Source organism: Oculina patagonica, chromosome 9 (genome assembly GCF_052425735.1).
Source record: "Oculina patagonica isolate OP01 chromosome 9, crgOcupat, whole genome shotgun sequence".
In the NCBI taxonomy this organism is placed as follows: Eukaryota; Metazoa; Cnidaria; class Anthozoa; order Scleractinia; family Oculinidae; genus Oculina; species Oculina patagonica.
The window spans coordinates 28761707-28896347 of record NC_135766.1 but is presented as its reverse complement, the minus strand read 5'-3'; the positions used below and the strand labels follow the sequence as shown (position 1 = coordinate 28896347).

At 38.9% G+C, this 134641-nt stretch overlaps 7 protein-coding genes, 1 non-coding gene and 1 pseudogene across 9 annotated transcripts; 2 read left to right on the top strand and 7 right to left on the bottom strand.

Moving 5' to 3' along the window:
- Positions 1-14914: 14914 nt before the first annotated feature.
- Positions 14915-49688, bottom strand: LOC144664643 (uncharacterized). The gene is made up of 17 exons (XM_078525809.1): positions 49543-49688; positions 42098-42243; positions 41089-41340; positions 40840-41004; positions 40187-40300; positions 38534-38659; positions 38357-38453; positions 37991-38209; positions 36932-37308; positions 36643-36810; positions 19882-19992; positions 19343-19462; positions 18899-18989; positions 18079-18453; positions 17417-17545; positions 16748-16981; positions 14915-15280 (listed from the first exon to the last, which is right to left on the bottom strand). Exons 1-17 carry the CDS (start codon positions 49616-49618, stop codon positions 14943-14945), a joined length of 3138 nt encoding a protein of 1045 aa, XP_078381935.1. The 5' UTR covers positions 49619-49688; the 3' UTR covers positions 14915-14942.
- Positions 49689-49888: 200 nt separating this feature from the next.
- On the top strand, positions 49889-53621 carry LOC144665095 (uncharacterized). The gene is made up of 5 exons (XM_078526271.1): positions 49889-49900; positions 50770-50952; positions 51166-51267; positions 51987-52179; positions 53215-53621. The coding sequence occupies exons 1-5, from the start codon at positions 49889-49891 to the stop codon at positions 53445-53447; spliced, it is 723 nt and encodes a 240-aa protein (XP_078382397.1). The 3' UTR covers positions 53448-53621.
- A 1625-nt stretch (positions 53622-55246) lies between these two features.
- LOC144664672 (proprotein convertase subtilisin/kexin type 4-like) lies at positions 55247-70506 on the bottom strand (annotated as a pseudogene). The gene is made up of 14 exons (XR_013572837.1): positions 70183-70506; positions 69747-69851; positions 65148-65237; positions 64347-64484; positions 63541-63605; positions 62514-62602; positions 62080-62258; positions 60950-61165; positions 60478-60578; positions 59853-60101; positions 58081-58382; positions 57491-57604; positions 57195-57275; positions 55247-55688 (listed from the first exon to the last, which is right to left on the bottom strand). The product of XR_013572837.1 is annotated as a proprotein convertase subtilisin/kexin type 4-like (transcript).
- A 1136-nt stretch (positions 70507-71642) lies between these two features.
- Positions 71643-90151, bottom strand: LOC144664644 (uncharacterized). The gene is made up of 17 exons (XM_078525810.1): positions 90002-90151; positions 84565-84707; positions 83843-84094; positions 83598-83762; positions 82547-82660; positions 81626-81751; positions 81366-81462; positions 80867-81085; positions 79739-80115; positions 79435-79602; positions 78746-78856; positions 77047-77166; positions 75953-76043; positions 75241-75615; positions 74810-74938; positions 74016-74252; positions 71643-72876 (listed from the first exon to the last, which is right to left on the bottom strand). Exons 1-17 carry the CDS (start codon positions 90057-90059, stop codon positions 72536-72538), a joined length of 3123 nt encoding a protein of 1040 aa, XP_078381936.1. The 5' UTR covers positions 90060-90151; the 3' UTR covers positions 71643-72535.
- Positions 88814-88886, bottom strand: Trnat-ugu (transfer RNA threonine (anticodon UGU)). Its single transcript has one exon. It is a non-coding gene; the product is annotated as a tRNA-Thr (tRNA).
- Positions 90152-98413: 8262 nt separating the features above from the next.
- LOC144665094 (uncharacterized) lies at positions 98414-101840 on the bottom strand. The gene is made up of 2 exons (XM_078526270.1): positions 99931-101840; positions 98414-99842 (listed from the first exon to the last, which is right to left on the bottom strand). The coding sequence occupies exons 1-2, from the start codon at positions 101838-101840 to the stop codon at positions 98414-98416; spliced, it is 3339 nt and encodes a 1112-aa protein (XP_078382396.1).
- Positions 101841-101928: 88 nt separating this feature from the next.
- Positions 101929-103912, bottom strand: LOC144665093 (uncharacterized). Its single transcript, XM_078526269.1, has one exon. It carries the CDS (start codon positions 103910-103912, stop codon positions 101939-101941), a length of 1974 nt encoding a protein of 657 aa, XP_078382395.1. The 3' UTR covers positions 101929-101938.
- Positions 103913-108401: 4489 nt separating this feature from the next.
- Positions 108402-115525, top strand: LOC144665092 (C-type mannose receptor 2-like). The gene is made up of 5 exons (XM_078526267.1): positions 108402-108468; positions 109389-109820; positions 111735-112136; positions 114256-114614; positions 115496-115525. The coding sequence occupies exons 1-5, from the start codon at positions 108402-108404 to the stop codon at positions 115523-115525; spliced, it is 1290 nt and encodes a 429-aa protein (XP_078382393.1).
- Positions 115526-115741: 216 nt separating this feature from the next.
- On the bottom strand, positions 115742-125800 carry LOC144664664 (uncharacterized). The gene is made up of 15 exons (XM_078525839.1): positions 125575-125800; positions 125316-125480; positions 124670-124783; positions 124053-124178; positions 123876-123972; positions 123510-123728; positions 122506-122882; positions 122217-122384; positions 121566-121676; positions 120638-120757; positions 120191-120281; positions 119225-119599; positions 118364-118498; positions 117270-117503; positions 115742-116082 (listed from the first exon to the last, which is right to left on the bottom strand). The coding sequence occupies exons 1-15, from the start codon at positions 125647-125649 to the stop codon at positions 115742-115744; spliced, it is 2748 nt and encodes a 915-aa protein (XP_078381965.1). The 5' UTR covers positions 125650-125800.
- Positions 125801-134641: the final 8841 nt, after the last annotated feature.

The window sequence follows — 134641 nt, the reverse complement described above, 5'->3', positions numbered from 1 at the left end:
TCTTGCACAAGTACAGTCAAATCTCGCCTTGTGGACACCCCGCTATTGCGGACACTCGCTATTACGGACAAAATCCAGATCCCCAGCGAAAGAGGTTTGACTGGAAATGACTCTCGCTATTACGGACTCTCGCTACAGTCAACTCTCGCCTTGCGGACACCCCGCTATTGCGGACACTCGCTATTACGGACAAAATCCAGATCCCCAGCGAAAGAGGTTTGACTGGAAATGACTCTCGCTATTACGGACTCTCGCTATAAAGGACACTAAACGACGCCCCGAGCATGTCCGCTTTAACGAGAGTTTACTGTATTTATGTTCTCTCTGCAGGTGCTGCATAAACGTTTTTACTTCAGAACAGTCTTTTCGCCGTTGAACATTAAGAAGTGAACAAGTGACTTTACTGATTCAAGAGAAACATTGAGGGCACTACCTTCGTTTAGATGATTTTACTTATATCTGCATTTATGTTTTTAATCGACGTTTTCTCAAGTGGTGAGCCAGTGAACTACAAGAATACGGGCAACAAGTGTTGGGTAAATGTTGGCCACGGAAGTGGCCGCGTTTATTGATTTGTTATAGCTGGCCTGAAAATTAATTATCAATATAAAGTGCGTGTGGTGCACGAAGATGCGCCAAAGCCCTCTTTGCGAAAGGGAAAGAGGGCGGCACCCCACGCACTGGACCCTGGCTCACCATTGAACTCTACTGATATTTCGCTTGAATACGTAGCATGGTAATAGCCGTCTTTCTCCCCAGCCCTTGCACGAGGAAAAAGGCGACAGCTGCAGATATGTGAAATGTTGTGTTGGCTCGATACTTATAATCCAGCAGTTGTTTTAGTAAGAATTACGCTTTTGTCACACAGCGCTTGCACGTGGGAAGAACGACCAAATCGAAGTACGTTTAGGTAAAAACGGATTTCCCTCGGCCCTTGCACGTGGGAAAAACGACGAAATCGAAGTACGTTTTTGGTATAAGCGGATTTCCCACAGCCCTTGCACGTGGGAAAAACGACGAAATCGAAGTACGTTTTGGTATAAACGGATTTCCTACAGTCTTTTCACGTGGGAAAAACGCTCAGATCTAAGGTTATAGGGTAAGCCACAGAAAAATAAATTTACAGGAAAGATGTGCCAGGGCCCTTGCTATTGACGCTTGTTTCCTCGGTCGTATGGAGAGTGACCCCCGTTGATTTCGTTGATAATGATGTATTTCTAATATATTTTAGAAAAGCCGAAGATTTCCATCTTCCAAATTGGCGGATTTGTGCGTCGGAAAAGCCTTTAGCAGCAGCCAGAGAAGCTGTACCTATCTTAAAACTGTGGCTTTTGTATTTGGTTGGATCAACTCTGATGTGCAAAATTCTCTAGCGATTGGAGCCCCATCTGTATGAACGAATAAGAGGGCCTCAATGGGGTGGTGGCTTTTACGGTTAACGGTTAAAATTTTGGCTTTTTTTACGTTTAACGGTTAATTTATTTCCATAACGGTTAACGGAAATTAAAAGCTAATTTTCATTGTTTAAAAAAGTTACAAATTAATTTTCATTATTGAAAAACATATTTTAGGTCTCAGGGCCATTCTGGGACGATGAAGTGAACTAGTTTGATTTATTTGAAATTACTGACCGATTTTTTACGGTTAACATATATTTTACGGCTAACGGTTAATTTTTTTGTTTAATTTTTACGCCTAACAGCTAAATTGTTGGCCGTTTTAAGGCTTACTGCTAACGGTTAACCCCATTGAGACCTTCGAATAAGGGCCCTGGACGTGATCCCCATAATTACTCCAGGACAATGTCCACTTTTGGAAATGCGGAAAACAGTAGCGTGACGTAACAACATGGCGGTTGGCAATTCTTCCGGAGTTGACCCCACTTGAATTTTATATTTGCCTTTTTTCAAGTTTTCCCGTGGTTTGTTTCCTGCAAGATGGTAACACAACACAAAGAAAGCATCGAAGAAGCGTTATGCATGACAATTGTGTAAAATCACGGCGGATTGTGCACGGAGGTTAGGATTTACTTTCGATGCGTATGTTTGTTTTGGTTGTCTTTTGGGTCGTTTCTTCCGCTTTAATCCAGTGTATCTCTTGTGAAAAATTTTTCTGAGCCTTGAAAAAATTCAGGGACGTTCTACAGTTATTTTAGTTGCTTTGGGCGAAATCTGAGCGATGGGCCGCAATTTGGGTGGATGGGCCGCGATTTTTGCTGGAAGCCATCGTCTACGCAAAATGAGACTGCTTATAACTCAGCTGTTTGGGCTTCTTTTCGATCGCTTCAGTCGATGACTTCATTGATTGAACTGACGTTAAAGAGCATCTTAAATATATCCAAGATCGCCATAGATTATCTACTGGACGTGTTTAAAGACACAACAAGGACAACAGGATGCGAGCTTTGTTTTCTCTCCGGCTTCTTTGCACCGTAGGTCGACGCGCTGAAAAGCGCAAAAGCACATTGAAATGTATTAAAAGGAAGGGTATCTGGCGAAAGAGATGCATCTGACCTCAATGCAGTAACTGATATAAAATGTGAACCATATTATAACATGAAGCACAAAGAATAGAAAGATTGATATATTCAACTGGATCGGCATTTAAAATGAATTCCAACAGCTAACGATTGTCATTGATTTCTGCTATCTTTTGAGAAGACGAGTGCAAATAATTTTCCCATAAGGGGGGCGTGTGATGGAGTTTTTAAAAGTGCATCTGGATTGAAATAAATCGTTGCCTCAATAGTAACGGTAGAAGAGAGAATTTAAGTCCGAAAAAAATGAACTCAGTAACCCGCAGAACTCTTTGGATTAGGCTCCTTCAATCTATGCCGAAGACAAGGTTACGCTCTTATGTAGGCAAGATTTCTGCCATTACACGTTCTTTGTCAATTTCCTAGAAAAAAAAAGCCCCGGTGATAAATCGCAAAAGGAAAAACAAAACTGAAAGTAGCAGGAAGCAGGAAAATCGGCAAACTGCAAAATTTCAAGATCTTGATCAAATTTAGTCGAGATAATCACCATAAATGTATCTCAATTTTCAATGAAAAAAAAAAAATGAAAAAAATACTATTCTTCGTAAAACATGTAAAATACAATACAATACAATACAATGTGGTCCGCACACTTAGCTAAAAAGCTAGTTTTCAGGTGAGCCACGAAATAAAAATACAAAAAATAAAAATAAAAACTTCTTGAAAGTATATAAAAATAAATAACTCTACACAATGACCATAACAATCAAAGCCTTACCTTTCACTGCAAAAGAGAGATTTCCAAGGACCACCAAAATCAGCAAAGCTGATAATGAAGAAGATGCAAGATTCATTTTGAAGCGCGTCCTTATCCACTGTATCGCTATGTGATGTGTTCTCTGGGAATGCCAGGTTCTTGTATCAGTTCAACGAAGTTCTGATTGGTTTAAATCTTTTAACTACGTCAACGATCTATAATGTCATAAGAAACAACCAGGAAATGTTTGTAATTATTTCACAAACAATGTAAATTTCCTGTGCACGTGAACAATAATCATGTAATATTGTAAGAACTGAATGTTCAAGCCTGTTACAACGGTTCAGAGTACAAGATATCGGAAATAAAACCAAGTTTAACTTCTCTTTTATCTTTATCATAAAATATCATTGAATTTCTTTTTCTTTTTTTGTTAGGAATTATAGTATGGCTCTTTGCACCATGCAAGCTAGCTAAGCTAGCGCTGTACATGTGCACGTGAAGAATCAACATGTGATATTTTAAGAAATACATGTCCAAGCCTGCTACAGCAGTTCTAGGTACAATGTTCAGAGGTGACTAAGGAAGTTTTAACATCGTCCTATTAAAAAAAAGAAGGAATAAACAAAGGTTAATTTTTTTATTCTCGTCATCGAATTTCTTTTGCATATTTTGTAGTAAGGAATCAAAGTATGGCTCTTTGCACTAAGCTAGATAAGCGCTGTGCGAGAGCCGAAAATTGCCACCATGGAGCAGGTTAAGGCTGTTTACTGGGGAATAATATTAATTATAGTATTAATAGAAGGTTGGAATTAAAGAGAAGCTTATCACAAGGAATTTCGTATCAGATCACAACACTTTGTTTTTTGAGAACCTTCTTGGTAACACATTTAAAAACATACTAACGTCATACATACCAAGAATAAGATTTAGCTGAGCGAGTTTCGAGAATTACACTGGTATGAAGCAGGTTTAGACTGTTTACTCGGCGATAATTGGGTCGGGAATTAAAGGGAAGTTGATTTCAATGAATTCCCCGCTAGATCAGCCAGGAAAATCAGGCTTGCATTGCACTCAGTTTTATTAGAATTTTGTGGTCAAAACGTTTTAAAGAATATACGAAGATCATTCAAAGAATAAGATTTAGAAAATATAGCCTTTTTGAAACCACATTATTCACCGGCTTCAGCTTGGCTAGAGTCTACACTCCGCCTTTTTCGGTGACTTCCCAGGGATCCTTTATGAGAGAGTAGACTGAGACGAGGCCAATATCGCCGCGTCCCAACCATTCTCGTCCCCAGAGCCGCTTGTCCCTCTTGGCCGGTTGAGCCTGGGGCACGAGAAACATGTGTCTCTGGGGACACATGATTTGATTGGATAGAAATTAAAAAAAATAAATTGAAATTAAGCAAATTAAATTAACAGTTTTAAATCAGTTGATTTTATTGGCTATATTTAATTTCTCTTTGTTAAAATCTAGCCATTGATACAATATATCCCCAGGGCCAGTTGTACCTCGTGTGCCCCAGGCTCTGCCGCCATATAGGGACAAGCAGCCTGGGGACGATAATGATTACTTCCATGTGCAATATAGCTGCTGATCAGTAAATCTTTTACAGAAGAAATACCTAGGGCTTTCCACAAGTTGCTCGGCAACTTTTTGGCAACTTTTCATGTTTCGAGCAACTTTTTTCCTCTCGAGCAACTTGTTGCATTTTGAGCATTTTCCAGACCGAAGATCTCCGAAGATAATCCGAGTGTTGTTCAAAGGTAATACGAACGTTTCCGAAGATTTACGAAGTTTGCCGAAGATTATCGAAGAACCATCTGAAGAAGTTTCAACTTTCGGCTCATTCTGCATTAAAACATTACAAAACTCGACAGCAAACATGCAAACATGACGTCATCGATATCTTCACGATTTTTCTTAGTTTACGAAATCGTTGTTATTTAACAAATGTTCCCCTTACAATGTTATTTAGATACTTCTTTTGCTGTAAAATTGCATAAAACTGCTTAGAAATCTTACCCTCAAAGGGAAATAAGCAAATATTTAGAGAAATTCTCTTGACTAGAAGCAGCGTTTTGGATTTTTTGGAGCAACTTTTGAGCAACTTTTATTATCAGAAGCAACTTTTTTGGATATTTGGAGCAACTTTTGAGCAACTTTTTGAGAAATTACGGGCAACTTTTTGGGAAATCTCGAGCAACTTGTGGAAAGCCCTAGAAATACCCCTTAAAAAGGCAAAAGTCATTCTCGTCCCCATAGCCCTTTCGTTTCTCTTAGCCGGCTGGGCCTTGGCACGAGGAAACGAAGGGCTTCCGGTCTTCATATATGCAGTCATGACGTTTGAAAAGAATGTATGAGGGAGTCGTTACGTTTTCGACTTCCGTTTAGGAATTCTTTGTTCCAAACAGCCAATCAAAACAATTCGAATTAATTCAAAAATCCTATGTCCTCAGAGCCCTCCGTTTTCTCGTGCCAAGCCGGCTAAGAGAAACGAAAGGCTATGTGGACGAGAATAGAGGCAAAAGTATCCTTAAAAGAATTAAAGAAAGAAAGATAACCGCGGAGAAACTGGGTAGTAGTAGTTTTAATGTTGTTTAGTCCGCTTCAGCAAAACATGAACCTACTGCTTTCGACACTGTATTAAAATTCAGCTTTATAACGAGGCCTAGAGGACACAAACAAAAAAAATGAATAAACATGCTTGTAAAATGCCTTTTTGTAGTGTGTCCTACAGGCCTCGTTATCAAGCTGAATTTTAACATGTCGAAAGGAGCTTATCGGGTAATTGTGACCAGAATATTCTAATTATTTCAGTTTGGCAAGAAATTTAATGTCGACTAGGGAACAGACCATTAAGATTTTTTGAGTGTTGGAAGTTGGGCAATTACGCATAAATATCAGTTGCACAAGAAAAATAGGTGTAAAAAATCGTGCACACTCAGTAAGCAAGGGAGAAAAAATCAAGCAGGCCTCACCTGGTAAACATGGATGGTGCAAAAAATCATGCAGAGAGTTATGTTGGTAAAATGATTCTTGCAAATACCAGTGCTGAAAAAATTCTTACTCAGAAGAAGTTGCCCACCCCTCCCCTCTTAAAAATTACATGGTCCCTCCATTATTTAAGACGCTATTCACAAAGAGTCAATAAGTTTCTCTCTGGCAGTGCTAAAGCTAAATGACCAATCGCTACATGTTAAGATTTTTTCACGTCCTGAGAACGCTGCATGAGCTCTCATTCTTTTTCTGTAGTCAGTTACCATGAGTCCGAGGAGGGGGGTGGAGCAGGGGGTGAACTGGAACTCCCTTATATAAGCTCTACAGGTATGTGTGTCGCCAGAGGGTATGTTTTTTCAAGGCGTTTTGGTGTGAAAAGGGGATTGAGGTGAAAAGGTGTAAAATGAACCACGATTAACCACATCTGCTATAGATCATGGCAGTCACCAACACATGCTAACAATTTTAATGCGTTCTCAAGAATTGCAGGTTGCTAAGTGTTATCGTGTATGACATTGCGTGACCGGCGCTTTGTCACAGATGACTCGACTTGAAAGTGCTCACCGTTCTTATCAACACATGGCTACCACAGACATCAGTTTTCAAAGTTCTCTGACTTTTCCCAGAAAAAAAAAAAAAATTTCCCTGACTAAAAAAAACAAACTGACTAATATAGCAGTGGTCACAAGCCTCCAGCCTTTAATAGTATAAAATCAGAGTTTATTGTTAAAATTGTAATTTTTCCTGACTTTTCTTAATTCGAAATGTAGTAATCCCCTGACTTTTCCTAACACATGTCCTAACCTTTTAGACCTTTATTTTTTAAGGCCATTTTCTGGCCTGTGGCAGCCGTGTTATACCGTACAGTAACTCTAAATCAGGGACATAGCAGATAAAAGAACGGGATAAAAACAAGAACAAGAAACCCGTTATTTTCACCCTGCTCTAGTTTATTATTTCACACTTTTACAAAGTTGTGTCTCACAACTGCAAGTAAATATTTTGTAGGATAGGACAATTTCATGAAAAAATGCTGATCAGTATCCAAGTGCACAAGATCTACCATTAACTGTCTAGCCCTATTTTCCTTAAAAATATAAAAAGCAAAATCAGCTTGAAACCTGCACATTACATTCTTGGCATGATAAATTAATTAGAATCTGGCTTTCCATGCCACTGAATTCAGTTTAAAACTTGGTAATGAGATCTGCCTTCTTGGAACGGGCAGTCAAAAGTTATCTCTATTTTTAGAAGTAAGTTAGCGTGAAACGTGTTATCTTTTCCCATTTTTCGAGAAAAAAAATCTGAATTGAAATAGAAAATTCAGTTATGCCCCTAATAATATACAAGCAGCAATTTCTCCATTCTGATTGGCGAAGAACACGTCAATTTATCCCCAACCAGTGCAAAAAGTGTAATTGGCAGTGCAAAACGTGTAATTAGCAGTGCAAAACGGTGTAATTGACAACAGCCTCATGAAAAATACATCTTGAACAAACAAAATGGCGGACGAAAGTGAGACAAAATTTAAACTTAATAACGCAATTTTAATTAAAAGACTTGAAAACGACGCAAAGTACACAAGAACAACAAACATTACTTACTGTAAAAGACGTAGAATTATCAAAAAGGCAAAGAGGACAAGACATAAACTAGACTCGAAATAAGCTCACGGCCGACGGCCGATAGTAAATTAAAATTCTCGCCGAAACATTGCTTCACCTCTCTGAAGCGAAACGCGAAGAAGTACTGACCAGGGGCGCTTTCCATTTAACCAAAATTTCCGGTTGGAAATTCCGGAAACTTTCTAGGTCAAATGGAAAGGCTTTTTCCGTGCGAGGTCTGGAGCCTCGTTTTCATTCGTAAACGTGAAATCTCATTGGTCGATTAAAAATCGCTTTGTAAAGGCGCAACAAAACAAAATGGACGATGTTGCAGTTCCTTTAATTTGCGACTTTGTTGACAATTTTGACGAAGAAATCGATTTTTTTTTTAGAAACGAAGATAACTTTGACTTTGTTTCAATAGCAGGGGTTTCTTGCTGTTTCGTTAGAAGAAATTTATCGCGTATCCAAAACTATTTTGAGAGAACTGTGCCGAGTTACTTTGGAGATGAGTTCGCAGCACATTTTCGGATGACTCGCACCACTGCTGAACTATTGACTAGAGAAGTTATCCAAACTGGCAAAATACCAACAGGCAACCCTTTCGGAAGGCCCACAATTCCACCACAGAAGCAGATATTGCTCTTCCTTTGGACAATGGCGACGCAAGAAGGTACTCGGGAAATCGCCGATCGATTTAATGTAACCTACAGCAGTGTTTCGCGGACAGTGGTCAGAGTGATGAAAGCGGTGTGTGAGCTAAAAAACCAATACATAAGATGGCCAAATGGTGAGTGAACTGTATGACTGTGGAAAAAATTAATTAGTTAATATATGTAACTGCCAAATACGGCCACAAGCCGGGAAGTAACTTCTATACGCACGCCATTAATTGTGATCCTTTGATATAAACAGACGTAGACCAACTCGAATAGATACATACATACATACGAAATGCATTACAATACACGTTGAGCAAACAATAGTTAATCGTTGTTAAAACTGAATTAAAATAAAATACGAGTAAACTGAAAAGGACACAAACTGAAACCCAAATTTATAAATACACTTACAGAAACTTACATTTGTTACGGTGCCGGGAAAAGAAAACACTGAAAATTCTGAAAATTGTTCTGAAATCATCATGGCAAACTGCAGCAAATGCGATTAACACTGGCTCCACTGACGAAATAACGTCTAAACTTTTCGATGAATTTAAAAACTGTCCCACTATGTGAAAAAAAATGGACATAACAGCCGACACACAAACATACCACACGCAAGCTTATTACAATGAATTTCTAAAATAGGTGTTCATGGTCCTACAAATTTATTTTATATTATTTGTAACAATTACCCGAAACGGAAATTTTGTCAAGTGCAGTTTATTTTTCCAGCTCCAAATGAATCGATATTTATTTGCATGCAATGAAAATATATACTCCAACATGTCTTATGCTATAAATTTGTCAAATATATGTAAACACTTCATCAATAATCACTGATAAACTTAATTGTTTATTGATGAAGTGTTGACAAATATTTAAATAAAAATTATACATGTACGTGGTTGTTCGCCTCCATTTCTACTTGAAAACACGGCTATATTGATGTATCTCGATTGCAGTCCTTGCTAATAACTTGAGTATACTAAAAGTATTCACCCATGAATGTATATTAAAAAAAAATTAAAATGAAGAAATGGATTTGCCTATTTTGTTGTCATATATTGAAGAAGAAAAGTTTGTGAAAAGCTATTTTTTGTACTTTATTAGGTAACGAGATAAATGAGGTCAAGGCGGATTTTGGGGATACTTTCCCAGGAGTAATTGGTGCAATAGATGGGACCCTGATCCATATACGATGCCCTTCCGAGAACAAGGAGGCATATAATTGCCGGAAAAGATTCCATGCACTAAATGTTCAGGTACAATGATTGTTGATATAGCTTTAGGTTTAACTTCATGTTTTACATCAGAGTTACCCGGCATAAAAAAATGTGAAGAGTATTCATTATTTATGGGGTGGGTCGGTAAAATCGCAGCTCTTTATAGTCACAGTTTAAAAGAAACCTCTAATATCAATGACAAACTGAATACCAATATGACTTGCCAGAGCTTCCACAATTCCAATAATTATTGTTACTATTGTTATTGTTATTATTCTTATTCTTATTATTATTATTATTGAAGTTGTTAGTTGTCATGTGGTAAAAAAAAGTCCAATCCGACAAATGTCTTCACTAAATCTGTATAAATCTGTGTATAAAACACCATACACTGCTAATAAAAAGTGTAATCTTTTTTTTTTTTTTTGCAACAGGTGGTGTGTGATAATCAAATGGTATTTAGGGACGTATTAGCAGGGTGGCCAGGGTCTGTTCATGACTCAAGAATTTTGCGGAATTCACTTCTGTGGCAGAACTCAGCTGCCAAATTCCCAGGAGACACTCACCTACTTGGCGATGGTGGTTATCCACTAACAAGGTACTCAAAAATAAATTATCTGTCAACTATGATAATGCTAAACTTTTTAAAAGGTTTTGTTTATGTTTCTGATATGCACATAAATGTCCTTACAGTCACTTCCCTGCCTCCACCCTTTGTTAACAATAATTTCATGTGTGTCTGACACTTTTTTTTGCTCTTCACTCAGATGGCTCATGGTCCCCTTCAGAGATAACGGGCACTTGACACGGCAACAGATCAGATTTAACGAAATTCTGTCTACCCTGCGGCAAGTTGTTGAACGTGCAATTGGGCTTCTGAAAGGGCGCTGGCGTAAACTGCAGTATCTAAACCTCCTCAGTGTAAAGCACATGACCATGCAGATCATGGCAGCCTGTGTGTTGCACAACTTTTGCCTCCTACATGATGATTTTGATGAGGGCTACTTTCTGGATGATGATGATGATGATGATGACGATGGGGATGTTGATCACTCCCTAGTAAATGGCAGAGTTTGCAGGCTGGCAGAGCAGAAGAGAGCTCACATGGCAAATCTTATGTGATAATTTGTGTAACCTAAAAAGTTCATTTGTACTAAGGGAGGGCTCATAATTTATGTAAAGAGGGGCTTTGTCGATTTTAGATTTTTTTCCCTGAAATTTTTTCAAGCCTCCTTATTATTGGTGTGTTTTTCCCCTGCCCCCACCCCCCAGCAAAACAACAGGAAAACTATTTTTTTATAGTTTATAAAGAATGAATAAAAGCATTTACTACAGTTTTCTGTACCAGCTAGAAATGCCATTGGTTTATTAACGAATCATGCATTCCAGTAATATTTCATGTGAAAAAACTACACACAGAATGTGTTGATGTTGATACACACACTGTGGTGTTTAACATCATATATCAAACCACTGCATGATAATTATCTATACAGTATTTTATAACAAATCTTCCCTGAGCTTCTCCAGTGCCTCAATGCAATAATTGTGGGTCCATGTTAACAGAATGTTTTTTTGATGGACCCCTTATACCTTCTTTCATTTTGGTAGAAATATTTGATACCCCCCACACTAAATTCTAACAGAAAAAAATTGTGGCCCCTTCTACAAATCACCATATCCCCTCCTCTACATAAATTATGAAACCTCCCTAAAAAAATTGTATAATTTCCACCTAGTATCTTGACACTGAAAAATAGAATCAGAACTGGGTTGTAATGCTTTGTAGATATAAATGCTGTATTTTGAAACAAGTTCTGATCATAAGACATTGCTCATAGTTATTGTAAATGCAGATGGTTCAATGAAGAAAATAATTTTGAGCTGAAATCAACTTGCTTAGAGTGAGAAAATTGTAAATATTTTCTTTTTAACACAACTGAATGTAATTTGCATAATGCCTGTGGCTTAGAATAAAATGACATCTCCTGATGGTTTTTTTTTCTGTACTCAACACCACAGAAAGTTAGTGAGAACCTTGAGCCCCAATCTGTGTACTATTAAGGCATGATCAGACAGAAAGGTAATGTCTTAATAAGAAATCGGCAGTGAGAGCCATATTATTTGTACCAAACAAAATGAGCTGAAGAGACTAAGGGTTGAGAACTATAAAATATATTTTAATTTTCTATCCCATATTTTTCCAGGAATTATACAAATCTCTTAGAAATCGCATATTAACTGGCAAGCTTTCGTACACTTTAAAAAACATAAATAGGATAAAATTTGCACACGAAAAATTATACCTTCAAGTTTTTCACACTGCTCTACTAAGTACTAAATGCATGAGAAAAAAATGGAGTACATTTATTCAGTGTACATCACATATACACCAAAACTCCACTGAAGTTAACACATGAAAATCTCAGATGTTTATTAAATCTTGGTTTCAAATTTTCAAAGCATCACAAGTCTTGCACCAAAGTACTCAGATAACAAGGTCATAAAGTTTACAATGAGGACCTTAAAAACGTCCCGTAAGGTATAAAGGTATGTTTATTTCCGTTGACCCATAATCTTTAGAAACTGGTCGAAAAAACTTTTTCGTTCCTCCTTCATCTCCTTCATCAATTCCGTCTTTTCTCTTTCACTTTCCTCGCGCTGTTCTGCATATTGTGTTAAAAAGGCAAGCATTTCTGCCGCTGAAGACTTTGATTTCCTTTTCCTCTTTCGTTGTTTGCTGCCATGAGCACCTTCTTTGCCTTTCCTTTTTGTTGCACTGGAGGTCCCAGCCTCAGAGCCTTCAATTTCATCATCATCAGTTTCGTCCGAGTCATCGCTTGCAGGATCTGTAGTGTTGCTGCTGCTGCTCTCTAGAGTGAACTTGGGTCGCACATTGGGATTTCCACCAATGCAAGACTCCATTTCATCAAAATATTTCCAACTCTTCTTGTCGGCACCGGTGTTGTTGTTGTGGTCGGTGATCTTTTTGTGGGCAGCTTCCAGCTTCTGCCACTTGCGGCTACACTGCTCCCCTGTCACCTTCACGTCCTTGCAAATAGTGTTAAACTCACTAGCAATTTTGTTAAATATTTCCTTTTTGGTAGCTTTGCCTTTTCCGAATTCTAGCTTCTGCTTTTGCCAGCAAGAGACGAGTAGCTTCACGTGAAAATCCTCCCAGCGTTCGAGTATCGAGTGTGACGAACCTGTGAAAAAAAGCACATCAAAAATGCTAAAACTGAAGTAGTTTAAGAGCATCATAATATTCAAAGTGTTCAGTTACCTTCGGTGCTTTCTTTTTGGACGTCATCTTGCAAGCCCGCCATTTTCTCGCCGACTGGAGATGCCATTTTTTTGCAAAACAACAACTTGGATTTTACACTACGACTGAATGGCCGCTCACTCATAGACATTGGAAATGGCGCGAAAAATTCCCGCCGCTCTGCAAATGGAACGGTATGTTTCCGTTTCATCCGGTTGGAACGGAAAAAGTGGAGCACCTCCGAAGGTAGTCCGTCTGTTCCGGAAAATTTCCACTGGAACGCGCGCGTTCCATTTGTAAATCAACCGGTCGAACCGGAAATTTTGGTTAAATGGAAAGCGCCCCAGACTTCCAAGGAACCGGTTACCTAGTTTTGAACACAGAAGGAGCAAGCATTTCATTTCATGATTGTTTAATAATAGCCGAAGCTTGTTTATTTAAAAGCTCGCTCAACAACAAAAGGCACAAAAGATAGTTTTACAACTGAAAGAGGCAAATCTAACCTGTAAAACGTCCAGTGAAATCAGGTAGCAATGCGGAGTTGTAGCAGAGTGCTCGTCTGTACTAAGAAAATCCGTTCGGTAGATTTTTATAGTTCAGTATTTCAGTTCGGTATTCTAGTTTGACTAGTTTGTCAGCTAGAGCAACATGTGTTGAACTGAGGTTGATTTCTGTTCGGGCGAACACAAACACAGCACGAATAAAACGTACCAAAAAAATACCTCTCAGCCAAGAACAGCAGCAGAACCTTAGGAATTTTTTCCTTGCTTTGTCATTCACATTCTTCAAATTCAACGGCGAAAAGAGTCAAAAGACTGTTCTGAAAACTTTTCATGCAGCACTTCAAGAGAGTGAATGAATATTTACGCATGAATTCACACGTCAAAATTTTTAGCCAGGCGCTACTCTGAAGTTGTCACGAAAATTATCAAAGCGTGACCGAAATTGTCGCTTGTATATTATTAACAAGTAATCACATGATTTTTCTCGTGCAATTTGGAATAAATAAGCAATTTTATTAAATGTTTAAATGGTGTGCTGACCCAGTGTTTAAATTAGCATAAACGGCTAAATATGTGCAGAACAATTTCAAAAGAATTTGATTTTTGGAAACGCCCTTCAACTGGGACCTAAAACAAAACATTTGTTTGCAAAACAATGATCTGCCAGTGTTAAGACTTTGATCTGCTCTCGGTTAGGTAAATTAATTTGTTGGAACGTCTGTAAATCAAGATAGTTCCATACTGTTTGCTAATAACTTAACTGACGCTTTTGTTAAACAGTTTCAGTTTAGTTTAAGTATTTTTAAAGTGTATTTACCATATCATGTATAGATTATCTCTATCATGTACCCTTTGTTTTTTTCTTTCCGACGATTTATGACTATCTCCGACAAAAGCCATTTTCCACAATAATTTAAAAGGTTTCCTTCAAGAGTTTTTTTTAACTGTCATCAGATTCTCAGTCTAGTGACAGCAACCATAACAACATGTCACAGTTGGTCATTTATTCCAAGCTTAAGGTCTCATTTTTTGTCGTTTTTATTACTGGATAGATCTGTCCCCGATTTTTCTTAGTTTGAATACTTAGTCAGCCCGACACCATAAAATTATCTGAGCCGTGCTCTACTGATAACCTAGCATGATGTTCCAAGAACGCTGTCGTTACGACAAAATCAATTATTTCAATTTAATTTCCGGTAATTACTTTGCTGCAATCACCCTTTAGACCAATTACTATGTTTATCGTTATTAATATAATAATTTGATTCGTTTTTTGCATTATAATGATACAAATATGAGAACTGATATATTGAGAAAATGAAGTTTTCTAATATCCCGCCGCTATAGTTTTAAAGATTTTGTATTACAGTATTCCAATAATAAATTTTTAAAGTTTATTTAATTGTGCAGGGCGTGTAAAGCTAAGACTACGAACATCATCGATTTCTTCAGGTGGTTTCGTAGAAGACTTCCACTTCATCAGGTTGAAAGTTGTAACTACCCGCCAGGAATGACCGGGCGAAGGAGGATCCAAAGCTGTAACCAGGTGGCGGGCTGTATTCCTCACCAAGGTTTGTGTAAGAGCTGGTACTGCTTGAGGCGTAGCTGTCAATGTAAATATCGTGCCCACCTCCAAATGTTGGTCCATAGGAAGAACAACTGTAGATAGAATAGGTTTTCCGATAACTATATTGTCCTGTTTGATCTAGTTTCAGTGGTTGCCAACCTGGCTTGTTAACCAAAGAGAACAGGAAGGCCGCTGAATCGTACCAATACTGACAACCACCTGATATATAGGAAATAAACCATGGAAAAAATGTCAAACATTTATGATCCTTACTACACTTTGGATTGCTTATCATCGAATGCATGAATAAAGCTTGTTTGGACTGGTTGGTGGACAACGTTTCAATATAATTCCTAAACTTCGTACATTATCTTGTTCCCCTGAAATTTGTTTCAAGGTTTGAATTGAGGTTCACCGTCCGATTAAAAGGCCCGGCGGATAACCCCTAATACATAAACTCGGCTACCCCAAAATGCTTAATTTATTATCAACTGGAAGTAAACAAACTGCTCTTGACTAGCGAATTAACAAAAAATGGCGTTTTGATCGAGCGTTTGCCGTTGGGAACTTTGCTCCGCCAAAGGGCTAATACTTGAAACGTCAGATTTCAATATTCGCTACGAGTTATTTTATGTCTACCGTTGTCAACTTCTAGTTGATAATCATCTAATTGTTTTTCTTGCCCGCCGACGCTGCACAACAGTTTTTGTAGGAATTGAGAACTTTCTTCTAAAATAAATACACGTATGTGGTACCCAGGAATGACAAGTTCTGTTTCTGTTTGAAGCGAGTTTCAATTTTCCTCTTATTAACGGAAAACTTAATTGTTTCTAATAAAAAAAGGGCTCATTCATTTCAGACAATCTTACTTCCATGCCTACTTAGGTACCAGTTTACATCAGTGTTAGTTACGCTACTCTTCGCCATCTTCAAATGTTCAATTGCAAATTTGAATCCTTTTGTTAGCGTGAAAAAATGTTTTATTCAGAGCAGCGCGATTCTGAAATGCTGGATTTTGCTAGATTACTTTAAATGTTTATCCTTAGACTGCAGTCTCTTTTCAATCATTGCGAGTGGGGCTAATTTCTCGTTTAACATTTCCACTCGTGTGGAGGATCTGACGAAAAAAGACCGACTTCATGCAGTCTAGTTCAGCCTAGATGATGCTTGCGCAGTCAAATGCTGTCAGATTGGAAAATGAAATATGTACGGGGACTCTCACTTAAAAATGAGGCGATGTAAGTTTAAATCGCTATTAGAGGTTCATTTATACCCCTACTATTTTACTAATAAACAATTTAGTGTTACTGGTCGGAAATAAGGGTCGCACCCCCAAAGTCATGCAAAGTGCCATTTAGAGTACACCCCTCCTCCCTCCCCCACCCCTCTTCCCTGAATGGAGTCGAAATGTTACTGACGAGAATATAACTTTCAGAACATTTTAAAAAACCTTGAAAATAGGCTAAAGAAGTTTTTTATCCTGTTCAAAGAAAAGTATTTATTTATCTAAAGCGCGTCGTTACTCTACACCAATCTTGCCTTAAAGATGCTCTTTCATAAAGCATGCTAAAGACTAGGACACTAGGTTCAATTTGTGCAGCTATATTTATTTTACTTTTCAATTTGTGCAGCTATATTTATTTTACTTTTGAGTATGCGCATGTATTAGAAAATAATGTTACTTACTCCATGAGTGGCTGGTGTACCCGCCAAAGATATACTGACCGACACGTACGATTGTCAAAGTGGGTCCCTTGGTATCACACTGTCCATGAAAAGTTGATGAAGCCCAGCCATCCAGCGACGCTCGCCAACACCGCTTCCAGTCAGACGATTTGCTTTGGACGACTGGTTTTAACCAGTTAGTTAAAGTAAGCAAGTAGTTTTCGTTACGTCCGACGATGTCAGAATTTCTTAGGCCTTAAAAGAGAAAAATTAAAATACATATTATCAATTAAAATGATAAATCATAATAAATAGATAAGTGTTCAATGCAAAACAATATAAAAATATATAAGGATATTTTCTTTAAAAATAAGATAAGTGTATCGCATGGTACTTGCATGCTCAGGCTAGAAAATGATCAATATCGCGCTTTTAATTGTTAAAAACAAAAAACGTAATATAAGTACAAAGAAGCATTGCACGCTTTGGAAAAAAATATCCATTGTGTTTACATGTACTGCATTCGGTAAATTCAACAGGGCATAGTTACTATGCTTTCACCTTCATCGCTCTTGGGGCAGGTTAATTAAATATAATTAGATGTACACAGATAAACATTGTCGAAATTATCGGAGTCTTTTGCAAAAGTGCTAATATACATTCAATGAACATTTTAATGACATATTATACCTGCATAATAACATGAAAAGCCATCTACAGCGTCACCATGGCTACACTTGCACGAATACGAACCCCGTTTATTTGCACAGGTGGCGAGCTGATCACAGTAATATGTATTTCTTTCACATTCATTAAGATCTAGTGAACAGAAAAAGTAAACTAGCATGAGTTTAATACTTTCAAACGAAAAAGAAAATGAATGTCTTAACGTTATGCTTAGTACTTGGCAAAAAGAATGTTCTCCAGTAAACGACTGTTTTGTGCCTGTTTTCTAGCCCATTTTTCTAGTTTCTTTTCTATTGTTTTGTTTTTAGTTTAGCGGGTACTCCCTCCCTTATTCTGGGAATATTGTTTTGTCATTATTTGTTCCTCCTATGCTTGCGCCAAACACCCCAAACAGAAAATGTTATGTTTTATTACCCAGAAAACAGAGTTCATTTATAATTTTAGAATTATAATTTTAGAAGTAACAAAAAAAGTACTTCGACTTTAACATTCATCTGTGTATACATAAGCTTTCCGCTACCAACATCCAATGTAATTATTCGCCTTCCCAATTTCCAGGTATAACCAAGACAATATCCACAGTTTTCTCCGTTCTATTCTCGTACTGACTCTTTGATTTTGTTTGAATATCATTTCTCCGCCAATGACTTATATTTTAATCGTACCTTTCTTACAAGTATACTGATGACAGTCGCTGCACTTCACGTCATTCCACTCGTAGTTCAACTTCAAACCAAGGGCGTGAACACAATCTTCTTCTCTGAAATTATTAGGCTGGTTCCTCGCCCAAGCTGTAAAGTTCGCCCGTCCAACATCCGCCCAAGTAAAGTCACCTTCTGTTGATCTGTCGTTCAATCCCAGCCACGATTTCTCGCCATTATGCCTGTGTTGGATGTAGACATTTTCCTCGTTGCTGTTCACATCAACAAGAACAGAGTTTGCTTGTTGACATTTTGATAGCGCATTGGTCCAGTTTGTGCAGGTTTCGCTTGTGAAGTAACAGAAGCCGTTAAAATAACTCCATCCAGGTTCACAAATATCTGCGCAAATAACAAATGTATGTTAGCACTCGGTTTCTTCCCAATGAGAATACTTAAGAAGGGCTGCCTAAATTATTTCGTTGTATTTCGAAAGTTCATATTTGCACTTTTGGGCTATCAGTATATTAACAAACAACACTAAATAAAGGCTTATTTTTTTATTTGAGTTATTTCCTTAAAACAGTTCGCAAAGGTAAAGTGTGCAACAAACTAATAATATAATCTGAGTATTGTTTAGGTTTTTCCATTTTATGTTTTTTGTATCTCACTTGAAATCCGCTCATTTTATATAAATCACAGATCTTCATGTACGTCTGCTAGATTGAATTATTCACTCCTACATGTACTTCAAGTTAATTTCTCTTCAGTTTGGTCCTTCAAAAAAACTTGCCCACGAAAGTAACCAATACTTGAAATCACCACGTGTTATGTAGTGTTTCCTTACCTGTAAGGACCGCATAACTCACTGACACAGGGTCATATCTGGTCTCGTACAACTCTTTAACACAGGCTCTAAATCCAGACGCGTTCATGTTCTGCAAATCAAATGCCATACTATATTAACAAAACCATGAGTTCCGCAGTTACGAAAATAACAACAATAAATTAGTTCTTAGCCTGTAAAGCGTAGTTTCCAAAATCTACAACCTTATTTGATAGTTTGGAATAGCAGTTCTTACATTGTAACTCTCTTAGACCTGATCGCCTTTTTTCTATATAAATTATTTCATTGAAACATGACTTTTCATCAAGACAATGTTATTTTGTTGATAATTTATATTGTCGATGTTAAATGGCCGTTTCCCTAAGCCAGGTTTATAACAGAAAAGTTATATTATGTCTCTCAGTAGGAAATTTTAAAGTGATTTTAATTAATGTGACAACTTACCTCGATCCACGTAGCAATACCGTTGTGAACTGGTGCCGAGTTTCCGCTGGCCGTTGTGCTGTGATTGGCTGATATCAGGACTGATGGTGTAATGTTATAACTTCGTGTAAACGGCACAAACTGTAGATAACAACAAAATGCCATAAACACTCTTGACTACTGTTAAACCTTCACCCACTTCTTTAACCTCCCAACCCCCCACCCCACCCCACCTCTCTTTTGCCCAAACGCCGCAATACCCTCCCTATCCTATTTAACCCTCAGACTTCCTCCTTAAAGGTAAGATACAATAGTCTATTCAACAAAAAAAAATATTGTTTTGAGGATTCGGGGAAAGAGGTAATGACAGAAAAAATTCCAGAGGTCCTTAAGAATGGAAATGTTTCCTGTATGCAATTATAATCAGTCGTCTGAACCGTTATCCTCGCTTCAAATCGCTCACAAAAGGATCGTTAATTTAGGCGGGGACAATTAAAATATAAATTAATGTTTCTGTATCTAGAAGTATTTTGTTACCCAAAGTACATTCGTAACTTTACCTCACAGTAAGCGTTGTTGTTTTCATCTGTTGGTGGGTTTGTGTTTGGAAACTTGACAGAGCCATGTTCAGTGAAGAGTGGCTTGTGTAGTTTCGTAAACGCCATCCAGTTCTGCAAGTAAAATGTGGAAATGGCAATGATAGAGTAGTTATCACTTGTTGTTTTGATTTAGCATTGCTACGCTTTCTGATTGGTTTTAAAATCTCGCGCCACTTTTTCAACCAATCAGAAGAAAACCAAACCCAATCGGGACTTCCTAATACATTTTTCCCGAGCTTTGTGCTGGCTACATGTATTTGCTTCATTGGTTCAATGGATTATCCTGCCCTTGGTGATTTGCTAGCTATAGAGTAATTACTTTGGTTTTACGACACTCAAATGAAAACGGATTTATGTTTTTATTACTTCGTAACCTTCAACTGTAGCTAAACTGATCAATAAATTAGCGATAAATACAAAGAGCAAAGTGCTTCACAACGTTTATCCTTTCGTGATCGAATATAATTTATGTCACCACAACACACATGAGAGTTACCGGTTGTGGCACAACTTGCAAAAAAACCGCTCGGGCTCGCCTGGCTCGCTGGCTCGCCAGTCTCGCCTCGCTATTTTTTGCAAGTTGTGTCCACAACCGGTAACTCTCATGTGTGTGGGGGTCGCAATGCCAAAACTCTCATGTGTGTGGGGCCCGCAAGGCCAGCCCTTTTGTGTGCGGGGCTCGCAAGGCCAACCCTGTGCTAGGAATAAATATCAATTGAACAAATATTTTTAAGGTATATACACCGAAAAATGGCTGCCGCAAGATATTCGTCAGAAGTTTTGCAAGCTATGATGGAGGAAAACCTCCGTGAATTTCAAGAAAACCCCCAAAGAAATTTAACTTTTTTATTGGCCCACACCGATTTTAACGAATGGCTCCGTGTATGGAAAATGAACATACCGGAAGCTAACGAAAACAACAAAGATCTTTACACTTTTGCAAGAAAAAACAAAAAAAAGTTTTATGAGCTTTTGGTAAGCGAAATTGATGACTTACAAAATTTAAAAGCAAGCTTTGGACTTGAAGTCAAATTTTCGAAACAAAGAGACGGTGAGACGCAACACATGGAACACTATTTCAGAGAAAGTGAACCACACCTTTTTTTAAAAAACGACAAAGACCAAATAAAAAAAGAGTTTGACAAATTTATTGACAAAGCAAAGGGAGAAATTGAGGGTTGGTCAGAGAACGGCTCTGGGTGGGCCATTGAAAGAATAACAAATGCGTACATCAACGTTGCGCGTTATCAGCCATTGAGAGGAGGAACTTATTTGCCTTTGCCCCCAAAGTTGGCAAACAAGAAAGCAATTATTAACGTGCAAAACAGAGATAACCAATGCCTAAAATGGGCTTTGAGAGCTGCATTATTTCCGCCAAGAGATGGGAAAAATCCACAAAGAACAAGCAGATACCCAGTTGACGACGGAATAAACTACAATGGAATCGATTTTCCAACGCCACTAAAGCAGATTGACAGGCTTGAGGCGCAAAACAGGGACCTTGCAATAAATGTGCTTGGGTGGGACTCAGAAGACGAATGTGTGATACCTTTAAGATTAAGCGAAAAAGAAAATAGCATTCCCCGTATATTCCTTATGTTGATTGAGTCAGGATTAACACAGCACTACTGTTTTATAAAAAGAGTAAGTGCTTTGTTACATGACCAAACTGGAGATCAGCATAAAAAACACTTTTGCATGATGTGCTTGACAGGTTTTACAAGAGAAGACTTGCTCGAAAAGCACAAAAAATATTGCAATGGCGCTAAAGGCAGGCCAACAAGGATTGAAATGCCGGAGAAGGGGAAAAACACTCTTTCTTTTAAAAACTACCAAAAACAAATGAAAGCGCCTTATACGATTTACGCCGACTTTGAGGCATTGCTAAGGCCGATAGAAGGGTGTAAACGCGAAACGCCCGAGGAGCGCCAGATAAGAAAAGACCTTGGTGAAGAAGTAAAAGACATGAAGCCGAGTTACACAGACAAAACAGAACAGCACGAGGCATGCGGATTTGCTTACACAGTTGTAAGAAGTGATGGTAAACACGAAAAAACATTTGTGTACAGAGGAGAAAACTCCGTTGAAGTATTCTTGAACTGTCTTTTAAGTGAAGAAAAGAAAATAAGATATGAATTGTCAAAGCCAAAACCCCTTGTGATGACGGCAAAAGACTGGGTAAACTTCAAAAATGCAACCAATTGCCACATTTGCGAAGAAACGCTAATGAAACAAAACTTTTTGGACTCTTTGCCAGTTTGGATTGGAAATAAAAAGGAGCTTAATTACTTTGGGCAGATGCACAAAAAATGTTATTACAGAAAGGAAAAAGAGGCAAAAAACCTGGATACCGAAACCCACTATAAGCTAAAAAAGCTTGAAAAAGAAACACACAAATTAGCAGCGAAAAACCAAAAAAACTGCTTAGCGTGCCACAAGCCGCTTATCCAGCCGAACTACAAGGATGTGGTAAAAGACCATTGCCACATAACAGGCAAGTTTCGAGGAGCCGCACACAACATTTGTAACTTTATGATGCGATTAGATCCGAAAAAGGTCCAAATACCAGTTGCATTTCACAACCTGAGGGGTTATGATGCGCACCATTTAATGCAGTCAATTTCAAAGATTTCAAAAGAGGCACAGAAAGAAGTAAAATGTGTTGCAAACAACATGGAAAAATACATCACATTTTCACTTGGCAAACTGCGTTTTATAGACAGCTTAAACTTTCTTAAAGGAAGTCTTGATTCACTTGTAAAAGAGATGCCGAAGGAGGAATTAAATATAACAAAATCTAATTCAACACAGTCGTCTGATGAAAGTTTTGAACTTCTTTGCAAAAAGGGAATCTATCCTTACGAATACATGGACTCATGGGAAAGATTTAGCGAAACAAGTTTGCCTGAAAAAGAAAAGTTTTACAGCAAACTTAATGATGAGAACATAACGGATAAAGAGTACGAACACGCGCAAAACGTGTGGGAAACCTTTGGCTGCCAGACCCTGGGCGACTACCACGATTTGTACGTTAAGACTGACGTGACCCTGTTAGCCGACGTCTTTGAAAGCTTCCGAAAACTCTGTCTTGAGAAGTACGGGTTGGATCCCGCGAATTATTACACGACGCCAGGCCTTGCTTGGGACGCACTCTTGAAAAAGACAGGCGTGGAGCTTGAGTTACTTACAGACTATGAAATGCATCTTTTTGTCGAAAGGGGAATAAGAGGCGGGATTTCGATGGTAAGCAAGAGGTATGCAAAGGCGAACAACCCTTATGTTGAGGGATTTGACCCGAGCCAGCCAAAAAAATACATAACGTACCTCGATGCGAATAACCTTTACGGGTGGGCAATGAGCAAGCCGCTTCCAAAAAGTGGATTTAGATGGAAAAAGGTTATGCCAACAGAAAAAGAAATAACGACAAAAAAAGAGTATGCAAAAGCTGGATGGATTTTAGAGGTGGACTTGGAATACCCGAAAGAGCTGCATGACGCCCACAACAGCTATCCATTAGCACCAGAGAAAAAGAAAATAAACAAAGAAATGTTTTCGCCTTACCAAAACAAAACAATAAAAAATCTTGATTTGCACCCGCCAGACACCGAAAAGCTTGTTTTAACTCTTGAAGACAAAACCAATTACGTCGTGCATTACCGAAACTTGCAGTTTTATCTAAAACAGGGAATGAAACTCAAAAAAGTGCACAGGGTCTTAGAGTTTGAACAAGAGGCGTGGATGGAGCCGTACATCCGGATGAACACAGAATTCCGAAAAAAAGCGAAAAGCGACTTTGAAAAGAACTTTTACAAGCTAATGAATAACTCAGTTTTTGGAAAAACAATGGAAAACTTGAGAAACCGTGTAGACATAAGAATAGTGCGCAGCGACGAAACAAAGAAAATAAGAAAATTAGTTGCAAGCCCATTGTATTCAAGGCATGTAATGTTTTCAAACGATCTGGTTGGAATAGACATGCGAAAAAGTAAGCTTTTTCTTAATAAACCGGTCTACACAGGCATGACTATCCTTGACGTAAGCAAGCTATGCATGTATGATTTTTATTACAACCACCTGAAAAAGGAGTACGGAGAGCGTTGCGAGCTTTTGTATACAGACACAGACAGCCTTTTGCTTGAGATAGAAACAGAAGACGTTTACGCGGACATGGCAAAAAACATTGACAAGTACGACACAAGCGACTACCCGAAAGATCATTCGCTGTTTTCAACAAAAAACAAAAAAGTTTTGGGAAAAATGAAAGACGAATGCGCAGGAAAACAAATTTCAGAGTGCGTTTGTTTGAGGCCAAAAATGTATTCAATAATGACAGAAGGTGAAAGCAAAAATGAAATTGAAATAATAAAGAAAGGCTTCCCTGAGGCGGAAATAAAAGAGTGCGCCTGCGAAGGGAAAAAATGCAGGCAATAATGGCAAACGATGAAGAATTGGTCAAAAAAATAATAAAGAAACATCCGAAAGCAAGGGTGCTAAAATGTTGTAAAATGATAAAAGTGGACGAAAAAAATATAAAAAAGGCAAAGGGGGTAAAAGAGTGTGTGACAAAGAAAAAGATAAATCATGAAAACTTCAAAGAAACACTTTTTCAAACCAAGGAAAGCTTTCACGAAATGCACATGCTAAGAAGCTATGCCCATGAGATGTATTCGATAGTGGTAAACAAAAAATCGCTGTCCCCCTTTGACTCAAAGCGATGGATAGCGGATGATGGGATACATACAAATGCTTACGGGTATAAGTTTTGCGAAACAAAGCCTACATAAACATAACGTTTAGAGCTTTTCTGAGCCCAAGGGGCTCAAGCACTAAGTGCTTGGTGGTAACTGTGTATTTGGAGGAATAACAAGCAATTCTTCACGCACAAAGCCGCGCTTTGGACCATCGTGCAAGTAATAAAGCACTGGCTGATCAGGTTTAGTAACAGACCTTTCGATGCTGTAGACTTTTAATGACCAAATCGGATCTGTTGCCCTTTTTACGCCGCCTTCCAGCTCGCCAGGTTGGTAGAGAAAGCGCACATTAACGAGAGAGGGGAGTTTTTTTTCTTTCAAGCCAACAGGTCTTGTATATTTTGAGGACGGTTTTGACGAAACAGCCTTTTCTTTGATTGCAGTAGCAGGTTTTTTTCCAGTAAGACTGGTAACTTCGTTGTTCAGAGCGGTAACAACTTCGGGAAGCCTTTTTACCCACGCTGTCGACCGCTGGCCAGATGGCAGGTTCATCTCGACACCGTACTGATAACCAAACAGGCGCCCTGCCAGTGTTTGATTAAAACGTTCAACAATAGCTTGATCTCTGTGAATGTTAACACGCCCGCGTCTAATATAGGTTTTGTGATTTTCCATTTCTTTAGTAACAGCTCCCATGAATTCGCGACCAGGGTCAACTTGCAGCATCTGTGGCCATTTTAGTGCACTTCGCCTGTAAATTGTCTGAAAACCTTTTGCAACCTCAGTTGAATCTTTGGAGGTCAAAGGCTCGGCCTCTTTGAAACGGCTGGCAACGTCAACAACAGTCAGCGCGTATTTGTAAACTTTTCGCCCTCGCGGCAGTTTGTCGTGTGGCAGAAAAAGAAGGTCCGCCTGGTGGACCGCGTTAGGGGAAGAAACATCGAATTTTGGGCGAGGAACGTATCGTGGTGCCGGAAGGTAGATCTGCCAAAGGGCCTGCTTAACTAGCCACTTTTTTGCGGCATCTTCGGAAACCTTGGCCGCCTCGGCTAATTTTTTTATCGCTGCAATTCCCTTCCAGTAGCCCTGGGGGCTATAGTAGACTTTCGAGATCTTTGCATCCATGCGTATACAAGAAAAAAAAGAAACGTTTAAAGAAACCGAAAGGCAGCGTACCCAAGAGCAAGAGCGCCTGCGCCAACGAACATCAGTTCACCTTGTTTCTGCTGCTCGCTTGGCTGATAAAAATCAGAGAACTTGGGTTCTTTCGGAGGAATCATTTGTTTGTCAGGATGTGCCTGGTTGTAGAGTTTGAAAGCGTAGTCTGTGTTCGTAAAGTTCTGTTTCGCTTGCTGTTTGATCTCATTGTTGGTTTCGATCCAGTCGAGAAGCTTCGTGCGGTCGCGAGAGTACTTCGCGTAAGCTGCCTGGTAAGCCTCGAGAGCTTTGTCGTGTCTTTCTTTTTCTTTCAAAGCGGCGTCATCTCCGCCACCCAAAGCTCGAGCAAGATAGTTGCCGCCAATGAAAGCAGCAGCGTTCAAGATAGCTCCGCCAGCCATAATCGCTACGCTTGCCATTGTGTGTTTTTGTTCTTATATTATGATATTTTTTTTTAATTGGTGGGGAGAATTTTCTGGTCCTCGAGATACTGTTTAAGTGCAACGCTGCCAGCCATGACGGCTGTGAACTTTACATAGTTCATAAAACTGCTGCTTGGGTCGGATGTGAAGTTTTCTTTTACAACTTTTTTGGCAGCCCAGCCGATTCCGGCGGCGAGACCTGTAATGGTGGCGGCATCCATGAGCGTTTTCACGAGCTTGTTGTCGGACATGACAGTTCAGTATAAAATAATAAAAAAGTATTCAATTGAAAATTTTTTTTCATGCAGCGCCGGCTGCAACTTTTTTTGTGCTTTCGATACCTGCGTTGTACCCTTCATTATAGACTCGTTGGCGCTCGCGCGCTTCTTCTTGTTGGTTGTCCTCTTCATATTCCTCAACTCCACTTGATGTTTCAATAAAATCATCTCTTAAAGAGCCTATAACAAAACATAATACACTAATAGAAATCGACGTAGCACCGATTTTAAAAAATAAAGATGAAAATTCATCAAAAGTTCGCGGTAGCTTCATCGTTATAATAAAGAAAAAAAAAGCTTTAATTGTTAAAGTTAGCCAGTAACACAAAAATTACTTGCATAAAAACTTTAGATGGTCAAACACATCATGGCACATGGAAATAAAGATTTTTTCCATTTCAGCACACACCAAACTTTTTGCTTCTTCAATCTTCTCTTTTCTTTTTTCTTCATTTTCTATTTTTTCATACTCTTTTTCAAGTTGGCTAACTTTACCAATTAAATCCTCATACTGCCTGTTTAAACTTTGCACAGATTTTTCAGCAATAGCATTTAAAATTTTTAATCCTTCTGGTTTCAGCCTGTTCAAAAAGGCTTTTATCCATTCCATAGCAGCTGTTACTCGTACCTCATCTTCTTCAAAGCATTTTTCAAAGCATTTGGCACAATGACTCAACAAAACAAAGCTTCCAAAATCCATTGGGTCAGGCATAGTGTATGTCCTCGTGTCGGTCATCGTGTTTTGTATACTTTAAAAAATCAAATGTTTAAATGAAAATTATTTAATAATTTTTTTAATCCATCGGACGGATTCCTCTTTTTGAGCCATTTTGGTTTGTTGGTTGCGGAATTCTAGAGCCCGTTTGGCGCGTGTCTGAAGAACGCGTTGCAACCCTTCCAATACTTTCTGCTGTAACTGGTGTGTCATCAGTTATAAGAGTTGGCGGAGCTTTAATTGTTGGACTTCTTTTTTCCTTTATAAAGGCTTTTATGTCTTCGCGTTTCACATAAGTTGTAACGATTGCAACGCCGATACCAAGCAAAGATATCCATTGATTTGTGGTGAGACCGCTTGATTGCGGCTGAGCCTCGGGCGGAGCTGGTTCCGTTACGGCCGGTGGTGTTACATTTCGCTTTGCAGCAGCAGATTTCTTTTCCTTTTCTTTTGCAATTATTGCAGCAGCCTCGACAGCAGCTTTTTTCTGTGCTTCACGAGCCTGTTTTGTTTTTTCAGCTGCAAGCTTGCCAGCAGCAACTCGCTTTGGATTTTTGGCAGGCTTTGTTGCTGGAGTTGTTGAAGTAACTTGTTTCTGTTCTTCTTGAGCGATCGGAGTTTGTTCGAGCTCGGCCATTTATAATAAAAAAAAAATAATATTTAAATAGAAAATTGCTCAGCAAGATTTTTTGCTAAGCAATTGCTAAGCATTGTTCAGTAATTACTTAGCATTTTTTTAGCATTGCTCAGAAAAATCTTCAGTAGTGTTTGTGTCCGCATCTTTGGAAGCACCTTTGGTTTCGCACAGCGAAGTGTGCGACTTTGTAGGGGCCCCTTGGGCCCCCGCGCCAGGCGCGGCTTCGTTTAAATCAACGTGCTTTGTTGTGATGAGCGCAGCATTTGCAACGGCAAGAAATCGGCCGCATTTCAAAGCCAGACCGCCTGCCAAAGTGGACAGCTCTTTACTGATAATGTAGTCGTTTTTGAGTTCCTTCTGATAATCATTGGCGTCCTTGATATTTACGGCCATACCAACGACTTTAGTAACAAGAAAAATAAAGCTGTCAATCAAGCTGTCGGTTGTTTTGGATCCAACGTATGCCTCATATCTCTTTAAGTACTTTTCAACTTCTTTATCTGTCAAGCGCTTCACCTGCTCGTGTGTCAGTTGCACACCGATTGCTTCTTTGGCTTTTCCTGTTGAAACAAGGATTGCAAGCTGTTCACGCAAAGCAGGAATGTCAGGGCCTTGAATGAGTGCCATTGCGCTTTCTGTACTTTCTGGTTCAGCTCCTAGCAGTTCCATTACGGAAGCTAATTCTTGTTCACATGCAGCGCCCTTGACGCTCTCGGGAGAGGAAGTTGCGAACGGGTCAGCCATTTATTACTCTAAAAAATATGTTCAATAAGAAAATTTTGTGCCGTAAGGGTGGCGATGAGAAATGACAAGATGCGAAAACTTATTTTTTTTTAGCTTTAAAATGATTTCTTTGTAATCCTCATGGGCAAGTTCGCCAGCGTAATCCTCAAAGATTGCCTTCGTGGTCTTGGCAGAGGGGGTGTAAAAGAAAACGATTGCCGCAACATTTTCGCGGAATGAGGATGTTATGCTTGTCAATTTTTGAGTTAACACCCATATGCTCAAGCCTGCGTGGCGAGCAGAGAAAGCAAGATTCACCAACTCCCCTGTTCTTCCTTTTACATCTTTCGAAGCAGCACAGTCGTCGAGGATGATAAGCGTGTTCGTACCCTCAAAAAGAAATCTTGAAAGCCTTAACCAAGATTCCACCTCGTGCTGCTCGCAAATGAAAACAAAAAATCGAATATCTTCCTCAGCAAAGCGATAATAAGTCTTGTTGTGCTCGAAAGTCGGGCAGATGAGCACGATGTAGTCAAACTTGCCTCGGAAAGGGCCACAAAGCTGATTGACCACGTACCTTGTTTTTCCTGAGTTCGTTGGTCCAACAATGAGAGCGTTGAAGGGTATATTGGCAGGATCCATGCTTCGCTTTGCGAAAGCTATATCAATACTCAACACCTTCTAATTCTTTATTTACAATAGAAAATTGTGCATCAGCGATAGCGAAAATGTAGCATTTGACATTCCCTGATCCTGTGGCTGTTCTCTGTATCTCTAAATTAACGCCATCCTTTGTGTTCACCAAGCGGAGCCCGCTGCCGTGCATGTTGTTGTCGCTCATGGAGCGAAGGTCAATGAAAAGCCCGAACTTTTTTTCTGCATAAAACTTTGTGGCGTTATTAAACATTTTTTGGTCTGCTTTTTTGCCAAAGAACCTGAGAACTTCCTCCCACATGTCTCTTCCTTCAACGCCCTGACTGTACACCTTATTTGGAACGCCGTTCACGCTGATTTTTACATTTGTTATGTCAGGGTTAAAGAAAGATTCTGTATCTCTTGCACCTGCGGCGTGGGGTTCAGGAAAAAGAAGTAGAAGTCCCTTCAAGGAGCGCTTTGGGACGTTAATGCTTTCGTTTATTATCGTGTCAGTAGCTTTTTTTACTGTGATCGTTTTGTAATTGTGCACATGCTCGTAAAAGAAACTTTTGCCGTTAATGTAAGTGCTTTCTACTTCTCTTGCAAGTTCTTTGTGATAAATAGCCTCGTATTCGAGTTGGATGTCAGTTAGCTCATACCCAAGTTTTGATGAATCTGTTCCTCTTACAACCACATTTGGACTGTTCAGTTTTATCTCGAAGACAAGCTCGTCTGCGAGTGCGCGCGGATAGAACACGCCATGGTCTCTCAAAATCTCGTGATCAAGCGGGATACGATACTTGCTTCCATAAACTTCTGCCAGCTTCTTTTCCGCGTCAACTCCTGAGGTTTTTTTGTCACCAGCGTTTGAACGGATTTTGCATAAATCCTCGGACTGTATACCTTCAAGAAACATGTTGCTGCGCTTTTCTACCGGCAGAAAAAGGTCCTCGAAAAGTTTGTAGACGTCGTAAGCGTTCGTATCCTGCAGAATATCTCCTGCAAACTTGACCACCATCCTTGAGACAAGCGCCCGGGTGACGTTGTTTACGAGAAAGTTGTTGGCATGGCCGCTCACCGTCAAGTTGAACACAAGAGCCAGGGAGCCTGGCACGAGAACGACGCCTTCTTCAAGCTTCGGCACAGCAACTCTCAGAATTTCTTCTGGAGACGCTTTATTCGGGTTAAATGTAATGCGATGTCGCACTCTGTCTGCCTTGAGCGCGTTTGGTGTTTTCTCTTCGAACGTTGGTCGGTGTCTTTCGCTCACGACAGCCATTGTATATTTAAATTAAAAAATGTATTTATTTAATATAACATGGCGGCAGAAGGTGGCTTTGGTGACAGAGATCCTCTTTTGGAACATACAGGCGACCGTGACGACCGTAATGACAACGATGACAGCGATACAACAGGCCCATTCCAACCTGGAGGGGCATCAACGCCCGGACCTAGTGAAGGAATACCTGGGAGAAGAACCACAATGAATAGGCCGGACGAAACAACAACGATGTTTCCTGAAATCCCCGACGATAGTGCGACAACAACCTTCACTGCTTCGAGTTATCTTGACAAAGAGTTTCCATCAGCTGACAAATCAAAGATTAAATACAAAATAGATGGAAATGGAAGGCTGCAAGTCGGGTTAATTAAACCAGGTAAGCCTTATTATAATTTAACAACCAAAATTCAAGGCAAGGAAGAATACCAGATAAATATAAGACTTCCCAAAGAAGTTTTAAAAGCCCTTGGTCCAAGTCGTCGATTAACTCTTGAAAATGAAATAAGAGGTCTTTCAGAAGGCATCAATAACAACAAAAAAACAGCAGAAGATAACAATGAAAGCCCGGAGGAAAGAAAAAAAGCTAAAGAAAGAGCAAAACTACAAATTGAAAGGCGCACTGATCTACAGAAAGAATTAGATCGGTTGAAAAAAGTAGAGTACGAGCCTGTGATTGGGGTAACAATACCTTTACAAGAATTCCAGCAACACGAAACAGAAAGGCAAGAAAGGGAAGTGGAAATACAACAAGAGAGACAAGAACAAGAAAATATTGCAAACGACGAAAACAGGCCACAAGCAGAAAGACAACAAGCTCGCGAAAGAGTTGATAACTTGAATCAAGAAATGAATGAAATAGAAAATGAAAGAGAAGAAGAGATCGAAAGATTGTCTTTAACAGACAAATTAAGAGAAAAGGTAAAAGCGATTTTCAAAAAATATGGCTTCACCGTCACAGCAGTTTTGCTTGCCGTTGGCACGACTATTGGCGTAATTCTGAGTTCTCTCTCAAACGGTTTAAAAGGTTTAGCAAAAGGTGTTGGTGACGGTCTTCAGACACTTGGCAAAAAAATTGCAAGTATTCTGCCGGGCCTCCTTGGCTCGATCGCCAGTTTTGTGTTTCGAACGGCCGGCCAGGTGATCAGCTTCCTCGGCAAGAATGCTTGGCTTTTGATTGTCGGTGTTGCTATCTTTCTTATCGAGCGAGTTACAAAACGAAGCGAGCGCTAAGCTCTAGAGGGAAAACCCGAAGGGTTTCCGGTGCCCCTTGGGCACCCTCAAAGAGCTCGGCTGACTGCAAACGCAACAATAACGGCACCAGCAATAAGGTAGATCTTGTTTTTTTCGTGTGCTGTATCTTCAGTGTCTGGCTTCTGCTTTTCGTCTGTTTTTGTCACAGTACCCGCTGAAGGCGTATGCGGCGCCGGCTCTTTTTTTGCAGCTTTGTGAATCGGGTTTGACGAATGACTTGTTGGTCTATTAACTTTTGATGGCCCACCGCTCATACTTGTTGCGCCCACTTTTTTTGTAGCTTTATTAACCTCATCATTCACTCCTAATTTCATCCCAACAACAGCCTGCTTAAGCTGGTTATTGTAGCCAACAACGCTTTCTGTGTTTATCACCATTCGAGCGGGCATCAGCCAGGCACCTGGGCAGACTGCAAGGTTAAGCCGAACCTTAGCTTCGTCGATGGCTAGTTGGTATCTTTGGACCGACTTTGCCAGATCAGGTTGCCTTATAGCGTCTTCAACCAACACGAGGAACTCACTTTGCGCTTCCTTTGCACGGCCGCCTGTTCCAAGTATGCTACTTCGAACGTTCACCTGCGAACCGAGAATACAGTAGACAAAAGCCTCTATCGACTGGTTTACTCTCGACAAACCTGCCTGAGTAAGCCCTTCAGTGCCGTTAGGACAAAACCAGTCTGCCTGTGCATATGCAGCGTCGTCTGGCTCGATGTATTGAATCAAGTTACCTTTGCTTGCAGTTCCACCTTCATCCGAAAATTTATCGTAATCGGGGTATTTTGCCCCAGAATTTTTCGGACCAATATTAGAGATCCAGATATAAACGTTACCAAGTCCGTGGTTTGCGCCTGTTGTGAAACGGAAATCGCTTGACGGGTCGACACCGAACTCAGCACATATTCTTTTGTACGAAGCCACGTCGTACTTGTTGTCGAACTGGCTAAAAGTGGGGTCGCCTGGCAAGGCGCTTACGCTCTGAATCCCCCCCATCTGAAACAATATTCGCCTTATCGTGAAATAAACGTGAAAAAGGTAAAAATTTCGCACAATCGGTGGCAAGCTGAGAGCTGAGTGCTCTTCATCGAAAATATCTCGACTTATACCGCAGCCTGTTGTCGCGCACCATACCGCAAAGTTAAGTTGCTGTGGCCAATAGGCCATATTTTGGCTAGCAAGCCACCTTTTTGACTCTTTTCCTGATGTATGCTTCAGTTTTGTTTTTTGAAAAATCTCTCTTAATTTCGTTGTGAAATATTGGTCTGGTGTGACGTAGATGTTTATTTGGCTGTTAAATATTTTTTTCAAACTCGGTGCGGCTTCGTGAAATCCAACCGCGGGAATTGGCAAAGATGAGCCTTTTGCGCCGCTTGGTGACAGCTGTTGTGGAAAACCGCCTGAAATTTGATTCACCCCCAGTGCTTTTTTCATCTCTGGGCTCCAATATTTGCTGTCAGAGCCAAAAACATTTATCAAATGGCCTTGCCCTGCCTTGTAATAAATGTCTGCCGTTGCTGTGTGGTTGTACGCGAACTCAACCTGTGCAACAAATTTTGTTCGGTCAGCGTTTGGATATTTTGCAAGAAAAGGTTTCCATGCATTGTCTTTTGCCGCTTTAGAAATTGTAGTTGCTTCTGGGGTTTTCATCCACTTCATAAAACCTCTTGTTTTTGCATCCATGGTCCTCTTTTATATTAAACATTTTTTATTTTTATTTAATATAAAAATGGTTGTGCTGACTGTTACCACAAAAGAAAATCCGAACACTGTTTATTTTGACCAGCCTATTCCAAAACCAAGCTATATCCGGCTTTTAAGTTGTTCTCTTTACAACAGCTGGAATAGTTTGGAAAAGGATGGAATAGTTTTTTATAAACAAGTGAACAAGGAAGAGAAGGCGCGTTATATACGGCAAGGAAACTTCTCACTCGATGACATTGGGAGTATTTTTGAAAAAGGATTTCCAGAGAAAAACATGTTTTCTGTAACAAAAGGCATTGCAGGCCGTTCATTGATAATAAAAGCAAAAGAGCCCAATTTAAAAACTTTTGGACTGAATGAAAGTCTTATTAAGTTCTTTAATTTGCCTGGGTTTGAGAATTACGCAAGTATTGAAAAGGAATTTTTTTAAACAATTGAGGTAAATAATGTTTCAAATCCTAAAAATTACTTCATCAACTGTGACCTTATCGACAAGCAACAAAGCTTGCTAAATGGTAAGCCATCAAGCCTTTTAGCGTTTTTTGACATACGTGGAAAACCGTATGAAAAAGTTTATTACCAAAATACACATTTTAACGTCTTGCGCGACGTTTCTGCTGAAGAAAATGTATCATCTCTGACTCTTTCGATTAGAGATGAGAATGGAAAGCCATTCGATTTTAACGGCACAAATCTTACATATGAGTTGGAATTGAATTAAATTAAATACAAAAATAACTTTTATGTATACGAGACCATGTCATCTGCTAATGTTCTCCCGAGTGCCCCTGCTTATGGTGATCGCGAAGAAACACAACTTTATCCAAGCCTCCCAACAAATGCCGAGAATTTTCGGCTGACTGAAATAAGTAAAATTGAAAAAGAAATATCCGCTGAAGCTGAGCATTACAGGCTTGTGTTAAAAAAATATAAAAAAGTCCGGAAAGTTATTCACTATTCCGTGGTCTGTCTTGGCGCCGTGACGGCAGCTCTGTCTTCTGGAGCTGTTGCGACTTCACTTACTGGTGTTGGAATTGTTATCGGCGTGCCTGTTGCAGCAGTAGCAGGTATATCTGGCACAGCTTCCACTGGCCTGTCAGTTATCAACAAAAAGCTTGAACGTAAAGTTAATAAGCACTCAAGAATCCTCGCTCTGGCTGTTGCAAAACATGACTCGATAAACAGCTCTGTCTCACAAGCTCTGAATGATAATCTTGTTTCTGACAAAGAGTTTCAACTGATCACACGAGAAATGCAAAATTATCGCCAACTTAAAGATACTTTACGCTCAAACTTTGCAAAAAAACAAACAAATTCACTCCAGCCAGACATCGGAAAAATTCGGGAAGAAATCAAGAGAGAAGAACGCAAAAGATTGGAAAAAAAACTTCTCGAAAGTGCCACCGACATTTCGAAATAAAATTTCAGTCCAATAAAACATTTTTTCATTTTATAAAAGAATGATTGTCTGCGCTCATCTTGTCGTTTACTTTGTGTTTGAATATTTCACGCCCGAGTGTCAAAAAAATATTCGATACATAACCCGCGATGTTGTTAATTGCCTGAACGAGGCAAAATAAAAGGTTACAGCGCACTTAAAGTGACTTTCAGCCGAGTCGAAAGGATTAAATCTGAGTGTGCAAAAAATACAATTAAGTTGAAGCGAACAGCGAGAAATTGCGTGACCCACAGCGGCATGCAAATTTTTTTTGTGTTTGCGTGCGTGGGTGTACAAAGTCGGGGTATTACCCGAATGATATTTTTAGACGGTGTAATATCATGACTCATCGCCAATGACAAACACCGGCTGTGGTGTTTGTCAAATTCCCTCTCTACGACTGTTTTAATCAGGAGTCTTTTCTTCCAATTTCTGATCTTTTGCAAGTTGATTATCAATTTTTTTGCTTTAGCCGTTTAAAGCTTGATTAACACATCGGCTTGTTTACAATCATGTCGCTTTAGAATATTCTGGACTTCCGGTACGTCACACACACATGCCAAACATGCCGATTCGCCATTGATTTTCAGCGTTTTTAAAAAAATTTTTTTTTCGTGAAAAAAAAAATCACAAGCGAACAGGAATGTGTGGTGCGATTTGGAATGTCCTTTCTATTGTGCGATTTGGAATGTGCTGTATAAGCAAAAATAATTTTTACGCAGGATTTATTTTTCACTTCTCTGGTTGTTGAAACAGTTCAATTTAATATGATCTATCTTATAAAATATTATTTTTTTGGCTTTTAGGTTCCAAAATTTGGTTATGGTGTTTGCTTAAAAAATACATCCCTGACGCCATTTCTATTTATCGGTTTATATTCTAAAAATGCACCCATGACGGCATTTCTATAACTGAGCTCTGTCCTCTAAAAACTCCTAAAAAAAAACAATTAGATTACGTCAAGGGGGTTTTCCGTTTCTTGACAGCAATACACCCACGCAATCAAAGTCATTGTTGTGACTTTCTGTGTTGCTGCAATAATTTATGCACTCACCGGAGCGTGCAAGTCTTGTTTAGCTTGTTAAAACGTTTGCGACAACACTGCTGTCTAATTTTTTTAATTTTTCAATCAGCTCGTCTGTTAAAAAGATTGTTATTTGTTTTTCATTTTCTTTAGTTTTTTTGTAGGTTGTAAACGCTTTTCCACGAGATCTTTTCAAGTTTTTCTTTACATTCAAGTTAATTTCTCCAGTTCTCCCTCTTCCCATCTTCGTTTACTCAATAAGAGCATTTGTTCAATAGGAATTATTTCTGGCACAGCAATTAAAGGTTGGTTGTAATTTAATACAATGGCGCCATACAACGATTGGTACACTGTCGGGTCCGGCGAATCTGCTTCAGGAAGTTAGGAATGTGAAAGCCACTCACATTTTCCTCCTTTCACACAAAAGGGCTGGCCTTGCGGGCCCCACACACATGAGAGTTTTGGCATTGCGACCCCCACACACATGAGAGTTACCGGTTGTGGACACAACTTGCAAAAAATAGCGAGGCGAGACTGGCGAGCCAGCGAGCCAGGCGAGCCCGAGCGGTTTTTTTGCAAGTTGTGCCACAACCGGTAACTCTCATGTGTGTCCACACGGTACCAGACTACCAAAAGGACTACTCAGCTGGAATACAATAAGCCTAAGATGTCAAATCAAAGCAGGTGTTTCATTAATTTTTAAGGAGAGGATATTTGTTCATTTCGTTCATTCCAAAACGTTTCGAAAAATAAATCATTTGATCACATACCACATTAATATCTTCATGTTTTCCATCGAAGTTTTGTAATTCCCGGAGACAGACTTTAAACGAGTCCTTGTTTACATCCTCTGTCCAGATCAGCGCGGCATCATACTCTTTACCAGTCCTGAGGTGCTCTGACGTCACCAGAACTACAGGCGCCTTCTTAAACTTGTCCTGCAATGAAAAACAGAGAAATTAATCATAAAATGACTGCTGATAAGATAATTGCACCACGTTGCATGCCGTTAGCTGTAAAGTGTGTTGAAATTCTAATAAAGATGTATTCTAAGCAAACCTTTGGAAACGTCATATCTTCGCAATTTGTTCCAGACCACCATTGTTTAATGCTGATTATTCCCGTCATTAATTCTTGCGTTGCTCCTTGATACGCCACCCATTCCACGGTTGCAAATGGATTAAAGTTGTTTCCATTCCTTCCAGATTGCATGGCGCAGACTGTAAAATTTCGTGTATTCACATTTTCCGTCCACGAGGTGATAGCGTGGTGAACTGTTACCGAGTCATTCAAGTTCATGTGATTTAGTGTTATTTGTACATGAACTTGTTTATCTGGGTAGAACCGGTATGGTGGGAATACCACTGTCTTGCAGCTTGAGTCAGACCATTTGGGAACTCGAAGAAGCTTTACACGGCCATGAGCAATTGGAAAGCCTGTTGTTGAATGGAATAGTTTTAGTTAAGCTACTAACTAACCTTATCATATCTGCCCACCACACCATATTAGCAGCTGAATTGTATTGCATTTATACCTCGGTCCTACTACAGTCATAAAAAAGGAGATAAGAGAATTTGATCACTGACAAGACTGTTAATGCAATAAACACTCACGCGAAAATTTTACCGTTGATATAAGTTTAAAGTATTCTTCTTTAACCCTAGTGGCGCGAGATTTTTAAACCAATCAGAAAGCGTAGCAATGCTGAACCAAAACAACAAGTGATCACTACTCTATCATTGCCATTTCCACACTTTATTTGCAGAACTGGATGGCGTTTACGAAACTACACAAGCCACTCTTCACTGAACATGGCTCTGTCAAGTTTCCAAACACAAACCCACCAACAGATGAAAACAACAACGCTTACTGTGAGGTTATAAAGTTACAAATTTACTTTGGGTAACAAAACAACCTATCCTACCAAATTATTTCTAGATAACTTTTAGATAAAGTCACAGAATTTGGCAGCGTTTGGTTAAATATTGAAAAAGTTATAAGCGTTCAAAGTCGGCGCGGGCACTTTCCGCCCTCCCCTCACCCCCCCCCCCCCCCCCGGTCTGGATAGGGTTTAGAGTTTAGAACCCGTAAGTTATATCATGATAACTACTCACTTACCCTCGCAGCTTCCTGGGTGATAAACAGAATTATTGTCATTTCCCTTACAGAAGCTAAGCTCGTAAAGACATTTGTTGTCGTATGTTGTACCATTGGCGGTACACACTGGATCCTGATAGGAAGGGCAGTCTTCGTTACACACACAGCGAGCTTCATGTGCACTGTAGGTCTTACAGACACCAAACGACTCACACACTACGCCCAAACATGGATTCAAGTCTGTAGATGGAAAATAAAGGGATATTCATTTTGAGCTTTGCTTTAAAATTAGCCATAGCACGGAAACTCAATCTCTCTTAATTGTTTTAACTTTGGACATTGGAAACTTTTCAAATGAAAAATATCATAATTCAATTTTTTACCAACCTCCAATCACAACATAACTGACTGTCAGGGGGTCGTGTTGACTTCCTGTTCCAGATAAGTCCTTAACGCAAATTCTCATGGATGTCAGACGAACTTCCTATAAAGAAAATTTCAGCTTTTTTAGTCAATTGATTTGGACTCAATAACTCTTTTCTAACAGTCGTCATTTAACCTTACCTCAACCCAGGCTGTTATCATGTTATTCTCCGGCGGAACATGACTTTTTACCTGTCGGTCATATTGATGACCGACAGAGACTAGCACAGCCGGGGACTTATAAAAAGTCGTGTTATACTGAACTTCCTGAAAAATAAGAAAAGAACTACCGTTAATTCTTAAAATAACCACTTCCCGAAAACACCAATCGTCCAAATCCCATCCCTCAAAATCATTTCTGAAATAAGCCCTTCTGAATATAAGCAGATAAGCTTACTTTCTTATTAAACTTGTTTCCCACGTTGTTAGAGAATGTTTGAGACTGAAAGGAATTTTTGGATTTTATCCGATTTGATTAGAGAGATACATTAATATATAATAGACAGTCGTAGTATCCCGTTAAAACTGAAACCTAGAACATTTTAACCCTTAAATTACCACGCTTCTGGAATTTTTTCAGCAGTTTTCTGGGCTCAGGCAATCTTTTGAATTTCGTGATTGCATATAAGAAGCTTAAGTAATTAATATGTGCCGTTTCAAAACACCGAGGGCTCAAACTTTTATTGTGACGTCAGTATTCAGCCGTTGCTTCTTTGATAAGCGACCACACGGGCTCGAATCTGGCAAAATTTTCGTTTATAAGTGTTTTTCCGAGTCATTTTCCACTGCAGAAGCCTCCAGCTGGCATCATTAAGCTAGAACGGTGGGTAGAGGCAAACTTCTGAACGAAACCAGCGGTTAGAGATGATTTGACGATGATTGGAACGCCAAAACCATTTGTATTTGAACATGGCGGTTCATGAATGAAATTGTCTCTCTGGCCGTTCTGTGAATGGATTCCGAGAACTGCCAAGGCAATTTGGACAACTTTTGACTTCTAAAGAATGCAGTCGGTTCAGTATTTTGCCGGTAGGATTGGGTGGGTCGACACTTATAAAAAACGTATGGAATAGAGGTAGGTGGACTTGCATTTGGCCGACAAGGCAGTTTTACCCAGGCATTCCTTTCGGTCACCAATAAGGAAATTGCAGGTTTGCAAGCATTGCTGTAATCGAATGGTGATTACTCAGTCTGCTGAAAGATTGATGAGAATTTTTCTTGGTGAACGGAAAAGAATAGGCTCGAAGTTTGCTGCAAATGTACACTTTTGGATTCAGAATTACTTTTTCATTAAAAAAACTGGAGGCAAAGATGTATGTTTTTGTTGTTGTTATATGGAGTAAAAAACGGGCATTTTCGGATTTGCTTCAGAAAAAACAGCCATATACAACAGAAATCTAGAACTGTAGTCAGTTAGTTTGCTTTTAAAGCTATGAAAATTATCACTTTGCCATAACAAGGGATCATTACTATTATGTGTCCAGATATGCGAAGGCTGCAGATTTTTTAATCACTGCTGGTTAATCACTGCCTACGCAAATATGCGTTGTTGGTAGTTTAAGGGTTAAAGGTAAACTTGCACAATAAAGCTCCTTGTATGTACGCCCTCCGGAATATAAGCGCTTCTGAAAAGGGCGTTTAGCAAATCTAAACCTAGTGCTTATTTCCACGATTTTCATGTAGTAAGAAACCACGTGATTTGGGAAAATGTATTTTTAATTTAGTGGGTAATAACCTAAAGGCCTACATTTCAGTTTTGGGATGATATCATTGAAGCTTATCAATATCACTTACTTGACAGAATCCATAATTATTGTCTGCCGTGGGACTGCCACTGTTGGGGAAGTACACTTCCCCTGTAATCGTAAAATTTAGCTCGGACCCATTGCCGGTGAATGCGAACCAGTCCTGGGAAGAAAGAATCACTCAAGATGAAATTAAAAAGTATATACTTCAAGCAGGACAAAATTCATTATTCAATTGAAAATGACTCTGTTTTACTGTATATTAAGTGTACGCAAGGAATGACGAGATTGAGAAACTGTTGTGAGGAATATTAATTCATGTAGTGCCTGATAAACGTAGCTGTACGCTGTGGTATATTGCAATTCCTGTGTCTTGATTGGTTCATAGGCCATGAAATATGAGCTCATATACTGTAAACTGCAAATATGGTAGGAGTCTACGCGTCAACGGAAATAGCTGGGGTGCTCAAATACTGCCATTATTTTAGCGTTTCTAATAAATCAATTATTTCACTAGCGCATGTTGGATATGATCATGATATAGTTATAGCTATCTACCACATCATATCCAACACGCACTCATGGATAGTTGTTAATTATTCGAAGCTATTATTCCGTATAAAAAGCGTTCAACCAATATCTTTTAAACGGTTAAAACATTTTAACTTGGGCGATCGAAAATTTTACAGGTCGTGTACCCACCACAATAGTGTCTTGATGTTTGCCGTCAAACGCCAAGAACTCTCGGAGGCACACTTCGAAACTTCCTGGTTTTACATTCTCCAGCCAGACGTACATTGCGTCATCAGGCTTTGTGTCACGTGTGTACTTAGCTGACACAAACACAGAAGGTCTTCCACCAAAGCTCTGCAATGTGTTCATAGAAATAAATGTGTGACAATTAAAAGACATTTTCGAGATAAACATCTATAACAAATCATACCATCTTACCTGAGAGAATGTGACTTTCTCGCATTTAGTTTCTGTTGTCCAAATACCATTAAAACTAACGCTTCCATGTGTCAATTTTGGTTGATCTTGGAAAGCCAGCCAGTTAAGGACTCCAGTTCCATTTGTTCCGATGCCTGACTCACGAGCACACACCTTAAACCCACGTGTACTGACTGATTCAACCCACAAAGCAGCAGGCGAGTGAACACGTGAAAACTGCTCACCATGACTCAATGTTACATGTACTTGAACCTAACAATCCGAGTAAGATACACAAATGTCAAAGTTCTCTATCTCTCTCTCTCTCATTTGACATCTTGGAGTTTTTAACCAGTTTTTGTTGATTTAGTTACTGTATTTGGGAATGGAGGAGCTGAAGAAATCTTCTGGATGTTCCACACGAATTAGATGAAAGCTTTACAAGGGCAAGCAAACATCTAATAATGTGTTTCATTCCCCTGACCTAGGAAACTGAAGACCATGCAGTTAAACCAAACGCAGTTGTCTGAGTAGATAAACAAAGCACCATTCCTTGGGAGAAATAGAACCCTTACATTTTTTTCACAAAATACAATGACCTGAGAGCTAAATCTTCACCAGGCAGGTCACGCAAAATTCACCAACCAGTCTGTTGGTTGGTTTTCTCTTTGGAATTTTCGGTAGTATTCCGACATCTTCGGTTTTCTCTTTGGGAATTTTCGATAGTCTTCGAACATCTTCGGTCGCATTCGGGAATTTTCAGTATCTTAAAAAATCTTCCAAAATGATCGGAAATGGAAATCGTCGAAAAAAGGCCGAAAAATTCTTAGTATAATAAACAAAATGATATTGACCTTTTTAGAGCCGTTTTTGTTTCTTTCTGGATAAAATTTACTGTTATAGTGAATTTTTAACTGTGAAAGTTAAATGCCAAAAAATCTAACTGTTTCATGTTACAGGGCCAAATATTAAGTGTTAAGTACCCCCATTCAGACCCTCCATTTATATTCATTACGATATATATACGTACCGTTCCTGATCCACTGAATGTAAATGGAAATACAACGTTTCCACAACGTGGTAATCGACAATGTTGTGAAGAAAGGCAGCTACCACTGCAGCCCCATTCTTGTAGCGTTTCAGATATGTTTAAGTGTCCAGTTTGCAATGGAATTCCTTTAAGAAGCAACAAAAAATCTCATTTTGTCATAGCACAAAATGAGATTGCCCTCCGAGCATCCTATCGGCCGAGCGCACGACAGTTATTAAAATAAAGTATAATAACAATTAGAAATCCAAGGTGTTGTTAATGTATTGCAAAACGGGCTTTTGGAGCAAATTTGGTTAGGACTGGTGGCCTGGTCGTAGGAAAAGTGCCCCTAAGGTGGCGTGGGAGTCATCGTGGGGGGGGGCATCGTCGTTTCAAGCCAAGCGCATACCCCTCTTCCCTCGGGAGGTGCACCCCCCAACTCAAATTTACCAAATTCTCCCCAACAGTGTCCGGTGGTTCCGTTATAAATTTGTGCATTACTAGGCATCTCAGACGAACCTGCTTTTTGTTTGTTTCGAGTTGTCCTTTAGATGTTGTAGGACAAAAGTTGTATGCTCTTGAAACGCCGATAACACAGCTAATGTCAAATAAAATTAAATCTAAATAAGTTTCTTTGACAGTTCTTTACCATTATTTTTTTTTATCTCGCCAAGTACGATCCTGGTAACACGTGTCTTAAAAACCAAGTTTATACTGCGCTTGCGATATTTTCGGCACTTAAATGATTTGGGGGGCTCCCCCCCCCATGTCCCTTTGCCTGCTCTGCCGCCAGTGCCAAATTGAAACCATGCATGCGCAGTATTACTTGATTCAGGAATTTGGTTTTAATTTCTTATTCCCGATTCAATTCAAGTCATGGATAGCAAATTATTCTCAAAACTAGACTTTCCTTAAAAAAACTTGTCTTCTAAAACTGCTGTTCATGTATGTATACTATTCGGTGTTATTTACCTTTTATAAAGTGCCTTTCATTGGTAGTTTGGGCTAGGTTTCATTTTTTAGCGAGTTATTCTTTTATTTTAGCGAAGGCTGCAAACTAAGGCTGTTAACAAAGAAAACGGCATGCCCCCGTGCAGCCCCAAGGGACACGTCTCGACATTTATTTATTCATATTTCAAAAGCTGTTGAGTGTTTCGCACAGTCTAGTTTCGCATAGTTTTGTACAGTTAAACGAACTCTTGTTACGTCCGTCGTTGATTTATCCGGAATTAGGGGTAAGTGCCTCAGTCCTGTTTTGTTTCGTTTTGCTGCACCTTCAGGAACTAATACTAGAATTATTCATCACTGTTTTGCTGTGATTTGACGAACACTCGAACTGTAAGCCGTCAACTGCTGGACGCAAATCGAACTTGTACAAATCTCCGATAAATAAACAGTCAAAACAAAGGCCTACAAAGCATATACTGATAAACACGAGGCCAGTCCTCGGCAAAAATTTTGCCTCGATTAGCTCGTTTTCGAGAGCTCTGCGGAATACGAAGTCTTTTCAGAGGATTTTCGTGCGAAACTGAAATGACAACATCACAGAAACATAGCTTTACTTGAGAGGTGTTGTACAGCCGATTCTTGATGTAAGTCAAGTGTCATTGTTATTGTGAACTGCGGGTTTTCCATCGTGATCGCTAGAATCACTGAACGGATTATATAAAGTAGTCAAGGCGATAAAAGTGACTGATCCCATTGTTTATGTCGAAAACATGATGCAGTATGTCACGTTATCCATGCCAAACGATTATAGTAAATGCAAGACGTTTTTTTTTTAATCGCTTCAATGGTGAGAGTTTTCACTTCCTTTGATATCCTTGATTCTGAATAAAAGACTTTCATGGACAAAAACGTGCGCTAAAATTCGCGGTAAACCGCCATTTTGAAAATGGGCGTGACGACAAGTAGATTTTATTTGCAATTGAATTAAATCGAGTGATGAGTGACTAGCCCCCATAGAATAAACAAAGAGTTATCTTAGATTGCAGCACAGGCAAACTTGAGTCACGCCATTTTGTTTCGATTAACGTGACGATTTCATCTTATGACCTTTTTTCTACGACTTAAATCGTGACTGTTGGACACATGGTGCGTCTATATCTATAGCGTCTATAATTCAAGTTATGGTTTAAGCCGATTAAAATTACGAATCAAGTCGACTCTTACGATGAGTCAAGTGTTATTGTTATTGTGGACCGCGGGTTTTCCACCGAGGCCGCTAGAATCACTGAACGGATTATATCAACAAATTCAAGTAGTCAAGGTCATAAAAGTCACTGATGACATCGTTTCTGATAGACATGCCTGCAGCATCCAAATTCTCAATAGTAAAATAATAATAAGAGTAAATGGAAGATGTTTTAATTTAAATCTCTTAACTGGTAAGAATTTTATCTGCTTTTGGAAACCTTGATCCTGAAAAAGACCTACACTGACAAAGACGTTGTAGGATTGGCAGTGAAAACTGACATTTTGAAAATGAGACGAAATGCAGCGTAACGACAAGTACATTTTATTTGCAATCGAATGATGATTGATGAGCCCACAAAGAGTAATCTAAGATTCCAGCACAGGCAATTTTGAGTCATGACATTTTGTTTCGTTAACGTGACAATTTTAACTTATGACCTTTTTTCTACAACTAAACTTAAATCGTGACTTTTGCGTGAACGTAAAAAGCACGCATAAAATGCTTATCCGGCCAAATAAAACAACAACAACAACAACAACAACAAAACAAGCGTAAGTTGAAAGGTGGATATTTTAGGAGCTTTAACGAAATTTTCCTAAATCTGCGGCCAGGCATTTTCACTAACACAAAGAAGCTTCAAATGATTTACGACTGAGCTGAAACACTGAAAGGATTTTAGCAATCGAGTTACAAGGAAAAGAAAACGTGGGACATGTAGCGTAACATGAGAGCGTTGATAAACACCCCCCCCCCCCCCCCCCCCTCTTCCCCTCTCACGGTCTCTTCTTGTCCTAACAATCTTTGTCCTTTTTCATAACAGGAAATTATAAACGGTCTAAAGCGTGGTTTGATCACGAAATCGTAAATTTCTGGTGTAAATTTCTAAATTGGTGGAAGCAATTTTGCGTAAGAGGTCTTATTTTCTCTGATCTATCGACGTCAAAAGAGGCGATTACACGTGTCGACAATTAATGTGCAATAGATAAGGAATACATTTCAGGTGAAATGAAATATTTGAATATTTTTCTGCTGTAGCTGAAGTATAAGCATTATACTAGCACCACATAAGCACTGCAAAATGAAACGAAGAGTGAACTTAGACTGCAGCATAAGATTGACTAGCATTACTGAACAAAAAAGTTGAACGTGATTTCCCCCATGATAAGGGTTGTGTGGTCCTGTGTTTTCATGACCTATCAAATAAGTTTCCTCATCAATTACGTCAATCAACAGAAACTTGCGCGCACATCAAATGCCGACATCACTTGCGAAATAAAATGCATGCTGGATAAATTTTTAGATAATGCAAATTCAATTCCTACACCAAATCTTCAAGAGGGTCTGAATGGGGTTAAGTGTTTAGTGTTATTTGCCCATAATTTGTACTGTTACATTGGCCAATTTTTTAATGTTTACTGCTTCCAGAGAAAACACTGTTAAATGTTTGAAGGGGTTTCCGTGAAAAATTTTAGCATTGTAAATCATTATCTGCTCTTCAAAAATCGGATAAAATCACTCATGAACTTAGAGAAAATTTTCGGATTTCTCCTCGGAAATCTTCGGCAGTCTTCAGACAGCTTCGGTAGTCTTCGGGAATATTCGGTAGTCTTCGGAAATCTTCCCAAATGATCGGAAAACGGAAATGGCCGAAAACATCTTCAGTGATACTAAACAAAATAATATTGTCTTTTTTGGAGAGCTTTTGTTTCTATCTGGATAAAATTTACTGTTTTAGTGAATTTTTCACTGTTAGTGTTAAAATGCCTAAAATTTAACTGTTTCCTGTTACAGAGCCGAAAAACTAGGTGTTTAGTGTTGTCGAGGTACCCCCATTCAGACTCTCCTTGAATGGAAAAAAAAAATATTTAGAATCATAGCAAGAGAGTTAAAGTTATGGTAAGCAGGCGACAAAGGATTTACGTTTGTAACGTCTGTTAAATTTTAACCCTTTTGTTCAAGTGGATTTGCAGGTCAGGTGAAATCACTTTGAAAACAGCGACAGATGTGCACTTCGTACGTGCATCAAGGATGACTATAAATTCCTGCGCAGACAAATTTTAATCCAGGCACAAAACATAGCAGACATGCGAAGTTGGCAAGCTTGGACTTAATGCGCACTTTAATTTATGCGTTGTTTTCTTTTCCTTTTGTCCTGTTTTTCCTTTGTTCCTTGAAAATCACACTAAAACTCATTTGTAAAACAATACAGTTCAAGAAACTTAGTGATTTCTAAACAAAAAAAAATCATGAAAACGATAGCTGTATTAGTGACTGTTTGTTGTCCCGTGTTTTTTTCAAGAGGGGGTTTCAAGGAGATTCGCTAGTCAGATCTGTCTCAGGGTCACCTTTGTAAAACCAGGTTTCCTACCATAAACAATAATTATCACGAAACGAGTGGATTATGTATTTATTAACAACAGAATAACAAATGAGTTTTGGCATGAATTATAGTCTATTTTTGCTGTTGTTCCATGGTCACGCGCGCGTTTTAAGAGACTTGTGCAGATTGAATTTATGTGTTGTGAAACAGATATTAGTGGTTAACGGCGGAATGCTCTCGGATGCTTTCTCTAATTTTCTCATCGCCTTGCTCAGATGTGACAGGAAAAAAGCGGGTTTTCTGCTCTCGAAAAAAATAGGCTACTTTTGAGAATCATGATTTCGACACTTTGCATCAAAAATATTTTAATACTCAGGTTTTGATATACGTGCTTGTGTACTTGTTTACACTATTCTTAGAAATCTAATGACATAGCTGGTATTTGTAAAAGGTATTAAAAACGTTTTTTTCGTGACGAAATCGCAACTTGTAAACATAGATACGTTCCCAGAAGTAAAATTCTCAGTTGGTGGAAGCAATTCTGCATAACAGGCGTTATCTTTTGTAGTCGACAAGATTTAGGTACGATAAATAAAGAGAATAATATTGCAACGGAACGTTTAATAATTGTTTGGGCTTTACTTGGAATACTAAAATTAAACGAAGGATTGAATATTTTTTTGGCTGTATCTGGAATTTAAACAAAGAGTTATTTTACAACCCATTTTATAAAATTGACCGGCATCACGAACGATTAGGTGCATGGACTTGCGTTTTGTGAGATACAATACCCGATTCCCTCTATACCGCGCGCCTGCAGGGAATCACGGTAGTTGTATTCATCAAACCATGCGCGAGACTCAGCAACGTGCATCGTTGCTGAGTCTCGCGCAGGGTTTGATGAATACAACTACCGTGATTCCCTGCAGGCGCGCGCTATAGAGGGAATCGGGTATTGATGTGATTGGATGGCCGGGTATGTTTCCGTTTCATTTATGTCAGTCAAAAGAGATTTTAACGCAGACAACATTTGGTGTCGATTTGCAGGTCAGGTGAAGTCCCTTTGAAATCAATAAAGTGTTTTGTAAGTGGATTAGAGACTGAATAAGAGTTCTTGTGCAAACGATTTCTAATTTGAGCTTAAAACACAAGTGGCTGCGCTTGCATTGTGGAGTTAGTGTCACTTTATGGTTGGACTTGTTGTGCACTTAACCCATCTATTTTTTTTCTGTTTCCTTTTAAAGTCCCACGTAAATACAGTGCAGTGCAGGTACCTATCATCATGAAAATAATAAATAAAGTAATAATTTACAGATGTAAATCGTTCCACCGAAAATATAAATCGATGCATTTTGTTGCGCATACAAATCCAACACCGTAAACTTATTTGTGACCGTGACTGTGTGTCTGTATGTAAATGTAATCTTAGCCCCATATGTTAGAGATGGCTATTTCAGGTCTTTCAAGAGGATAACAATCAGAACAAATGATAGCCAGAACCAAAGGTCAACTCTGTATAAGCATGTTTCTATACATAAATAGCATTTATCACGAAAAGAGAGGATTATATCTTAAATGAACACTTATTGAGCCAAATGAAAAATCGAATGAAAGTCTATATTTTGCTATTGCTTCATAGTCACGCAGATGCAAACTTCAGTTAGAAATATTTCCGTCTCAATGTATCTTATTTTCTAAGAGGGGTATTTTGTGCGGATCTGGCGTGAAGACATTTATTATTTCAGTCTTTTCAGACACCGGTAGACCTGGGTAGAATTTGTATCGGTTTGCGTCGTGTGACGTAGATAACGGCTCTTCGCGACCAAATGCTGCCGTGTTGCTTTCTCTAATTTCCGCATGGTCTGTCTGATGTGACAGACATGCTAAATAAAACTTCCTTATGGGTCAATATTTCAACTATTTTGCATCAAATCCCCGCAAATTCCAAAGGCCTATCGAGTATACATCTGCTCGACACAATGGCGTCTTGGTTCATTATGGACCATTATGTTGAGTTATATCTGGCTAAACCCTGATCAAGCAAGTAAGAACTTTTGAAAGAAATTAATCCCAGGAAGATTGAAAGGCAAACGACAAACAGCTACTTCAGCTTTGAATATCGACAGTAAAGCATTACCAATCATTTTAACGCTTTTATGTGCGTTTTTCCGCTTGTGTGATCCTTAAAGGGGGCGTGTTGGCATTTTCATCCAAGACTGAGCGACTGAAACGAATTATGCAAAGTAGCACATTCTCCAAAATGCTAACTAACGTTTTGCGCCGTGAATGTATTGAGCTAATGACGAAGACCTCAATACAGGAATGGGAAACAAATATAACATGAAGCGCAAAGAATAAAAATATTGATACATGCAAACAGCTTTTAAATTCAATCCCAACAGATAATGATTGTCATTGATTTCTGTTAGAGGACGAGTGCAAAGAATCTTCCCATGAGGGGGGCGTGTGATGGAGTTTTCATGAGTGTTTCTGAATTGAAATAAATCGTTGCCTCAATGATAACGGTAGAAGCGAATTTAACTCCGAAAAGATAAACTTAGTAACCCGCAGAATTAGAAAGTAATTCGTTCCTTGGAAAGGACTCTGCCAGTCTATGCCGATTTCAAAGTTGTGCGTTACGAAAGCGAGATCTCTGCCATTACATGTTTTTCGTCAGTTTCCTTGTAAAAAAAGGCCCTGGTGATAAATCGCGAAAGGAAAAACTGAAAGGACAAAAGGAAACAATTTGAAATGATAGCAAATCGATTTCAGAAGCAGGAAAATCGGCAAACTGCAAAATTTCAAGATCTTGATCAAATTTTGTTGAGATACAGTCAGCATAAACGCATCTCAATTTTCAATGAAGAAACACATGGAAAATGCAAAATAACTCTTCATTCACAATGACGAAAATAATCAAAGCCCTACCTTTCACTGCGAAAGAGAGATTTCCAAGGACAACCAAAATCAGCAGAGCTGACAGTGAAGAAGATGCAGGATTCATTTTGAAGCGCGTCTTTGACCACTGTATCACTATGTGATGTGTTCTCCGAGAATGCCAGGTTCTTGTATCAGTTCAACGAAGTTCTGATTGGTATAAATCTGTAAGCTACGTTAAAGATATATCATGTCATAAGAGAACAACCAGGAAATGTTTGAATTATTTCACAAACAATGTAAATTTCCTGTGCACGTGAACAATAAGCATGTGATATTTTAAGAACTGAATGTTCAAGCCTGTTACAGCGGTTCAGAGTACAACAAGATATCGGATATGACTAAGGAAGTTTGGACATCGTCCCATTTAAAAATAAATAAAACCAAGTTTAACTTCTCTATTTATCTTTATCATAAATTATCATTGAATTCCTTTTTTTTATTTTTTTTAGGAATCATAGTATGGCTCTTTGCACCATGCAAGCAGCTAAGCGCTGTGCCCGTGAACAATAAGCATGTGATATTTTAAAAAATACATGTCCAAGCCTGCTACTACGGTTCTAAGTACAATGTTCAGAGGTGACTAAGGAAGTTGTGACATCGTCCCACTTATATTTAAAAATAAACCAAGGCTAACTTGTTTTTAATTCTCCGTCGTCATCGAATTTTTTTTGCATATTTTGTAGTAAGGAATCAAAGTATTACTCTTTGCACCGAGCTTGCTAAGCGCTGTGCGAGAGCCGAAAATTACAAGTCACGGGGAGCAGGTTAAGCCCGTTTACTCGGGGATGGTAATTATACATACATACTGTGTCGTGTTCTTTCTTGTTTGCCAGCGCATCGAGCCAATTTGAAGTGATTTGAATGAGTTATTGCTTTGCGAAATTTTCAACACGTGTACTTAAATAAATATTCCTAAGGCTGAAAACTGTTTTCGACAGCATCTCACTCGAACAGTGTAAGTCAATTTTATTCATAAAACGTTCGAATTTATACATCGTTAAACAAAATTGTTTCATTCCCATACAAATCCTTATAAATTGAGTCTTAGAGTACTGTGGCTCTTATCGTTAGCTTGGGTTGCTTGTGGACTATCTTATTGACATTGTAAATGTAATAAAAGTGTAAGCGTAATTATTCCGACTTTTTTTCGGTAGACTGTTTCCAAATACTGAAACAACGGTATTATAACTGAACGATCTTTTAAAATCTTGATAGATTCCAAAGGAGAAACAAGTGGAGGCTGGAACCTTGGAGGAATATTACCTTCACATAACAGAGAGTGGAACTACGTTTGTTGAGAAAATTGAAATTGACGAGGAAAACGATCTGGAGTACTTCCATGTACCAGCGCATAACCAAGTAACTGAAGCCGCTGACTATCTGTACGATTTTAAAAATGTAAGTGTGTAGCTGAAAATTAAGTCCCAGTATCATTAGAGAATTCAATTTGATTTTCATCATGTCATTTGCAGTTTTTTTTTTTCTAAAAAAAGTTTAGTTGCTTGTTTTTAAATAAGTAGTTAATTGTCATGTCGGTAGTCCTAATAATGAATTGATTTTCCCTAAGTGGCACATTCTAACTGTAACACTTGTTTGTTTGTTTCGATTCAGGATATCGCTGTCCGTCGCGTGAAAAGCAAAGCTAGTTGCTTTGTGGGACCACTTCCGGATGATTTGCCAAAGCCAGCCCACCTGAAGAACGAATTGCAAGGGGTTTGTATTTTTCCAAAATGTTAAAAAGTTACCGAGCAAAACTGCACAATTTGGACTTCTAGGGGGCTAAGACTGTCCGAAAAGTACTCGGCAGGTTTTCATATTTGAAGCAACATTTTTTCAGTTCTAGCAACTTCTTGATTTCTGAGCAAATTCTAGACCGAAGATTCTCCATTGTTTTTCAAAGGCCATACTGACGTTTCCGATCGTTTTTCGAACTTTTCCGAAGATAAACAAAGTTTCCCGAAGACTTCCAAGGAAGTTTCGACGATGTTTGAACTCACTCACGGACGGGATATCTTGACAACCCAATTTAACGCTGCGCTCGCGATATTTTCGGCTTCAAAACGTGGGGGCTACAGCCCCCCACCCCCCACCCCACCTGCTCCGCCGCGTTACGTATATACATACATACTTACATATACTTTATTTAGACACGGTATAAAAACATCAGTTACAAGAATGAATTAAAACACAATTAAAAAAAAAAACTGATTTACATGTTTGCCGTGTAGAAGCACGAGGGAGACATCAGGCAATTGATAAGTCTGGCTAAAGGATCTATGATCTATGATCGATTTATGTAATACAATATGTATTGCCAGGTAGCCACAAGATCATAGGAAAGCTGCAGTACAAGAAATACAGTTTTCAGACAAGATTTATTTTGTTTTTGTTGGTTTTTTTTTATGCAACTGTTCTTAATTTAACTTTCAAAGCTCTCCCGAGTTCCTCCTTTTGACAGCAAAGTCATTGTCCAAAAGTACTGGGTTGTATCAGAGCGGGTCGACAAAACCTTGTTCAGACAAGAAGTGCAAGAGTTTTGTGGACAGTTTCCAATGTACAGCTTGCAAGAAGTTGACCTGAATTCTACTAGTGCAGAAAAGATCGATGGAGGACGCACTCGTATAGGTAAAAAATATTCCTCACTGGTGCATGATAGCCTTCCGCTAGAAACGAACTTTATCAACATGCAGTCAAAAGCAATAACAGTTCCACAGTACACCATCTTAGTCTGTCCATATAACGTTTGATTTGTATTTAAAAAATAACGTTGTCAAAGCTTGAGTCATTTTTTGGCTGTGTAAATAATTATTTAACCATTTCAGTTTGTTTTCTATAATAACTGTAGCTTTTTTATTAATATTGAAGCAGATTTGCGAGGTAGCTTGCTACGCTGTAGAAACAAATCATCGCACCCTAAAAACGCCATAGCTTGATCCTTAATGGGATTTGGTCTTCAAACAATTCAAGCTTTAACTTTCTCTGCGGTTAGTCGTGAAGTGAAAAAATCAAATGTCTCCGGACATAACAACTGTCTCTTTGGTATAGATGTATTCTGAAGAAAGACATGTCATTTAAAGGACAAGGGTCAACCATGCGTTGCTTATGAAGTTTGGCTAAAAAGTCGACAATACTCAGTCAGGTTTCAAACGAAACTCTACCAGCATTCCCTAAACACAATTGAACTTTTCAAATACCCGTATGTAGTCCGAAAAAAATAATACCATGTTTCTATAGCTATCTGTTTTTGTGCTGAATCAGACTAATAGAAAGCATCGTATGAAACCTAAGATACAATCATAGAAATAACTCTATTATTGTGTAAATTACCACACCCTGTACTGTCGCGGTGGCCTTATGATTAGCCTGCTGAGCTTCGGATCTATCGGTCTGGGTTCAAGCCCTGGCTGGGGTCATTGTGTTGTGTTCGTGGGCAAGACATTAAACTATCAATGCACCTCTCTTCACCCAGGTGTATAAATGGGTAACAGCGAATTTAATGCTGGGGGAGGGGGGGGTTAACCCTGCGATGGACTAGCATCCCGTCCAGCTGAGGGGGAGTAGAAATACTCCCATTTGCTCAATGCAAAAGAAACCGGGATAAACTCATTACAGACTTAAGAACAAGAAATGACATGCTTACGCTACCGTTTCTATTGACAGCTCGAGATCTTGTCCGCGCCAACTTGACTGGACTGGGTTTCTGCAAGAAAGGATTGCCGCCTGTGCTGAGTTGCAGTCCAGAAGATTACGTGTTCACGATTGAGATCCGTGACTCGTACTGTACCTGGTGGTTAGTGTGTCAGTTTGACAAGGGAGCGCGTGACATATTATGTTACAAATGGGAACACAAGCTAAGTAGCATGGTTTGTTACAGTGTTAGTTGTCCTAAATGAGCCGACGTGCATTGATTTAAGCCTGTTGAGGTATTATGTATGAGGAAACGAAAATACTCGTAAACTTAATGAGCCTAAAATTAATTTTGAATGCATGAGTGTAACAGTACTGACAAAATACATTCTGAGATATTCTTTTTCACGGTATATGAAGTTAAAACGAAATAAATTTGAAGATGTAAACTTATAACTTGTGTCTGACTTTTTATAGCGGAGCTCCCAGCGGCCCTAAGGGCCGCAGAGCAGAGCCCCATACACATAGAAAATTAACAGAACCATGCTTTTGGTTTTTCATGGTCATCATGGCTAGCGGCATGGTTCGCGGGCGCGTACGACGTACGTACGTCGCCCCAACATTGCGGCCATACTCCAGAAATAGGTTAAGGTTAGGTTAACGTCAGCTTACAGCAACGTCAGCCGTTGTTAACCCACCCACTGGACCCGGCGCCATGTTGGGGTTGAGTTTGTTGTTGGTTCTCCTCCTCGCTCCGAGATTTTTTTTTTTCGGTTTTTCTCCCTCCACAAAAAACAACACTTCTAAATTCCAATTCGATCAGGATTACACAGCCCCACAAGCCTTTAGCGTTTAAACACTACAGTGTTTAAATGAAGATAATTTATTTTATTTTTATTTTTTTGCAACAAAGTTTAAGAACACGCAACAACAACAGCAAAGGACAACAAATAAAGTTCTGCATGTCAAAATGAATTTTATTCATGTATTTGCTTAAAATATCAAAACAGGATTCACTTTTTTACCGACAGGAATCCTTCTGTCAGATATTTAAATAAAAAAGAAAAAAGAACATACCACATATTAGAACTCGGAGGTAACTGGCCAAAAAAGTGAAACTGCACTAAAAATAACCGATTTTTTAAATGGCACTTTCTTTGCAAAATCGATAATTGTCACTTGAAAGTGTTTTGAGATGAAGCTTGTCAAAATTGCAGCATTCAAAGCGAAACAGGACAAAGTTAAGGTCCTTTTGACATAGTAAATGATTTAGATAGTAAATCTTAAAGTCAGAGATAAATCATAATGAAGATGAAGTGTTCAACAATGACACGAGCATGGGACAAAGAAAAAAATGAGTCCCCGAAGAGAATCGAACCCATGGCCTCCCTGAGTTACCAGTTGGGCGCTCTAACCAACTGAACTACGAAAGACAAATAAAGTGAATAATGAAGATCTCTTTTATTCACATTTGATGATTTCGACACTGCTGATCCCAGCAGTATGCAGGATGCGTGTCACATACCAACCAAGTAAATGGCCCAGCTCACCATGAGTCTCTCGTAGCTCAGTTGGTTAGAGCGCCCAACCGGTATCTGGGAGGCCATGGGTTTGGTTCCGTGGACCCAGAATTTTTCTTTGTCTCATGCTCGTGTCATTGTTGAACAATTCATCTTCATCTTTTTGACATACTTATGGCAACTTCTGACTTACAACCTTGCTTTTTTTATAGCAAATTCAATAAGAAAAGCAATCGTGTTTCGTTTGGCTCTTTGGAGGACAATCTGCTACACTGCAGGTATCGCATTTACGTCAAATGCGCGTAATCGAACATTTTATAAAAGCAAAAATTGTATGTCTACTTTTTAAAGTAACAAGAACAATGTCCGATGTAAGCTTCCATTGTTTTCCTACAGCAACATGTTCAAAAGCAGAAGCTGAAATGTCCTTAGCACATCTTTCGCCTTCTTGATCAGGAATACGCTTACTAACTAGGATGAAAAGAGTGGGGAGGGGAGGGTATATCTCAGCATATGGTTGTCCACTAGTCGTTTCTTTTTGTGTGTGTGTGTGTCCCGGGACTCAAAGACTGAAAGTACTCGCCTAAGAATACCTCATCTTATAATTAATTCAACTCCCATGTGGAGTTATCGACGCTATATAAATATATAAATGAGCCAGTTCTTTACTTCTCTGATATTAAACCGATATAAACTGCTTTTTTGTCCTTGGCGTTTTTGTTGTTGTCCTCTTTTAAACCATCACTCCGCTTCCGCCAGTTTTGGGTGAATCTTTATACGAACCAACATACACAAGCCTAGAGTGTTCTGGTTTTTCATTATCTTCTCTTCGTTCGCTTTCTTGTAGTCCAATCCCGCTCTCGTCGTTTCCTCCCTTTCTTTCTCTGAGTCGTTTTCTGTGACGATACCAGCACCACAAACTCATCGCAATAAATACAACAGCAATCAGCACCAGGCCAGCAATGAGCAGGAATTTCTTCCAAGTCGCTAAAAAAAAATAAAAATCAATAAATAATGAGTTATTGATTTGTAAAGGATTGAAACCTAAACGAAAGGTCTCGTTGAGTGCTGCTGTAGCCGCTAGGTAGCTCTCAAAAGCGCCGTGGCATGTCTACGGTATTAAAAGACTCTGCCAGCAAGTCATATGTCACACCTTCGTTACCCTGGTGATGCAGCAGTGTAGCTGAGTGGCATATGCAATATGCGCTCCAGCGCTTTTCAATATCTTGAACCCGTGGCAAAGGGAAGAAAACCCCAAAAGAAAAACCCAGGTCTTGCAGTTTCGGTCATGCGGCCAACCCTCCGCCCCGTCCAAAAATATCGATTTCGGAAACCAGTTTTTGCTGTATGACGGTTTCAAATGTCTCTTCCAGAGTTACCACAGGCGACCCAAGCTCACGATGTGAGGAGTTCAAAATAATACTCTCTTGAAATACGCGAAACGTGAGTCACGTTAAGTTTCTCGTATTTCAAAAGAGTATTATTTCAACTCTTCACATCGTGAGCTTGGGCCGCCTGTGGGGTTACTGTCGCTTGCATCTAAGCATGAACACTCGCCGCCGAAACATGATCTAACTGGGTATTAAACGTGACATGATTCGTCATCAAACATTGACGTTTAGCAGACCAACGGCAACGGCAACTTTCGCACTCAAAATAATCACCATAAACATTGAGAACGGACGAAACTTTACACTAGAAGTGATTCAAGTGAACCCACAAATGCATATCGACACAGATCAGGATCAATTCTTCGTTAGAAGTCGCTATATCCAATCCTTCCGCCATTTCGAACTTTCGTGTTGAACTTTCGGTTCGAAAGTTGCCGTTACGGTCTGCCAAACTTCAAAGTTTGATGACGAATCATGTCACGTTTAACACCCAATTAGATCATGTTTCGACGGCGAGTGTTGACGCTTAGATGCATGCGACGGTAAGTCTTACAAGAAGAATGGTTACACTAGGAATTATTTAAGCAACACGCACTTCTACCAAATATGACTACGATCGCTTGCCTCTGTTTACTCATCTTCGATTTTCAACTATAAACCCTGTACACCATGCTGTATTATATCGTGTACGTAGACCATTTTTTTCAAAACCAGGGTAGTTTTCCCATGCCTACGGGAGGACACCCCAAAAGAAAAAAAAAAAAACAGGCCTTCCAGGTTCGGGGTTGGGCATGGGGCCAATCCTCCATCCCATGAAAAGATATCAATTACGGAAACCAGTTTTGGCCCGTATCCCCTAGCTACCTGGAAGAGAGGAACTAAACTAACTGCTGAATTACAAGTGGCGCACGGGCTTAGAAATAGAGAGCACGAAAACCAATTTTAATTGTTTTTTTTATTTCGTCTTTTTGTCAAACTGACTAGTTACAAGTTATTTTTTTTTTTAACAAAGAATAGACTGTTTCTGTCCTTGTGCGCTAAAATTCAGCGTAAACTCTTCTATTTTCCCTAAGAAACATAACAACATCATGAAATAGCTTACCAGGTTTACGTTTGCTCGGTGTTGGCTTCTTATTTTTTGAAACCGTCCCCGTTGGCTGGGATGAGATTAAGACATCGATCACTGAAAATAACATTATTACATCAAGTTGGTTTATCAGGCCGGCACGTCTTCAAGAGGTGTCTTTTTATTGTCGCTAGTTTAATTATACTCCTTTTAAAAAAATTAACTTGTAACTTAAGTTCGTTTGACAAAGATACGTTTTTGCGAAACAGGAAAAAAAAAAAGATTGGCCTACTCAGTGGCGACTTCATAGTAAAAGTAATACAATGTAATACCTGTTGATGGGCTTGAGGTCGAGGGTGGTTTGGCGCTTGTGAAAACATCGGAGATATTACTTCGCGGATCTGTAATCGTTCCATAGAGAATCAAAGACCAGCTATAAAGCGTACCTAGAAAGCAAAGGGAAAACACATTACAGTGAAACACAGGGGTGAAGAGAAGTATTAAATTATCTTGTAAATAATGCAGTAAACTTACCTTATAAATAATGCTTGTGTATATCTTGTAAATATGTGTACAGTAGCTCTGTTTTTCATGTACTAAGTAGATCTTGTTTATTTATTTATTTATTTATTTGCTTTTTTGTTTTTCTCTCTCTTAAAGTGTAATGTAATGTAATGTTGTATGTCGTTTGAATAAAGATGCATTAAAAAAGTATTTTACTGTAATTTGTACACGACTTAGCTTGCTATGGATGAAAACGGTTACTTTCTATAAACAAACTGTTATTTTTCCGAAGTTGGAAAGCTTACTTCGCTCAAGAGGCATATGTTTTGGTTTGTAATTAAATTACTGTTAATTATGTGTGGTGATGAGAGATTACCTATTTTGAGATTAGAGTAAAATAAATGGAGTTTATATTTACCTGTACTTGGGTTTTTGGGGTCAAAATCTCCAACAATCAACTCCCATTTTCCTATGGGACTCTCACTCCAGTTATACAGGGTTGTAATGATCCAGTTTGTCAGGTTTTTGTATCCCGTAAGGTTGTCGATGAAGCGTTTTCGAGTCAGTGGAGATATTGTACCACTTGGTGCCTTCAACTGCAGCGACAAGTCTCCTCGACGCGTGAAATCAAGATTAACTTTGACTTACACGTGCTCTAGGAATTTTATTGCACAGTTCCCATATGTTACTGAAAAAACTTCATCCTGAACTGAGATGGGTCTGTACATGTAATCGAAGAACAGTTTGTTAATCAAATTGAATTAAATCGGCGTTTTTTTCACTAATTGGGGGAGCAGGGATGGTGCAGTGGCAATAGCAGTTGCCTACTACCAATGTTACCCGGGTTTGATTCCTGGACCTTTCGTCATATGTTGGTTGAGTTTGTTGTTGGTTCTCGTCCTTGCTCCGAGGGTTTTTTCTCCGGGTTCTCCGGTTTTCCTCCCTCCACAAAGACCAACACTTCTAAATTCCATTTCGTTCAGGATCCTCCCAATCGAATTGGAATTTAGAAGTGTTGAGGGCACAGATTCGTCAGTGGCAAGTCTGTTAAGTGCAACCATTGTAAAATAATGTTCATCTAGTGAAGAAATTATTCAACATGACTCGAGCGTGGGACAAAGAAAAAATCTGAGTCTTCGACGGGAATCGAACCCATGGCCTCCCAGAATACCGATTGGGCGCTCTAACCAACTGAGCTACGAGAGACTCGTTGTGAGCCAGACTCGTTGTGGCCCAGCTCACAACGAGTCTCACGTAGCTCAGTTGGTTAGAGCGCCCAACCGGTATTCTGGGAGGCCATGGGTTCGATTCCCGTCGGGGACTCAGATTTTTTCTTTGTCCCATGCTCGAGTCATGTTGAATAATTTCTTCACTATTTATCACCGAGCTTGAAATTTACCATCTTTATTATTTACTACACATTTGATGATTTCTACATTGCTGATCCTAGCAGTATGCAGGACGCGTGTCACATATCAACCTAGTAAATGGCCCAGCTCTCAACGAGTCTCTCGTAGGTCAGTTGGTTAGAGCGCCCAACCGGTATCTGGGAGGCCATGGGTTCGATTCCCGTCGGGGACTCAGATTTTTTTCTTTGTCCCACGCTCGAGTCATGTTGAATAATTTCTTCACTATTTATCACCGAGCTTGATTGAAATTTACCATCTTTATTATTTACTAATGTTCATCTACTTAAGTAAACTGTTCAATATGTTTTTAAAGTAATGGAAAGAAAAAAAATAGGGAGGTGAGAAACTTAAATTTTAAATTGTTCATAAATTTTGGGCAGTTTCTCTCACTTAAAGTTTCATGCAGTCTCAAAAATACAGTGCAAGCACCCTAAAAATATAGTAAAAATATAGTGCAAGCACCCATGTAATATAAAGGGCATTTATGGAGAAGGAAAGGAAGGGGAATTAGTGGAAAAAACATGTAAATATAGTTTAAATGAAGATGGGGAAATTAACCATTTATTAGCTGACAATTGATAGATGGACGTCAAAAGAGGCCAATCCCAAAGTGTTCCTATGTGGATTCTATGCATCCCTTTTCCTATTTTATTTCTCTCCTTACTTTCACTCAATTTCAACTATAGTCATAAAAATGTTTTGGTTCAGGCATGAAAATTATCAGCACAACTATAAAGCCTTTGACATCCATGTCCCTACAATTTTGGACATGTCCTCTTACTTGTTTTCATCGCCGCCTTTTATCTCACATCTCAATTGCCGAGGTACTGGTTTCCAGTCCCTTGCTAGGCTCGCCATCTTTGCAGCGTCCATAAGCCCGAAGCCATAAAACTTGCTGACGTGTAAACCGGCTTTATTTTGCACCCAGTGGCCTCGTTTCAGTGGGGTTCCTGTGATTCCTGGGATCCCTGGTGCTGATCTTGCGCTGTTAACTATCACGTGTTGTACGTCACGCCATGTCAAGTAAGGGCTGTAAGAGCAATAAAACTCAGCAAATGTTTGCGAAACACGTGCAAAGACACGCCCTTATAAAGCCGTCCCGTCTGTTGTAACTTCTTACTACCTGTTTTGTAACCAGTCTCATGTATTGCTGGCCTAGTGGTTAGCGCACTAGATTACCGTTTGAGCAGTCCGGCTTAGAGTCCTAGCCAGGTTCATTACGTTATACACTTAGGCAGGACACGAGACACGACATAATGATCTCTTACTCCATTTAAGTAACTGCCTAGGAAGTGGTGAAAATGTCGGCCTTATAAAACCCTCCTAGCGGGTAATGTACGCTGGTTAAAATCGACTTTCTCCCCTGTTACTCATAGTAAGGCATGAATATTAAATAAAAGCCTTACTTTGCTTGCAGGGTCAGTGCAATCAGGCCTGACGCCATGGCGGTAGCCGCTGAAGTTGCTCCAAAATCATCAACGCATCCTGTATGATTGTCAGCGGTTATCTGCATTAATTGAAACAGATGTTGGTAAACAAAATTAAAGAACACACAGGTCTCAGCCTGGCCGTCTGGGAAAGCGATGAAGGAGTTCGTCGGTCTGCCACATATTTCTACACAAATGATACTTTTCAAACTTCATTTTAAGACCATTGATGTCTAAATGTCAATTATTATTTCAAGCGGTTTGCACGAATAGAAGTTGCTGGGTGGCAAATTTTGCTATCCAACAAACCATTCCTTCAAACTTTCAAACCAACATAGAATCTTGCACTTAAACTCCAGTGGCCTCAAAATTGGCAAACGTTAGCTTCATTCCACGACTATTTGTTACTATTGACAAGGTCACATGACAAGGCCCATATCGTTGTACTCACGACTTTTCCAATCCCTATGAAAGTGTCAGCACTGTACGCAGTGGCCATGATCCCAGGGCACTCTTCTGCGTAGCTTGGATTGGATCCATCCGGGTTCACACCGTTGATAGCGATGGTATAAATACTGTTAACATATCCATTATACGCACAGCTATCGCCTGTTATACCGCCATTTCCAGCCGCAAAAGTGTAGATGGCGCCCAGACCTCCACGACCCTGGAATAAAGCGAAACATGTGAGATGAACGTAATTCCCTGTTTTTTTTTTTTTTTTTTTTTTTTTTTTGGGGGGGGGGGGGGTGGGGGTACTCTGTATATTTTAGGAGGGGGTGTGCTACTGGCACTCTGAAACCCTCACCCTATGCCAGCCACGTTCAGCTGATTTTGCAACCCTAAAGTACATGTATTATACTAGACTATGGGACATGCGGTGGTCTAATGGTTAGCTCTGGCCGGGGTCATTATGTTGTGTTCTTGGGCAAGGCACTTTACTCTCATAGTGCCTCACTCCTTGAATAGCAGCGAATTTAATGCTGGGGGTGGGGGGACGTAACCCTGCGATTGACTACCATCCCATCCAGAGGGGCGTAGAAACACTCCTAATTGCTTAATGCTATGGAAACTGGAATAAGCTCCGGCTGTATGTACCACTTGGCTCCACGCAGACTTTACCTACATGTATATGCATGTACTAGACTAGACACGGAAATTCCCTACCCTATCCCAGACGTGTTTTTTTTAAACTGTGCCACGATAAGTGTTTTTTAATGAAAAACCATCTGTCAACAACGTTGGCACGATTATGTTATTTTTATTTTAGGAAATCCTCTTTCTATTCCAAATTTGTATTCCTATACTGGTCTTATTAATTTTTCATACCACTGATCAGTTTCCTGGCAAATGATACCCTATTCTAGACCAGAACTGTTCCCCCTGATTTCTATACCCTATCCCAGACATAACTGCCTAAAAAAATCAGTGGCACACACCAAAAAAGCTTATATATGAGAGTAAAGTTGGATAACACATCAATAATGTTAGGAACAAAACGCATGGCCGTTGTCTACGAGTTTTCCAACCACATTGTTACTAAGACTCGTGACATGAAGTTGAGACCATTACACACAGTACCTTTTCTATGCCAAATTCTAGAGCTTCAGTAGTCAGTGGTCCAGGCCCCTCCACTTGCCAGGCCATGTCACCAGGCCCCCAGCTGTTAGAGTAAATGTCAATACTGTATATTTCATGAATAAGCGCCTTGGACTCTGTTGCATCAGTTGACTTGATATCGTCATCAAAAAGGCGAATACCTAAGACAAGAAAAAAAAGACTTCAGATCAATAAAACTGGTCAGTAATTTACATGTAAATATTGACCCAATAAGTAGCGTCATACATCTACATGTACATGTATATTGTAACACCTAAGAATGTCGATTTTTGAAAACAAATGGGGGTCCACAGAATAACTAAATTCACATACTTTTAATAATTTAATAAATGAAAATAATACTCTTCACAATTTAAACTTTAATGACTAAAAAAACTGAATTCAAACAAACTAACCTGCAATTTTAGCATTGTATGCCAGCCCTACACCACATAAATTATTATTTGCTAAACCTGCTATCACACCAGCACACATGTTGCCATGACTCCAAAATAATTAAAAATATGAATGGCAATGTTTCAGGTCATTAACACATTAAAGCAAAACTAGCCTTATGCCCTTAGCCTTATTATCATATCAAATAAATTGCTTTCCTATAGAGGCTAATCTTGATGGTTTTATAGTGATCAAGGGTTTTGGGGTGGCGGGGATGTAGGGCATGTCGACCCATTGCACGGTCACCCCAAATTAAGTTACATGTACATTGCCCCAATCCAGCTCAGGCTGTTGCTTTTTTTCCTTACACATTAGTTCTGCAAGATATAAGGTACATGTATTTCAAACACTGGAAGACTTCACTCAAGTTAGGGGTTGACTGAACTTATTTAGGGGCGACATGACTTTAGAGTTTGGGGCAACGTGAAAAGGGGGCGACATACGTGTAACTTGGGGCGACCGTGCAATGAAGGAAGGGGGTGCTAATGGTAATTATGCTAGCTGTAATTACAACTGACTTGCATCTAATTTCCTTTTAAAAAAACACTTGGACTGAGGGAACATTTTTTTTTTCAGTTTCATAAATTTTAAGTACTACGGTAATTCATAATAACAGTTGCGCAATTAATATAGGCCACAAAGCTAAAAAAAAAAACAATTAAATAGTAGAAGCCCAGTAACTTATTAAAATTGAACTCTGAAGGGAAACAAAAACAATTTTTGTGATCTGTTCATTGGTCTAATAAATGACGTTAGAAGAACTGGAATTCGAGTTTCAGCCGAGAATAATTTTGACCAAAATTTTCATCAAGTTAGAGTTAGCAAAGTTTCAAGTTATCCAAGTTTGAATTAACCGAGTTAAAATGACTGAAACGTGGGGTTAAATCCAAAGGAAATGGAAGTTAGTTCAAGTTAAAAATGTAGCTGAGTTTTTAAAGTATCCAAGTTTGAGCCACTGGGGCTCTACTGTATTCTATGGCCACTCACCCTGATACTAGTTTACCAAAAGGAACTGATCCTCCATCCACATAATCATAACTTGCATTAGAATTCTGAAAAAGAACATGGAAAGTATATAATTTTAAAAAATATTGTTACTATTACTACTTATAATAACAATTAATATTTATTAGAATTAATTTCATTTTTAAAAATGTTAATGAAATATCTTGACACCAGCCATACCTAAGTGTTTTGTAGAAAATGATGAAAAAAGACTCAAATAAATAAACTTACTGTGAAATCGCTTCACTTATGATGTAACAAACATGTAAAAAATATATGAACTACATTTCGCCTAGCTGCTAACTGAATTATTTTAAGAGATGCCAATGGACTTCAAGTGGGATTCCAAGGAGGTGGAAATACAGGGAGAAATTGGCAAATTATTTTGGAATTTTGTTTAAAAAATCCATAATACTTAATGACACATTAAGAAAATTTACCACTAAGAAGTGGGAATTCCTGAGAAATTATGGGAGGGAATTAGGAATAAAAGGCATGGGATCGTGAAGACTAGACCCCATGTCTCCCCTCCCAGTATACATGCAAGGACTCAGGGGAACAGAAATGTATAAGGTAGGAAAAGTAAAGATGCTGACAGACCTTAAAATGTACGTGGATTTTATTACTTCTGCCAAAACACTCAAGAACCAAAATGTAACGAGTGTAATTAAAAGACTGTTGGAGATCAGCAATTCATCTGGAATTATACATCTGCAATCACATGCTACCTGTAGTCATTTATGGAGCAATACTGTATAATATTATTAAAAATGATCAAAGCCAATTACATAGTTAGTTATTAGTTCAGGATGGCTGCCATCGACTCCGTCATCAACTACTGCCACCAGAATTCCTTTTCCTGTGTAATTTGCTGCCCATGCAGGGATGATATTAAATGTTGGTTCACTGGATCCATCACGTCTCTCCTAAGCAATGATAATAAATAAAGATTGATTTAATTAAAATGGGAGGAAAATGCAATTCTGCAGTGCAGTTACTGTACAGACCTGTACATGTAAATTCACCTCAAAATATTTGTTAAGGACGATTTACACAGTACAATTTCGTTGCAGGCCTACGACACGAATTGTGTTGTGTGAATCAAACCTACAACTTACTTCCGACTGTCATAGGCGTGTCACAAGCTTGTTGCATGCGACATAATCGTACTGTGTAAATCAGCCTTTAGAAAGTTGCCTTTATCTAACAAATAAATAAACTCAATCAATCATCAAGTTGATAGACATTAACAGTTGAACCTCCACTAACACCAATAATCTAGCTAGTAGCACAGTCGTGCAATCAAATTCTGAGTATAGATATTTGTATTAAGTTTATTTGGTTTTTGTAACATGATCACTTTGTTTTGTTTATCGAATCTTTCAGTTGTTTCTCTTCCCTCCGGCTCCCAACCTGGGGACTTTCTTCAAGCCCTCAGGGGCATCCAGTTGTTTTCTATCAAATGCCCAAGCCAGATTCCTGACTTATTTTGTCTGCTGTGTTAAGTGAGAGGGGTGCGGCAGGGATAATTATTTGGCAGGATAAAATGGGATTAAATCTGATCTAATTCAAAGTGAACTATGACTTACAATGTACCACTGATCCTTAAACATGGGGTCTTTACGTTTTGCAGAGAACAGTTGATACTTTTTCTCCTTCTGATGCATAAACCATTCAACCTGAAATGATAATGTTTATAAATATATAATTTGTAATAAATAGACGCATTTCACTAATTGAATTGAGTGTAAGTGGCCCTGAGGGACCTAACGATTAGTGTAATCGAACTGTACGTGTTGATTGAGACTGCCTGGGTTCAAGCTACATGTACATGTACTGCAGGGAGATGTTGTTATTGTTTTTATCTCTCTAGGTAAAAATAAGGTTAGATTTCTGCCACACATCGCAATCCGGTCTTCATTCCTCCCTGGTTTACATTGTAGTTTTACCATCAATTGAAGGGGCAAGCGCAAGAAACGCACTTTGAGTTTTGGCCAAATTGAAATTTGTCACAAACAACTCCAAATTTCGCACGCAAGTTCGTTTACGTGTGCTCAACACTGCCCTGTATTTAATTTTGCTGGTCTTTCCTTCGTTTTCGAAAAATTACACATGCAAAAGACAAGGTTTTTGCTCGCGCGGTGCCTTTTGTCTTTTCTTTTACAAACGATAAACAAACGAAACCTTTTGTTTCTCAAAACGATGAAGTCAGCTAAATTTTTAGGGTTACAGTCCTAGCCCTAACGCAAAAGGTAACCCCAAGGCCTTAGGGTCGGGGTTAGAGTTTCAGATTAGGGTTACAGACTTAGCCCTAACGCAAAAGCCTAGCCCTAACGTAAAAAAAAAAAAAAAAGCTTAACCCTAACCCCAAGGGATTAGGGTTAAGCCGTTTCAAGTTAAGTTTAGGATCAGAGTCAGCCTCAACCTTTAGATCCCGCTTTTAATGCAGTAAGCTTTCACGCCAGTTTGCTTGCAGCTAGCTTTTTCTGCAGTCTGCTTGCGGTTAGCTATTTTCTGTTGTTTCGGGCAAGACTATTTTACTCTGTTACCGTTAGCTGTAATTTGCCGAGGTGAAAGTGAAATAAAGACTGTTTGTTGATTGAATACGTTTGCTCGTGTTGTCACATTATACTAGTTTTGCTTTCAGTTAAGTGCCACCGGCTTGCTCTCACTTCTATCTCCACTCCTTACATCATCACACATCTACAAAATCCCGCGAAAACAAGATAAACTAAGGCACGAATCGATTGATTGATTTATTGATTGATGAATATTTAATGAGGCACAGAAAAAATTTTGCGAAGGGAAGGTGCCCTGCGGAACATATAAAGAACTTTTTAAAGTCTAAAACCAGGTCACTTCTCGGCAACTTTGTCGCGGCAGCACCCAAGCGGATCCTGCAAAACTCGCGTTGACGAAGTTCCCGGCAAGAAACCTCTTGTTTTAGGCTTTCTATGCGGCCAGGCTCAAAACTACCTTGGTTTGTGCAACGTTTTTTCCGAAGCGCTAAACAGCGCTGTTGTACAAAACAAAGGCAGAAACATCACTCAGTTCTTCGAGCGATGCTGTAAACTTACGGGTATTCAGACTTAATGATGTCCTTCAACCACCTGGCAGCCGCACTTACGCTAAAACTAACCAAAGGCTTTGATTTTCAGGAACAAACGGCCATTTTTTTCTATTTCCTCTCACGTGACACCTATCAGGTGACATCGCGTCACAATGTGTTGTCCAGTCCTTTTCTTAAAGCGAATCCTCAATATGGCGGCTAGAAACTAAAAAAGCATGGCTCTGACACGTTTTTCAACCTCCCCGGACAGTGAAATAACGCTAGAAGGAAAGATTTACACGCGATGTGTCGAGAAACTCATACTGCTGGCTGACTGTGGAGAACGTAAGCTTTGCAAAATGCCTTTGTTCTTTGCATACGTAATTTCTAAAAAACGAAGCTAGACCCAGCGAATTTGAATACAGATCAATGTTAAGCACACGTAAACGAACTTGCGTGCGAAATTTGGAGTTGTTTGTGACAATTTTCAATTTGGCCAAAACTCAAAGTGCGTTTCTTGCGCTTGCCCCTTCAATTGTAGTTTTAATTACATTGCATCTACTGTACAGAACATGTACCATATTTATTTAATTAAACGTCATGGTGTTTATTTGATTTGAGTGCACCCTTTATTCCAGGGCGGTGTTTATTAAAGGGGGTGTTTAATCAAATAGAAACGGTATTTTAAGGATGTTCATGTGAATCGTTTATGCGCATCCTTACTGCGCACGTAATTCATGTTGCAACGTCAAGCCACATAATGCACGAGCGTGTGCGTGCTGAGAAAACTTCCTAAACACATATCGGGTAGGTAGCTGCTGTGTTAACTTCGCTTGTAGTTTCCTTTCTTAAATGATCGGTGACCCCCACTTTTTTCAGGATATATAACCTTTTAAAATAAATCTCTACCAACTGCATGACAAAAAATGGGCCAAATTTGAATGTTGGAAGTATGATATTGTTTTATTATTTTCTCTTCTCGCACGCAACCAAATCATTCACATTTTGCAGTCTCAAATGTTCGCAAATGCAGTTCCTAAAGACTAAGCGACCTCAAAAGTGAAATATTTTTTGTTCAATAGACCCACTTGAATAAGATCAGATAAAGAAAGTTGGCCTGCATCATTTCATTTAAAATATTTTGTTGCCAGAAGTCCCTAAGGTCACATCAAGTGACGAAGTCAAATTTATCCATTCAAATAAGTATGGCGTACGGTCCCCGCCAAAATTCATTGTTTGGATTTTAACTTCATCATTAAAATTTTCAACTTCAACAATTAAATGTTATATCTCAATTCAAACTTTTACACCCTTCTTTCAGATTTCACATTATTGGAGATGTGTTGTACACTAATCTTTCCGTTTTCTAACTCAACGTTTGTACTTGAACTTACTCGCTGTACATTTTTAACTCACGTAGAAATTTTCAACTCGACTTTAATTTTTGTTTACGCTTCAGTGATCATTGGTCGAGACAATAAGCCTTTGTCAGGGAGGGAGGAGAGGGGAATAGACCTCCTCCCCAGGCTCTTTCAGCCTAAATCCTATCAAGACGGTGATTATAGTAGAATTTTGCTTCGATTGGAGTACTTAAATCGTACTCTTATAAATTCTGGGGAATTGCCCGATTCCATCGTGGCTGGTATAGAATCCGCTATAGCATGTTAATCGAGTGGCGATAGCAATCGAGCGTTCCTACATACAGGACAGACTAGTACTGTTCATTCACTGGTCGCAAAGGTCGCCTTCCTTTTAATGTATCGGAGGATCAACTGATTTTCCTGGTAGATAATTGGTTTACAGTACCTAAAATCAGTGAGCTATTGGGAATTTTAAAAAGGACGGTGGAAAGGGGGATATCTATGTTTGGAATCAGGATATCAAGTGAGCTATTAGGTTCTTGGTCTTGTCACAGTTTTTACTAGGTTGATGGCGTTAGTTTACGTTTCCGCTCCCCAGTTGTTTTTTGTCGTTGTTGTCGTCGCCCAACTAGCGATTAGCTGAGTTTGTTAAATATGTTTGCAGCGGCCATTTTGTATACGTTGCTGTCGTACCTTTGCAAGACCAGCATGGCGGACATCAAAGTCTGAAATGTAGTTTAAAATGTAGTAAAAATCCCATCGGAAACAATTGAGTCCAAAAAATTACTATAAGGTACATGTATATGTGATAAACATCCATGGTGAAAGATGTTGTAGTAGTATTTAAGTCTTTGGAGGCTACAAATATCAGTAAAAACCATATTTTTTTCTATCACAACGTAGTGAAAACTTTGACAAGACCAAGAACCTAACAGCTCACTTGATATCCTGATTCCAAACATAGATATCCTTTCCACCGTCCTTTTTGAAATTCCCAATAGCTCACTGATTGTAGGTACTGTAAACCCATTAATTATCTACCAGCAAAATCAGTTGATCCTCCGATACATTAAAAGGAGGGCGACCTTTTCGACCAGTTAATGAACGGTCTGTCCTGTATGTAGGAACGCTCGATTGCTGTGCACTCGATTAACATGCTATGGCAGTTGTGGCAATTCCCCAGAATTTATAAGAGTACGATTTAAATACTCCAATCAAAGCAACATTCTACTATAATCACCGTCCTGGCAGGAATGTAGCGGAAAGAGCCTGGAGAGTAGGTCTATCCCTCTCATCTCCCTCCCCGACAAAGGCTTAATGTCTCGACCAATGATCACTGAAGCGTAAACAAAAATTAAAAAGTCGAGTTCAAAATTTAATGAAATGTACAGCGAGCAAGGTCAAGTACAAACATTGAGTTAAAAACACATCTCCAATAATGTGAAATCTGAAAGAAGGGTGTAAAATTTTGAATTGAGACGTATAATTCACTCGCAAAGACCATTTGATACCCCTAATGATGAAGTTAAAATCCAAACAGTGGAATTTTGGCAGGGATCGTACGCCATAAATAAGCGCCTTCTTTCAAATATTGTATCTCGGATACGAATGTGGGTGACCCCGATTTTCTTTGACATTTCTGACATAAGTAACTTGTAAACTAGCAGTAATTGCAATGTTAGAAGATTTTCACGCGGACGTCCTTAAATGACAGTCACTGTAATTGTAAAATTTGAATGACTCTGCACAGTGAATATCATCAGGCACTGCAGTCTTACCTTTGAATCTAAATCCAGCTTTCTGTCGACTTCAGATGCTAACTGAGTCTTTACTGACCTTTTCTTTAGTTCAGGTTTTTTAAAGACATGATAGTCCTTAAACAGCTGAAAGTAAATTGTAAAGTTTTACTAGAAGTTGTCTTAAGCAATATGTACCTACAGTGTAGATCTTCTTGAAATATTTGCCTTGAGTTTACTTCAGCTTTCCCGACAATTCAACAAGGATAGGTCCCTTTTAAACATTTTTAATCGATTTTTTTGTCTTTCAAATTGATTGAGACTTAAGTTTCAATGTACATATAGTTTTAAAATTCCAGGGTTGATTTTCTGGACCGGTCAATTCATGCAATCGGAAAGACGGTTATAAAGCAAAAATGTGATGAAATCTGCGTTTGTAGAAACTAGCTACAAATATTGAAGATTCGGTTGCACTCACTTGTTTGTCGTAAGAGAAACCATATTTGAGGGCTAGCTTCACTGCTTCTTGCTGGCCGCCACGAACTTTCACGGCCCAGTTATTGGTGTAAATGTCTTTCGCAAAAATTTCGTTTCCACTGAAGAGTATTACATGTATCAACAGAACATACGAAGAAAACGCCGCCATCAAACTTCCGCCATATTCTCTCACTCCATGTTTACAACATTGTGCTGAGTGACCTGGCTATATCGAGGTTCAATGCTAATGAGGTCCTGGTGACGAGGAACGAAATTATTACTTCCGGTCATTCCTTCATTGTTTGATGTGGTAATTCTCTATCTAGCCATGATCTAGCTGATCCGTAAATCTACTACAAAAGAAATAACCGTAAAAAGACAAAAAATGCTAGACTGAGAGTACTAGTCTTTCTTGCATCCTCCAAAAATAATGAATAAATAAATATAATCGCAAAGAAACTGGGTACTTTAGTATTAATGTTGTTTTCTCTGCTTCAGCAAAACATGAACCGAGGAACTGGGAAAACGTGACCGGAATATTTTAATTATTTTGTTTGTGACAAGAAAATGTTTTCTGCTTGAGACTAATGTGACTAATTTTAGACGCTGTACATGGAGGTAATCAACAGATCCGGCAGTGCTGAAGCTAGAGGACCAATCGCAGCATGCGCTTTAGAAGTCTTTTGCAGATAATCTCTTGTTCTGCTTTTGGTTTGATTACGTCACGACAACGCTGCGTAAGCTTATATTCTGTTTCTGTTGTCAGTTATCATATTGGGCAGGGGTAGGTAGGGTCTTCCTTAAATAAGCTCTACATGTATTTACGGCGCCAAAGGGTGTGTTTTTTCAAGGCGTTTTGGTGTAAAAAGGGGTTTGAGGTGAAAAGGTGTAAAATAAACCACGATTAACCGCATGTTCTATAGATCATGGCAGTCGCCAAGACATGCTTACATTTTTTATGCGTTCTCAAGAATTGCAGTTTGCTAACTGTCATCTTGCGAGACATTGCGTGACCGGTGCTTTGTCACAGATGACGCAACTTGAAAGTGCACTTTAGTTGGCTTTTATTTTGAACGTTCCCTTGCATTGCATCGTTCTAATTTATACATGGCTACCTTAGACATCAGTTTTTAAAATTGCCTGACTTTTCCCAGAAAAAAATAATATTTAATTTTCCCTGACCTGACTAAATAAAAACAAACTGACAGATATAGCAGTGGTCCCAAGCGTCCAGCTTTCAATGGTATAAAATCAGAGTTGTTAAAATTTCAATTTTCCGGACTTCATTTCGAAATGTTGAAATTCCCTCACTTCCCCTAATCTTCAAGAGTTTCATTTTCCCCTGGCCATTTTCTGACCTGTGGCAACCCTGTTAAATCGTGCAGTAACTCTAAATCAGGGACATAGGTGAGATAAGAACGGGATAAGAACACGCAAAAAAGATAAAATAATACGTTATTTTCACCCTGCTCTATTTTATTTTTTACGCTTTTACAACGTTGTGACTCACAACTGCAAGTAATTATTTTGTGGGATAGCACAATTTAATGACAAATGCTGATCAGAACCCAACTGCACAAGAACTATCATAATCTGTCCAGCCTATTTTTTCTTAAAAATCTAAACCAGCAAAATCAGCTTGAAACCTACACATTACATTCTTGGCATGATAAATTAGAATCAAATTAAATTCAATTTAAAGCTTCGTAATGAGATCTCTCCCCTTCAAACAGGCAGTCGAAAGTTATGTTTATTTTTTAAAAAAAGGTTACTTTAGTGGAAAATGTGTTTTTTTAGTATTTTTCTTGCCGCTCTGTGTACTCAGGGCATACACTTTTCAAGAAAGAATTCTAAGTTAAAAAGAAAATCCAGTTACGCCCCTTTAAACCATATGCCACCCACGCCAAGCTTAAGGTCTCATTTCTTGTCGTTTTTTATTACTGGATAGATCTATTCCTGATTTTTCTGAGTTTGAATACTAAGTCAGGCTGAAACCATAAAGTTATCCGAGCCGGTTTCTGTTGATAACCTAAGTAAACATGATGTTCGAGATAGCTGTCGTCGCGATAAAAGCAATTATTTCAATTCAATTCCCGGTAATCACTTTGCTGCTATCATCCTTTAGAACCAACAACTACAATTATATATTGTATTTAATAATTCAATTCGTTTTTGGCATATCATGTGTAAATGATACTAATATGTGGACTGACATATTGAGAAAATGGAGTTTTCTAATATCCCGCTACTTTACTTTTAAAAGGTTTACAATAATTATTCTACTAATATATTTTCAAAGTTGATTTTTATTGTGCAGGGCGTGTAAAGCTACGACTCCGATTTACGCGATAAATTCAGGTTGTCTCATAAAAGACTTCCACTTCATCTGGTTGAAAGTAGTGACTACCCGCCAGGAATGACCGGGTGAAGGAGGATCCATAGCTGTGTCCAGCTGGCGGGCTGTAGGTGTATCCAAGGTTTGAGTATGATTGAGTGTTCGATGAGGCGTAGCTGGCAATGTAAAAATCGTTCCCTCCCCCAAACGTTGGTCCATAGGAAGAGCAACTGTAGATGGAATAAGCCTTTGTAGAACTGTACTTTCCTGTTTGGTATATTTTTAGTGGTTGCCAACCAGGTTTGTTAACCAAAGAGAACAGGAAGGCTGCTGAATTGTACCGATATGCGCAACTGGAGCCTAATTAAAAAAACAAAGTAGAAAAAAAAATTCATACATTTATATGATCATAAATGACATGTTACACTTTGGACCGCTTCGCATCGAACGCATTACAGAAGGTTACTGTAGACTGCTAGTACGATATCTTGTTCCCCTAAAATTTGTCTCAAGTTTTCAATTAAGGTTAACCATCCGATTAGGTTTTTTAAAAAAAGTCAATACCTCTTTCAGAGCTCTAAAATGATACACGTGTCAGATTCATAAACTCGGCTACCCAGGAATGCTTAACTGATTATCAGCTGGAAGTTGATAAATGTAAAAAAAAGCGCCGTAGCAGATTTTGAAAAGCTGATGTTTCGAGCGTTGGCCCTTTGGAACTTTGCTTCGAAGAAGGCCTCACGCTTGATAGTTTAGCTTTTCTAAATTCCCTACGGCGGTTTATTTACCTTTATCAACTTCCAGATGATAATCAAGTAAGTGTTTCTTTTGCACGCCGACACAGCACAACAGTTTCTTTAGCAGCTAGGAAAATTCTTCTAAAATCAATAAACATGAACCCCCTAAGATTTTCGTTCTATTTATGCGCAGCGAAATTATTTTGCACTGAGTAGAAAGCTCTTAGGTTACTCTACAAGATGATTAAATTTGTGTTGGATGTGACGTCATATGTCACATGACGTCATGTGTGGGATCCACAACAACCCCCTCCCTGCCCTCTTGATCCTAAGGCGACAATCGACTTTTGAGGCTTGGCCCAATTCAGGTTCATTTTTACCGTACTATTTTATTAATAAATGATTTGATGACACTTGTCGGATATAAAGTTCGCATCCCCTAAGTTATGTTTAGTGCCATTTAGAGTCCCCCTTTACCCACACCTCTGATTTTTCCCCTCTCTACCCCTCCTCCATGGTTGGAGTCGAATAGTTACTGACGAAAATATAACTTTGAGAACAATTAAAAAAAAAATGAAAACAAAAGTTTATCGTGTCTAATAAAAAAATTAATATCTCTAAAGGGCGACGTTATTCTACTCCAATCGTGCCCAAAACGCCATTTCATGAAGCATGCTAAAGCATTGGACCTTTTTGTGTGGCCAGATGTATTTAACTTTTGATTATACGCATGCATTAAAGCAATATAATCATGCCACTTACTCCATGAGAGGCTGGTGTACCCGCCAAAGATATACTGGCCAACGCGTACAATTGTCACAGTTGGTCCCTTACTGTCACACAGTCCATGAAAAGTTGTTGAAGCCCAGCCATCCACCGACGCTCTCCAACACCGCTTCCATTGAGACGATATGCTTTGGGCGACTGGTTTTAACCAGTCGCTTAACAAGGTCAGGTATTTGTTGTTATTTCCTACAATGGCTGAGTCTGACAATCCTCCTGTATAATTTTTTTAAAATGTTATTAGTAAGTAACTGAAATAGTGACTTTTAATTCAAATTCCGTTAATCGCTTCGATAGTTTTCAAAATGAAATAAAAAATAATAATAATAAAATATCCTTAATATTTACATGGCAATATATTTAGAACTACTGTGCTTATTGCAGACACTGTATATTCAAAGCAAATATAATTGGTAAATAGAACAGAAAGTTGTTAAAAGTTCCTATTGGTTAAACACGCTTAACAAGGTCAGGTATTTGTTGTTATTTCCTACAATGGCTGAGTCTGACAATCCTCCTGTATAATTTTTTTAAAATGTTATTAGTAAGTAACTGAAATAGTGACTTTTAACTTAAATTCCGTTAATCGCTTCGATAGTTTTCAAAATGAAATAAGAAATAATAATAATAAAATATCCTTAATATTTACATGGAAATATATTTAGAACTACTGTGCTTATTACAGGCACTGTATATACACAGCAAATATAATTGGTAAATAGAACAGAAAGTTGTTAAAAGTTCCTATTGGTTAAACACGTAATCTTACTGACCTGCATAATTTAGGCTACACTCAAATCCATTTCCAATGTATCCTTGGTTACAGGTACACAAGAATGAACCACGCGAATTCACACATGTGGCAAACTGATGACACATCTCTCTGTCGCACTCATTTAGGTCTGTTAAGTAAACAAAATAATAATAAAAAATATATAACACGGTTCAACATTCTTCGAGTATGTGTACACATTCTTTTTTTCCTGATAATTAATCTGAATATCCATTTCCGGAAAGAACCTTATAGTTTCTGATCGCTTGTTTGCTTGATCATTTTCACGCGTTCGCTCAGTCACTCCGTTGTTTTCTTAATTTCTCACTTGATTTTTCCCTAGATCATTCCTTCACTCTTTAGCCGCATTGGTACTTTATTTATTTACCTTTTACTTATGTTTTTTTGTTTATTTATTTGTTTATTACCCACCTTTCTTACAAGTATACTGATGACAGTCGCTACACTTCACGTCATTCCACTCGTAGTTCATATTCAAACCAAGGGCGTGAACACAATCTTCTCCTCTGTAATTATTAGGCTGGTTCCTCGCCCAAGCTGTAAAGTTCGCCCGTCCAACATCCGCCCAAGTGAAGTCACCTTCTGTTGATCTGTCGTTCAATCCCAGCCATGATTTCTCGCCATTATGTCTGTGTTGGATGTAAACATTTTCCTCATTGCTGTTTACATCAACAAGAACGGAGTTCGCTTGCCGACATTTTGATAGCGCATTGGTCCAGTTTGTGCAGGTTTCGCTCGTGAAGTAACAGAAGCCTTTAAAATAACTCCATCCAGGTTCACAAATATCTGCGCAAATATTAAATATATTCATATGTTAGCACTTTTGTTTCTAAAGAGAGTACTAGTAGAGTTGCCTAAATTCTTTCGTTTTATTTTCAAATGTTTATACTTGTACACTCAGGCTATCAGTAAATTTATAAGCAGCCTAAAAAATAAAAGGCTAAACTTTTTAACGGTTTCATTTCCTCATAACAGTTTGCAGGCAAACTGCACAACAAACGGTTTTGACATTTTGTGTTTGTATATCTCGCTTACAACATACCATCATAATACATCTTGACTTCTACAGATACCCAGGGACAATCCGTTTGAAATCACCATATGTTATGTAGTATATACTAACCTGTAAGGACCGCATAATTCACTGACACAGGGTCATATCTGGTCTCGTACAACTCTTTAACACAGGCTCTAAATCCAGAGGCGTTCATATTCTGCAAATTAAACGCCATACCTTCTAAACGTTTGGACGTACAATCAAATTCATATCCTAACCGTGGTACAAGTGAGGGGGAGGTGGATGCCCCCTAAGATTTTCGTTTTATTACTACACAGATAAATTAGTTTGCACTGGATAGAAATGCCCTCCCCGTTCCCCCTTTCGTCCGACGTTGAACAATTAAATTCACGTTTTATGCAATTTGGCCATTGGAAATGTTGGAAGTGAAAGACGACCAAAAAGGTCAGTTGTCTTATCACTCTTAGCGTCCAAAATCCAGATACTGTTTGAAGGGAACAAAAAATGAAAACAGCATTTCTCAGTTCAATTGTTTGTACACTTGACTTTTTTATGGATAAAAATAGAAAGCCTCGAGCCAAATGGCACATACTGCCGGAGCTTATTCCGGTTTCGATAGCATTAAGCAGCTAGGAATATTTCTTCTTCCCCCTGGATGGGATGATAGTCCATCGCAGGGTACCCAATAGCAGCATTATTTCGGGGGTACCCATTTATACACCTGGGTGGAGGGAGGCACTATGAGAGTACGTAAAGTGTCTTGCCCAAAAACACAACATAGTGACCCAGGCCAGGGCTCGAACCCGGAACGTCCGTTCCGGAGTCTGGCGCTAACCATAAGTCTACTGCGCCTGCCATAACTGCAAGATAATTGATAAATTGGTACTCAAATAAAAACCTTGCCGGGACCAGATTTATAGCAAATCCGATTTCACTTCAAGGAGCAGATAATGTAGCCTGCTATGCCTGCAACAATGGAAATAGTGGACGTCTTTGCACCGGCTAATATATAATACAGGACCAAACTAAAACCATACAGCATCGAAACATTAACGTTAACCATTTGTTTTGTAATCAGAAACAAAGAAGACAATTGTGCTCTTTTCGTTGTTTTACTTAGTTTTTCGATTTTAAATTATTAAGTCGACGTTGATCACTTTTAATAATCAGTTTTCAATGTTGCTTTATAAGTAACTTACCTCGATCCACGTGGTAATACCGTTGTGAACTGGTGCCAAGTTTCCGCTGGCTTTTGTGCTGTGATTGGCTGATATCAGGACTGATGGTGTTATGTTATAACTTCGTGTAAACTGAACGAACTTTAAAATAAAGGAAAATACGATGAATACTCTATTACACCACAAGCCCTCTTTTTAGCCACCCCCCTCCCCCCCACCCCTCCCAGCCACCTCTCTGATAGTCACGGCCGCCTATTCAACAGAAGAAAGTCCGCGAGGAGCTCAATAATTGAAGTGTTTAAAGCAATTTTAGTTCTAGCCTGTTCCAGGCTCTCGGTAGTTGAAGGGGAAAGCGAAAAACACGGGCGAGCGAAAAAAAACGAGGGGGAACGAAGGCGAGTGAAGGAAAGAGAGCCTGTAAGAATTTCTTTAACGACCCTCTTCCGGTATAGCAGGAGCTGCTATACCCTCTGATTGGCTGATTTTGACAGTAATGTCAACACCTCGGAACAAGCGTCAGTCAGAAAGATAAGCGAGCGCGGTTTACGCGCGTGATTTCGCGGAAGCCGAATTGTGTTCCAGTTTAGAAGGTTGTCTTTGAGATTTTCTTCATATTCAAACGTTTAGAAAGGAACAAAAAATCTGCCTGAATTGTGAACCAAGCTTTATTGTGGAAAAGAAGTTTTCTCTATTTTGCCAACTGGATTCAGGAAAAGTTTAATCTATCAGCTCTTTCCACGACGACTGCGATGAAATCGCAAATCAGTGTGTTCCTTTGTAGTTGCCTCTCCTTTGGTTTCGGTGATGTTGGACCAAGTTGAGCAGCTGAAACAGCTTGGATTGTCGGCGGAACTCAATCATATAGAAGCAAATATAACGGGTAAAACAGGCAACAGGCTTGTGCCTGTGAAAATCTATATTTGAATCATGCGGTGCCAGAATGTAAAGCAACGAACACGGGAGGTGAAACCTTGACATCGTCGATCTCAAGAGACAAAGCGCTCGATCAAATTAATGCAAGAAGCATAACCTTTACAACACAGAGTGTCTCTCTTAAACCAACTTTAATTTTTCTCGAAGTAAAGCCTTAACAGTCTCTGGAGAAGCCGCACAAAGATTTACTTAATTGTCTTCCGTGATATGATACAAACAAACAGGCCCGGAATCACAATTATTAAATGCAAGTAATCATCATTTTCACGGATAAATTACTGACCCTGTCCTTCCAAAACAAACATCTTGAGAGCTTAAAGCATATTTTGCAAATAGAAATGAGCCAAAACAAACCGCACAAGCGAAACCTGTAGCAAATATAATTCATTACTCAGTACTCTACAACAGGAAACCATGCGGCGCAGACCTTTGGCCTCGCGAGAGAAACAGGAGAACATGTCTAGCTAATTGACAGAATGTCATTTTTACTTCTCAACACCTCATTATCTGAAAAGTGGGCGGAAGAGGGTCGTTAAAGAAATTCTTACAAGCTCTCCTTCCTTCGCCTTCGTCCCGCCTCATTTTTTCCTCGCTCACCCGCGCGCGTTATTCGCTCTCCCATAACTACCGAGAGCCTGGAACAGGCTATTTTAGTTCAGTCATCTGAACCGTTTTCCTCGTTAATTTCAAATTGTACAATTTAATCGATTTTGACAGGAAGAATTCAAATATAAATTGTATTGTATTTTGAAGTGTTTTTTTACCCAGAGTACATTTGTAACTTTACCTCACAGTAAGCGTTGTTGTTTTCATCTGTTGGTGGGTTTGTGTTTGGAAACTTGACAGAGCCATGTTCAGTGAAGAGTGGCTTGTGTAGTTTAGCAAAGGCCATCCAGTTCTGCAAATAAATTGTGGAAATGGCAATGATAGAGCAGTTATCACTTGATTGTATTCTTTTTTGCTTTGGTTAAGTATTGCCATGCTTTCGGATTGGTTTAAAAATCGCGCCACTTTTTCAACCAATCAGAGATAAACCAAAACCAATCACAACTTACTTACATCCCACGCATCGTGTTGGGTACATGTATTTTCCACAAGTTTTCATTGGTTCCCGAGATTATCCGTGCCCTTTTTGATTTGCTAGAGTAATTATTTTGGTCTAACGACACTACGTTCAAAAGGGCTTTATGATTTGATTACCTCGTAATTAACCTTCAGTATTCGTAGAAAAACTTATTTATCAACGATAAATGCAAAGAGGAAAGAGCTTCACAACGTTAATCCCCTCCTGACCGAATATAATTTATGTCACCACAGGGTAACCAGACTACCAAAATGACTACTCAAGACAGCTGCAATATAATAAGGCTAGCACCCAAAGGAAAGGAGTTTCATTAATTTTTAAGCAAAGGCTATGTGTTCATTTTGTTCGATCCAAAACGTTTTGAAAAATAAATGAAATATTTGATCAAATACCACATTAATATCTTCATGCTTTCCATCGAAGTTTTGCAATTCACGGAGACAGACTTTAAATGAGTCCTTGGTTACATCCTCTGTCCAGACCAGCGCGGCATCATACTCTTTACCAGTCCTAAGGTGTTCTGACGTCACCAGAACTACAGGAGCCTCCTTAAACTTGTCCTGCAATCAAAAAAGAGAAATTAATCATGACACAACTGCTTTTAAGGTTACCACACTGCATGCAGTTAGCTGTAAAAGTGTGTTGCGATTCTAAGATGAGAGTAGATTTAAGATCGACTACGTGATTCAACCTTACCTTTGGAAACGACACATCTTCGCAGTTTGTTCCAGACCACCATTTTTTAATGCTGATTATTCCCGTCATTACTTCTTGCGTTGCTCCTTGATACCCCATCCAGTCCACAGTCGCAAATGGGTTAAAGTTGTTTTCATTCCTCCCAGATTGCATGGCGCAGACTGTAAAATTACGCGTATTCACACTTTCCGTCCACGAAGTGATAGCGTGGTGAACTGTTACCGAGTCATTCAAGTTCATGTGATTCAGTGTTATTTCTACATGAACTTGTTTATCCGGATAGAACCGGTATGGCGGGAATACTACTGTCTTGCAGCTTGAGTCAGACCATTTAGGAACTCGGAGAAGCTTTACACGGCCAAACGCGATTGGAAAGCCTGTTATTGAACGGAAAAGTTGTAAAAAACTACATATCTTCGACATCAAATATTTTAGCAATATCACAGCCAATCCGCTACACATATGGATAGCACTATGTAGCAGCCCTGCGGCTACAACACGGTCATATTTATTAGAATCATGATGATTCAGATTTACCACATATTAACAAGGACGTTAAGAATTTGATCACTGACAAATAGGCTTGTCTCGATTGTGTTCGTAAAAAGTTGAAACTTTGCTCTCTGGAACACTTAAATGTTGCTAATAGTTGCCCAAAATCCAAAAGGAGGCTACCTAAATTCATTGATATTTTTATAGTAAACGTTAATTAAACATGTTAAAAGCTTTATTTTTCTTTCTTCACAATAATTGCTAACATCGGGGAAGAAAAAAGCTTTAAAAATTTGGCCTTAAAGAGTTGCTCGCAAATATGGGCAAACGAAACGAAAACAAACACGTTGACAAGTCACAGGTTTTTTTGTCAACTTGTTGACAAACATTCAACAAATTCGCATAAATTTATTTTTTTATACCAATCGTTGAATTTTTTCATGGTCGATAAACTTACATTTTGCTTAAACATTGCTCAAGGTTGGTAGACGCGCAAAAAGTTGCTCCAAACGCCAAAAAGGTTGCCAAGCACAACAAGGACAAGCTTACTGACAGGACATTGTATGCAATTCACATTCACATAAAATTTTAAGAATTAAGATGCCATAAGCTATATTGTGATAACTGCTCACTTACCCTCACAGCTTCCTGGGTGATAAATGGTATTATTGTCAAGTCCCCTGCAGAAGCTGAGCTTGTAAAGACATTTGTTGTCGTATGTTGTACCATTCGCAGTACACACTGGATCCTGATAGGAAGGGCAGTCTTCGTTACACACACAGCGAGCTACACGTGCACTGAAAGTCTTGCAGACCCCAAATGATGGACATTTTACACCAAGGCATGGATTTAAGTCTGTAAATGGAAAATTAGGGCAATTATCGTTTGTTAGTATAATTTTCAGAGGTGAATTCAATTCTGATTGGTCGAACTATGCTCGGACTATGACGCATATATTCACCGCGCTAGACGGTGAATTTAGCATCTCAAGGTTTGGCTACTAAGCCAAAAAAAATCACTTCGCCTTCGCTTCATAGATAGCACAATCGCTCTCTGATAGTTTTTTTCTTTCGACTCTGGAAACAGTTTAATTGAAAGACAACATACCAAATTTCCAATTAGGTTTATTACCAACCTCCAATCACAACATAACTGACAGTCAGGGGGTCGTGCAGACTTCCTGTTCCAGTTAAATCTTTAACACATATTCGCATGGATTTCAGACGAACTTCCTGTAAAGAAAATGAAAACCTTTTTTTTTTTTAATTGAAGTAAAAAAAAATTCTGAAACTTTCTGCTTAAACTGTGGCAGATCCAAGGTGCAAAATAAATTTAATAAACTCGTTTCTATTAAGAGTCATGTAGCTGTTGAACTTAAAAATTCGGAAACCTTACCTCAACCCAGGCTGTTATTATGTTGTTCTCTGGAAGAACATGGCTTTTGACTTTTCGGTCATATTGATGACCGACAGAGATTAGCACAGCCGGGGATACATAAAAAGTTGTGTTATAATGAACTTCCTGAAAAATAAAAAAATATATATTTTTTTAAATAGGCCCACAGGCAGACAATCCTCTGTGTTTGGGTAAATAAATTTCAATTACCTATTATTGTTTGTGTAAACTTTTGTGATTTTATGGGGTTTGAGGCCGTTGAATCCTCACTAGCCGTCACCAAGGTAAGTGAACTTTATTTATCTGGCTTACAGTAGATCAAAGTTTTGGATCAAAAGATGCAAAATTCAGTACTGTAAGAGGCATTTCTCGCGACCAGTTGACTCAAGCCAAGGACAATCGTTACAACTTACAGTGAACCTATGAGATCAAATATCGTATCGTGAAGGGTTACGACACGCGGCCTTAAACGCAGACGATTGTCTGCCTGTGATAGGCTCTCTCAAATATAAGCAAATTAGCTTATTTTAATAATATCTCCTTAAGAAAGGTTAAACGTTTTCAACGTTCACGTTGTTATAGAATGAAAGGCTTGTTTTGTTTTTATCCGATATGTTTAGAGAGCTACATTAAGTAATAGTCAGTCACAGTATTTCGTTTGAATTGAAAACCAAAAAAATGATAAAAAGTTAAGTTTTATAAAAAAAAAACCTCTCGTTATGTAAGCCTTCCGGAATATAAGCACACATGAAAGGCATAACGATCAAGTCCACCCCTAGTGCTAATCAGTTTTCAAAATTCTACTGTCTAGTAAAAAAAACATGATTTGGGTGAATATATTTTTTAACTTAATTTGAACAGAAAGGCCTCCATTTCAGTTTTGGGATGATGTGATTGAAGCTTATCAATTAAGTCACTTACTTGACAGAAGCCATAATTATTGTCTGCCGTGGGGCTGCCGCTGTTGGGGAAGTACACTTCCCCTGTCCTTGTAAAGTTTAACCCGGACCCATTGCCGGTGAATGCGAACCAGTCCTGGGAAGAAAGAGATGGTCAATATGTAATAAAAAAAGATATACTTCAGGCAGACCCGGGTCCATTATTTCTATTGACAAGCAATTTTAAACAACTATTGAATGAGGTTTTTGTGATATTCGAAATAATCAAGGTCGATGTAAGTGTTATAATTCTTACCGAGACCTTGATTATTTCGGATATCACAAAAAGCGAATCTAATAATTTTTTTATCATACATTTAAAAAAAAAAAATACAACGAAAGATTTCAAAAGTTGTGCTTATTCGTTATTGTCTTCTCCTCTTAATGTACTCACCACAAGTGAACTCGACCTTGTTCTCGGAAATCATGCATTGCGTGCAAACCCTACAGATTATTCAATAATCTGCTAGCAGATTAGTGAAATAACTGAAGGTCGCGCGCAGGGGCGGATTCCTAGAATTGGTTTTTGGGTCTTAGCCAATAAGAAGTCAGATGATGAGTACAATGTAAAATAATATTGTTTATTTTAAAAGTGTTGGCACGGAATGACGAGATTTGGAAACTGTTTCAAAGGATTATGAACTCGTATAGTGCCTGATAAACATAGCTGTCAGCTATGGTATATTGCAATTTCTGAGACATGATTAGTTCACAGGCCATGGTTATGAGCTCATATACTATGGACTGCAAATATGGTAGGTGTACGGGTCAACGAAATGGGGAGCTGAAATAATATAATTACTTGAGCGTTTTTTAATAAAACTATTATTCCACTCGCGCTTGTTGGATATGACATAGCAAAGGCTATCTACCACCTCATATCCAACACGCGCTCATGCAATACTTGTTAATTATTCGAAAGTATTATTCCGTATATAACTTGAAACAGTTGCTGAAAGCATTCACCAATATCTTTGAAACGGTTAATACATTTTAACTTGAGTGATCGGAAATTTTACAAGTCGTGTACCCACCACAATAGTATCTTGATGTTTGCCGTCAAACGCCAAGAACTCTCGGAGGCACACTTCGAAGCTTCCGGGTTTTACATTTTCCAGCCAGACGTACATAGCGTCATCAGGCTTTGTGTCACGTGTGTACTTAGCTGAGACAAACACAGAAGGTCTTTCACCAAAGCTCTGCAATGTGTTCATAGAAATAAAATGCGTCACATTCAGGAGACATTTTCGTGATGAATACCTGTAACAAATCATCTTACCTGAGAGAATGTAACTTTCTCGCATTTAGTTTCTGTTGTCCAAATGCCATTAAAACTAACGCTTCCGCGTGTCAATTGTGGTTGATCTTGGAAAGCCAGCCAGTTGATTATTCCAGTTCCATTTGTTCCAATGCCTGACTCACGTGCACACACCTTGAACCCACGTGTACTGACTGACTCGACCCACAAAGCAGCAGGCGAGTGAACACGTGAAAACTGCTCACCATGACTCAATGTTACATGAACCTGAACCTAATAAAGTAAGAAAGTAAGATTCTCTTGCTGCTATTTCTCATTTGACATAGTTGAATTTTTACCACGTTTGTATTTATTTGGTTTCTGTATTGGCAGGGGTGGAGCTTGGGTATTGGGTTCTTAATGTTTGCCAATTGCAACAGTTTGTTGAACGCTTGACTAGGACAAAAACATCCAGTGATGTATATTTGACGACCAAAGAAAAACATAGAATCAAACCATACACGATCGTACCAAATTAATCCAAATACATACACTGTAATCAGAACACCAAGAAGGAATGGATCTTACTCAGAATCGGACTAAGAATATTTTGTCATAACAACCGCGACTAAAAGGGACAAATGCATTTTTTTTTAGGGAGATGATGCAAGATATAACTCAGCAGCACGACTTCACTATTTACTCCCTCCCCCGGGTATTAACTGCAATTACAGATGGGTGTATTAACACTATTATGTACGTACCGTTCCTGATCCACTGAATGGAAATGGAAATACAACGTTTCCACAACGTGGCAGGCGACAATGTTGAGAGCAGCCACTGCTGCAGCCCCCGTCCTGCGCGGTCAGCGACATGTTAAAGATGCCAGTTTGCAGCGGGGAAGTACCTTTTGGGAGCAAAAAATGAACAACAAATCACATTATTTGTGTACGAAGTGCAAGTAGATGTGTTATTGATGTTTTGCATAAAGAATTTTCTTGGTTGAGGAGGGCTTTGGTTATTGGTGCTCTGGTGGTAGGGTGGAGTTTTTGCTGCAAGCAAATGTGAAAGGCTGGATATTTATTTCTAGTTGCGAGCGGTTCACGCTTGACACTCTTGTTTTCTTGAACGATGATTCAGTTAGAACTGACCAATGAGTAACCGTCGACTACATGAGAATAAATTAGACAATTTAAATGTTCGGCACTTCCAGACATTTTCAACGTCAATGTTCGGATTTTAAGTGTATATCCAATCTCCACCAGCATTATAATATCGTTTCTTGATGGACATTCTTAATATAAGTCATTTCAAATCCATTAATATTTGCCAGTAATTTTTAGAGAGTTGTAGTTCAGAAACCCTTCAATATATCTGAAGAGTTCGTGGCTATATGGTTAACCGAAAATCAATTAAATTAGACATAGAGGCTTTACAGCGGCTCTTTGGCTTTCAAAGTGGCGAGTGACGTATGCATGTCACATCAATCACTGATTGGGGTTTGTATCAAATAGCGAATAAAGTAACTCTGATTGCTGTAGTGTATTCAATAGAGAACAATACATGGGCGTGCGTAGATATGAAATTTCTGTTCGAGTGTTCAATATTAAAACCTACTAATGACGAGTTGTTTGACGATTTTCCAAAGCTTTCCGACCGTTTTCTGAAGATTTTCAAAATGTTGTCCGACGTTCATTTTCAAATATAAAAGAAATCGAAACAACGTTGTTCCAATGTAACATTTACAAAGATTAAGCTTTTGCGCTACCACACAACTTGTTCAGCCCATATGTAGCAAGCTAATGTTGTAAAGATCTAAAATTATGAGAGTTTTCCTTTTAAGGAAAGAAGTTTATCCTTTTTAATGGCAAGATATAAAAAAAGAAACAAAGAAACATCCTCTTGGAAGTCTATTCTTGATATCAAATGCCCCATAGGGGTGAAACGCCGCGTTGTGGCAGACAGTGAGTTCTGCCGTAACGGTCGAAAAATCACGGCTATTCGGCAAAAAAAAAAAAACAGGGAAATAATACAATAGAGTCTTTAAATAAATCACATCGAAGAAATCCCTACGAGCAAACGTGCTAATCCAAAAACTTCCGCCCTTTCCAAAATCCTCGTTGCACAGAAAAAAATACACAACGCTTTTCCCTTAAAACAGTGTTGAGAGCTAAAAAAAACAATTAAGTTTGCCCTTTTCAAAGAAAAGTCATTACGCTTTTGAATTACTAAGGTGGGAAATCATGAGAGCTCGCTATTCAAACTGAAAAGTAAATACTCACTTGCTAGACCGCAAAGCTAGGGACGCCATTGCGGAAAGCAACAGAACGCAGGCTCGGGACATTTCTAATTTTTCTCTGCCGAAGCGAGGACGATCTTCTTCGCGACAAAAGTGTAATGAATAGACAAGCCTGGTTTATGTTAAATGGAACGCAAACACTCACACACGCAAACACGCAAACAAGAAAAAACTTTGTTTAAAATGGGAAGTGTTTTGAAAAAATGCAAATTTGGGATTGTGACTTTTATAGAAATAACAAACAGTAGTGCATTCAAATTAAAACGATGGGTTGGTTTAGAATGTTTTCCCCACGAAGTAAAGTCGAAGACTACATGGTACGTCAAAGAGAAAACATGTTATTTTCATTTGAAAGTGCGCGCGGTATATTTGGAGCCTTGTTTTAATTTAAAAGTATATATACTCACTCGCTAGACCGCAAAAAGACGTCATTGCGGCTATCAACAGAACGAAACCTCGGGACATCACTAGTTCTTCTCGATCGAAGCGTGGACGATCTTCTTTGCAACGAAAGTGAATACGCAAGCGTCGAATAGTGAAGCGTCACTGGGTTAATTCTAGTAACTGTGAAGGAAAGGCGTCGTCTCGAAATACAAAGTCACTCAGAGATGACGACTGTAATTTACCGCCTCAAGGGTCTCACGTTTCGTTTACCAAGTTTGGAGTTGGATATTTACCCAGTTATGATTTGAGATTAATTGTCTAAATAAATATTGAGTTTACTAAAGTCTGAGTTAACGTTTTCAATAAGAGCAAGGCGGCTAAAATCGTGACTATCTTTTATATATTCCCATTCTTATGTGCAGTTTTTTCAAGCTGATGTCGGGGATATAGCTACAATCTAAAAACGGTCACATTCTCTCGCGACCGTACATGCCATGAGGGCAAACAACGACCGTGTGACAAGTATATTTAATTTGATTTTCAATCTCCCACCATTATCCTCATGATCTAAAAGCTTTTGAAAAGTTTATTTTACCACGAAACAACTGTGAAAACAACGGTCGAATGTGAATGTTTAAACAGTTATGTTTGATTGGCAGTCCTCCACGATTTTCAATAACTTAAAGCTTTTACCATGAAATAACTGTGAGAACAGCGGTCGGGTGACAATGTTAAAACATAAAAATATTGAAGATCCGATACCAGGATTCATTATAAGAAGATAAAAAGCGCTCTCTGGCAAAAATATTTTAAAAATTATTAGCTTTCGACAGCCAGACTGCTGTCTTCGACGGATAAAAATGAAGTGCTTTTTATCCGTCGAAGACAGCAGTCTGGCTGTCGAAAGCTAATAACTTTTAAAATATTTTTGCCAGAGAACGCTTTTTATCTTCTTATAATCTTAAAACAGTTATCATTGATTGTCAGTCTCTCGATACAGCGAAGAAAAGTAACTCCTCGCCCATTGGTGTGAAAACCCCATTTATGATACCAAGTTAAAAAAAAAAATGTGCGTCGTGCGGACTTGCACAATTTACAAAGCGAAAAAGTTCATTTACGTCCTTTGGTTTTACAATTTCCAGCATCATTCTCATTACTGGTGATTTTTTTGCAACTCCACTGATCAGATCAGAACAGCCTATCTGTTACGAATAATTTAGAAAGGGAAAATTAAGAACTGTTTTTAGCGGGGATAGACGAGAACTTGCGCTATATAAGAACCTATATCATTCATCCATTCAGAACTTAGGACTGCTTCTTTTAGTATCGCTGTTTATTTGCAAACAGAGTTCTCTTTTTATTAGAAGAAAGTATGCTAGCTATTAGAAGAAAGTATGCTAGCTTATCAAAGTTTAGTGAGGCAAAACCTAACAATAGATTATGCGGGAAACAAAAACAAGCTCATTTTGTCTGGTCACGTCCCGGGGGGGGGGGGGCTACTCAAAAACGTTTTGTACGGGGAGGCTCCGCCCCGAGGTCCAACCCCTTACCCTTTTATATACCATTTTGACAGAAATGACACCCCTTTCGTATACCTTTTACTGAAAAAGATACCCTTTTAACATACTTAAAAGACATGGCATAGGCCTGAAAAAGGATTTCTGGATATCATTATTATGCAGCGTTTCATATATTTAAATGATACAGCCTTAAGGTGCGTCTGTTCGAAATAATTTAATTGAAGGCCCTTTTAAAAACCTAAATGACCAATATCCCTACGCTTTCATATACCTACACTTGTGAAATCGCTGCCCTTTTATATACCTGAAGCATGAAAAAGGTACCCTTTTCGGGCGGAGCCTCCACATTTAGGCCATTATAGGGAGGCCCCTCCGGGGGTCACGTTTACTCCAAGATAAAAGCCTTCCAAGCAAATATTTGATCGGGATGTTTTATATTAAATGGACTTGCTAACACTTAAACTCGCAAATACGCAAACAAGAAGAAAAATTATTTAAATGGGAAGCCTTTTGAAACATTGTAAACTTGTTTTTGAGACGTTCCTTAGAAATAAGTTAGGGTTATTTTAAGGCGACGAAGGGATATAATAATAATAATAATAATAATAATAATAATAATAATAATAATAATAATAATAATACTTAATTGACCACTCCCCCAATGGGGCTTTTCAGGGCCAATGTGAAACAAATATTTTAAATGAACATAACATGGTTAAAAATCCCAACTGGCAGGAGGCAGACCAGTTGGCTATTTACAAGCGTGGCCGAGGAGTTGAACTCGGGACTACCGAGAACAAATCCAGCTAGTGGTCAGAACGGGACTTGAACCCGCGACCTCCGGATTACAAGTCCGGCGCTCTAACCACTCGGCCACGCTACCTCCTTAAATAATTTTGTGATTTATATGTGATTTATTTGTGATTTATATGTGATTTATTTCCGACAAAGTAAAAAGGAAGACTACCTCATACGTTCACCACAGAAAAACCATGTCATGTTTCATTTGAAAGTGAGATATGTTTTGAGCTTTGGTTCTTCCGAAGATAACTTTTAAACCTGTCACAGTATGATAACGTACTGACTTTGCCTTCAGTTAGCCACATACTCAAATCGTGCGTGTTTTAAAAAGAAAAATACACAAAAATGATCCATTTTTGCTCTTAAAAAACATCTATTTCTGAAGCATGATGCAGACAGCAATTGTAAATTCATATTTTTAAATTCTAAACATGCCAGATCCAAGAAAGAAATGTTGATATTCGGTAACAATTATTTGTAGCCGAAACAGTATCCTTGTATAATGTGACGATCTGGCGAGCCACTTGCAAACAATGCACACAGTTTTACACAGAAAGAAAGTACTTAATGGGAACAAAACAATTTTTCAGAAACAAATTCAATGATGCGCAGTGTTCAAATTTGAAACGAACTTGATAGAGTGTAATTTTCTCGCAAGCGTTGTTATTTTAATGTAACACTTCTTTACAAAGTTAACGCTTTGGCGCTTAATAAAGCATTTCAGCCCATATGTAGCTAACAGCTTCAGTTTCTGATACACTCGATGAGAGTTTCTTCTTTAAATAAAAGATTTATCCCATCTTTAGAGTAGGATCTGTGAAATCCCTTACGTTCGAGCAGCAAATGGAACAAAGGAAGATCCTCTTGCAAGTTTATTCTTGATAGTAGAAAGATATTCTGACTACTCCCACTAAAATAAGAACCGCGATAACTAGAGAAAAAAAATAATTTGAGCAATCGATATCGAAGAAATCCGTACGAGAAAACGTGCTTATCCTAAAAATTTCGCCCTTTTCATAAGTCCTCGTTATAATTATACAGAACAAAATACACAACGTTTCTCAATTAAAACAATTGTAGAAAGCTTGGAAAAATTATCAAGGATTCCCCTTTCAAAGAAACTTCATTCCACCTTTGATATAAACACGCGAAACAATACGACAGCTCGCAAATTTAAATTTAAAAGTATATACTCACTCGCTAGACCGCAAAGGGTCGCCATTACGGCTATCAACAGAACGCAACCTCGGGACATCTCTAGTTTTTTTTCTCGGGCGAAGCGTTAACGATCGTCTTCGCAACAAAAGTGAAATGAATACAAGAGCCTCGAAGATTGAATCGTCACTGGGATAATTCTAGTAACTATATGAAGGTAATGCGTCGTCTCGAAATGCAAAGTCACTCAGAAATGACGACTGTAATTTATCGCCTCAAGGGTCTCAAGTTTTGTTTACCAAGTTTAGGATTGGATATTTACCGAGTTATGAGTTGAGATGAGTTAGTTGTTTGAGTAAATATTGAGTTTACTTTAGTCTGAGTTAACGTTTTCGATATATTTTATATCAAATATATGTTCAACAACAGCAAGGTGTCTAAAATCGTGCCTATCTATATTTATTCCCATTCTTGTGAGCAGTTTTTTTTAAATAGATGCTGAGGATATAGCTTCAATCAAAATTAAAACTTTAACAATCTCTCGCGACCGTGCATGCCGTGAACACACAAACAACGACCGTGTGACAAGTATATTTGATTGTTAGTCTATCCACATTATCCTAAAAGCTTTTTAAAAGTTTATGATACCACGAAACAACCGCTGTGAAAACAACGGTCGAATGTGAATGTTTAAACAGTTATGTTTCAAATTGACAGTCTTTCACGATTATCTTAATAACTAAAAGCTTTTCAAAACGTTTATGATACTTGTTGAAACAACTGTGAAAATAACGGGCTAATGACAATATTTTTAAACAGCCATCGTTGATAGATAGGCAAAGATAAGCGAAGAAAACGTAACCCCTAATGACGTTCAACGGTGTGACAACGCGCTTTAAGATACGAAATCGTTAAATTAATTTAAGCGAGTCGTGCAGACTTGCACAATTTACAAAGTGAAATGGTTCATTGGCCCTTTATATTGACGTCCTATGGTTAACAATTTTCACCATCATTCTGATCTCATTACAGTCATTTTTTATTTCTGCAAATCCACAACCGATCAGCCTATCTTAGTGTTGTAAATAAATTATGAAGGCAAAATTAAGAACAGTTACTGTTTATAGCGGGGATATACAATAAATTAGGACTGCTCTTTTTCATGTTGAAAATCGCTTTTTATTTTCAAACTTAGAACTATTCTAATCAGAAGAAAGTTCCTTTGTATATTAAGGTTAAGTGAGGCAAAACCTAACAATAGATTGGAAACAAAAACAAGCGCATTTTGTCTGGTCACGTTCGCTCCAAGCTAAAAGACGTTCGAGCAAATATTTGATCGGGATGTTTTATCTTTAATGGACTCGCAAACACTTAAACACACACACACACACACACACACACGAAAACAAGAAGAAAGCTTATTTAAAATGGAAAGCCTTTTAAAAAATCTTAAACTTGTTTTGAGACTTTTATAAAGATATGTGAGGGTTTTTTTTTAGGCAACGAGGGGATATGTGATTTATTTCCGGCGAATTAAAATAAAAGACTATCTTATACGTTCACCGTAGGAAAAAGCATTTTATTTTCATTTCAAAGCGGCTACATCGCATTTTCGCTGATATGTATATTAAGGTTAAGTGAGGCAAAACCTAACAATAGATTCTGCAGGAAACAAAACAAGCGCATTTTGTCGGGTCACGTTCGCTCCAAGCTAAAAGACGTTCGAGCAAATATTTGATCGGGATGTTTTATCTTTAATGGACTCGCAAACACTTAACTGACACAAACACGAAAACAAGAAGAGAACTTATTTAAAATGGAAAGCCTTTTAAAAAATTTTAAACTTGTTGTTGAGACTTTCATAAAGATATGTGAGCGTTATTTTTAGGCAACGAGGGGATATGTGATTTATTTCCTGCGAATTAAAATAAAAGACTATCTTATACGTTCACCGTAGGAAAACTGTTGTGAATAATTTATGAAGGGAAAATTAAGAACTGTTTTTAACTGGGATAGACGAGATCTTAGCACTGCTCTTTATGATGCTGAGAATCACTGTTTAATTACAAACTTAATACTCTTCTTTTCAAAAAGTCTCCGGAAGGAAAAGCTTGTTAATGTTAACTAGTTAAGCAAGGCAAGATCTAACAAAAGTTTCTGCGGGAGGCAAACTTGAAAACAAGCTTATTTTGTCTGATCACGTTTGCTCCACTCTGAGCAAATATTTGATCGGGATGTTTTATGTTAAATGGAAAGCAAACACCTAAATACGCAAACAAGAAGAGAACTTTTTTAAAATAGAAAGCCTTTTGAAAAAAAGTAAACTTGTGGTTGTGAATTTTATAGGAATAACTAACAGTAGTGAATTTAGATGGGAACTATGTCTTGGCTTAGAGTCTATTAATGGAAAGCTGTCTGATATATACGTTAAACATAAAAATAGAAAATGCATGTTATTTTCATTTCAAAGCGGCTATATGTTTGGAGCTTTGGTTCAAAGGTGCCAAATTGGTCCCGAAGATAACTTTTTAAACTGTGAATAACGTACTGACTTTGCCTTCAGTGAGCGATAAGGCAAAAATATGTTTTCGAAAAAAAATGTACAAAAAAGGATCATTTCTGCTATTAGATCACTCAATATCCAGCTCTGAAGCAGGATGCAATCGCAATTGTACATTTCAAAACACGCAAGTTCCAACAAAGAAATTAAATGTTGATGTTTGGTGTAAAAATTTATTTTAGCCGGAACATTATCGCATCCTGGCGAGCCCCTTACAAACAATGCACACAGTTCAACACAGAAAGAGTACGTACTAAACGGGAACAAAAAATCGTTCAGAAACAATCGAAATGACTGTTCGGTATTCAAATTTAAAATGAGCCTGAAACAACGTCATATTTTTTGCACGCGTTTAAATGTAAGATGGCACTTCTTTACTAAGTTGAAGCTTTTGCTCTACATCGCATTTTCGCTGATATGTATATTAAGGTTAAGTGAGGCAAAACCTAACAATAGATTCTGCGGGAAACAAAAACAAGCGCATTTTGTCTGGTCACGTTCGCTCCAAGCTAAAAGACGTTCGAGCAAATATTTGATCGAGATGTTTTATCCTTAATGGACTCGCAAACACTTAACTGACACAAACACGAAAACAAGAAGAGAACTTATTTAAAATGGAAAGCCTTTTAAAAAAAATTAAACTTGTTGTTGAGACTTTCATAAAGATATGTGAGGGTTATTTTTAGGCAACGAGGGGATATGTGATTTATTTCCGGCGCATTAAAATAAAAGACTATCTTATACGTTCACCGTAGGAAAAGCATGTTTTTTTTTTTTTTTTCATTTTAAAGCGGCTATATGTTTGGAGCTTTGGTTCAAAGGTGCGAAATTGGTCCCGAAGATAACTTTTTAAACTGTGAATAACGTACTGACTTTGCCTTCAGTGAGCGATATATAGGGCAAAAATGTGTTTTCGAAAAAAAAAAAGCATAAATGCATTTTTGCTATTAGATCACTTAATATCCAGCTCTGAAGCAGGATGAAATCGCAATTGTACATTTCAAAACAAGCAAGTTCCAACAAAGAAATAAAATGTTGATGTTTGGTGTAAAAAATTATTTTTGCCGGAACATTATCGCATCCTGGCGAGCCCCTTACAAACAACGCACACAGTTCAACACAGAAATAGTACGTACTAAACGGGAACAAAAAATCGTTCAGAAACAATCGAAATGACTGTTCGGTATTCAAATTTAAAATGAGCCTGAAACAACGTCATATTTTTTGCACGCGTTTAAATGTAAGATGGCACTTCTTTACTAAGTTAAAGCTTTTGCGCTACATCGCATTTTTGCTGATAGCTTACAGCGTCTGTTGCGAATTCTATTGCACTCGATGAGAAATTCTTCATTAAAGAAATGATTTTATCCTTTCTTTCGCAGTAGAATTTGTGAAATCCCTTACGTTCGAGCAATAAACGAAACAAAAAAAGAATCTCTTGCAAGGTTATTCTTGATAGTAGGAAGATATTCTGACTGCACCCACTAGAATAAGAACAGCGACAACTAGAAAAAAAAAGTAATACGAGCAATCGATATCGAAAAAATCCGTACGAGCACTGACCGTACTAATCCTAAAACTACCGCCCTTTTCTTAAGTCCTCGTCATGCAGAACAAAATACACAACCAGGTTTCTTCCTTGAATCAATTCTAGAGAGCTTGGAACACAGTCAATCAAGGGTTCCCCTTTCAAAGAAACTTCACTCCACGTTTGAAATAAACAAGCGGAACATCAGGAGAGATCGCTATTCAAATTTAAGAAGATAAACTGACTCGCTAGACCGCAAAGGGACGCCATTGCGGCTATCAACAGAACGCATCCTCGGGACATCTCTAGTTCTTCTCGGGCGAAACGCAGAGGAGTTTCTTCGCAACTTAAAGTGTAATGAATACACGAGCCTCGAAGATTGAATCGTCACTGGGTTAATTCTAGTAAATATGAAGGGAAGGCGTCGTCTCAAGTCACTCAGAAATGACGACTGGAATTAAACGCCTCAAGAGTCTCATGTTTCGTTTACCATGTTTGGTATGGGATATTTACCGAGTTATGAGTTAAGTTGAGTTAGTTGCTTGAGTAAATATTGAGTTTACTGTAGTTTGAGTTAACGTTTTCAGTATATTTTATATTAAATAGATGTTCAATAACATCAAAGTGGTTAAAATTGTTACGATCTTTTATTTGTTCCCATCCTTTTGTACATTTTTTCAAGCAGATGTCGGGGATAGCTACAACCTAAAAAGCGTTCATATGCTCTCGCGACCGTGCATGCCGTGGAGACAAACAACGACCGTGTATTTGTTTCTTTTGATAGACAGTCTCAATCTAAAAGCTTTTTAAAAGTTAATAATACAACGAGACAACTGTGAAAAAACGGTCGAGGGTAAACGCTTTTAAAAACTTGTTGGATTGGCCGTCCTACACGGTTATCCTTATAACTAAAAGCTTTTTTAAAAAAATTATGATACCATGAAACAAATGTGAAAAAAACGGTCGGGTGACAATGTTAAAACAGTTATCATTGAAAGTCAGTCTTTCCATACAGCGAAGAAAAATAAACTCTTCGCCCAATGGTGCGAAAACGTTCTTTATGATACGAAATGGTTTAAAAAAGACGCGCCGTGCGGACTTGCACAATTTACAAATCGAAAACTAAAGGCGCGTTTACACGGCAGAGAAAATTGGGAACGGACTTCTCAAAAAATCTGTCCGGACCTTACATCTTTTGTAAAGAAACAGTCAAATTAAAACGAGGCTATAGGCGCCTATGGCCCCGTTTTGATTTGACTGTTTCTCTACAAAAGTGATGAGGTTCGGACCAATTTTCTGACGGGTCCGTACCCAAATTTTTCTGTCGTGTAAACGCGCCTTTATAAGATTTCAGCGTCACGTTACAATGATGTCCGTCCTGGTTTAACAATTTCCAGCAGCATTCTCATTAAAAGCGATTATTTTTGCAAATCCACAACCGCGTATCTGTTGTAAATAATTTGTGAAGGGAAAATTAAGAACTGTTTTTAGCGGGGATAGACGAGAACTTAGGACTGCTCTTTTTCATGTTGAAAATCGCCGTTAATTTACAAACTTAGTTCTTTTCTAATTTGGAGAAAGTATCCTAGCATATTAAATTGAAGTGAGGCAAAACCTAACAATATATTCTGCGGGAAACAAAACCAAGCTCAATTTGTGTGATCACGTTTGCACCAAGCTAAGAGCCCACCAAGCAAATATTTGATCGGGATGCTTTGATTTAAATGGAACGCAGACACGAAACACGCAAACAAGAAGAGAACTTCTTTAAAATGGGAAGCCTTTAAAAAAAGTAAACTTGTGGTTGTGACTTTCATAGGAATAACAAACAGTAATGAATTTAAATGAGAACAATGGGTTGGTTTAAGGTATTTCCGACGAAGTAAAATAGAAGACTATATATCTTATACGTTATCCATAGAAAGTTCGCGCGGTATATTTGAAGCAAACATAGGGCTTATAAGAAAAAGTGATTGTAATTCTGAATTCAAGAAAAAACTTTCACATTCTCTCGCGAACGTGCATGTCGTGAAAACAAATCACGACCTTGAGACATGTTTGTTTGATTTTCAATCTCCCACCATTATCCTTATGATCTAAAAGCTCTTAAAAAATTTATTTTACCACGTAACAACTGTGAAAGCAAACAGTTGTGTGTGGTTGGCAGTTCTACACGATTTTCTTTATAACTAAATGCCTTTAAAAAGTTAATGATACTGTGAAACAACTGTGAAAACAAGTCGGATGACAATGTTAAAACAGTTATCTTTGATAGTCAGTCTATCGAAGCAGCGAAGAAAAAGTAACTCTTCGCCCAGTGGTGTGAAAACGTGCTTTATGATACGAAATCGTTAATAAAAGAGTCGCGTCGTGCAGACTTGTACAATTTACAAAGCGAAAAGGTGTTAGTGTCCCTTTACAATGACGTTCTTTGTTTTGTTTTTTTGTAAATCCGTGACACAACTGATCTAATCAGCTTATAAGTTGTGAATGATCTATTGAAGCAAAACTATGAACTGTTTTTAGCGGGGATAGACGAGTACTTTAATAGGACTGTTCTTCAGTTTTTGATGTTGAGAATCGCTGTTTAAGTACATATTATAATAAGAAAGTTTCCTGAAGAAAAAGCTTATTAAAGTTAAGTAAGGCAAGACCTAACAAAAGTTTCTACAGGAATTAAAAACAAGCTATTTTTTTCTGGTCACGTTTGCTCCAAGCTAAAAGTTCTCCGAGCAAATATGTCATCCGGAAGGTTTATCTTAAATGGACTCGCAAAACTCAAACACGCAAACAATCAATAAGAGAACTTCATTAAAATGGGGAGCCTTTTCAAAGTAGTGCGCAATTTGTCTGATCACGTTCGCTCCAAAGCTGTCCGAACAAATATTTGATCGGGATGGTTTATGTTAAATGGACTCGCAAACACAACACTATAAAGCACGCAAACAAGATAAGAGCTTATTAGGAATGGGAAGCCTTAAGTAAAATAAATAAATCAACTTTGTTTATCGAGGGTTGCACGTAACAGTCTTGCAACTGACAAACCTGTGGCCCTCGGATTCCGATCGAATTGGAATTTAGAAGTGTTGGTGTTTTTGGAGGGAGGAAAACCGTAGAAACCCGGAGAAAAACCCTCGGAGCAAGGACGAGAACCAACAACAAATTAAACTCAACCCACATATGACAACGGTCCGGGAATCGATCCCACATTGTCGGGAAACGAGCGCTCTCATCACTGCGCCATCCTCGCCCCCCCCCCCCCCCCCAAAAAAAAAATGTAAACTTGTTGTTGAGACTTGCAATGAGTAAGGGTTATTTTTAGGCGACGGTGGGATATGCCGTGTTCAAATTCGAAGCAAAGTTGATAAAAACGCCATTTTCTTTCACGCTTATTATGTATTAAACGTAGCCCTTCATTACAAAGTTTAAGCTTTGGCACTACAACGCACTTCTTTTGATCACCAAACGAAAAATCTATCCAAAAGGCAGAAACTATTTGGTAACAAAACCTCATAATATGCAACCTGTTGTTAAACCTTTCCGAAAATCATAGCTGGCGTGTTCCCGTACCGAAAGCAACATTTTTAGCGGAGCTTCCAGCAGCCCGAAGGGCCGCAGAGCAGAGCCACATACCCAAAGAAAATTAACAGACCCAAGCTTTTGGTTTTTCATGGTCATCATGGCTAGCGGCATGCTCGCAGGCGCGTGCAACGAAGTTGCCCCAACATGGCGGCCATACTCCAGAAATAGATTTAAGGTTATGGTTGATAATGGCTAGGTTATGGTTAACGTCAGCTTACATCTTTGATAATAGACATCCATGTCATGGTCAATTGACAACTGTCAAAACAAGGTTTCCGCTGACCAGTGTCACATGACCATATTGCGGGCTTACATTAGGAGCCCATTACTACTTACATATAGAGCTCTTCGAGGTCGAAATATTTTTTTTGAATTTAACCGCTGACCAATCGATGGATTCCATTGGATGGCGGGTTCAAGGGCTATATTTTCCCCTCTTATCGGTCAGTAAATTCGGATTTACGAAAAGGGCTAAGTAAATAATTCGCGGGGAGCTTCGCTTTTAGCCTTGGCTAAATCTATTTAATAGCTCTCCGATAACAGCACGTGTTGTATTTCTGTAATAATCGTTGACTCGTATTTTGTAATAAAACTGAATTTAATAACTCAACATCTCGACTTGACTACATGTTCCACCAGGTTCACTCGACCTCGTGCTAACTAAAACATCTCGAAACTTGTCAAACTGGTTTTTACACTCGCTAACACTCACCATGGAAGTGAGGCCGTTATGACACTCCCCACCTTGACCACTGTAGGGGTCAAACAAAAACTAAAGTCAAACTTAAGTGTTCAAAAGTTCTCTTCTCAACAGTTCTCCTCGAATTGCGGCATTCCGCCGTGGCCGCTGGTTGCCTGAACTGCTGTTAACTTCTGGTTGCGGTCCTGGTAATTGTGTACTCGGCGTTGGCGGTACTTGATTGTTGCTTGATTCTGCTCGTACTTCAATAGGGATCAAGTGCTGAATCACTCTCTTCAGAAGTTGAGTTTTTCCGTTACTGCTCAACACCTTGACAATAGCTGCTCTGACCTTTCCATCTTTTCCTGGGATTAACTGCTCCACTTTACCCAGTTTCCAAAATGCTCTGGAAGTAGAGTCATTCTTGAGAATAACAACGTCGCCGACAGTTATGGTGTCGCGGTTACCATTGACAGACTTAGCTGTAGAGTTCTCTCGTAAACTTAACAGATACTCTCGTCTCCACTGCTTTGAGAACTGTTGTAGCAACTGCCTGTGATGTCGTTGTCTTCTGGTTAGAGTATTGTGGGTGCTCATTATTTCAAAGTGCTCGTCGTTTGGCATTGCACTGATCTTGCGACCATTGATCAAATGGGACGGTGTCAGAGGGTGTGAAATAGACTCCTCGTCATCATAAATGTAAGTGAGAGGTCGTGAATTGATGATACTTTCAACTTCCACCACTAATGTGTCCAGTTCATGGTAGTCTAAAGAGGTTCTCCCCACTGTCTTCTTGATGCATCTCTTCACGCTTTGGATGAGTCTCTCCCAGAATCCTCCCCACCATGGGGCCTTCTCTATGATAAATTGCCATGTTACTCGTTCATTGGAGAGATAGCGTTGAACTTCTTGTGATTTGACGATTTTCTGGATCTCTTTGGAGGCAGCTTTAAACGTTTTGGCGTTGTCGGATATCAGTGTTGAGGGTAGTCCACGCCTTTTTGAAAATCGACGAAATGCTTGTAGAAATGAGTTCACGCCCAGATCAGGTGTGAGTTCTAAATGAACGGCGCGAGTTGTCGCACACGTGAATAGGCAAATGTAAACTTTCTCTGAAATCTTCTCACTTGATTGTTGCATTGGACTTGTGACGTACAGAGGTCCGGCAAAGTCTACACCCGTATATGTAAATGGAGGGGCGTCTGCCACGCGCATATCAGGCAAGTCTGGGGTAGACTGAGGTTTAAATGGCACGCCTTCGAACTTTCGGCAAATGACACATTCTTTCACAATTCTCTTTGTTGCTTCTCGACCACGCAAGACCCAGTACTTTTCTCGCAGAGTCGTAAGTGTGTCCCTGACTCCATTGTGCTTGACTTTTGCATGAACATCCTTTATCAATAAGCTTACAAAGTCATTCTTGGAAGGCAACAATATGGGATTCTTGCTTGTGGTTGGGATATCTGCATTGTCTAGTCTTCCTTTGCATCTCAATATGCCCTTGTCATCTTTGTACAATCCAAATTGCTTTACTCTTGGTAATGGCGTCAATTGCGAATTCTTTGTCAAAAAAATTAATCTCGGCTTCAAAATTGCTTGCTTGGATTGACTTAATCCAGTACACTTCGGCTTCGTTAATCTCAGAGGCACTCAGCTCCTTTGAGGGTTTGCCAGCACAGTCTGACAAATTCGACTTCAACTTGTTGATAAACCGCAAGACATAGGCTGAAATGCGAAGCAATTTCGTCAATGAGCTGTATTTCTTCGGGTCGATAACGGCAGTGAAGTTAATTGGGGTTGAAGGTTCTTGAGCGTTTAACAGAGAATGAGTTACATTCGGAGGACATTTGACTAGTTCAATCATAGCTTCTTCGTTGCCTGCTTTCATTTCTGGTGACTTCGGCCAATCGCTGTCTGGATTCTTCAAAAATTCGGGTCCATTCCACCAGAGCGAGCTCTCCACAAGTTCCTCTCCAGATAAGCCGCGCGAAGGCAAATCGGCTGGATTAAGGAGACCTGGACAGTAATTCCATGAAGCTTCGGGTACACTCTGGCGAATTTCTTGAACACGGTTTTGTACATATTGTTTCCATGGTTTCTCTTGCTTTATCCAGTAAAGGACAGTTGTTGAATCCACCCAAAAGGTAGGTTTGATTTCACACGGCAGCGACTTCAACAGGTTGCTGACAAGTCTTGCTGAGATGGTTGCACCAAGTAGTTCCAGTCTTGGTATGGTTTGCTGTTTGATGGGTGCCACTCGTGTCTTGGATGAAAGTAATTTGACTTCAACATGACCATCTTCGTACTCGGAACGCAAATAGACCGCAGCCGCATAGGCTTTCTTCGACGCGTCACTAAAGGCATGAATCTGAATGTCAGTTGGCGACATACTTGAATTAAAGTAACAACGAGGTACACGCACATTGTTCAGTTGTGTCAGGCTAGACACAAAGTTCTTCCACAGCTTTTGACGATTCCCTTGTAACTCGACATCCCAATCAAACTTCTCCAAACAAAGGGACTGGAACTCGCATTTCATTGTAATGGTGAAAGGGCTCAAAAGTCCTAGAGGATCAAACACTTTGGCTGATAACTTAAGCAGAGATCTCTTAGTGACTTGTAGGGTGTTCGCATACTCGATCAGTTCCTTAAAGTCAAAGGACATTTCGTCTGATTCGGTGTCCCAGCAGACTCCGAGAGTCTTAACTAGCTTGTCAGATACTTGGTTTGGACCAATAGTGGACTTTGTAAACGATTCGTCTTCTTCTTCAATCGGCTGATTTACTTCCTCGGTTTTCGGTTGCACCATGGCTTTTTCTTTGTTGTCGATGAGCTGAAGCAAACTAGAAGAGTTTGAATTCCATTTGCGCAAGTTAAAACCTCCTTTCGCCATCAGTTCCTTCGATTGCTGATACATTTTAAATCCTTCTTGCACATTACCAGCACCAGCCAGTAAGTCATCGACGTAAAGCGAATTCTTAATCAATTCAACCACTTCGGGATAGCGTTCCTTGTAAGAATCTAAATGATGTGTAAGGGTAGCACCTAAGATGGATGGCGATGGCCTCAACCCAAACACAAGTCGGCAAAATCGCAGTTGAACAACTTCTGAATTGCAGACAAATGGGTCTTTCAGCCATAGGAAGCGAAGCATATCTCGGTGGCTTTCTTGAATGCTGATCATCAAAAATGCTTTCTCAATGTCCGCAGAAATTGCAATTGGATTCCATCGAAATCTAGCCAGCACATCAACCAGTTGTGGGATGTAATTCGGACCAGTAGGCAAGCAATCATTGAGGGAATGTTCTTGACCTGGCGATTTTGCAGAGCCATCATAAACAATCCGGAGTTTTGTGGTTTCTCGATTCTGGCGAATCACAGCATGGTGAGGCAAATAATGCGTATCTTCACTGTTCCTTGTTTCAACTTCTGGATTGGGAACCTTTTCAATAATTCCTGATGCGAGTTGTTCTTGAATGATGCCATCATATTCTCTCAAAATTTCTGGCGTTTTGTTCAACTTGTGATGCATCGATTTCAGGCGGTTGTAGCAGAGATTGTAATTGTCAGGAATTGGTAAACAGTCATTCTTCCAGGGAAGGTCGATTTCATATCTCTCACCATTGTGCTTCAGACACTGACAAATTCTTCCGTCGATTGGGAAACATCTTCTTTTGCTTCTTGAATTCCAATAGACTCGGTTTTCCAGAATCTTTCGAGGTTGTTTATCAATTCATCGTTTTCATGCGGAGCGAAAGGGCAATCTCCTGAAATAACTAAGTTAGATGAAACAGTATCCGATGTCACGGAGTCACGCAACGGTCCAGACAAAAGCCATACAAATCTGCTCGAAATTGCTGTTGGGCCATAATCTCCTCGCACAGTTTCACCACCGACTATTTCCCAATAATAGTCCGATCCAATTAAAACATCAATCGATCCACAGTTGTCGTCCAACTTGTCTGCTAATTGTAGACCCTCCAAATGAGGATAGTTCACTTTGACCTTCGAAGGTAATGGCGAGCAAATAGTTGGATAACAAAGGGCGCTTATTTCGACTTCTTCGCCGTCGTGTCCTTTCAGTCGGAGTTTAACCACATCACAACTCTGCTTTCGGAACGTGTTTCCACCAAAGGTATTCAAATGCAGGGTTTCGGTTTTGACAGGCTTCAAATTCAATTTTGACATCAAATTGCTTGTTACGTACGAACGCTGACTGCCATTGTCAAATAATATGCGAACTTCTGTTGACTTTGAGTTCCCTTCATTGAAGGCCGTGGCCCTTGCCGTTTGTAAAAGAACTGTTCCTTTATCTCTAACCGTGTTTGTCGTGGTAGTGTTGCTGAATTCTCCTGCGGATGGTTTGGTGGTTGGCTTTTCCTCGCTACGATGTTTTGACAAGGTTGGGCAGATCGATTGATGATGTCGTTCTCCGCAATGGCGGCAAACCTTCGGATTTTGGCAAACGCTCGCCACATGGCCAGGCCACAGGCAGTTTAAACATCGGCGTTCTTTCAGGAGGATCTCTTTACGCTGACTCGGGTCTTGAACTTTTACACAGGACGCAGAAAAATGAATTTCTTTACAGTAAACACACTTCACAGTAATATCGCTGACTTTGTTTGCGACCAGGGAGTTCGCGGATGGAATTGACGGTTTCACAAAGGGAGATTTTCGCGGGCTTTCGCCTGTTTTCACATGTTCGCTTGTTTCTCTAGCTTCAACTTCTTTCTTGATCGTTTGGAGCAATTCTTCAATCTTCCAAATTTCATCGGTCGTGTTGCGTGCGACTTGTAATCGAATTTCGCTGGGCAGCTTCGACATGACCACTGGTATCAACAAACTTCCGTATTGCTCTGAAGAAATTCCAAGCGAAGCCAAACCACGCACATGAACACTGATCTGATCGTAAACATATCTGAGCGACGCTGGACGATCGTTGTGGCTTGGCTGTAGTTTGATGAGCTCGTCCATATGAGCTGAAATAATTTGCTGCGGTTTACCGAAGCGATCTTGCAATATTTCCACGGCGTTGTCGTAGTTTGACGCAGTCAAAGTTAATCCAGTGATGGCTCTTGCTGCTGCTCCCTCCAATACTGAATTCAGATAGTTAAATTTGTCCACTTTCGATATTTCTCGGTTGTCGTGAATCGCTGATTGAAAACTATCCCAGAACGTGCTCCATTTCGTTACATCTCCACGGAATTTCGGTAATGACAGCTTCGGTAACCTTGCTTTCGCTTTCGGTTCTTGACTTGTCGACGTGTTGCTTTCGTGATTTTGGCCACTTGTCACGTTTGACCTTCGCTTTAACTTCAAATCGATTTTTCGTTTAGATTCCATGATCTTTTCCACCGCGCGTTGAGATTCTTCGATTTCATTCTCGATATTCGCCACGTCACACACCGTCAGGATTTTCTGATCGTACTCGTTTAGTGTGGACAATTTCGTTTCCAGTTGTTGATTTATCACAAAGAGACGCTCGTAATCATCGCTTGTCAAAGACTCCTTTTCAAAGATTCTATCGGCTTGTTGTGTTAACTTTGTCGTAACTCCTCGATGTGCTCCTCTAATCGCTTTCAATCGCTCTAAATCCTCGGCCATTGCTCACTCGTTGTTGAAGTTTCTCGTCTTCTCGGCTGTTGCTCACTCGTTTGATTGTCGCTCGGCTTCACCGCCCCACGTTGGGCGCCATGTAATAATCGTTGACTCGTATTTTGTAATAAAACTGAATTTAGTAACTCAACATCTCGACTTGACTACATGTTCCACCATGTTCACTCGACCTCGTGCTAACTAAAACATCTCGAAACTTGTCAAACTGGTTTTTACACTCGCTAACACTCAACATGGAAGTGAGGCCGTTATGACATTTCTCACATGGTAATGAAGATTCGAGAAAGCATTCCACTAAAGAAATTCCAAGCGGATAACTGGATGGCCTTTCCAGTAGATATTTACTGACTTCAGCGCTTATATATATGTGTCTAGTTACGTCGATTTCTAAAACGTTTTGCACTGGCTATTCAGAAAGACTGTATATAATAATTCGAGGAATCGACATCGAATGAATGCGTATGAGCAAACGTGCTCATTCAAAACTTCCCGCCCCTTGCCAAGGCCACGTTACACAGAACAACATACTCGACAATTTATTATAGAGAACTCAGAAAACTATCAAGAGGGTCCTTTGAAAGAAACTTCAACGTGCCTTTGATTTGTATTTTACAAGCGAAACAGCACGAGAGCTTGCTAATTGAACTTAAAAGTGTATATTCACTCGCTAGACCGTAAAGGGACGCCATTGCAGCTATCAGCAGAACGCAACCTCGGGACATTTCTAGTTTTTCTAGGCCGGACCGCGGACGAACTTCTTCGCAAAAAAGTGTAATGAATACAAAAACTTCGAAGTTCGAAGTGCTGTTGTGAAAACTATGAAGGGGAGGTGTTGGCTCGAAACTCAAAGTCACTCAGGAATAACGACTGTAATTCAACGCCTCGACGGTCTCAAGCTTTGTCTGCCATGTTTAGAATGGGATATTTACTGAGTTATGAGTTGAGGTGAGTTTAGTCGAGCTTGAATTAAGATTGAGCTAATTTGAGTTAACGTTTTCTACATATTTTGTATAATTCTTTGTGATTGATCAACACCAATACAAAGGACACCAGTGAATATAAGCAAATCAAGAAATAATGACTTTATTTTTTCCCAGAAAAAGCCAAGCCGCGGTAATGGGGGAAAGTAAACGAAGGCCTGCCCCCTTGATGCGGTTCGCAGGTGGGTGGGTAGGTGGGGAGAACAAAATTACAAAGAATCCGTAATCTAAGGGCGCTTTTCATTCGACCACTGAATTCAGGATTGAAATTCCAGGTATTCCGAGTGGCGAATGGAACAGTATTTTCTGGTTGTCTGCATTGACAAAGCAAAACAAATGGCGAACTCGTTGCCTCTTTTTGCTGTTTTGGAGGTGTTCGACGACTCTGAAGTTAAAACGGACGATATTTAAGCAAGGACGATGATATTTTTTCAGTGCAGCTTACATGCGAAGGAATTTAAATCGAGTCGACGAGCACTTTGAGTATACGATACCAGCGTAGTTATTTTTCCTGAAGAGTTCAAGAGCCACATTCGAAGGACGATAAAAACATGCGAGCTGTTTACTTGCCAGGTCGTGCCCACAGGAAGGATACCACTAAGTAACGGATCTGAACGAGCAATCATTCGTGTTCCAGTAAGGGCTGAAAGCTTTTGGTAAGAAAAAAACACGCCGAGCACTGAGAAGCCATCTCGACTATGAGAAGTCCGGCTCGGAGAAGCTGGGCCCAAGCAGGACGGAATTGACGAATGGAACGGAATTTTCCGGTTATTCCGATTTTCCGGAACGTAAGGAGGTTGTCCTAAAATTCCCGAATTTTATTCCGGGAAATGTCTGTACTATTTGCTTCCCAACCCGGAATTTCCGGATTTTTTGGTTGAATGGAAAGCGCCCCAAGACTCTCTTGGATTCATTTCGGTGGGCGAACCGTTCAGTAAGTGCCAGTTAACAAACTTAGACAAATGCAAAGTGCATTGCGAAATGAGGACAGTTCATTTATTGTAAACATGATCTTATACTCTGGATCAAAACAACAACGCTCACAGGAAAGATAATTTTTTGATTCGGCAAGAATTTAATGCTACGAAAATTGTGAAACTCGTACAATCGGCTGCAAACGACTCGCGGATCGATCAAACCTGACTGTGAAACCTTGTTCACTGCAGTAAGACACTACCTCTCTGGAAGCTCTATTTTCATTCGCCCGCTGTAAACACTACCTCTATTGTTATTCAGGGCTAGCGGCATTGTTGTCACCTTTTATCTATTGTTTTAAGGACCAATGAATTAACTTGTTCCGAGAGGTAGTGGGCGACCCTGTTCACTGGATTGCACAGTATACACCACCGCGAACTTTATCACTATCAAACTTGACCAGTTCTTCGTCTCGGTGATGGTTTTCACAGGATCGATTTTCCACGACTTTGACAATTCATAAAAGAAACCGGTTTCAACCGAAAGCGCATTTTGGAGTGAAATTGAGGTATACTGATAACTTAATTAAAATATTTCGCAACATAAATCATTCGATATATCTAAAAAAAGAAAAAATGAATATGGATAACTTTTTTTATTGATAACCACACACTAAGTTTCCAGTACCGGCTACAATGTTGCAAAAGCTTAAAACATAACTTTTATGCGAACTAACCTAAAAAAAATAAAACTTGAACATTGGCAAAAACTGAAAGCTAAAACGTTAACACAAAGTTAACAACGCTTCCACCTCGGTACTTATTGAACTTCCGTGTGAAGCAACAAAACTACCCATTAATCGCTAGTTTTTAGATTACTGAGCAAATCGGCTCACTAACGCTGCCACACTATGAAAGCTTTTTTATTAGGTTTTGATATTCTTTCCATTATATACATGACCAATCCGTTGAAAGAAGCGAAAAATGGCACAGGCCAATAGCTTGCTCAAGCAGCTGTTGAGTCTTCGAGGTCATTAGTAAATGCTACAGAGTTCCAAGCAATTATTCTCAGGTTTCATGTCAAAGCTTTAACGGATGCTGGAAAACATACATGGTTTGGGCCCTTTACTTTTAGTGAAATGTCCAAAATGACGAGCTTTCTCAAAGCGAAAGGAGATTTTCCTTTATGTGATGCACCTTAAGTAGAACCCAAAATTAGATTGGTTCCTGAGAGAAGCCCCGATCAGAATTTTCATCAATTGGAAAGTGAATATTATGAGCATAAACTTTGTAGAAACCTTTAAAGTATTTCTAAGATGAATACGGCTTACCATAGGAACTTGATCTCATGAATACAAAAGAAAAGGAAACCCACAGTAAACTGAAAGAACCACTGCGCCATTAAGTCACCAAGGGATCTATGAGAGCTTCAGTTGTCAAAAAGTCGAACTGCTTCTTTTTCCACACTCGAGCCAAAATGCGCGAAGTTAAAAGATGACTTGCTTTCTTGAGGCTGGTTCTCATATGATCGCCCTATCGTTAGTCCCTATCGTCTTTGTCGCTTTTGTCGTTTGCAAATTCTCGTCGCAGACGTCTCAGTAATGTTCTCATATAATCGCCCCGATCGCAAGCAAACTTTTTGAAGCGACAGAGGCGACAGGGACGATCGGGGCGATCATACGAGAACCCGTCTTCAGAATTTGCAAACGACAGAAGCGACAGAGACGATCGGGGCAATCATATGAGAACCAGCCTTTATAAATGAGTTTCACAGCTGTGTTTCAGGTAGCTGTTCACATAACCTATTGAGGTGATACGGTTCGTTTATTGTGACTTGTCTAGTTAGTCCTTGATTTAGGAAACCTTTCTATTTAATTTGTATTGGAACATAACCAGGGAATTGTTTTCTTTCAAACAAAATTGACAACAGTAAAATAAAACTTGTTGACAGTTATTGGTAAATTTGCGTATCTGGCCTAAAAAAACGAAAAAATTACAAATGAAATTGCTACTCCCCCCCTGGACGAGACTGAGCTCCCTCGGTTCATTAATTAATAATTCTTACTCTACGTGAAATGTGTGGAGACGCGTGCTCGACTCCGAGTCGAACGGCCCGGGTTCGAGGCCTGGCCGGGGCGCTGCGTTGTGTTCTTGAGCAAGACACTTTACTCTCACAGTGCCTCTTTCCACCCAGGTGTATAAATGGGTACCGGCGAACTTACTGCTGGGAGGTAACCCTGTGATGGACTAGCATCCCATCCAGTGGGGAGTAGCAATACTCCTAGTCGCTTAATGCTACGAAAACCAGGATAAGCTCCGGCTCTATGGGCCACTTAGGCTCGGACAGACTTTACGTGAAATATATTTAACAAAATGGTGGCCTATTCAAGCATTTTATTATTATGCTCTGGAGGCTTGAACTATTGACATAGTTACTGGTTTAATTTGCGACTTACTTTTCACGGTCACTAGATTCTCAAGACGCGTGCATCATTTATGATTGCACATGTACTCATAAGTTTCTCTCTTTAGCAAGAGAAATATTTTCAAAAATTGTAGCACGGCGAGTAAATCAAGCCGAGAATGGCTATGGCGCGATGTTGTTTATTAGCTATGGCGTGCTTTATGTTCTTAACTATCCAAGACGCTGGTAAGACTCATTTGCTTCTATTTGGTCATAAAAGTTTACCATTTACATTTGCGTCTGCTGTTTAGTTTCACCGAACTGATACGGTGAGCTTTAAGACTTAAACTTCTGTGCGCGAAGATGTTGTATTAGCATTAGTAACTTGCAAAATTTCGAGAAAAAAAAAATTAAAAAAGAGCTTTTTCTTTCCGTATTGCCTTTAAAGTGTTACCTTACTCTATACAAGGAGGGTCATAGTAAATAATTAGTCTCGCAATAACGTGGATTTGTTAAGAGCACTAACGAATATAAGATGTAAAAAGTCTTAACATAATCCAAAACAGGTGAAGTCGAGATGCAAAATAATTTTCCAGTTCAACTCTTCTTCCCCTTCGCCGTCGTGATTTCGGGTTCCCAAAGGACGTTTTGTAGTGGAACACGTTTGCTTATAGGGAAGGGCATAGACAGTTATTTTGTCTAATTTCAGCGAAAATTGCATAAATTGTCCCAGCTACTGGTACGTATCATGGTAAATCGACAAATTTTCTCTCAAGAAATGCGTTTCAACTGTTATAACAAGCCCTATAAGGCCATTCTTTGAACAATGGCGCAACAGCTTCAGAACACACAAGGGATTTGTTTCCGATTAGCATACGAGCGGGAACTTTAAACACTCGAAAAGATTGAAGTGAAAGACAAATTCTACCCGGGAGGGTGACACTAGTAGGTTTTGTTCGGTGAAAATATCGACGGCCAGGGGGAAGGGTAGGGGTGACGGTTGCATGAAGTTAAACAAGTGTGAATAAAAATGTTAAGAAAGGTTTTGAGTTCTAAGCGTTGGTTTGCGTCTTCACAAATGTGAACAAAAGGTTTAGCAAGATTTGGAGCTCGAAGCGAGGGTTCACGTCCTTGTAAGTGTATCTGTTACTATTTATTCCGTACAGAAAGCGTTAATCCATGCCGTGGGAACTCCTGCTACTTCATCTCGACCGCAGAAGAAGGGCGCTCATGGGATAACAACCGAAAAACCTGCCACAGCAAAGGTGGTGACTTAGTTTCCATAGAAACCTTAGCGGAATGGCAGTTTATTAACGGAGAGATTCAAAAGAAAAGCATTAGAGGACCCAATGAATGGCATATTGGTTTGAATAAGGTGGGAGGGGTTTGGAAGTGGATAAATGATAGCCCATTTATCCTGGCAAGCAAATGGCAAACGTCAAAGGGAGAGCCATCTGGTGACGGAGATGTGGCTGTCATATCAAAGGATTACCCGCCTACTCATCAAGGCGAATTTAATGACCTTCCAAGAACGGTTAATAGAGCCTTTATTTGCGAGCTATCCAAAGCAGAAGCTCAAATTAAGCTTCAGCCCAAAGGTAAGTTGAAAAACGTTGAAGAAAAAAAACACAAGCACAAATCGAAAATTAAAAAAAGCTGTCTTTTTATTGCTCGAGCATCAGGAAGGAAAGAGACAAGGGCTAAGATAAAACCCTCTTATCTCAAGGAGGGAAAAGATTAGTTTGCTTTAATTTGTTGAAAGATAGTGACTATCCATTTTAGGACATCACAAAATCTTGCGAAAAACTTCATTCTTGATTAAATTAAAACACTTAATTATACTTAAACATTTTTTTTAATTTGGTCTATATATAGCAATCTGCTATACTTTAAAATCATGTTTCTCCACTTTACCTCGCAAAAACGCAGTATACGTAGGGCCCGGATGCATAAAACGCCCGTAACACTTACGGGTATACGTAGATGTACTCGTAACTTATATTAAGTGACGGTTAAATCGCTTTAGTTGTCCACTTACGATCGCGAGATACTTGAAAGTGACTGCAAGAAATCCATCGTAAACAGCCTGCCTGCTCGGTTTCCGTTGCTATCAAATGCTTGGAGATACTCGGGCTGCATTTAAGAAGCGCATTTGTACAGCTGCCTCCTGTTCTGTAAGCAAACTGGTTATCATTCAAGCAGCACACTTCGTCTTCTTTACAAAAGGTGTTTGCACCAGTCGCTCAAATGTCCTAGCAATTACCGGTGTAACACAGATTCACCTAAAGTCCTTGTTGGACTGGAATGACTATTTTGGGGAGTGGATAGACATTAGCTTGCTTCCATGCACAAGGCCACCTTTGAGTTGACAAGGATAGGTTCCAAATTGCTTGTACTGCAGCTGCCAATATGGCAGCGTTTTCCTTCCAGATCCCGAATGGTATATTATCTGGTCCAGTAGCCGTTTGATTTGTTTTGAGCTGAGCATAATAAACCTGACTTAATGTGAGTTGTGGTACAGGAATGTTATTGAATCATTTCCCATAAGATTTAACGTCGGCCTGTATCATTGTTATTGGACATCCATGTTATGGTGATTCGATGTTTTCACCGCTCCCATAATACATCTTGTTTACCCCCCCCCCCCCCCAAAATGTTTGCTTAAGCTTTGTTTTCAATTTCTCTTGGGATTTACAAGACGTACAATCGTCCCCAGAGAAATTGAAAACAATGCTAATGCAAAAATTTTGGGGGGTAAAAAAGTGCATTATGGGATCGTGAAAAAAGCGTATTGTCGATATCTCCGGCTCACATGTACAGCTCATCGAACCCTTGTCTTTTTGAAGCTGATCACTGACCAGGTTATGGTTTTCCATTGAAACGCGGGCTCAATTTTTTGTCTGGAGTAATGACAGGATTTTGTGAACGCAATTTCTGCGAGTTGACGATTTATTTCGGCTGTGGAGGTGTATATGTTTAATAACTTAGGTAACAGTATTTTTAAATGAGAGAATTTTCACAAAATGTTAAGATTAGAATCATGTAGAAAATAATTTTGGATTTGTGGTTCTAGGCTTAACTAAATCTATATATTACGTAAAGGTCTTATTCCTCTTGTTGCAGCTGGCTGTTCGAGGAGAAAAAAAATGAGCGTTATGAAACCTGTAGTCTTCAGTTTTTAACTACGGTTTACAGCAGTAGTGTTAAAAATCTAGCAGATGCCTATATCTAATCTGCGCTTTTAACAAACCTAAAGCTTGCATATTTCTGTAGGAGCAAAAAATCAATAGAGTACTGGTATTTTCACACACACACACACACACACACACACACACACACACAAAAAAAACAAAAAAAAAAAAAAAAAAAAACGGTAATTCAACTTTGTCCCGCAACAAATTTGAATGTCATCGGTGAAAACATTTATTAGTCCGTTATTATTTCACAGTGTTTTTTTAGCATTCTTGTTAAAATTCAGCTGACTTCACATCTTTTACTATCATTCGTTATAGGAAGCGTTAATCCATGCCGTGGGAACTCCTGCTACTTTATCTCGACCGCGGAAGAAGGTCGCTCATGGGATAACAACCGAAAGACATGTCAAGGCAAAGGTGGTGACCTAGTTTCCATAGAAACCTTAGCGGAATGGCAGTTTATTAACGGAGAGATTCAAAAGAAAAGCATTGGAGGACCCAATGAATGGCACATTGGTTTGAATAAGGTGGGAGGGGTTTGGAAGTGGATAAATGACAGCCCATTTACCCTGGCAAGCAAGTGGCAAACGTCAAAGGGAGAGCCAAATGGGGACGGAAATGTGGCTGTCATATCAAAGGATTACCCGCCTACTCATCAAGGCGAATTTAATGACCTTCCAAGAACGGTTAAGAGAGCCTTTATTTGCGAGTTACCCAAAGGTTAGATGAAGAAAAAAACACAACCACAAATCGAAAAAATTGCTGTCTTTTTTTTTTGCTCGAGCATCAGGAAGGAAATAGACAAGGACTAAGTTAAACCCTCTTGGTATATACCACAAAAGTGAATAGTGCTTTCGCGCGTGCTGATTGGTTAACTCGGAGGTGATTAGCAAAATACTATTCACCTCCGAGCAGCTAAAGAGAAACAAACTGCCTTCGCGAGTCGCTTTGTTCACTGAAAGTCCGCCACTATTCACATCAACTTCGGTGAATAATTGTTAATTATCTCAAGAGGGGGGGGGGGGGGGGGGTTAGTTTGCTTTAATTTGTTGAAAGACAACGACTATCAATTTCGGACATTACAAAATCTTGCGAAAAACTTCATTCACTTTCAAAATTTGCTCTATACATGAAGACAATCTGCTATACTTTTTTGTTTCTCCACTTTACCTCGCGCTAACGCAGCAGAAAACCATGATATTTCTTTGGAACTCAGTAAAACGTCTTAACTGTCGAGTAAATCTCGACAATACTTCACCCTTACCAGCCCTTACGCATTGCATTTTCAAGGTAATCGATTTGGAACAGTTTAGGCTTAGCTTATATACCGCCCTAGGTAAATACAGTTATCTTACTATATGGAATTGTGGTACTAAAGAGTTTTTTAGTACATGAAAAAGATATAATAAGCAGAAGACTGATGTATTGTTTTTAAAATATAGTATCATCATTTATTAAGTTGTTATTAAAAACATGATTAACTTTTGAACGTTTACCTTGACGACTATAATAAAAATAATAGTTTTGAAATGCAAAATCTGTTATTTTTATAAATGAATCGAGCTATTATAATTAATCAATTTTCATAGTATATGCAGATGTCTTTTTTAACTGCAATTAGATAACATTGTATGCCTGTAAACTAGCTATCTCGTTGAGACATGAAGCTAAGTTGCATGACCACTATAAACACATATATTATTATATTATTATTATTATAACCACATTTAGAAGCTGGATTGAGCTCGCAGGTTTTCTCTGGTTCGGTAGTATTTTCCGAGTTCTTTTACTTATAGCGGAGCTCCAGGGTGCGTAGCGCACCAGTGAAGCACCATAGGTAAGAAAATTTGGTAAACCCATCAAGGCGAAAAAAAATGGTTATCGAGTGAGTGTAGGTTCGCGGGTGCCTTCAAACTCTCGAGAGGGATAAGGGAGTCACAAGGCAACCTGACCGAGGGGAGCAGAACGTCATCTAATCATTTCCCGTCTGCTTGTATCTTTGTTATTGGACATACATGCTATGGTCAATTGTCCATATAGCGGGATCAGGTGTACAGCTCATCGAGTTCTTGTAGGTCTTTTTTGAAGCCGATCAAGGTTATGGTTTCCCATTGAAACGCGGGCTCATTTTTTTGGTCTTGGGTAATGACAGGATTTTGTAAACGCTATTTCTTCGATTGGAGTCGATGACTTATTTCAGCTATGGATCTTTCTTGAGTTTTATACGTTTAATAACTTAAATAACAGTATTTTTAAATAAGAGTATTTTCATAAAAATTTAATATAAGAACCATGCAGAAAATAAGCGTGCAACTCCGCTTTTAGGCTTGAATAAATCTATATATTTCGTTAAGGTCTTATTCCACCGTGACAGCTGGCTTCTGTTCGAGGAGAAAAAATGAGCGTTATGAAACCTGTAGTCTTCAATAATTTTGTTTCTACACATTGATTCGAATGACTAATATTGCAAATTTCAATTTTTTTGTTGAATAGTCTTCTAACTGAACGGTTTTCGGTTCTTCTAATGATGAATTCATTTCTTTCAGCAGACAAGTTTTAAATACGGTTTACAGCACTTGTGTTAAAAATTTAGCAGATGCTTATCTAATCTGCGGTTTTAGTGAGCCCAAAGTTTGTATATGTCTGTAGGAGCTAAGAAGAATTACAACACTGGTATTTTCGCAAACACTAATTGATCTTTGTTCCGCAACAACCTTGAATGTCATTGGTTAAAACATTAATTAGTCCGTTATTAATTTCACAGTGTTTTTTTATTATTATTTTAGCATTCTTGTTAAAATTCAGCTGAATTCATATCTGTTACTATCATTCTGTATAGGAAGCGTTAATCCATGCCGTGGGAACTCCTGCTACTTTATCTCGACCGCAGAAAAAGGTCGCTCATGGGATAACAACCGAAAGACATGTCAAGGCAAAGGTGGTGACCTGATTTCCATAGAAACCTTAGCGGAATGGCAGTTTATTAACGGAGAGATTCAAAAGAAATGCATTGGAGTACCCAGTGAATGGCATATTGGTTTGCATAAGGTGGGAGGTGTTTGGAAGTGGATAAATGATAGCCCATTTACCCTGGCAAGCAAGTGGCAAACGTCGGCGGGAGAGCCATCTAATGACGGAGATGTGGCTGTCATATCAAAGAATTACCCACCTACTTGTCACAGCGAATTTAATGTCCTTGTAAGGAGGCATACGAGAGCTTTTATTTGCGAATTACCTAAAGATAAGATGAAAAAATCGGGGCTTATATATCCGGGAGGGCTCATAAATGGAATAAAAAATGTTTCGAAACGAGCCACGGCAGCATTGATCGAAATGCGTTTTTTAAGTTAAACAGTCATATCAAAGCAACATTTAGCCCTGTTCAGTACTGTCATCAAGTAGAGGTGGGCTTATATCCGGGGGGAGGGGGGGGGGGGCCTTATAACCGGCTGCATTTTTTTGTTGTTTCCAGGTAGATGGGCCTATAACCACGGGAACTCATAAGCGGGGGGGGCTTATAACCGGAATTTTACGGTATATGGTCTCAGGATCACGAATCAAGGCAAATTTAAGGTGTATCATCGCATTTTTCAGAAACACGCTAACCGAACTTTGAATGGCCGATACTGCACTGTCTGATGTCGGTCGGGGAAGCTGCCTAGCACAAAAATTGTACTAGACATTGAATAAATTCTCCAAAAAAAGAGATTTGATTGACGTTTGTGCTAATATAGCAAAGCAACAATGACGTTATGAATTTTGTATATCATAAGTTTGCTCGACATTGAGACCTTTGCTTTTGAAATAACTCAATTTACCCTAAAGTTCAAGAGTGGGAAGTTTAAAACTTCTATGGGAGCGTTTTCTAAAATTAATTGGCTGAATATTTTAAAGCAAGACTTTAAAGATTTGCCTTATTGTTTTTGTAAATTCTTCGTTGCCAATGATTCCCTGATAGACTAAAACAGCGTCTTCACGATATTTTTGAACATGCCATACCTTTGGCGTAGAGCTGCATTAAGTTTGCTTCATTTAATTTTACTTGTTGTATCTTAAATATTCCCATTTTACTCATACAGAAAACCTCTGCTATTAAAGTAACTATTTAAAAAATATATATATTAAACCTTTTTAAAGGCGCAAAATAATGATAAACGTATAGTTCATGTAGTGTAGTTTTGTATTCTTCATCGAACGTGAAATGGGAAATGGTCTTGGGGACGAGAAAATGCTGTTGTAATTATAGTTTCAAGGGTTTATATTCCACTGATTAATTTTTATTGTGCCGGGCGTGTAAAGCTAAGACTCCAAACTTCGCGATTCCTTCAGGTAGTTTCATAAAAGACCTCCACTTCGTCAGGTTTAAAGTACATACTACCCGCCAGGAATGACCGGGCGGAGGAAGATGCATAGCTGTAACCAGGTGGCGAGCTGTAGGTGGTTCCAAGGTTTGCGACGGAGTTGGTGTTGGATGCTGCGTCGTCGGAAATGTAAATATCGTGTCCCTGTCCAAAAGTTGGCCCATGATAAGAGCAGGTGTAGATGGAATGTTTTCTCCGATAACTAACCTGTCCTGTTTGATCTAGTTTTAGTGGCTGCCAACCAGGCTTGTTAACCAAAGAGAACAGGAATGCTGCTGAATCGTACTGATATCGGCAACTGGAGCCTAATTAGAAAAACACAGTGGAACAGATTTTATACAGTTATGATTCTTTTGTATTAATTATTAAATTATTCATTTATTTATTTATTTATTTGCATTTACAAAACAAGACATGCACTAATTACAATGCAGTATTTATACTACTTGCTTACAATATACACTACTCTACTTCAACCTACTATATGCTTAAACTATTTACAATTAGGTTCATTCTTGCACTACATTGATTCATATTAGGCGCTAGGTACACAAACACGCACGAACAGAAATAGAACACGTTTCTTTGACTTGATCTACTTTATTGTTCTTAGTTGCAATGGCAAAAAGGGTAGGCGAAAGAGAAAGTTTATGATGCCGCCGCGTACCCTTGTGGTAATGAGTAGTATTAAGTTAGCGCTTATTAGGGAGTAGTTCAGGGCTATTAAGGCATTTGAGCGACGTTCCTGGTGCCAGCGGTAAAGAATAATAGTTTTTGTTAAAGTTATAGGATTACGAAATGTTTTCTGCCATCAGCGTTTGAAGTTATTTCACAAAGGCAAGGACTCAGAGCACGGGAGGCAGCGACTGTCTTTCAAGGTTGCATAAAGGACATACATCATTTTTTTTTTTTTGGTAAATTACCCTGAAATAAACTGACTTGCGTAGGAAAAATGTTATGGACAATTTTGCGATGGGCTTTGTTTCTTTTATATTGTGCCTTTTTTGGTAAGGCCGCGTGGTTTATAATTTTTAGCTCAGCTGTAGAAATTTAGCATCTTTAGCTGAGTAATTATAAATACGCTGATTTTGTTGAGAGGGTTTTTGGTGTTGAATTGTCGGTGTGGAGTGTGTTGTGCAAGGCCATCTTCTATTCTTTTGGAATTGCATTTAAGAGGCCACGCGTAATACAGCGTCCAAGGGGCTTTGACTTGAAATTTCTATTTTAAACCTGTTAGAGAGAAAAGGTGCGAGTCCTCGTCAAACAGGTCTCTGATATAGGCGTTTCTTTAGTATCGGTCATTAACTTAAATTCTTGTCAGTAACCGAGCACCTTGAGGTAAAACTACGGAAGATATTCTGGGTTAAGTGATTTTGTGTAATCACATTTAACAAGATCTGTCATTTGGTGTTGCAAATCTGACATATGCTGTTCCTTAAATATTTGGCCATTTTTACTGAAAGGAAGAGATAAAATAGATCATATTACTTACTCCATGAGAGACTCGTGTATCCTCCAAATATGTACTTTCCTACACGGATGATGGTGACAGATGGTCCTTTGCCATCACAGTTTAAATTAAACGTTTCGGCAGACCAGCCATTTACAGTTGCTCGGTAGCAGCGATTCCAGTACGAAGATTTACTTTGGGTTACGGGTTTTAACCAGTTACTTAGGGTACTCAAGTAATTATCGTCATTTCCTAGGATCGCTGAGTGTCCTAAACCTAAATTTGAGAAAAATATAATTTTAATAATAGTAATAGACGACCGTATTACGTTGCGCTTTGGCATGTTACTTTAAACATAACTGAGAAGGCAACGTGTTTAACAGAGAATTTAAGCCTGACACGGAAAAAAGTATTTACACATGTATAAACATTATGTTTTTTCATTGCAAGTTTGTTTTGGTTATACATATACCTAACTGAAGAAACGTTAACCATGTAAAAACATAATATGACAATATGACCCAAAGTTATTCTGGGTCTGAGAGAGACTTGGTTGTTTGAGCTATCAGACACCATGACCCATTAATGTGAAGTGGAGACAGGTCGTCGTCAAAATGGCTTGGTTTCTATGAAGTTTCAAACGGGGATTTAGAAATATTAATTGATAATTCAATTCCCGAGAAAGCTCGTTTAAAAGGACATTCACCGTTACGCATCTTAAAAAACTCCAAACGTTTGAGCGCGTTTACACAACACCAAGTTTTAATGAAAAATTTTCAATGTAAGATTACATAAAATGTTGAGAAATGATGAGGATGTTTTTGGAAGGAAAAGTAATTAGAATTGTACTAAAACAATTAGACAATGATTTTTTCCAGTCAAAATGATTACTGACCAGAAGATCAAAAGAAGGCCTCAAAATGAACATTTCTTTAACAAACGGTCTTTAGATAATTCATCAGCTAATTTTGTAAGCTGTCACTATTTATTTGTCAAGACACAATTATTCCACACAGCCAGTACACTTACTTTATCTTAATTACTCTTAATTTGTATTAATAATTTTTGTAAAGGCAAGCGTATATTAAAGATTGTTGTTGTTGTTGTTGTTAGTGTTGCTATTTATAAAATCTTACCTGCGAAACTATGATAACAATCAAAGCCATCTCCAACATATCCATGGTTACAAGTGCATGTGTATGAGCCACGCTCATTAGCGCAAGTGGCGAGCTTGTGACAGTAATTCTTCTCTCTCTGACATTCGTTTAAGTCTGGTGGATAAATAAGGTAAAATGTCATTGAAGTAAACACGTTGAAGTCGCTCTTAGTAAAAGTGATTACAAATAAAATTTCTACTTTGCCATGTTTCAAAGTGTTTCTTTCTTTTAAAACGCTCTTGGCAACAAATAATATAACAGTTCTGTTGATATTCCCAAGGGCCTAGGCCTATTCAGGGATCAGGGGATGAGGGTATTAACTTGATTGGGTTACGACAATGCAGTATACATTTTAAAATAAGTTTGGCTAGGGATAGATTTGATGAAATTTGATTTGATTTGATTTAATTGGATTGGGTTTGGTTTGGTTTGGCCATGGTTTTGGTTTGGTTTGGGTTGGATTAGATTAGGTCGGTTTGGTTATAGGTTTGCTTGGATTGGATGAACGTGTAGTGTCCCTGCAAATTCTGAATTTAATATCTGGCCGACATCCAGGCTCCAACAAGTCTGTTACCCACTTGTGGCCATTTTTTAGCTTTTGTTCAGAGCATTAATTTGGTGATACATCAAGAAAATAACCCACTTAGTAAGCTGCCACTTATTAAATATTGAGAGACATTGCGTCGTTGGTGGATGAAATCGATGTTAACTGGTGGATGTTAATCGGTAGTAATCGATGACATTACGAAGTTGAATCTTGGAAACATGTCAAATAGGCCATATCATGACTACCATAATAGTTTTTGTTAAAGCATCGGCGGATAAAATCTTAAAGCTTACCTTTCTTACAAGTATACTGATGACAGTTGCTACACTTCACGTCATTCCACTCATAGTTTAACTTCAAACCAAGGGCGTGAACACAATCTTCTTCTCTGTAATTATTAGGCTGGTTCCTCGCCCAAGCTGTAAAGTTCGCCCGTCCAACATCCGCCCAAGTAAAGTCACCTTCTGCTGCTCTGTCGTTCAATCCCAGCCACGATTTCTCACCATTATGTCTGTGTTGGATGAAGACATTCTCCTCATTGCTGTTCACATCAACAAGAACGGAGTTTTCTTGCTGACATTTTGATAGTGCATTGGTCCAGTTTGTGAAGGTTTCGCTCGTGAAATAGCAGAAGCCGTCAAAATAACTCCATCCAGGTCCACAAATATCTGCGCAAATAACAAATGTATGTTAAGACGTTTGTTCTGAATGAGTGTACTTATAGTTCTGCTTAAATTATTTCGTTGTAGTTTCGGAAGTTCATATTGGCACTTGTGGGCTACCAGTATATTAAAAAGCAGCGCTAAAAAATCTGGAAGGCTCAACGTTTTATTTGTGTCACTGTCTTAAAACAATTTGCATCAGTAAACTGCGCAACAGACTATTGGTAATCTGTGCATTGGTGATATGTGCATTGTTGGTAATCGGTGCATGTGTGTATCTCACTTGATACACGCATCTTATATAAGTCTTGACTGCAACAGCCAATCAGGGAAAGTCCACATATCTTTATGTACATCTGCTAGAATGTAGTTTGATATTTTTTGATTTCGGTCTTCAAAAACGTGATCCTCGAAACTACCAGTATTTTAAATCACTCACACTTAGTCAATACCGTTACCAGAGACTGCCACTGCTGCCTGTTTTATGCCTTTTTCCTCAGCTCTCCCCAGCTGACTCCGCTTGCCCGCGTCTCTTTTTCAACTGTCCGTCGCCAGGTAGTATTTTAAATCGCCACGTGTTATGTAGTGTTAACTTACCTGTAAGGACCGCATAACTCACAGACACAGGGTCATATCTGGTCTCGTACAACTCTTTAACACAGGCTCTAAATCCAGAGGCGTTCATGTTCTGCAAGTCAAATGCCATACTAAATTAACAAAACCAGGATTTCCGTAGTTACGGAAATAAGAGCAATAAATTTGTTCTAAGCCTGTAAAGCGTAGTTTCTTAACTCTACAACCTTATTTGATAGTTTGGAATAGCAGTGCTTACATTGTAATTCTCTAAAACATGATCGCTTATTTTTCTATATATTTCACTGAAGCATGACTTTTTATGGATAACATCAAGTTAATGTTATTCTGTTGATAATTTCTATTGTCGATATTGAATAGTCCTTTGGCGCAAGGGATATAACAAAAAAGTTATGTCATGCTTCTCAGTAGAAGATATTGAAGTGATTTTCTTGAATGTGACGAACTAACCTCGATCCACGAAGTAATACCGTTGTGAACTGGTGCCGAGTTTCCGCTAGCCGTTGTGCTGTGATTGGCTGATATCAGGACTGATGGTGTAATGTTATAACCTCGCGTAAACGGCACAAACTGTAGAAGACAACAAAATTCCATTTATACTCTACTCAACCTTTACCCATTTCTATAACCCCCCCCCCCCCCAAAAAAAAGCCCAAACCCCCATCAATGCACCACCTTCTTCTCTAACCCCCTCCCTCTTCTATTTAAATCCTCCGACTTTCTCCTTATATGGTAAGCTACAACAGCCTATTCAACCACAGGCGGCCCAAGTTCACTGCGTGAATTAATCATTTATAAAGTGTAAGCGAACGTGACTCTTGGCTTCGAGCGGTGAAGAAATAAAGTGGAACACCACCAGCCAGCGCAACTCGCCGAAAACGCTTTAAAACGACCTGAGACGCAAGCAGACAACAAAGAACACAACATGGAAACAAGGTAAGTCGATTTTATTCGTAAAATATTTAATTTTATACCTTTTGAATCAAAATCGCTAAGTTTCCATACAAACCCTTATAAATCGTATCTTTGTAACACAACACCGCTCAAAGCCAAGAGTCACGTTCGCTTACACTTTATAAATAATTAATTAACGCAGTGAACTTGGGCCGCCTGTGATTCAACAGCCGGTAAAGGTATTGCTTTAAGGCCCCGGGAAAAAAACTGTATGACAGAAAAAATCCTGGAGGAGCTTGATAATTGAACTGTTTTCTGCATGCAGTTATAGTTCCGTCGTCCGAACCGTTATCCTCATAGTTCCAAATCGTCTAGAAAATGATCGTACAAAGTTAATTGATTTTAGTGGGAATCATTTAAATATATATGTTTGTTTTTTATCTATAGGAGTCTGTTGTTACTTATAGCACATTTGTAATTTTACCTCACAGTAAGCGTTGTTGTTTTCATCTGTTGGTGGGTTTGTGTTTGGAAACTTGACAGAGCCATGTTCAGTGAAGAGCGGCTTGTGTAGTTTAGTAAACGCCATCCAGTTCTGCAAATAAAGTGTGGAAATGGCAATGAAAGAGCAGTTTTCACTTGATTGTTAAAACGTTTTCGCTTCTGCTTTGGTTTAGCAATGTTACGCTTTCTGATTGCTTTACTCTCGCGCCTCTTTTTGTAACCAGTCAGAAATAAACCAAACCCGATCGCGACTTCCGAATACATTTTTTCTGCCCCTCGTGCTGGCTACATGTATTTGCTTCTAGTTCATTGGTTCAATGGATTATCCTGCCCGTTGTGATTATCAAGAGTTATTACTTTGGTTTTACAACACTTAAAAGAAAATGATAAACTGATTTAAATCCACGATAAAAACAAAAAAGAACAAGCTGCACAACGTTTATCCTATCCTGACCGAACATAATTTAAGTCACCACAAGGTACCCAGACTACTAATAGGACTACCCGACTGTAATATAATAAAGCTAACACGCCAAAGTAAGTGTTTCATTAATTTTTAAGGAGAGGCTATTTGTTCATTTTTATCGTTCCAAAACGTTTCGTAAAATGGATGAAATATTTGATCACATACCACATTAATATCTTCATGTTTTCCATCAAAGTTTTGTAATTCGCGGAGACAGACTTTAAATAAGTCCTTGGTTACATCCTCTGTCCAGATCAGCGCGGCATCATACTCTTTACCAGTCCTGAGGTGCTCTGACGTCACCAGAACTACAGGCGCCTCCTTAAACTTGTCCTGCAATGAAAAACAGAGAAATTAATCATAAGATGACTGCTGATAAGATAATTGCGCCACGTTGCATGTAGTTAGCTGTAAAGTGTGTTGAAATTCTAATAAAGATGTATTCTAAGCTAACCTTTGGAAACGTCATATCTTCGCAGTTCGTTCCAGACCACCATTTTTTAATGCTGATTATTCCCGTCATTACTTCGGCCGTTGCTCCTTGATACGCCACCCATTCCACAGTTGCAAATGGATTAAAGTTGTTTCCATTTCTTCCAGATTGCATGGCGCAGACTGTAAAATTTCGTGTATTCACATTTTCCGTCCACGATGTGATAGCGTGGTGAACTGTTACCGAGTCATTCAAGTTCATGTGATTTAGTGTTATTTGTACATGAACTTGTTTATCTGGGTAGAACCGGTATGGTGGGAATACCACTGTCTTGCAGCTTGAGTCAGACCATTTGGGAACTCGAAGAAGCTTTACACGGCCATGCGCAATTGGAAAGCCTGTTGTTGAATGGAAAAGTTTTAGTTAAGCTACAAACTTTATCACATCCGCCCACCACACCATATTAGCAGCTGAATTGTATTGCATTTATACCTCGGTCCTACTACAGTACTACAGTCATAAAAAAGAAGATAAGAGAATTTGATCACTAACAAGACTGTTAATGCAATTGACACTCACGTGAAAATTTTACCGTTGATATAAGTTTAAGGTATTCTTCTTTAACCCTATTCAAACCGGGCTTTTTTTATCTTTCCATACCGGGGGGATTCCCCTCCGTAACTTCCAGAATATTTAAGAATTAACAAAGAAACTTAGAGGGATGATAAAGTCACATCACTTGACAACGAAAATTACAAATTTGGGAAAAACATGCCTGTCAAATTGCCGTTGCCATGGTAACTTCAAGTTCTTGACACAACAACCTATCCTACCAAATTATTCCTAGATAACTTTTAGATAAAGTCACAATATTTGGCAGCGATTGGTTAAATACTGAAAAAGTTATAAGCGTTCAAAGTCGGCGCGGGCACTTTCCGCCCTCCCCTCCCCCCCCCCCTCCCCCCGTCTGGATAGGGTTTAGAGTTTAGCATCCGTAAGCGATATCGTGATAACTGCTCACTTACCCTCACAGCTTCCTGGGTGATAAACGGTATTATTGTCATGTCCCTTACAGAAACTAAGCTCATAAAGACATTTGTTGTCGTATGTTGTACCATTGGCGGTACACACTGGATCCTGATATGAAGGGCAGTCTTCGTTACACACACAGCGAGCTTCATGTGCACTGTAGGTCTTACAGACACCAAACGACTCACACACTACGCCCAAACATGGATTCAAGTCTGTAGATGGAAAATAAAGGGATATTCATTTTGAGCTTTGCTTTAAAATTAGCCATAGCACGGAAACTCAATCTCTCTTAATTGTTTTAACTTTGGACATGGGAAACTTTTCAAATGAAAAATATCATAATTCAATTTTTTACCAACCTCCAATCACAACATAACTGACTGTCAGGGGGTCGTGTTGACTTCCTGTTCCAGATAGGTCCTTAACGCAAATTCTCATGGATGTCAGACGAACTTCCTATAAAGAAAATGTCAAATTTTTTAGTCAATTGATTTGGACTCAATAACTCTTTTCTAACAATCGTCATTTAATCTTACCTCAACCCAGGCTGTTATCATGTTATACTCCGGCGGAACATGACTTTTCACTTGTCGGTCATATTGATGACCGACAGAAACTAGCACAGCCGGGTACTTATAGAAAGTCGTGTTATACTGAACTTCCTGACAAATAAGAAAAGAAATACCGTTAATTCTTGAAATAACGACTTCCCGAAAACACCATCCCTTACTCCTCCCCATGCCCTCCCCCAATCGTCCAAAATCATTTCTGAAATAAGCCCTCCTGAATATAAGCAGATAAGCTTACTTTTTTATTAAACTTTTACTCCTCTCACGTTGTTAGAGAATGCTTGACATAACTGAAAGGCATTTTTGGATTTTATCCGATATGTTTAGAGAGATACATTATATAATAGACATAGATCCCGTTAAAACTGAAACCTACAATAAAGCTCCTTGTATGTAAGCCCTCTGGAATATAAACTCTTCTGAAAAGGGTGTTTAGCAAATCTAAACCTAGTGTTTATTTCCACGATTTTCATGTAGTAAGAAACCACGTGATTTGGGAAAATGTATTTTTAATTTAGCGGGTAATAACCTGCCTCCATTTCAGTTTTGGGATGGTGTCATTGAAGCTTATCAATGTCACTTACTTGACAGAATCCATAATTATTGTCCGCTATAGGACTGCCGCTGTTGGGGAAGTAAATTTCCCCTGTCCTCGTAAAATTTAAATCTGACCCATTGCCGGTGAATGCGAACCAGTCCTGGGAAGAAAGAATTAGTCAAGAAGAAATTAAAAAGGATATACTTCAAGCAGGCCAAGGTCCATAATTTCAATTGACAACTGACTTTTACTGTTTATTAAGTGTTCGCAAAATATGACAAGATTAAGAAACTGTTGCAAAGGAATATAAACTCATGTAGTGCCTGATAAACGTAGCTGTGCGCTATGGTATATTGCAATTCCTGAGTTTTGAATGGTTCACAGTCCATGGTATACGGGCTCATATACCATGGACTGCAAATATGTTAGGAGTATACGAGTCAACGGGAGTAGCTGGGGTGCTCAAATACTGCCATTATTTGAGCGTTTTAAATAAGTCAATTATTTTACTCGCGCTTGTTGGATATGACATAGTTATAGCTATCTACCGCATTATATCCAACACGCGCTCATGGAATAGTTATTATTCGAAGCTATTATTCCGTATATGAAACATTCAACCAATATCTTTAAAAAAAAAGTTAAAACATTTTAACTTGAGTGATCGAATATTTTACAAGTCGTGTACCCACCACAACAGTATCTTGGTGTTTGCCGTCAAACGCCAAGAACTCTCGGAGACACACTTCGAAACTTCTGGGTTTTACATTCTCCAGCCAGACGTACATTGCGTCATCAGCCTTTGTGTCACGTGTGTACTTAGCTGAGACAAACACAGAAGGTCTTCCACCAAAGCTCTGCAATAGTTTATGTTCATAGACATAACATGAGTGATAATTAGTTAAGAGGCATTTTCGTAATAAATATCTATAACAAATCAAGCCATCTTACCTGAGAGAATGTAACTTTCTCGCATTTAGTTTCTGTTGTCCAAATGCCATTAAAACTAACGCTTCCACGTGTCATTTGTGGTTGATCTTGGAAAGCTAGCCAGTTAATGATTCCAGTTCCATTTGTTCCAATGCCTGACTCACGTGCACACACCTTGAATCCACGTGTACTGACTGATTCAACCCACACAGCAGCAGGCGAGTGAACACGTGAAAATTGCTCACCATGGCTCAATGTTACATGTACTTGAACCTTGAAAGAGTAGGATACAAAAATTTATGAGTTCTCTCTCTTGGAGTTTTTAACCCATTTGTGTTGATTTGATTTCGTTTCTGCATTAGAAGTGTTAGAGCTGGAGAAATCTACTCGATGTTTCCGAGAAGTTGGATGAAAGCTTTACAATGTGTTTCATTTTCCTGATCTAGAAAAACAAACCACCAGGCCTAGGGAGGAATAAAGACCTCAAAAGAATATTTTCACAAAATAAAACGACCTGGGAGGTCACATTTTCACCAGGAAGGCCACGCAAAATTCACCAACCAGTCTGTGGGATCTCACAGCCGACTTAAATGGCCTTATATTTTCATTGAAATATATATACATACCGTTCCTGATCCACTGAATTTAAATGGAAATACGACGTTTCCACAACGTGGCAGACGACAATGTTGAGAGCAGCCACCGCTGCAGCCCCCGTCCTGCAGAATCTCTGACATATTAAGTTTGCCAATCTGCATTGAAGTGCCTTTTAGGAGAAAAACAACAAATCGCGATGATTGTGTTAGAAGTCCTAGGGTTGCTGTTGATTTTTTGCGTAAAGAATTGTGTAAATCGAAGAAATACTTTAAGGGAAAGTGGGAACACAAGAAGAACTCTGTTGGAAACAAGGAAGCATGGACCCCCCCCCCCCCCCGTCCCCTCTCCCGGAGCGTTATGTCCATGTTCTGATGTCGTTATGTCGCTAGTGTGAATCAGGCATAAGTGTCACTGAAGAAAAAAGTATAACCATATACTGTATTTCCCTCGTTGAAAATGTCGAAAATTGGGGTGGATTTAATAAACTATAAACGACTTAACTATAAACGACTTAATCTCTGTTGAAAAAAAGCCAGAATGGAACGTCACAAAAACGTTAGGCGACAAAGTTGAGTCACATCACTTTGCTTAATGTACCGTGACAATTTCATCTTACAGGAACTTAAATTGCCTCCTACAACAGGAATACTTGACCTGACCTTAATCGTGACGTGATCGCGACACAATTGCTAATCCAGCCAAAAGAAACGATAACAAAACAAGCGAAATCTTAGAGTTGGATTTTTTGGGCATATTTCACGACATTTTCCTAAATCTGTAGCCAGGCGTTTCTACTCGAATCAAGAAGCTTGAAATGATTTAATACTGGTGGAATAAATCATGGGAAGAGGTGTGTTTTTTTTTCTCTATAGTCATCTATGACAAAAGGGGGTGTGCACGTGTTGACAAGATCAGGTGCAATAAATATAAGTTGTATTTTTAAATAAATATAAATTTGCAACAGAACCATTGAGAAGTCTTCAGCTGTAGCTGATATAAAAAAAACATAAAGTCTGAATAAAGTTATCGAGATAGATAGATGCTTTATTAAAACTAAATTGCAACCCGAGGGTTGAATAATATAGTTTTTTACAAAAAAAATTACAATGGTTAAAAAAGGTTAAAATTTCTTATATATACAAAATGAAAGATACAGCTATGAAATGTCAAATATTTAAAATTTGAGCGTATTGCTAAGAATGAATGAGTTCTTCAATCTATTTGTCTTAAAATTAGCATTGAATTTTCGTTTCTTCCTCAAATTGTAATGAAACAATCAAACAATCAATCAATCAATCGATCGATCGATCGATCAATCACCATCTAATCAATCAATTAATCATCAGAAATCAACGTGCTCACTTAACAAATGCTGTAAGTTTTCAGCTCAGGTGAAGTATAGTCCTTTTGAAAACAATCAAGTGTTTCGTAACTGCATAACAGAATGAAGATGGTTTCTTATGCAAACAATTCTCAATTCCTAATCAGAGCTAAAAACTTAAGTTACTTGTGCAGATAGCAAGCCTGAACCTGTTGTATAAGTTTTTCTTAATTCACAATTGTAACTGTCGAAGCTAAAAACTGTATTTTCCAGCGGATTTACAGTTTCGACAGTAACAATTGCGAATTATATTAAAAAAAAACTTATACAACAGGTTCAGGCTTGCTATCTGCACAAGTAACTTAAGCTTTGAGCTCTGATTAGGAATTAAGAATTGTTTGCATAAGAAACCATCTTCATTCTGCGATACAGTTACGAAACCCTTGATTGTTTTCAAAGGGTCTTCACCTGACCTGAAAATCAACAGCATTTGTTAAGTGAGCACGATAATTTCTTTTGATTATTTGATTGATTTGTTGGTTGATTGATTGATCGATTGATCGATTGATTGATTGTTTGATTGGCTGACACAGTTAAAGATGAAAACTTCTCATTCATCTAATCACACTCATCATATGACAACTCCCCAAGTTGGTGGTCCCAATCACGTTGATTGATAGCTCACACAAAAGACACAAGTCCTTTCACCCACACCCTTTTCATGGGGAGTCATGATTAAGAAATTAAAGGTTACAGCTTAACGATCGTTATGCTGGTCAAATTTATACTGCAAAGTAAGATTATTCTTCGATTAATTTTATGGAGCCTAAACTTTTATATTCCAGCTACAGCTTAAAAATACTTAATCATTCCGTTGCAACTAATATATACTTCGTATTTATTGCAACTTATCTTGTCGACACGTGCACGCCCCCATTTACGTCGATAATTAAGGTCCTGTAAGTTGAATTTGTCACGGTAAATCAAGCAAAATGTTGTGACTCAACTTTGTCACCTAACTTCCTCGTGACGTCCCATTCTGTTTGTTTTTTTTAACGGAGATTAACTTACGTGAAAAACTAAGTTCGCTGGTGAAAGTTGTTTGCGTAAGATTCCTTATTCATTCTGTGACATACGAACGAAACGCTTAATTGTTTTCAAAGCGGAATTAACCTGTCCTGCAACCTACGGCATTTGTTGAGTGCACAAGCTACGTTTCCTGTCGGTTGATTGATCGATTGATTGATTATTACAGTAAAAGAGAAAACAATACTCAGTCATCTAATCACACTCATCATATGATAACTCACCAAATTGGCGGTCACACAAACTTTGTGAACCATATATATAGCTATAGGATGGTGGTCTTGCTAAGTTTGTACACGTTCATTCCCAGGGTGCGCGGCCACTAGGGCTTCGCACCCGTCTCGTTTGTAAACAACAGGTTTTTTTAATCCAGTTATTAAAATGTGAAACTAGAAACTGCGTGTGTTGTCTTTGCAGGGGTCTGGGGACGAACGAGAGTGTGACCGAGGTGGACTGGGAGCGAGTTAGGGCGTGGTCGGGTGGGTCTGGGACCGATGACGTAGGAGGCGACATGTCTTGAAAAAGGTCTGGGACGACACTGTGGCTGAGGACGGCCTGGGACCGAGTTTATGACCGTTGGGGTCTGGGACCGAGTCTCGAGCGTCCTGGGACCTACTCTCATGACGTCATCACCCTTCTGTCACGTGATTTTCTCTCTAAACGCATGCGCACCACTGCTGCTCTGTGATTGGTATTTTACACCTATTTTCTGTTTTTTTCCGCGCGGGGACTGGGGCCGAGTTTATTCTCACCGTCCGGGGACTGGGACGTACACTCCAAACACCCTGGGACCGACTCCTATTACGTCATCACCCCCCTAAGTCACGTGGTTTGACCGTTTACGCATGCGCAGACATGCTGCTCTGTGATTGGTCCATTCAAATACTCCTGCAATCTGATTGGCTACTGCCGATACCCTTTTCGCGCATTTTATGCAAATTAGGTTACTTCCGGTCTTTTCACTTCCGGTCCAACTCGGCTGACGTCATCCCTCATTATATATGCAACATGAAAGCGAGGTTTTAGGATCTATGTTAACCCATAAGACTACAGTCAGGTTAAACTCATTTGTATGACAGGTCAGTGCAGAGAAATTCAGCGATTTTTTAATGATCAAAACAATGAAAACAAATTTCGCGATCAGAAGATTTACAAATGTAAATCGTGCCACCGAAAAAGATAAAAATCGAAGAAAATACCTGCGCGTGGAAAAAAAAGAAATAAAATAGATTTATTTGTGGCTGTGTATGACTTTGTGTATGCAATGTTTTTAGGCCTATATGTTTGAGACCGCTGTTTTACGAAGATAATGAATCAACTGTGACAAGGTCATTTCTTTAAAAGTGTTTTTCTAAATTAAACAACCTTTATCCCGAAAATAGAGGATAAGATCTTATATAAACATTGATCATATCAGCCCAATTAACCATCGAATAACAAACGAGCTATGACATGGAATCATAGTCCATTTTTGCGTCTGCTTCGCGGTCACGGAGATAGAAAATATTATATCTAATATTTCCGTCACGGTATAGCTACTTGTCCAGCAACGTTGTTTTCCGTCATGATTCGAGTGATTTTAAAGGCTTGAGTATTCTAACTTAGATAACAGTACCTCACGTTCGAACGCAGCTTGCAGAACAGGCAGATTATTTTTCGGAGGGGGGGGGGGGGGTTACGAAAAATAATCATTTTTTCTATTAATAATATTTTTTTTTTCGCGCTGGTGGCGTCTTGCTTCGCGTGAATCGCAAAATCCTCCCGAAAAATAATCCACCTGTTCTGCAGACTAGTTCGAACGCTGTGTGTTTTAAATATATCTGATTTCTTCATCGTCGTCACACAGCTGATCATGGTAAACATGGCAGTAAAATTCATTCGCCATTGATGGCACAGTTATATGGGGGCGTGACGGCAAGTTTTAGGTGGTGGAAATAAGAAGTACATTTCGATTAAAAAAATGATGAATGATTTCCATATGTATCTGGAGAGTAAACATTTAGGCCCCATATATTTTAACGAAGATTCATCTTAGATTTCAGTAAAGAAAACTCTTTCAAAAAGTTTAACATCACATTTCTTATTGAAAGGAGGAGGATAGACTAACCAAGCATTGTTTATTTTGTTTGACGACAAACTTCTGTCAAGACATATTCAGCTTAATTTACCGTGACAATTTCAACTAGTTGGACCTTAAATTGCTTTTTACAACTTGATCTTAATCGTGACGTGAACGTAAAGATCACGCAAAAAATGTTAATTCAGGCACAAATAACCACAAAACAAACCCAAGCTCAAAGTTGGGCACCTTAAGAATATTTCGCCACATTTTCCTAATTTTGTAGCCAAGAATTTTCACTCACACAAAAAATTGAAATGATTAACTTGATAACTTCTCAGTAGAACAAATCCCACGCAAAAGGCGTTATTTTCTTTATCGACGTCATGACAAAACAGGGCGTGCATGTGTCGACAAGATCAGGTGCAGTAAACAAGAAATATTTTTAAATATTTCTTGTTCAAAACAGTTGCAACGGGATCATCAAGTGATTTCTAGCTGTAGCTTAGATGTAAGCGTTTTGGCTTCATAGAATTTATTGAAGAATAATCGTACACACCCGTGAAAAGAGGGTGCGTGCATGGACTTTTTGTGTGAGCTGTCGATCAATGTGACAGGGACCGCCAATTTGACAATTTGGTGAGCTATCCCGTTATCATACGATCGGTGTGATTTAGTAGTTTCCCTCTTCAACTGTGCCAATCAATTAATCAATTAATCAACAGAACAATTGTGCACTCAACAAATACTGTATATTTGCAGGTTAGGGGAAGTCCCTTCCCGGAACTCCCTTTGAAAACAATCAAGTGTTTCGTGACTGCATCACGGGATGAATAAGGATTCTTATGCAAGTAATTCTTAATTCCTAATCCAAGCTCAAAACCTAAGTTGCTTGTGCAGATAGCAAGCCTGAACCTGTTGTACAAGTTTTCCTCACTTAGCAAGGTGAAACTAAGAGCTATATCTGGCGGCAGATTTGCTGCCAGGTTAAACTTATTAGTAAAACAAGTCAAAGCAGACAACTTCAGCGATTTTTTTAAGATTAAAACAATAAAACGTATTCAATAATCAGTTGATTTACAAATGAAAATCGTATCACCGAAAATATAAACTCGATGCCTATAGCTGCAATTTTATAATTAAATTTATTTGTGGTCGGCTGTGTACAAGTGTATGCAATGCTTGTAGGTCCACATGTTTGAGACGGCCGTTTCAAGGATGTGGTAATCAAAACAGTGACAAGGTCACCTTCGTAATAGCGTGTTTCTTGTCTAAACAACCTTTATCGCGAGAAGAATTAAGGTTTATTTTTTATATAAGCATAACATTGATTCCAATCACAATAGAATAACAGACAAGCCATTGCATGAAAGCATTGTGAGGTCTATTTTTGCATTTTCTTTGTGGTCACGCGGATGGAACTAGGTCAGCAAAATATTTGTAAAACAATTCTTAATGGGAAATCTGCATGGAACTTAACACTCTTCGCTATAATCCAGGGGCCATGTTCCGGCCCAAGGATTATTTCGACCTACAATTTCTTATTTTGAAATGTATTATTACTGACTCCGGATCTGCTTCAATTCGAACGCACACCGGACCGAAACAAATGACGAGTATTTTTTGAAAGAAATGGACGAAAACGGAACCATATATACCAGAGAAGAATAAAACATAACCTGCGATCAAGCGTTATTTTTCTCGCGGCGGAGGACTCAACGAAAAAAAAAAAGAAAGCCTGATCGCAGGTTAAATAAAACAAAGAATGACAAACACCAATTGCTTTGAATCTCGGCAAAAACAGCATTGCATTTTGTCGCTTTTCCTGTACGTTTTTGGGTGCTGTGACCTACAAATTAGGGGGCGTGTTTGCATTCAGGTCATACAAGCTGACTACGCAAACATAAAATAAACCTTTGTACTTTATAACAGTCACCGAAATGCCCCAATATATTAAGAGTTCTGCTTCTTTTAGACTGGGAAATTTTGCATCCTAGAGTCTGTAACGTTGAAATACAGCGAGCTGTTGGCGAGGACTTCAATGCAAGACATGGAAGCCATTTACAACATGAAGTGAGAAGAATTGAATAGCCTGAGAGATTGATGCCAAACAACCTTTTACACTAAATTTCGACAACTAATAACTGTAATTCGTTTTATCTGATCCTGAGCCGATGAGTACAAATAATTATTTTAGTAGGGGGCGTGTGATGGAAATCGAACTTCAATAAATATATCTTGATTTAATAAACCGTTGCCTGTATGGTCCTGTCTGAATGCGGTAGACAGTTAATTTCCGATGACAGCGAATTTAACGGAACGATGTCTTAAAAACCAGCAAAAAGTTATGCTTTCATTGAAAAGGACTCTATGTCGAAGACAAAGTTACGCATTACGAAATCTCGATCTTTGCCTTTTCATGTTCTAAGCCAAATTTCTATAAAAAAAATTCAGACGCAAATCGCAAAAAGGAAAGACGAGGCCGAAAAAGCAAAGAAAGCAAAATTACAGACAATTATAATCGACTGTGAAATCAGGTGATAAAAAAGGTCTAACAAATTTCCAGATCACATTTTAGTCGAGGTAGCTTAGTACAAAATCTCAGCACAAATGTATCGCCTTAGTTTTCCAGTTTAGAGAATAATGCACAATCTAAAAATTGTTCTCATGTCATAAATAATACTCCTACACAATGACGATAATAATCAAAGCCTTACCTTTCACGACAAAAGAGAGATTTCCAAGGACGACCAAAATCAGCAAAGCTGACAGTGAAGAAGATGCAAGATTCATTTTGAAGCGCGTCTTTGATCACTGTATCGCTATGTGACGGGCTTTCCGAGAATGCCAGGTTCTTGAATCAGCACAACGAATTTTGATTGGTTAAAATCTGTTAGCTACGTCAACGAATCATATATCATCAACGACCAGGAATTATTTGAAATTATTTCGCAAGCAAAATCAACTTCCTGTGGGTGTGAACAATAAGCATGTGATATTTTTAGAGCAACATGTTTTAGCATGCTACCTGGTTATCAGAGTGCAAACAGATGTGATAACATCGAAAGTATTTACCGAGGAATCGCTCATTGAGAAAAAAAATATTCAAAGTGAACTTCGTTGAAAATTTTCTTGTTTGAACTTCTTTAGTTCATTTTCTAGTTAGGAATCGAAGTATGGCTCTTTGTACCAAATTAATGTACGCGCGCAGAATCAACAGAGAACTGAAAATAACATTGTCAGGTACTAGGTGGCAGGTTTATCCTGTTTACTCGGAAATAATAGTTTTCGGGAATAAAAAAACCGGGAACGCGGAGCATTTTTCTTAATGAGGGGGGTGGATTGGGGGGTGACTAGTGACTTGAAGTAGGGGCTTTAGAGACTCTTCTCTTAAAGTCTTAAATTTTCTCCAAAATGTTGTCATAATGTTGCTCATAAAATAATTTTAAAAAGGCTAAAAAGAGACACTGATGATGACCTTCGAGTCGAAAACGTTTTGTTTTTAAGAACTTTATAACTTTTATCTCTTTTTAGCTTTTTAAAATTTCTCCAAAATATTGGGCGTGCTAAAAGTGTCCACAATACTAATAATTAACCTATGTAAATGAGTATAGTGTTAAGCCCCGTTAGGCCTGGTTCACACTAGCGACATAACGGCAAGGTCACGCAAATGCAAAAACACCTCACGTTGATGTTTTATGTCACCAGTGTGAATAACATAACACAACGTTATAGTTGGAGCATAATGGCATAAGCACAACGACATAAGGAAAGAACTGATCTTTTCTTTATGTCGTTATGTCGCTAGTGGAGCACTGTCCAAACGTTTTGGTGGTGCTGTGTGCGGAGCGCTACCTGGAACTCTGAACCCTTATTCAGCCCAAACTATACGATTTTCCTTACCCTGTTTTAGACCTGACCGCAAAATCGATAGCAAAGTTTAGACCACACCCTACCCAGGGTTACAAATTACCGACGCTATGAAATGGCACCTCTCAAGGGATGAATTATAACATTCACAAAAA

Coding starts and splice junctions, on each gene's coding strand:
- LOC144664643 (XM_078525809.1), bottom strand. CDS start 49,618: ATGAATCCTGCATCTTCTTCACTGTCAGCTCTGCTGATTTTGGTTGTC. Junction 36,811..36,931: donor AAGATATGACGTTTCCAAAG/GTTTGCTTAGAA, acceptor TTTTCATTGCAG/GACAAGTTTAAGAAGGCGCC. Junction 15,281..16,747: donor GTACACCAGCCACTCATGGA/GTAAGTAACATT, acceptor CCTATATATCAG/GTGGTTGTCAGTATTGGTAC.
- LOC144665095 (XM_078526271.1), top strand. Junction 51,268..51,986: donor TGAAGAACGAATTGCAAGGG/GTTTGTATTTTT, acceptor TAACTTTCAAAG/CTCTCCCGAGTTCCTCCTTT. Junction 52,180..53,214: donor TGGAGGACGCACTCGTATAG/GTAAAAAATATT, acceptor TTCTATTGACAG/CTCGAGATCTTGTCCGCGCC.
- LOC144664644 (XM_078525810.1), bottom strand. CDS start 90,059: ATGTCCCGAGGTTGCGTTCTGTTGATAGCCGTAATGGCGACCCTTTGC. Junction 84,095..84,564: donor CATTCAGTGGATCAGGAACG/GTACGTACATAA, acceptor TTACTTTATTAG/GTTCAGGTTCATGTAACATT. Junction 83,763..83,842: donor AGAAAGTTACATTCTCTCAG/GTAAGATGATTT, acceptor AACACATTGCAG/AGCTTTGGTGAAAGACCTTC.
- LOC144665094 (XM_078526270.1), bottom strand. CDS start 101,840: ATGCATCACAAGTTGAACAAAACGCCAGAAATTTTGAGAGAATATGAT. Junction 99,843..99,930: donor GAGATTAACGAAGCCGAAGT/GTACTGGATTAA, acceptor GCCATTACCAAG/AGTAAAGCAATTTGGATTGT.
- LOC144665093 (XM_078526269.1), bottom strand. CDS start 103,912: ATGGCCGAGGATTTAGAGCGATTGAAAGCGATTAGAGGAGCACATCGA.
- LOC144665092 (XM_078526267.1), top strand. CDS start 108,402: ATGGCTATGGCGCGATGTTGTTTATTAGCTATGGCGTGCTTTATGTTC. Junction 108,469..109,388: donor CTTAACTATCCAAGACGCTG/GTAAGACTCATT, acceptor TATTCCGTACAG/AAAGCGTTAATCCATGCCGT. Junction 114,615..115,495: donor ACAGCGAATTTAATGTCCTT/GTAAGGAGGCAT, acceptor TTACTCATACAG/AAAACCTCTGCTATTAAAGT.
- LOC144664664 (XM_078525839.1), bottom strand. CDS start 125,649: ATGACACGTGGAAGCGTTAGTTTTAATGGCATTTGGACAACAGAAACT. Junction 122,883..123,509: donor TCACCCAGGAAGCTGTGAGG/GTAAGTGAGCAG, acceptor ATTCAACAACAG/GCTTTCCAATTGCGCATGGC. Junction 122,385..122,505: donor AAGATATGACGTTTCCAAAG/GTTAGCTTAGAA, acceptor TTTTCATTGCAG/GACAAGTTTAAGGAGGCGCC.